The 144,179-nt window shown below is 41.8% G+C and overlaps 6 protein-coding genes across 13 annotated transcripts; 1 reads left to right on the forward strand and 5 right to left on the reverse strand.

Annotated features, from left to right (window-relative positions):
- Window positions 1-1,418: 1,418 nt before the first annotated feature.
- terf2ip (telomeric repeat binding factor 2, interacting protein) lies at window positions 1,419-9,123 on the reverse strand. The gene is made up of 4 exons (XM_063215246.1): window positions 8,998-9,123; window positions 6,043-7,225; window positions 5,659-5,780; window positions 1,419-3,047 (listed from the first exon to the last, which is right to left on the reverse strand). The coding sequence occupies exons 2-4, from the start codon at window positions 7,217-7,219 to the stop codon at window positions 2,493-2,495; spliced, it is 1,854 nt and encodes a 617-aa protein (XP_063071316.1). The 5' UTR covers window positions 7,220-7,225; window positions 8,998-9,123; the 3' UTR covers window positions 1,419-2,492.
- A 1,595-nt stretch (window positions 9,124-10,718) lies between these two features.
- Window positions 10,719-27,273, reverse strand: lmcd1 (LIM and cysteine-rich domains 1). Of its 3 annotated transcripts, none has more exons than XM_063215247.1 (7): window positions 27,158-27,273; window positions 21,779-21,867; window positions 19,437-19,557; window positions 19,064-19,207; window positions 14,691-15,029; window positions 13,977-14,189; window positions 10,719-11,401 (listed from the first exon to the last, which is right to left on the reverse strand). In XM_063215247.1, exons 1-7 carry the CDS (start codon window positions 27,176-27,178, stop codon window positions 11,279-11,281), a joined length of 1,050 nt encoding a protein of 349 aa, XP_063071317.1. In that variant the 5' UTR covers window positions 27,179-27,273; the 3' UTR covers window positions 10,719-11,278. The 3 variants fall into 3 exon arrangements, with proteins under 3 accessions (XP_063071317.1, XP_063071318.1, XP_063071319.1); XM_063215248.1 differs by having other exon boundaries at window positions 27,040-27,244; XM_063215249.1 differs by having other exon boundaries at window positions 21,779-22,158; window positions 22,213-27,244.
- Window positions 27,274-28,778: 1,505 nt separating this feature from the next.
- gmppb (GDP-mannose pyrophosphorylase B) lies at window positions 28,779-42,329 on the reverse strand. 3 transcript variants are annotated; one of them, XM_063215254.1, is made up of 11 exons: window positions 41,530-41,766; window positions 41,324-41,430; window positions 39,932-40,107; window positions 36,325-36,405; window positions 35,953-36,001; window positions 34,414-34,556; window positions 32,996-33,154; window positions 32,431-32,509; window positions 31,849-31,976; window positions 31,124-31,306; window positions 28,779-29,444 (listed from the first exon to the last, which is right to left on the reverse strand). In XM_063215254.1, the coding sequence occupies exons 3-11, from the start codon at window positions 40,058-40,060 to the stop codon at window positions 29,313-29,315; spliced, it is 1,083 nt and encodes a 360-aa protein (XP_063071324.1). In that variant the 5' UTR covers window positions 40,061-40,107; window positions 41,324-41,430; window positions 41,530-41,766; the 3' UTR covers window positions 28,779-29,312. The 3 variants fall into 3 exon arrangements, with proteins under 3 accessions (XP_063071324.1, XP_063071325.1, XP_063071326.1); XM_063215255.1 differs by lacking the exon at window positions 41,324-41,430 and having other exon boundaries at window positions 41,530-41,576; window positions 41,704-41,721; XM_063215256.1 differs by lacking the exons at window positions 41,324-41,430; window positions 41,530-41,766 and adding an exon at window positions 41,967-42,329.
- A 155-nt stretch (window positions 42,330-42,484) lies between these two features.
- On the reverse strand, window positions 42,485-57,273 carry ip6k1 (inositol hexakisphosphate kinase 1). 4 transcript variants are annotated; one of them, XM_063215253.1, is made up of 6 exons: window positions 57,215-57,273; window positions 51,922-52,550; window positions 49,647-49,863; window positions 48,815-48,996; window positions 47,036-47,211; window positions 42,485-44,402 (listed from the first exon to the last, which is right to left on the reverse strand). In XM_063215253.1, exons 2-6 carry the CDS (start codon window positions 52,226-52,228, stop codon window positions 43,641-43,643), a joined length of 1,644 nt encoding a protein of 547 aa, XP_063071323.1. In that variant the 5' UTR covers window positions 52,229-52,550; window positions 57,215-57,273; the 3' UTR covers window positions 42,485-43,640. The 4 variants fall into 4 exon arrangements, with proteins under 4 accessions (XP_063071323.1, XP_063071320.1, XP_063071321.1 ...); XM_063215250.1 differs by lacking the exon at window positions 57,215-57,273 and adding an exon at window positions 57,108-57,190; XM_063215251.1 differs by lacking the exon at window positions 57,215-57,273 and adding an exon at window positions 56,999-57,094.
- Window positions 57,274-61,311: 4,038 nt separating this feature from the next.
- Window positions 61,312-79,403, forward strand: ccdc66 (coiled-coil domain containing 66). Its single transcript, XM_063215257.1, has 17 exons — window positions 61,312-61,482; window positions 63,844-63,902; window positions 64,297-64,331; window positions 64,433-64,817; window positions 64,918-65,047; window positions 67,207-67,313; window positions 67,662-67,765; window positions 68,457-68,605; window positions 70,596-70,680; window positions 71,192-71,353; window positions 71,928-72,096; window positions 72,883-72,987; window positions 73,377-73,864; window positions 74,188-74,240; window positions 76,227-76,432; window positions 76,829-76,950; window positions 78,096-79,403. The coding sequence occupies exons 1-17, from the start codon at window positions 61,472-61,474 to the stop codon at window positions 78,147-78,149; spliced, it is 2,424 nt and encodes an 807-aa protein (XP_063071327.1). The 5' UTR covers window positions 61,312-61,471; the 3' UTR covers window positions 78,150-79,403.
- A 1,696-nt stretch (window positions 79,404-81,099) lies between these two features.
- On the reverse strand, window positions 81,100-107,652 carry tasora (transcription activation suppressor a). The gene is made up of 25 exons (XM_063215258.1): window positions 107,267-107,652; window positions 106,181-106,326; window positions 105,221-105,313; window positions 104,251-104,323; window positions 102,780-102,871; window positions 102,015-102,146; window positions 100,571-100,701; window positions 100,434-100,459; window positions 97,816-97,921; window positions 97,387-97,490; window positions 97,057-97,160; window positions 96,658-96,730; window positions 96,475-96,552; window positions 92,769-92,872; window positions 91,895-92,411; window positions 90,567-90,659; window positions 88,000-88,313; window positions 87,723-87,846; window positions 85,912-87,413; window positions 85,443-85,565; window positions 84,870-85,029; window positions 83,882-83,990; window positions 83,428-83,606; window positions 83,139-83,291; window positions 81,100-82,938 (listed from the first exon to the last, which is right to left on the reverse strand). Exons 1-25 carry the CDS (start codon window positions 107,322-107,324, stop codon window positions 81,386-81,388), a joined length of 6,147 nt encoding a protein of 2,048 aa, XP_063071328.1. The 5' UTR covers window positions 107,325-107,652; the 3' UTR covers window positions 81,100-81,385.
- Window positions 107,653-144,179: the final 36,527 nt, after the last annotated feature.

The raw sequence follows: 144,179 nt of genomic DNA on the forward strand, positions 1-144,179 counted from the left end.
GTCTTTGTGAAATAGGGAAACTGGAAGTTATTTAATGAAATATCTGAGCTTATTGAGCTTGGGATGTTGTTGACAGCTTCATTTATGCTCAGTATTGTCTGCTGTGTCCCCGAAAAAGCTAAAAAATACACTTGCACCCGGTCCTGCCTAGCATTGCAGAACAGGAGCGAGTCTGTTGGATAGTCATCTCCCCTGTTAAGTTTTGACCCTGGCTACTCGTTTTGAAAATAGGCACGTCCTTTCCCGGTATTGGTGGCATTTTGTTCTGTGGTGCATTTAAACCGGCAGCAAGGGGACGACTGACTGAATTGAATAGTGTTGCAGGGCTTTGGTTGCATCAATGTAATGTACGAACGGTGAAGGCGAGATGCTGTGCTGTGCTAGCCTTTTCCTGATTGCTGTTGCTGCTGTCCGGTTGCGTGGAGTGCATATTCGTGTCGTGTTGCTTGTCGCAAACTCCAACTCAGCGAGCAGACAAAGCATTTTTCTTGTAATGTCTTAACATGTGTATGCAGTCACGCTGCTTAAATGAGCAAGAGAACTAGCTGCGTGGAGAGAACTGTCAAAAACAGCTTTCTTCAGAACAGAAGTTGAACAGATAGGCTAACGCGTATGTCTGGTGCGGTGGATCACGGGAGGTGGAGTTTTACTAACACACCAAACACTGTGGAAAAACGCTCTCCTGTCTTGCCTACACACGCAATGAAACTCGTAAATTATACCGTATTGATTTAATTATTATGGACTTGATCGCCAAAATTTCTGCCCTGCCTGTTTCCCCAGCCACCGGCCGCTACTGAGATTGATACTGTATTTCAAGTGAACAAATTGACATGATAACCATTGTAAACCGATATCTTAGTTGTCTTTTTCAAATAGAATATATAGAAGAGAACACTTTAACTGTAGGGCCTATAGTGCGTGTTTGATATTAGGCCTATGTGAAAGCCGAAAGCCCAAAGGGAAATTCCAACTCCCATTTGTAATTGTGACACAGCACACAAGTGAACACTGCACACTGCACGCAACGAAATTGCATTATGCCTCACCCGTGCAAGGGGGCAGCCCTCAATGGCACCCCAAGGGAGCAGTGCGGCGGGACGGTACCATGCTCGGGGTACCTCAGTCATGGAGGAGAGCACTGGTTAATTACTCCCCCCACCAACCTGGCAGGTCGGGAGTCAAACCGGCAACCTTTTGGCTGCCAAAAAGTCTGATGCCCTAACCGCTTACCCACGACTGCCCTAAATGGCTGAATAGCTGGCAGAATCTCTCCCCTGGGGGCCTGACCATGGTTTTGTCTGGTGTGTTCAACAAAGAGTAGTTTTTACCTCAACTTCTTCACTACCTGGGAACACTCACAAAAGCATGCGAATAGCGTTATTATGAAAGTTTAACTGAACTGATAGCTTTATTGGTCGTCTTTTAAGTCACAGCTTATTGCTTTCCGTTCACAATTTCTCTTCTATGTTTAACAATGTATCACAGATGATCACTATCAATGTACTGGTATATACATCAAGTATACAACTCTTAAACTAATAAAACTTATGGTCATGAAATGGTCTATAGCCCAGGCATGTCAAACTCAGGCCATGGGGTCAAATCTGGCCTGCAGTCATTTTATTCGGCCCGCGAGATCCTTTCAAATGTGTATTACAGTTGGCAAAACACACTCCTTTTCCTTCAATAATTATTATTAATTAAAAAATGGGCATTTTACGTCAATAAGTTATACAACATAGTCCTTCCTATATTTTAGCTTTACACACAAAGAACAAAACAGCCCCAGCCAACCCACCTCCATACATAAAATGCAACTGGAAGAATAAGAGAGAGAGAGAGAGAGAGAGAGAGAGAGAGAGAGAGAGAGAGAGAGAGAGAGAGAGAGAGAGAGAGAGAGAGAGAGAGAGAGAGAGAGAGAGAGAGAGAGAGAGAGAGAGGCAGGGAGCAGAGAGAAACAGAACAGAACAAAAGGAGCCAGCTAACTAATAAAGGCATCGAGGTAAGGCTCACACACACACACCATTAATGTATAGCATGTATAATGTATGAAATATCACCCTCAGTCAATTTCAGTTTGACACTGCTGATAGAGCCAATGGATGAGTAAACAACAATAAACAAAAACAAAAAAAACATGCTTCCAAATAAAACACTCTACATTAAAACCCTAATATATTTATTTAAAATGTACAAATTAATTGTAAAAAAAATAATAGTTTAAAAAAAGTTGTATTGTGTGACTCATAGAAATAAATCAAGAAGAGCCCCAATTTTCAGCAACTCATTGTCAATGAAAGACAAATGTCTGTACACTTAAATCCTTGTTGTGTTCCTTTAGGACAGGTCAACAGACCGAAAGCTTGGCAAATTCAAATGACACTATGAGGATTTATGTGTAGACATTTTTCTTTCATCTATCACAGTTTTTGGTTATGTTTGGCACCTTTTCATCGAGAGTGCAGTGTAATCCAGTTAAATACATCAAGTCATCGTAGAAAGGATATCCTGGCAGACACGGCCTCTGCTCCATATTTCTCCTCAAGTTGACACTTACAGGATGGGTCTGCAGTCAACAGGAGTTGATCCTCTCTCTTGGTCCACCGCGGCTCAGGAAAGCTCCCTTGAGAAAGATGTGGACGGGCAGCCGCAAAGTCACCACTTGTCTTCAGCAGTGCTTTTATCACCTCGATCAGGTTTTTCCCAGAATGTTTCATTAACTGAAAAACTAGTCTTTCTCCTTCAGCATTCGTGGACTGTGAACTTGAAGCAGCGCCGTCTTCTTTCCCTGAGGCACCACTGAGATCATCCACCTGCTGTGACTCGCTGTCAAACAGGAACTGGTGACATGAAGTCATATTTTTCACACCGGTGTCCTTCTCATTACCAGTTCCAGTCTCCTGCTGACGAAGACGCGAATATCTTCTTTTCTTCTGTTGAGGAGGCCCGGCAGTGCTGTCTCTCCGCGGCACCCCACCAGACACCTCGCTCTCACTATCTGAGCCATCAGATGGAGCTGTCTCAGGCTGGCTCTCATTTTCACTCTGAAACCAAATCAAGGGTTAGGGAGAGTGCATCAACATTTAGTCAAGTCAAGTCAAGTCAGCTTTTACAGTATACAGTACAACATTTACAGTAAAGTAGACTTGAAGCGATGCAATGCAGCTGTGGGATTTAACCCATTGATGCTGGATGTTGCGTAGCGCAAAATTCACCCTAGCGCCTGGAGCTGCATGACGCAACATTCATGAGATTTTAGATTTTTTTTATTAAAAATGTTGGTATGTTGAAGCTGAATGAACATGTTCTAATAAAATACTAAATACAATTAATGTCTAATTTTTATGCGTGTCAGATGTTGAGATATTTAGGTTTTTATAGGCTGATGGTACCTTTTCCAAAAAATGGCTTAGGCATTTAAGCACCCGTTTTTGCAGGTGTTTTAGGGTTAAATGGGTTAAACCAGGTGTTTTAGGGTTCAATGGGTTAAACTAGGGGTTGGGAACCTTTTTCATTTGAGGGGCCACTTCAAATTCCTCTGAGGGCCGTAAAAGTCCTCCGAGGACCGTACCATGAGCCCAAACCAGAATTTCCCCCTGCAATTTAGGCCTATATTGAAGGCCTATAATGAAAACCTTTAAAACAGACCCCACTTTCTCTAGGTCCCCTGAATATAACAATTGTATTGCAAATGTATTTTCTAAGATTCCATTACAAAATGTCATATTTCATGTGAATCTGCATAACATTATGCCCTCGAGACATAAGGTTCACCTCCCCTGGGTTGAACAGTGCCGTGTAAACAAACTCCATAGCAGCCTCTAGTGTTCTCTAAAAAAATTGCACCATGGTAAAAATGACCCATTGGACTATTACGGGATATTGACATTGGCTTAGAGAGAATGTGTGAATCAATCAATGGCACAATCTACATCTATTCTGTAACTACTACCGTCCTTGATGTTTGATCCATCGTATCCCGGCAGATAGCCCTGTTTTTCATTATACATTTCCAGATTACATGAAGAGAACCAGAAGACAAGAGGCCTACTGCTTATTTTGTTATCACAAGTACTAAAGAGTTAGAAGTCGAGGCAACAAGCCACATTTTCATCTTATGTTGAAAGTAGTATGATAAGGAATAAAAAAAGTAAAAGTGGATAACATTTATGGCGAGATGAGTAGGATACAATTGACCTTTTGTCTCATACTGATCTGAAACATATTCATTTAGGGTCAATTGTCAGATATGTCCTTTGGCACAAAAGTAAATGTGATTTCAACTCTAATACATTTATGTTTACATTTGTAAACTAAACAAGGTATGGACATGGGCTGAGAATGCCAGTGCAGAAATCCACATCTGTTCTTGTGCCCTTTTGGCGTTCAGCTCTCTCCATTCTGAAGAGGCTTTCCCTATGTTCTTTAGGGGTGTAAATCACAGCCTTCATGACGATACGATTATTTTCGATACTTAAGAATTCCCCACAATATGATGCGATTCGATTCAATTTTTTCCAATTACTTTTCCACTACTATTGTGTTTTGGAGCTAGGGCATTGCACAGGGGCCACGATTCAATTATTTTTGATACTTAACAATGCCCCACGATACGATGCGATTCCATTAAATCGCCGGCGGATACTTTGATGCATCGATACATTTAAATTTTATTTACACCCCTAATGTTCATACACAGGATTTATTTGCCTGTCCAAAACCCCCTTTCCTCTCTGAGCTCATTAGTTAATATGAGCAGTTCCATTTATTAGTTTCATAGGTTATATGATCATTAGGGCTGGGTATCACAGTCATGTTCCTGTATCGATTCGATTTCGATTCTTAGGGCTTTGAATCGATTAATCACGATTCAATTCGATTCGATTCGATTCACTCCGAATCGATTCAATCTGTTCCCTTCTTGGTGCCAGGATTTCCCCCAAAAGATACTGTTGCCTATTTTTATATATAAATGTCAAAGGGCTGTGGCTTGACAGTGTTAACAGATAATTTGTAATAAGTAGGCCTAGGCCTAATTGACTAATACCTATTGGTTATTTTCCATAGCCCTAAATTAAACAAAAAGAACAAAAAGAAAAAGAACCAAAAAAATCGATTTTGTGCCCTGTGAATCGATTATGTGAATTTTAAATGATATTGATCGATTAAATCGATTATTTTACCCAGCCCTAATTATCATCATGATATTTTACAATCAGCTAACAATTTTACAAATCAGCCACTTTCTAGCAAACTGCTTAGCCAACAAAAAGCGAATGAGTCTCGCCCCTCTCTCTCCTCTCCCCTCTCTCTCGTGTCACGCAAGACGTTCAGATCCAAAACAACATGTCTTTAAAAGGAGGATATTAAAACACAAAGTAGCTTCTTGTTTTAAGGAATACTACAAATTTAGCATTTAAACGAAATAAAAATGATTCAACATGACGGTAGAGGTTCCAATTACGAGAAAAGTCATAAGTACGTCATTTAACGTTAACGTTAACATTTAAAGTCCATCCTCAACAAACAGCATCCTACCTTCACTTCACTTGTTTTGGATGCAACTGTGTATTGAAGATACAGCCTGCTGTTGTATTACAAACACAGAGGTACAAGATTTAATAAATGTATTAAGCTTATAAGTCATGTTCTTACCCAAAGTGAATCGCGAAACTCGCTCACAGCACGGGCAAGAATTCCCAGTCGTCTCTTGGTTGGAGCCTTTGATGTCTGCAGACTGGTACCTGTTATTTCAGCAAGAACACCATCTCCATGGCCTGAAATGAAAAGGGGTGTAAATCTCACCCTCCATGACGATATACGCTACGGTATCGATTTCTTAAAGCAGGGATTCAATTATTTTCTATACTTAAGAATTGTGTGATATTCTGGCTTCAAGTACAGTCAAAGGCAGGTCACTATAGCTACAATTAAATCCTGATTTAAACCTGGTTGAAATCACGATTTCGATCACAATTAGATCACGATTTTCTCACGATTCATTGTGTAGCCCTAGGTTGTGCATTATGAAGAACTCACCCCTGATGATCCTTTGATTTTCATCACTTTCCTCTTCGGTTGTTGATGTTCTGGAAAATGATGCTGCTTGACCATCTTTAGAGAGTGCTGCGGTGTCCCCCTGAGTAGATTCCAGGGGAGTTGGTTGTTCTGTTGCCACATCTGTACTTGTATCTACATTATTTGTCTCAGTGCGAGTCGATTCCAGAGGGTTTTGTTGTTCTGTTGCCACATCTGTACTTGTATCTACATTATTTGCCTCAGCATGAGTGGATTCTGGAGGGGTTTGCTGCTCTGTTGCCACATCTGTACTTGTATCTACATTATTTTCCTCAGCGTGAGTGGATTCTAGGGGATTTTGTTGTTCTGTTGCCACATCTGTACTTGTATCTACATTATTTGCCTCAGCGTGAGTGGATTCCAGGGGATTTTGTTGTTCTGTTGCCACATCTGTACTTGTATCTCCGCTCTTTGCCTCAGTGTTATGAGATTTCTCTTTTGAGGAGGCATCAGGTGGCACCCCTGAGGCCGCTTGTTGGTCAGCAGCGGCACTAGCCGAGGCGTCATTCTCGGGTGATTTAGCGTTTTGTTCAAGCGTCACTTGCTGTGGGAGATCTTTCTGCTTTTTAGTCGGTGTGGACTGTGACACAAACTCTAATTGCCCCATTTTGCTCTTGGCTGGCCTGTTCCGCAGGTGCTTGAGATATCTGTCTTTCATGGACTGCCAACTGTGGGATGTGATCTTCTGCTTTGCCATAAGCTGCCAAACAGCATTGCCCCGTGCCTCACTGAGACGTGTCGATATGAATTTCAAAATGGCCTCGTCCTCAGCGGCTGTGTAGCTCATTCGACCAACTGCTCCTTCTCTAGATCGCAACGCTCTCGTTTGGATCTTCTCTGTGGTACCACCTGTAAGCCTGTAATCCTTCTCATCCAACTGCTGGTTCTCCTTCACACAGTCCCATATGTACTGGGTTGACACGTAAAACTGTGCGCTGTTGTCCAAGGCTTTCGTTTCCTCGTGTGGTCCAGCCAACAGGATGGCACCCGGTTCCCTGGTTCTGCAAAGGAATCCACCCCCGCTGGTGATGACATCATGCAGCTGGACTTTTGCAGGCCCTGGTCGTATGTAGAATCGCATTGGCTCTCCATTGCAGTCCAGGAAGAGGGCAGGAGAGGTGCTTGGAGGTGAGGACATGGCCTGCTAAAACATGCAAAATACACTCATTAGCTATGGACATTTTGTTTGTTTAAAAAAATCCACCAGTGGGTTATGTATTGCTATTAATGTCAAAATGTCATTCTTTTGAACCTCAGAAGAAAGAAGGCTTCCTGTTTATAATGAGGTACTAACAAAAGCACACTATTCATTAACTAACTATACATATATTTCCCAACTCCCAATTTGTTGATATTTGATAAAACTTTATTTTAAGGTGTCACCGTTACAGTGTACTTACCTCGTTAGCGACAGTAAAATAACTGGTGTAATAATAACAGGTAACTTACAAAACTAGTAAATGTTATTACATCATAGAGTAGGGTAGTGGTTCTCAAACTTTTCCCATCATTCCCCCCTTCGGAGGGTCTGGATGCTTCCGAGCCCCCGCGCCGAACAAAATCAGATGTCACACGCCCCCCCTGTGATGCCTTCCCGCCCCCCCAGGAGGGCTTACGCCCCACTTTCAGAAACACTGGAGTAGGGTATCTATACATACCACCATGACATCATATGAAGAGATTCAATCTCTCGGTAACACTTTACTTGACACCGGTGCCATAAGCATGTTATAATAGTGTCATGGCACAGTTATGCATGTGTCATAAACATTATGTCCATGTCATAAACATTTAATGACTGTTGGCCTTAAGTGACATTCGGTTATGGCAAAGACAACCTTTGTCTTTGCCATTACCAATGTTTGACATGCTTATGACACCGTCGTCAAGTAAAATGTAACCGATCCCTCTTACCTAATGAGGTAAGTAGCCTACACTGTAACAGTGACTCCTCAAAATTGCTCCAAAATATTTATTTGGCATAGCCTACATTTAATGGATTTTCAGGATTAATTTATCTACCGGTAGGAGCTTGCATGAAATCTGTTTGTCAACTGTTTTAATAACAAATACAAAACAATCCATGAACTAACATTAACACGTGTAAATAGTAAACCAAAAGTTAGGCTACCCATTTCTTTTAGATAACTAAAAATGTTTGTTTTCAAATTATTATACGTCTACAATGTACATGTTCTTTATAGTTTTTTAGACTGTACTTCTGTTTGTCATACACTGCTCCAAAAAAAATAAAGGGCACACCAAAACAACACAATAGAACTCCAAGTCAATCGCACTTCTTTCATACCAGCCTGCCTAGTTTCGAATCATTTCAGATCAGATGTTGATTAGACAAGGCAGAGGGTGAAATGTGTGGGGAAAGGACTGATATTATGGGTCTTCCAGTTCTGTAGTGTGCATCAACGTTGCAACCTTGCGCAAGAAGAGCACCAGAGAGAGCTTGAATAGAGTTTGCTCACTTTATTCACTTCACTGTCTCTTTATATTTCTCTCTATGTATCTCTCACCATCAAAAACATACATAGGCCTACACTGAAATTCCCAAACAGGGTGAATGGAACATTGATGACAGACCTGTCAACAGTGTCAATGTAACAAAAACAACAAACAAAAACACAAACACTTTGCAAGGGGGGTTAGGAATAAGTAGGAAAAATTACTATTACAATTTGTTCAATGTTTGGTCTTCTTTGCTAGATTGACTGGACTTAGAGCAGATGCTACTAGAACTAGAATAACCATTGAATTTCGGCAACCACCAGACACAGGGTGAAGTTTGGCTGGTGTGTCGCCTTGCAACTCTACAACTGCTGCACACCTTTGACTTTAGTCATTCATAGCGTTAGCTTGCTCTGAAAAATACATGAGAAATCCACATTAAGCTATTTCACGTACCTTCAGTGACACTGCGACGCGGTAAAAACGTGCTATTACAGTATCAACTGTGTTTAATATTGCTAAAATAAATGTAAACACATTAACTTCAGGCGGGAATTCAATATCTACTTCACTCGTTTTTCCTCTTCCGGGTTTATCGAGGTTGGCATTGACAATGGTGCGCTGCTGCCACCAGCTGGATTGGAACGGAACTACAGTCGTTTAGTGAAGTACATTGTACAATGTAGGCCAAGCCTACTTGGAGAGTGATTAGAAGATACCAAGGTATATAAACAAATCGAGCAACACTCTTTGAAATTAGGTATTTTTAAACGAAGAAAAGTAACGGCAATTAACACATAACATTAATGAGTTTTCAATGAACAACAAAACAGCTTTTCAAAGCTCTTCATTTCGACAGTGAAGAAACAGAATTTCCCATCCTCTGGGTGTGTCCACTCAATCCTTAAAAACACAGAATCCCCCTTTTTGCTCCGCTCTGTAGTTCTCCTCCTTTTAACTTAACTTTTAACTTCTGATTTGCTGTAATCCACCTCCCTATCTGCGTTGGAATTTCCAGCTGCATGGCACACTTTTATCTGCCAGTTTAATTTCAACCACTACAAAGTGGCTGGTAAATTGGTCAAGTTCAAATTGCTTGAAATTGACTTTTTTGGGGTCTTTTTTACTTTATTTATGACAGGACAGTGAAGGTGGTGCCAGGAAGCGAGTGAGGAGAGAGAGAGAAGGGGAAGGGCCGGGCCCGAACCCGGGTCAGCCGCATGGTAAACAAGTGCCCTACATGGCAGGGCCTTGAAATGGACTTTAAACATGTGGTAGGGGTTCTGACCACAGCTAGCTTGTTCTCCAATGGATGGTGAGAGCCAATGAGTAGCCTCTATTGTTGTGTGCAGGATTTGTTTTGAAGAACCCACAGGGACAAGGCATTAACTTTCTTACCGTCCAAAAGTACAGTTTTACCTGGTGAACTTGAAGAAATTGCATCTACCGGTACCTCAAGACTTGTAATCAGTTAGAACTAGGCACAGTTTCATCAATAAACCTAAACCAATGACTGGGCATTTCTCATGTGAGCGAGGCCAGTGCTTATTTTCTGGTGACTATGGCGCGCGCATCCAAGACTTGTAGGCTCCTGAACTTGAACTAACTGACTAGGCCTATGCATTTGCCCCTGACAGCCAGAGATAGACTACCAGAGCCGCTGCTAGGCATAAGCAGAGTAAGCAGACAGCTTAGGGCCTCAACCACTTTGCCCCCAAAATTGGGCCCTCCTAAATTGATACTGACTGAAAAACGTATTGCTATTAATATTATTTAATTATGATGGTGGCCTCCTGACCAGTTATGTGAAAACCTTAGCAACGGCCCGTAGACTACTGTAGGCCTATATACCTGAAGTACATAGGCCATTTGCCGCCTCCAAAATGTTCAGTTCATGCATAGTACATGTATAGTGTTAGCACATCAAATGTGATGCAAATCCATCCACCCATTCAAAAGTTACTGCATAAACAAAATGTCGGCCATATTTAAAGTGCCAGCACACAAAATTGCATCAGTGCAAGTGCCTGTTATAGTGTTAGCACACAGGACTTTGTGCAAAACGGTGCCCTCTTTCAAAATGTAGAGCTATGGTGTTAACAAAAAGTTGTCCATCTTAAAAGTGAGCCATTGTAAAAACATGAACAGTCCAAATTAGAACAAATATATGTTCAGCCTTCAGATACACAAAAAACACCTTTATTTCCTTTAACTAGCATTTAAAACTGAATATGTCTCCCACAGATGAAACTCAGATAATGCGGCATTGTTTACGTTCATGCCAATTGCTAGCAACGTTATTTTGAGAAAGACATGAATACATTATAACAGCACAAAGAACAAAATATCATATATGCCTAGTTACAAAGCCATTGCTACATTGTTACATTTACATACAGTAATTCTGTTTACATGAATCAGAGAGGCAGAGGGGCACTGGTCAGTGATGTGTAGTTCATCACATGTCAACTCAGAGATGATATTTTATAGTTTTTTTATTACAAAATGGCTACATTTACATGACATTTTTATTTCAGAATGAATAATTCATAATTAAATAGTTCTGTCGAGTTTACTTTAATCTTTCCTTTATTTCCGAATTAAGAGGTGTTTACATGACGTTTTCAAAGTGAAATTAGGCTTTAGTCAGAATTAAAGTCAGATAATTACGAATTAAATGTCTCAGGTAAACGTAGCCATATTTAGACAGGTCTTATGTTTTCGGTTCAGACAGGTCTTAAGTTTTCTTGGAACAAGGACACGGTGAGCCAGGGTTCTGACCACATCGCCAGCAGCAGTGATGCTCTTTATGCCACAGCTGTCCATCGAATCCTTTATGAAACAGCTCAGAGAAGATCAGCTGGGGAAGGAGAGAGCAGGAGAGAGAGAGAGAGAGAATTGATTACAGTCAATTGTAATATTTTAGTCACAAAATTGTATACTTGAAATTCACTCATGTTCACAAAGCATATTTATCACAAAGGAGTTTTCTTCGCTCTTCAAAACTTAGTTGCTACCTTTACAATATCTCTAAAATAACTTAACGTTTTTTAGTCTCTAATGATAAGATACTATCACAGGTGGAACTCGCTAAGCATTTTGATTACGATGCTGTAAAGTTAGGACTTGTATAATAAAGGAATAAACCGTGTTCTCAGTCGGAGTCTTTATTTACGTGGCTTCATGGTTTCTCCTAACGTTAACCACTTCCTGTACCCCTCATAATGTGATAGCACACAAGATTTGGTCGAAATCCATTCACCTGTTTGAAGTTATACTGTAGTGCAAAACAAAATCTGTGCAAAGGCATGTAGATGAAATGCATGTAGGAGAAATGCCACTGTCAGTAAGCGGTAGTCCTATGATAATTATAAGATTATTACACAACTCTGTCCGCCAAAAGTACAGGGGCAGAGACATATTCCTACTGTTTTGTGAATACGTCTATCCATCTCACATTTTTTGTTTGTGTGATCGATAACTTCTGAATACCACATCTTGTGTGCTTTAACTCCACAATAGGTACTATGTGAATGGGTTATATTTTGTAAGCCAAGCTGCAGTGGCAATGAGTTCCACCTATTTTCATTCTTTGTTAATACAGGCCCTAACATTTGGTGTATCATATTATTAGCTATTATTATATGGTGTGACGTCATCGGTCGAATGCTCCATTCATTTCAACAGGGCTCCCCAACGTTCGCACGTCTGTTATTTTTCGATAACGGACGGGTTGGTCTATAACAGACCGCTGTCAATGGCAACAAGACTTTTCACTGCTAAAGCTACTTTTCAACAAGACTCTAATCAGCTGCTGTGATAGACAACACCTGTCCTGGCTACCTGTTGCCTAGCGGTGTTCCACAACGGCACTGTTTTGTTTTGCGTAGCAACAATCTTTTGACATTAAAAACTATAATAGACTTAACATTAAATAGGCCTAAAGAAATGTCACCGCCATGTGTGAATCATTTAAGTGTATCCATATAATAAGCGGGTTAACTTTCGGCGAGTCGGTCGCTTTGTGGAATAGCAGCACTTCAGAGAGAACAAGACCCCTCCGCTCCGCGTCGGGGTCTAAAGATTCTCTCTGTCGTGCTGCTATTCCACGGTAGCGACCTTCTCACCGAACGTTAACCCTTACTTACAGTATATCACGAAAGTGAATACACCCCTCACAGTTTTGCAGATTTTTGAGTATATCTTTTCATAGGAAAGCATTACAGAAATGTAACTTTGACACAATGATTATTGACTCACTTGTTTACCACCACACATGCTTGACACCATCTAAAGCAAATTTGTTTATCTTGGTCTCAAGAGAGATGAACAGACCAAGGATATGGATCACTGGAACCATGTCGTGTGATCTGAAGAGACCAAGATAAACAAATTTGCTTTAGATGGTGTCAAGCATGTGTGGTGGTAAACAAGTGAGTTTTACAAAAAAGGTGTATCCTCTCATAAGCCAAGCATGGTAGTGGGACTGACATGGTTTGGGGATGCATGAGTGCTGTCAACATTGGCAATCTGAAATACACCTAAAGAAACATGCATGTCAACATGCACTGTGACTACTGAAGCAGATCATGATATTCTCCATAGGATTGCATTCAAATCTCACACCAATCTATTTAAGCCAGATGCAGACTCAAAATTTAAAAGTTCAATGCAAAGAAAGGTTGAAACGCACACTGATGACATCCCTTGTCATCCCTTTTCATTTCGTTTCATTTCGAGACGATTCGAGCCAACATAGCCCCTTCTCTACCGGATTTTAATCTGGGGTGTACTCACTTTTGTGAGTACATGTTCAAACATTAATGGCTGTATTTTGTTTTTTTCTGAGTGAACAAGAAATTTAAGCGGTTAAATATGTTGTTAAAAGGTCACTAATCATTGTGTCAAAGTTACATTTCTGTAATGCTTTCCTATGAAAAGATATACTCAAAAATCTGCAAAACTGTGAGGGGTGTATTCACTTTCGTGATATACTGTATATTATTAGCTATATACAGTACGTATACGTTTCACTTGTTAAATCTAGACCAGGGGTGGGGAACCTCTGTCTCGAGGGCCGTTTGCGGCCCTTGAGGTCTTTTTATCCGGCCCCCGATATGATTTTAATGTTATGCAGCTTCACATGAAATATGACATATTTTGTAAAGGAATATTAGAAATTACATTTGCAATACAAATAAGTTATATTCAGGGGTTCTAGAGAACGTGGGGACTGTTTTAAAGGTAGCTGCCTTCAATATAGGCCTAAAATGCAGGGGGAAATCCTGGTTTGTGTTCATAATACGGCCCTCGAATGACTTTCACGGTCCTCGGATGAATTTGAAGTGGCCCCTCGAATGAAAAAGGTTCCCCACCCCTGATCTAGACTATTATTATTATTATCATTATTATCATCATTATTATTAGTACTATACCTCATCGCAGCCAGGGCAACGGGGCCTGACACTCTGACCATAATGGCGTCCACATAGCAGCGTTCCATCCTTCCAGAAGTAGACCAGGTCCACCAGCATCTCCCTGCACTCGGCACACACAAAACAGGTGGGGTGCCAGACGTGCTGCTCCCCTGCCCGCTCAGCATACACTACTGGGCTGTCCTCTGGCAACGCCTCTCCGCACCCGCTGCACTGTTGGCAAGACACACAGAAACTTGTAAAGTGGAGGAGCCGCGCTCACACTATCGCCTACTGATAATGATACAGATTTTAAACTGGGTGCTGAATCCTACAAAAAACGCAAATGAATGGAGAAAGCCAAGGGCAGCACTCTGCAGAATTTTTTGTTCACCTACGAACATTTTGAGCGAATAAGCACAGAAAAATCTGAAAAGTGCTGTCCTTCGCTTCCTTCAGAGACCCACAGAAACACACTTTTACTGTTTGCAACCATGTGGCTGTGCAAACACAGTATCCAGTCTCAATCATTAATGGATAAATGCTAACAAGTCTAAAGCTGTTTCTGTTTGATGTGTTATGAGATAATATAGGCCTAATTTGGTTGGTGTACACATGAGTGGGCGTGATTAAGAAAGACGTGTGAAGGGCATGTTGAGTTTGTGTGTTCATGGCCCTTAATTGGAACAAAAAAAAAAATTTTTTTTTAAGGAAATAGGTGTGTAGTTAACTTACATGTACACTTTTCTTTTCCTCCTTCTCCGCTGTGCCATTTGAAGTGGACTGTACCTCTGGCACTTGCTGTGATAAAGACACACCGTTTTTTTTCTCCTCTTGCATCTTTTCCTTCTCGCTCGGTGTTGCGACCGCTCCTACTCCCAAAGCCTGCTCTTTTAAGTCCTTCACAAAGGAGGCCATGGCCTGGACTTCCGACTCCGACAGAGCGTGGCAGTATGACGGGTCGTGATCGTGGAGGGGAAGCTGCCTTGTTAGCTGGCGACGGCGGTACAGCGCTCCCTCAGTGCCCGCCACTGGCCGCCTGTCCTCTGGCAGCATGTCCATATAATGCATGGCCTGAAGGATGAAAAGAAGGGAATATTCAGAAGATAATAATAAAATAGTTAAAAAATAAAATGAAAAATGGAGCTGAAATAAAGAAGACAATAGCAAAAATAAAATCTCAAAATGGAAAAAATCCACAAGAATCAGAAGGTTTAGAGACCAAAAAACAAGTGGCATATACGCATGAACGGCGTGACGTGTTTCATGTGCGTAACGCCCTTTTTTTGGGAGAAAATATTGGAGGGAAAGCCAATGCAAGTCAATTTGTGGTGTTGGGAAAAAATAAATGAAAGACAAGGACCTGTAGACTAGCGTTGTTCACTCTCAACATGCCGAAAACGGGTTGTGTTGACGGCTGTTCAAATAATATAGCCAAAAAGCCGTGGCTGAAGCATGGACTTGGTTTATTTAGGGTAGCCGATGTAGCATGTAAGTTAATGAGACATTCGGTTTGTTTTCCCCCATAAAGGGGCGTAACGCACATTTACCCGTATGGCCGTTCATGCGTATAGTCACAAGGAACAGGAGACTCAGATGTGCCCCTTGGTGGCAACAGGGGTGAGGAAAAACTCCCTTTTCACCTAAATTCAGATTTTTGGGGGGGGGAAAACAGTATTGTCTGAGAAAAAGATATAGGTGGAAGGTAGCCTGCATGATACATGGACAGTCAATCGCTAACCACACCACTAGGAGAAAATCAATAGATGATTTACTGAATCTCACAAGTGATTTAAGCTTGGGGTAGCCAGGATGTGTAATCCCTTCATTTCAAAGGCTAATTTTATGATGCATGATTTCCATATGAAAGATTGATGAAAATAAACATGGATATGAAACAGAGATTGTGTTCATCTACCTGACTGCTACCTAGGACTCTTGCACTGGAAACCTTTTTGTAGCTCTATTATTACATTATTTATTGATGTATTACTGTTCATATACTGTACTGTATGCAGTGTGCATTTTATTCCATTCTATTGGTGGTGCTGAAAAAACTGCTAGCCTACAATAGCAGCTATAACACAGACTGACTGATATATTGAGACATAATTTTTTGAGTACACCAGTACACCAGTAATAAATTCACATTTCATAGTATATATCACGCTAAATCCATGAAAAAATAAAACAATGTAAGGAGGGCTTTCTTTTTCTGCTTAATGTCCTTTGCGATCAATAAGGTATCGCTAGCCTACTACACGCTAATCATACTTTTCTAATCAAGTCTGATTTGACTGTACACTATATTGTTGACCCCACGAAAGAGCAAGCAGAAGGTGAAACCGTTTTGGTTGCCAGTCAGCAAGGCTCAAAATTCCGATGCACTACATAGGCCTACTGAAGAACAATGTCTGCAGTGGCCGGCCAATCTCCCAAACACCACAGCGCTTTAACAGCTCAGTCATCATCAGGAGATAAAAGGTGCTCCTCTGATCCTCTAAAGTAACATGGCTGTGTGCTGCCACGGGCCAGATATCTGGGACAGCCCGCCGTGGCACTTATCCTGCCTGTCACACTCACACATGCCCCTTCGAATCCCACGGGGGGTACCACAAAAAGCATCACTAACACCTTGTGCTCAGCTCTCGGCACAATAAATGACAACACAGCCCAAAATAAGACCAACAATGACTGCCCTAGGTTTCAAAAGGGAAAGGTCAGAAGCCCGAGTGGCAAAGAGAGGACCATGGAAACATTCCTCTTTGAGAAAATTCTGGCACCAGGTCATCATTAACATACTTGACACGGAGATAAAAGAAACATCACAGGTCATATATTCTACTTGATTGTCAAGAGACTGGGTTTAAGCTAAGATCAGACACGGTATTTCGTGTTGCAGATCAGGTCGTGACCGATTCATCATTAGCTAGCTGGGGAGTTGGTGGGTTGTGAAGAAACCAGCAGCCAGAGTTGAGAACAAACAGAGGACATTTGGATAGGCACCAAATTTGAAACTGACCAATCCGGGGCGAGGAGAGTTGATTAGCTCAACTAGAGCTCCTGAAGCAAATCAGAAGCGGCAAGCACTGACTACCATGGCCTGGCCAGAGCTACTAACGCTGACACTACATTTATTGGGTTTTTACAATTGTAAGCCACACCTCCCCTACAAGAAAATGAAGGAATGGTGTGGAGTTGGGAGGTCGGGTTTGATTCCGGCACAAGGTCGATTACCCGATCCTCCCCCATCTCTCTCTTCTAACTATTTCCAGCCATCTCCTCACTGTCACTATCAAAGAAAGGCATAAGAAGCCCAATGTATTCAAAGATTCAATAAGCTTCATTGTCTAACATGTCGCCACGATAGAAAATTGTCGTAGACTTAAGCTGTGCCTGTGTGTGTATGTGTGTGTGTGTGTGTGTGTGTGTGTGTGTGTGTGTGTGTGTGTGTGTGTGTGTGTGTGTGTGTGTGTGTGTGTGTGTGTGTGTGTATGTGTGTGCGTGCGTGCGTGCGTGCGTGCGTGCGTGCGTGCGAACGTGCAATTTGAGAAAGCAATGTTCGTTGTGTGAATTGCATTTGGGATGAAAGCTTTCCTATTATTTCTTTTTTGGCCAATTAAAAGGCACTCTGACTCTTCAGACAGACGGAAGCAGCTGAAAACAAGGGTGGAGTGGGTGGGAGTGACCCAGGAGGATGGAGATGGTCTTCCTCTCTAGAGCCTGAATGTACAGGTCCTTGATATTTCTCTGTGGGATGTCAATGATCTTGCTTTTCTGCTTGCAATAATCTCAGTCTTTATATGTACTTGATAGGAAGCTGTTGAGATGTTATATTGAATGTAATGATACCATTCCACTAGAGACTGATGATAGGTCATTGACAGACAGTGTCATTAATGACATCAAAAGCTTTCGGTTTCCTCAGGAGACATTCACTGAGTGCAGTGTGCTGAGTTCCAATCTGGCCTGGGTCATTTCCCAAACCTGTCTCTCTCTCTCCCACTCACTTCCTGTCATCTCTTCTACTGAAAGCTTTCGATGTCAGTAATGACACTGTCAATGACCTATCATCAGTCTCTAGTGGAATGTTATCATTACCATCAACATAACGTCATGGTACAGCTTCCTATCAAGTTCATGGTATTAGAGAGAAAACGTCATTTAAATGTCCTTGTATGACCTGTGCATATGAAGAAACTGACAATAAAAGCTGGCTTGACTTGACTTGACTTGATCTCTTCACTGTCACCATCAAACAAAAACCCCAAAAAACATGTGAAATCCAGGCAATAAAGCTGACTTGACCAGAAAGTAACTTACGTACGCTCTCTGTACAGACTCAATGAATTTGCATCGAATTCTATATCACCACTAGTCAAATGTCATACCACTTTACTTTTAACTAGGGATGCAAATTATCGATTAATTCATTAATCATTAGTTGATAGCCTTATCGATCGACTTACGATTAATTGATAAGCAGCGTTTTCCTCCCAAAATTTCAATGTTTCTCGAAAAAAATCTAAATCTAAACATTTTAATTAAAAATTGAGATAATATACCACATTTAAATTAATTCTATTTCAATTCCTTAATCCAAAGGTGATTTAAATATTCCCACTATTCACACCCCTCTTCACACACACTCTTCACATGCCCATTTCACCTCAGTCTCTTGTCAAATGAATTGTCGATTAATTGCAATTAATGTTTTTTAATCGATTAACGCATTGATCGATTAAAGTCGATTAATCGATTAATCGTTTGCATCCCTACTTTTAACATATTGTGATCAAACTAGTTATACAGACATGGATCTGGTCTGAGTCATATCGAATTTCTCTCTCTCTCTCTCTCTCTCTCTCTCTCTCTCTCTCTCTCTCTCTCTCTCTCTCTCTCTCTCTCCAACTTGTACAGTCCTGTCCCAGTTCAGGCTAAATTGCCCAAAGCAAATAAAATAAGTTAACAAATAAATAGATTAACAGACAAGGTTACACGCTTCAATTATTGTTTCTTCTCTAATGGACCATTCTGCTGGCTTTAGTCACACCTCCTCTGCTCCAACTGATGATGGGGATATAAAGGGATGTCATGGGGGGTCTTACCAGTTCCTTTGTCAGGCCAGCAGGTGCCCAGTCGTACGTGACCGTGTTAAAGGTCGGGTCTTTGCGCGATACCACGGGGTTGGTGACAATCATTCGGTTTCTCTTGTAGACGCGGCAAACGGCACCTCCCGGTCCGCCCTTCACCTTAATTATAATAATAACTGTATTTGTATACTATAGCACAATTTCATACAGTAACTTACATGCAGCTCCATGTGCCTAATACTGTAGATAGATTAACAACGATTGTAAAAATAATAATAATAATAATGAAATTAAGAAGAAATTAAAAAAATAGATATTTTAAGTAAATGAATGAATAAGTAAAATAAAAATAAAATTGAAGAATAAAAATAGAATTGAGATCCTTCACCTTGGCTGTGAGGTGGCTGTAGCGGGAGTCTGCCAGGAGCTGTCCCATCTTCCTATCATCTTCCAGGTCAGAGGTCAGCTCATGCTCCTCTTGACTGCAGTGACATACAGTACAGGCTTTCCTAAGGAGCCAAACACACACACACACACACACACACACACACACACACACACACACACACACACACACACACACACACACACACACACACACACACACACACACACACACACACCAATCATCGTTGAGTTGCACGTCATTAAAATAGTTGTATTGACCAAAGTTGCGTTAAGTTGAGTTGAGTTGCACATCATTCCAATAGTTGTATTGACCAAAGTTGTATTAAGTAGAGCAATAAGTACTCATATACAACAAATGAAATTACAACACTAGTAGTATGATATATCAACTTTGTAATATCATACTATACATTTTGTAATGACATCTGAAAGAGTACTTCTACTTTATTACAACTCTGGTATTGACAACATGGTGTTTTGAAAAGAATGAAGTGCTGAATGATTTACAACCCAATTACTTCAAAGTTGTAAAAGGTGAAGTGGCTTCTAGCACTCAACACTGATAAGCCCGGGGAATATTTATAGCATATCATACTGCAGCATAGCTATGTGATGCATGATTCAACGCTCCCTTAGTTAGCACCCTTGTGCCTTGGAAGCCATTCAAACAAAAGTTCAAGCCTTTTTACGTTCAGGAACACCCTAGTAAAAATGCAATGGCTGTGACATGGAAAGCAATGATCAGCAAACAAAATAAAAGCGGGGAAAAAGACCAAATGTTTAATCTTTATTTGATCAAAATTCCCTCTCTATCAAAAGCAGTTGAAAGAGCGGTTACAATGTGCAAACTGCCATGACCATTTTCCTTCATTAAAAACCTAACCCTGCATGGCCTACATATGCAGTTATTACCTGCATATTTTATACTGATGATTATGTCCTTGTTATGGCCTCCTCACTGTGCATACAAGTTAACTGTAATGGAACGTCACAGGATCTCAGATTTGAACCCTCCCAACTGCCGAACGTGTCATCGAGATACGATCAGCATGGTGCTGTCCTTACATACTGTTCCCTGTGTGCGCTGAAAGAAGGTGCTGAACGAAGGTTAAAATTCTGTTATGGGTAGTCTACCGCTTACTTTACTATTGTCTTCCTGCACTGGTCTTCTAGTGTGGGCTACATCGTAATCACAATGAGAAATAGGAATTAGTTGTACTTTCAAGCTGTGCAATTTCATGTATCCATCCAGATTAGTGTGATTTCTGATCTATGGTTTGATCAATGGCTCTCTGAAAATTTTGAACTTGTGAAGTCTGAGAGAGTTTTGTGATGAGATGAAATGTAAATACGGAAAGCAATAGAATTTCCTTTGCTTGTCTGTTGCAAAGATGCGAGTGTAACGAGTGCTTGGAGTTTCGAATACTAGTACCAACTCTTCTCATGTTTGGAGGCAGAGTAAACACACTAGTCATTCAGACGGCAGATTACTAATGTTGCAACGTTGATTTAGACTACCTTATCACAACTGAGAATCTTGACAATCCATACGGATCATCAGCACATAGAATTTAATCACCCCCTTGTCACAGAGCCTCGATGATAACCTAATTGTCACCAAAATTGTACCAAAAAGTCTTAATCTGCTATTTAATGCCCCCAGTAATGTCATTAACATGCCGTTATTATGATGTTGTTGAGTCTTTTCAGCAAAGAGTGAATGGGCGGACGGCAGGCCAACTGCGGCCCAAAAAGGCTACTGTCAGGGGTGAGACAAAAGTAAGGGACATGTCTAAGACAACATTTTTGCTATAAAATGGATAGTATGAAATGTAGCTGACATTCACTGGAAAATTTCTCTGGACACCACTCTGAATGTAGCCTGGCGAGCCAAACCACGAGCTAATTCAATTTGCGGTCGCTAGGGGCGTCTAGATTTCTAGGCTACTCTGAATGTGAATCTAAGAGCAAACATGGTTGCTGTCAATAGCCAAATTGCTTTTCTTTTATAACATTTTATTTACTATGCCAAATATGCAAGGAATAGGAAGTTAACAAGAGCCTTTGGTGGAGCGTGTGCTGCCGGTAACCCAGCTCAGGTCATCACCCAAAAAAAGAATCAGCTTGAGCCATGTTGCATTCCCAGGCGCTGATAAAGATATGGCACAGACCGAGAAACAAATTATGCATGCAATGTGGTCCACCAGCTAATCCAGCAGCACTGGCTGTTGGCAGTGAGTGAATGTGAAAAAGGCAGCACAACATTTCAACTTGAAAAGTGGAGTATTCTGAAAACATTTTCTGGAAAAGACAGTGAATCACCTCCAGGAATGAGGTTGAAATCCAGTGCATAGCCCTTCACATGTCATACACGTCATGGCCCCGCCAGCGTTAGGTGGCTCCATTGACACCTAGAGAGAAGAGAGACAAAAAGTAAATGGTAGCAGTTCATAAAGGAATGTGAACACTGAAAAGTGAAAACCCAGTACAACCATCTGTAATCATCACTATTCCTGTATAATGTCTGACTATACTATTTGAAGTTGAAGTAGTTTGAAGCCCACACATCCAAAAAGCGTCTGACCTGGGAGCAGAGCCACCAAATGACCAGAGGAAGAGGAGAAAAGTCCGCTTCAAACCAGGATTTTATTTGCTCCCACTTTTTTTAATTTTTACTGTTCGTAACGTTTCGGGTGAACAACCTTCTTCAGACATCTGAAAAACTGAAGAAGGGTATCTGAAGAAGGCTGTTCAACTGAAACACACAAGGGAAAGTGGGCAAAAACACTCCTGGTTTGAAGCTGACTTTTTTATCTTCATCTGACTATACTATTTCTCAATACACACAATGGCCAGTACACACTTTGTGCAGCTACGCGAGGCAACGAGGTCAACACACTTGGTACGTCACCTGCAAACCCTCCAAAAACCAAGTTACCCATGGACACACTGACATACCAGCATATGGAGTCGCTGCACGCTGTGTGTGTGTTGGCATTATGGATGTGAGCCAGAACATACAGTACTATGTATGTTTTATGTGTAAAACTGTCAATGAAAGGAAGGAAAGTGTTCCTCCCTTATGTTGCAGTGAATGAGTTAAGTGTGCTGCGGTTGTTTTGTGATTGTGAGCAGGATTCCAGAAGAATCAGAGCCATCTGTGCAATTTGGAGACACTGATGAAGTCAGCTCTGGGACTAACTGGGCAGGGCAGGGATCCGAAACGCGAATCAACAGCATAACTTACACTGTAAACAGAGTTGGCAAACATAGGTTGTAAAGCTATACGGTTTTAGGAGAGTAAGTGAGGCAAGAGAAACATTTAATTAATAAATAATTTAAAAAATAAATAACACATTCCAGCAGTAAATACAGTGTGTGCTGGCTTGTGGCTGTCATCTGGTGCCAGTCTGTCCATGACAGCTGTCCAAGGACATGATGACGCCTTTTTGTACACACTGACATAAATCAGATGCTGCTCTCAGTGTACAATGTGTCACAGAAGTGAGTACCCCTCGCATTTCCACAGATGTGTAAGAATATCTTTTCATGGGACAACACTTTGACAAAAGTAGCCAGCGTACAATTTATATAACCATTTTTGATTAATGGCCATTAATGTCCCTAAATTTACCTCTCAAAAGTGAGTACACTGAGAAATCTGCAGATATATGAGGGGTGTCCACTCCTCACCTCTGTGACCCCCTGTAAAACTCTCAGACCTCTCCCATGATCCTCCCTGATCCAAAACTCAGAGTTACAGAAAGGCAAACTACGGTAAAGGGCAACTTGTCAAACCAAATCCCAATGGCCTCCCTTGATCTCACCTCCTACTTATCTGATCAACAAATTACATCCTCAGTTAGTGCTGACAGACAGACTGTTGAATTGCTTGAGGAAGGTCAATAATAGACCGAAACTTTGCAAGTAAAACACTGCAAATGTGTGTGGGAGATGTCTTGTTAAGACGTTTCAAGCAACATGCAAGCAAACCCATGCCGCATTAGCTGGCCAGGATCTCACAATAGGCTGAACAAAAAAAACAATGCTGCATCTCCGGATGCTGGCGTGCCAAGGGTAGAGTGAGCAATACAACTACCTGTTGAAACTAGCCTGAAGACTTCATGTGAAACTCGGTTCTCATGACATCATCACATCAATTCCAGACTCCACAAGTACTATGATGCAAGCGCTCTGATTCAGGCCTACATTTACAACAAGAGGTAGCCTATCATTAAACCAACTAACCAGACTTTTTAGAAGAACAAAAGCTCTGATCTGAAAAAGGTACAAAAACATACCAAACCAAATCATCATTCATGCTGCATTGTGATTGGATGTGCTTTAGCACCTTTTCCAGGTCTTTTATTGTTCTATTATGATTGTTTCGAACTAGGCAATTATTATTATTTATGTTTTGTACATACCACAAAACAACATGTATTTATATAGCACTACTACCTACATCACAACTAAGTTATACAGTTCACTCAAAGTGCTTCCAAATACACGTATACAATCCCACATTTACACACCAGGTCTAACAACTGATATTCATATTCATATCATCTCTCTATTCAGATGGGTCAACACACCAGTGAGACACAGCCAACCCCTCCGCCTAACAGGTCAGTCCAAAACACACACACCCCATTCTGTCATCTGGCCAGTCTCCAAGAATGGGAAAGGTCCCTGCACAACAGATCTATCTCCCAATCTCAACCCAGTTCAAGTTGCTCTGAGTCTGAATTCTCCCTTTACACTCTAATAAGAAGTTCATAACCATTGAAGGCAAAAACTGATTTAAAAATAAATAAATAAATAAATAAAAACAATTTCAGCAATGATTCATGATGGAGGCCAGGAAGGAGCCTCAGTCATGTTCTCTAAATAGACAGAGAAGTAAGTATGCTTTATTATCAAGTGTGTGTAAGTTATACACACTTGATATAAGATGTTTGCATGACTTGCTGACAACATAGATAAATAAAGTAAACTCAATTTTATATTACATTACTCAACATTGCCTTACATTACAGTTAGCTGATGATTTTATCTAAAGCATCTTACATTACTCACGGGGTATTGATTACAGTCCCTGGAGCAATTGTGGAATTAGGTACCTTGCTCAAGGGCACTTCAGCCACGTATGGAGGTGTAGTAGGGAGAGGTAAGGGTGGGATTCGAACCTTCAACCCTCTGACCTTAACCGTTAAAGGATATGTGAAGTGAAAGCCCAATTGGGAAACTACAACTCCCATTGCCATTGTGACACAGCGCTCCATAACATACAAGTGCATACTGCACAAGAAAAAAATTGCATTTATGCCTCACCCGTGCAAGGGGGAAGCCCCCAACGGCACCCCAAGGGAGCAGTGCGGCAGGACGGTGCCATGCTCAGGGTACCTCAGTCATGGAGGAGGATGGGGGAGAGCACTGGTAAATTACTCCCCCAAAAAACCTGACGGGTCATACCAGCAACCTTTGGGCTACAAGTCTGACGCCCTAACCGCTTACCCATGACTGCCCATATGTCCCCTCTTTAGCACATTTAGCCCCTTTTCTGAGTTGTCTGCAAAGCAATAAAGTGCTCCTCAACGATTTGTTGTAGCCTGGCTCTCGCGCAGAACCCATGCTTCGTGCATCTTCATTAACCATGTTAGATTTGTTGATGTTTGCTGCTGTCTCTGTTATTTAGCTAATTTGGATTTTGTCTCGACCGGCTTTAAAATGGCTGACTATGGGCATGTCCATTATATATCTGTTCCTCTCAGTTGGAATTCTTTGCTCATACAAGACCTTGCTCAATGTTTGTGCGCAATTCTTTATTGTATGACTGTGCTGAGGTGAATAATAGTGAATGTGTGGAGGTAAATGGTGCTGAACAATGCATGTGCTGAGTAGTGTTGGGCAGTAATGCATGACAAAAGTAATGAATTACTGTAATGCCTTACTTTTGCTGTAATGCAGTAATGTAAGGCATTATAGGGCATATTTAAAAATATATATTTACTTAGTTACAATGCAAAATAACTTAAGTTACAATGCATTGCAATGACCTGGATTTTAGTGGTATTCAGGCGCCTCAGAAAGAAGCTATTCCTGGATCTGGTAGTTTTTAGTCTGCATTCTGCCAAAAACACCTCCTGGATGGGAGGTGAAAAAGTCATGACTCATGAACTTGATTTACACTGTAATAAATTGACAGAGCCATAGGCCTACAGTTATTTTGGTGAAAGTAACTTAAGTAATGCAAAAGTAGTGTAATGCCTTACATTTTAAATATAGTAATATTGTAGTGCAAGAGATTATTTTGAAAAGACAGTAACATGTAATCAGTAATGCGGTTTTTGAGTACCGGTAACTTGCCCAACACTGGTGCTGAGTTGAATGACAGAGAATACGTGTATACTGTAGTGAACATGCTGAGCTAAATTACATTAAATTTGCTCTGGTGAACGATAGTAAATGTGCTATGGTGAACGACAGTGAATGAGTGGGGGTAAATGATAGTGAGTGTGTGGAGGTAAATGGTGGTGAATATTCTCAAGTAAATGATAGTGGATGTGTGGCGGTGATGAATGCTAGTGAATGTGCTGTGGTGAATGGTAGTGAATGTGGCGGTGATGAATGATAGTGAATGAGGGGGGGAATGGTAGTGAGTGTGTGTGGAGGTAAATGGTGGTGAATATGCTGTGATGAATGATAGTGAATGTGCTTTGGTGAATGATAGTGGATGTGCTGTGGTGGTGAATGACAGTAAAGTTGTGCTGTGGTGAATGATAGTGAATGCGTGGTGGTGATGAATGGTAGTGAATGTGTGGTGGTGGTGATGAATGATAGTGACAATCAAAAACATTACAGTAACCTGAACCAATTACGCAACTACAACGTTCTGGCGAAGAACAATTACTGTAGCCTAGTAAGGCACGCATGCACAATTAAATGTGTAGCATACTCCAACAACCCTGCGCTCCGACTCCTGCATGATCATAAACAAAGTAAGTTGAACCAACCTGAGGACAGGACATGCGTTGGCTGATAACTATAATTTCCAAATTCCGAAATTATGGGGCCTACAGTTGGCCAAAGAATACTCAACAATTTCACAAATCCCCACAAATACTCAAATGTATAATTTGAGCATGGCTCCCAGCACTGGTCGAGCTATCCCCGTTGCTTTTCCCACTTCAGTTCAGTTGGACAGAATGTCATTGTTTTTATGGCACGACAGACGGTGCATGAGTGGAGAATGAAGGCAAAGTTGTACTGTACACTTTGGAACCAATAGTCTAGAACCGAGCAAATGTAATCAAATCAGTCAACCCAACTTTCATTTGACGAAAATAATTATTTGTTATTTCAGTTGGAAATATTGTGATGAAATTCCGTATCGGATAGCCTATTACGCATCGCTCAAGTCGAAATATAACGGTCTGATGAAGAACTTTATCTGCTAGAAACCGTCTGTGATTGACTATTTAAGAGTAGGCTATAGCCTGACTTAACGCACTTTTGGATAGGCCAAATGCACGAGCCCCTCATCCACTACAGTAAATGCAAACTTTGCCAGGTTAGCCTACCTGTTTATGACTGCTCTGCCCAGGTCAAACTTCCAAGAAGAAAAACAAGCCACCTATGCACTTCGGTCAATTACAGCCAAAGCAAAATCCAGGTAGGCTGCCGGCTAGTTTCACTTACTTTCGCTATTCCAGAGGACATTGGGTAATTCAGCTGTGAAATGTTCGGTTTGCACACTAGCAAATTCGTAAATTATCAATTGCCTATTCTTCACAGCGCTTATATAGCGCAAACGCCGAGGCGGGGAGCGCTGTATCCACTATCCAGGCCAACCAGCCAATCGGCGCGCGCGTTCCTCCTCTCAGAAAACGTAGCTTAATGTTTTAACACAATTTGGGAACACCCATCCTCACTGGGGAAAAAAGACATTACATCACCCTGTGTGCCGTCTGTGAGTATGCGATACAAGCTTAAAAGAATGTAGGCCTACTGACTGCATTCTTTTTGACATCACCCACCATTGCAGAACGAACGTTTCCTGTAATTTGACGGCGCCCTTTTGCCTATTTAAGGAAGAGTGGTAAACTCGCGGAGAACACACATTTGACTGAAATGCCTGACACCTGATTCATCAACCAGAATGGGAAACAGGAAACACCACAAGGACATCAAGCAACTACAGGAATAGGTCGAGTTGTCTTCTTCTAGCCCCCTAGTCATCTCCGGAAAGCAGTGCTTTTGGACTGCATTACGCACACGTTGGAAAGTTTCTATGAATATGAAAATAAGTGGCTATGATTTAACCATATCATTTAGAATCTGTACATGTGTTAATATGTATACCACAGCCTACACAAAAAGTCTACAGTAGGCTTTGTTTCATCTTCAGTGCATATTGATCTTGAGTTGTTCACCAGCATTTGATTTACAAATAAAGCACATAACAGTTCCAGAGAATGATTTCAGCTTGAGTTACAGTAGCCTACATCACCATTGGCTAGTTCAGAGTGTGTGTACTGTGTGCTTGTTGCCACCTCCATGTGTCTGTCAGCATTATGCACTCCATTCAGAAGTAGTGGAGCCTATTTGTGATCACACTAATGCCAGCCACACTCACAGTGAGATTTACCCAGTAATCTTCCCTCCCCATAACTCACAGCAGACGGAGGGAGAGAGAGAGAGAGAGAGAGAGAGAGAGAGAGAGAGAGAGAGAGAGAGAGAGAGAGAGAGAGAGAGAGAGAGAGCTTGAGGGTGCAGGCCCATGACTTTGGCCAGGCTTTCGATTCAACATAAGCAAGACCAGTAGAGCCAGTAACCCCATAGTGATGCAGATGCCAATTGGTGATGTCAGGTCGTCTGTTCTCAATATCCAGGAGCTTATGACTGATTACACTTATGATACACTGTAAGACATATCAGAAGAAAACAGAGAGGGAATGTGGGTCCTGTGATATGAAATCGGGGGGCGGGGGTTGGAGGGGGTCCTTTGTTACACTAGCACTTCAATGATGAACCAGACGGAACAAAAACTTTTGAAGACATCACAGTTAAACCGTAAACAAATAGCTAGTATTTGGTTACACCGGTTAAGATGATTTTAGATGTTTATGCTAGAGAAAGGAAGACACAATTCACTTCTTTTTAAAGAAACATGAAAATTATATTTCTTTTTTTGTTGTTGACAGATGGCACTTACAGCTGAGCTGGGCCTCACCTAATTTCCTGAAAATGTTTACAATGTATGGTCTCCATTCTGTAAAAAAACAAAAACAAAAAGACAAACAAAAACAAAAAACAACTCTAAAACAGACTGCCATTTTAATATAAAACCTTTTCCAAGTATGACATGATTTTGTTTGTTTGAGTGGTTTGTAGAGTGTACAAGACAAAGATTTACAGAGAGCATAGGACAAGAAATATGCATAAGAAAAAGAACAGTCCCCCAACCCAACCTTAAGGCAATGTGATGTACTAAATGCTATGCCTCTAACCGCTTCTTGGATGTGTTGCGATCCATCAGCTAATCTCACGCATATTATGAAACTAAGCTATTTTTCTGAACCCTTTCCATTGGCTGAGTGCAAGTCATTGTCCATTACAAAGCTTCTTTCACGTCCACAAATCAAGTGGGTTTCCTTCAATTAGTATAGGAGCCTACAAGCCAACCCCATCACCCCATACCCATCCCCAACCCCATCCGCAACCCCATCACCTTACTTGTCAGGTAGGTAGCGTACCTCACCCAGTTTACATATATACTGTGTATATGTATATATAGTTCTGACATTAGGGCATGTTTTGAAGGCGTTTCTGTGTTGGCGCTGTGGGATGAAGACTACATGATGATCCGTGGCTCAGGAACAGAGTCCGTGATGGATTTGTGAGGCAGGACGTTGGCCCCATTGAGATAAAGTTCATCATTCACGATAACATCCTCGCCCAGCACAGTAACATTTTCCATTCGCACCTGTGAAACAGAGACAGCTCATTTAGAATGGCAAAACAATTGATCTTAGCCTTAGTTTTAAGACATAATAAGCCATTAACAATGGAATTTCATTAACATTTTTATAATTAACTCTTTTATCCAGTGTAAATTTTATGGACGAAAACAAAAGAAAACCAGACACTGCATATTTCCATTAATAATAGCAGCCTACGTATATATGTTCATTGACTGAAACAAATGTAAAACAATACTGCTGTGATGAAAACCGTAGTATTCCTTAATCGAGTGAAGAGTTAAACCTAGCGGTAAAACATTTATTGTATAGAACCACTTTTAAATTTCCACCCTGATGTTTAAATTCAGGAAAAAAAACAACATGATACATAACATTCAGTGTTGGGCACTGTGCTATGTACAATAAACTGTGTGTATAGTAGAGTTCAGTAACAGTGTCTATAAACTAACTCTTCATAACATGTTATAAACACACTGATAAAGGGCTATGAAGCATTTATAAAGCTGTGTAATGATTGACAAGCCTTTGAATCACAACTACACAACTAATCATGGCTACACCTATAATGCTTTGCAGTATCATACAGCAGTAGTAGGTTTTAATGCTTCATAGCGTTTAATGAGCACATTATGAAGCTTCAGAGAGAGAGAATGGGAGAGCGAGAGATCATAGAAAGTCAATGAATCAATGAAGCAGTCAAGCAAAGTATTAATCAGCTCACTGTCATACTAAATTGTCATTCAATGTGCTTAAAAACACTTGACAAGATAAGAAACATACACTACATCCATACACTACATCCAATAGCTTGATAACTGATAAAGTCTGAGATGATAACAATAAAGAGGTAACTTTTATTCATCTCAAGGGGAAATTGAGGTGTCTAGCTGCCCACACACAATACACAAAATATACGATAGATAAAAAAAAGTCTTGGAAAATAAAACCAAACAAAACCAGACATTGCACATGTTCGTAAGTAATAGAATGTATCCATTGAATGAAATACACCTCTAATGATACTGTTGTGACAAAAACAGTGCCATCCCTTCAAAGGTGCACTGTGTAGGATGTGGCCAGAGTAGGTATTGCAACTACCCTGCCCATAAAAACTGTGCTGCCTATTGCCAAATTTGACCTTTTCAGGAATATTTACTAAATAAAGTTTTGCAGCTAAAAATGGCGAACCATGGGGAAGATCCCCCTTTTAATGTATGAAAAGTGCAATTTTTCCGGTCAAAATGAGTACTTTTAATTTCATGGTTGTGGTAGGAATTTGTTAAAGAGGTTACACTTGTGAATGGGCAGCATGAATTCTGGAAATGAACTACTAAAAATTATTACACAGTGCACCTTTAAGCCTGGCGGTAAAACATCTTTAGCAAAGCTGAACCTACAGGAGTAGAGCTGGAGCTTTACTTACCCATTGGCCCACCAACTTTGAGACAAAAGAGCTCCTGCACACAAAAGAGCTCCTGCACTACTTATGACGTTTCAGTCTAATAACCTTCTTCGGAATTGCTTGAAGAAGGTCATTAGACCGAAACGTCGCAAGTAGAACTCAGCAAATGTGAACAGTGTGCGGGAGCTCTTTTGTCTCCATACGTTGGTGACCCAGTGGTTCCAGTCCAACGCACCTGGCCTAAGGAGGTGTGCAAGAATTCTAAAAATAGTAACTTACCCACTGGCCGACAGAAGAACTCCAGCCAACGATGCAGGACTCCAGCCAGGAGTGTGAGCGCACCCGCGCCCCCTTCATCACCGTACAGCGCTTAATACGCACACCATCCTCAAGGACCACGCCTGCTCCCACAGTCACATTGGGACCAATACTGCAGTTATTCCCAATGACTGCTGTTGGATCCTGCAATAATAAAACACATACACACATACACACACACACACACACACAAGATTTAAGAATCCTCGATCCTTGATCCTTAGTCACATTCCAGCAAATGAAGATTTGAGATTTCAATATGCAAATGACATTGAGGAAATAGACCTTTACAATTAGCAGCATTCCCTCAACTTTGAAGGCGGGCTCAAACTACACGACTATTGGCCTGATTCTCGGCTGAATGGCCAAGAATGTAGACTGGGATATAACAGTCATGGGTCAGCGGTTAGAGTGTCAGAATTGTAGCCCAAAGGTTGCCGGTTGGTGGGGGGAGTAATTAACCAGTGCTCTCCCAGTGATTTCCCAGTTGGGCTTTCACTTTCACTTTTGCTATTACTTATTGGGTTCAGATTTTTTTCTCACCATTCACATTATTTACTATACTTGACAGAAAATAAACCAAAACCAAAACCAAAAATGTTCCAAAAGACATTAACAGAACTTGTGAATATTAGAGCACATTGTGTTTTCAAGGCATTTCATGAAGAGCATTGGGGCCATCTTACCACAAGAACGTTGCCATGAAATCCTGGTCCAGTGCGTAGCCTCTCCGGGGCTTGTTGCCTCACAGACTGCAGGTACATGCACATGCCCGTTAGGAAGTCCTTGGGTTGGCCAATGTCCATCCAGAACCCTAGAAGACAAAAAGCCATGGTCAAGAGAACTACAACAGAGACATTTGGACAACATAATCTTAACTTAACCCATTGATGCTGGATGACAAAGGCACCTGGAGCGACATAGGCTCGTGAGATTTGAGATTTTTAAATAAAAAATGTGGGTATGCTAGAGCTGAATGAACGTATTCTAATGCAAGAGGAGGGTGCTTTTTGATTTTTAGGTTTTCATAGCTTTTATAGCTTGAGGGCACCTTTTCCCAAAAAGGGTAAGGCATTGAGCAGGCTTTTTTCTACTGGTGACTTAGGCCAAAAAGGAATCTTACCCGAGACATTTCCCAACCGTACCCCATCTCTCTCTCCCCACTTGCTTCCTGTCTCTTTTTCACTGCCCTATAAAGGCTCTAAAGGGCACAACAAGCCCATCAAATATACGTATATGTATCAAAATAAAAGCAAACATCAGCATACCCTGCAGTTCCATGGTGTACAGTTGTCCCTGCTCGGCCATCACAGGGAAGATTTCCTTTTCTATTGAGGTTGGTTTCAACTGTTCAAGAACACAATTATCACAGAAATTGCACACTTGGTTAGTAGCTCAATAGCATACCATTTCAGTTATAATCTTAGAAAACTTTTAGATAACAAACTTTTAGAGGTCGGATGGTTATGTATACTGTAGGCCTACTCAACAAGGTCATTAATGTCATTAAGGTTTTAATGATGCATTTGAAGAGGTCTTTTTCCAGGGGAAAAAAAACCCTTTGTTGACTCCTTTACATTACATTGCATTTGGCAGACGCTTTATAGACAAAGCGACTTTCAAATGAGGACATAATCATAGCCAACATCACTAGCAAATACAAAGTGCACAGGAAATATACAGAACAAGTGCAGATCCTTTGAACGACAAACTTGCCATTAACCTCATCTTCAAAATGAACTTGGAAGACTTTTACATACTTATATAGTACTTCATTTAGTACTCCTTTCATTCTTTCTACGTTTGCATCATCAGATTCTTCTAAAAAGGTACCTGAATTCTCTGAAGCATAGAGGGGGAGAAAATGTACATTCCAGCATTGATCTTGTTGGAAACGAAAACCTGTGGCTTTTCCACAAACCGATGAATGCGTCCCGTCTCTGCTTCGAATACTACAACCCCATATTTGGATGGCTCTTCCACCTTGGTTACCTGGTTAACACACATAAACACACAGACGCCTTGGAAATGCAGACACAAAATACAAGTAGAGACAGGGACTGCGCAACAGAAAGTAGGTTAAGAGATTCAAGATTTGTTTGGTTGGTTCACTACTACATGCTGCATATTACATAATGCATACAGGTACAACAAGGTGCATATTTAAAGTGTATACTACATCGTAAATGCTTAAAGAGCACACTGCACTATATATGCTTTAAGTCCATACTATGTAATATGTAAGACAAAGTGCATACTGAAAATGCATACCACATAGTACATACATACAGTACAGACCAAAAGTGTGGACTCACCTTCTCATTTAATTAATTCTCTTTATTTTTAGAACTTAAAAAAATATATTAATATTAAAAAAATATTTAAAAAAAAATGCCAAACAGTGACATCAACATAGCAAAACTGAGGGCCCCACATGTTTCAACAAGCTAACAAGTAAAAATACCCAGTCAGTCGAGTCAATTTTAATTGATACAATCAATATTAGAGAGATTTTCTTGATCTGATAATGGGTCACTTGGTCAGCATAGCTGGTTATCTAGGTGAAACAGTGATACAAAAAGTAAAAGTAAAAGTGAAAAACAATTCTCTCCAACACAGGTTTGACCTCTCCAAGTAACTGGCTATGACTCAATATCAGGTTAAGAAAATGTCTGTAAAATGCTTGTAATGGCAAATGTTTAAAACTAGGTTTTAGGTCTCAAAATTCTAGTTCTACAATTCTAGTGAGTTATTGGCGGACTTTATGGTTTCACTGTATCACTTGTAATAATTGTGTGAATATGACAAATAAATCCTTATATCCTTGCATGATACATGAAAAACAAGTAAGGATTGAGTAACACATTGCATAAGCATGTCACACCGCAGGACATGAAGTCACACCACAGGAAATTCACTGCATTGTGGCCATTTTAATCCTTTTGTATACATGACTGACCTCTGAGCATTGACATTTGTTTTTAAAAGGAAAAAATAACAGTTTTGTAGGTTTTTAACCAATGTTACGAAAAAACAAGGCATCACGTCAACCACCCACATACATACATACATACAGACAGACATAGACATATGTCCCTACATAGTGTGGTCTGTGTAGTGTATCTACATAATAAAGTGCATTATGTACTATTCATATTGTATACTACATACCAGGCACTGCATACTGAAAGTGTATAGTACATAGTGCATATACATACTTAACATACATGCATAAATAAGAGTCCTCTTACCACAATGGTGCCCTCTTTGCCATGATGCTTGTGGAACTTGAGCATGTCCTCAAAGGGGAAGTCACAGATGACATCACTATTGAGGACGAAGAAAGGCTCATCGTTGTCTGACAGCAGCTCTCGCGCCAAAGCAAGAGGTCCAGCTGTAAGGGCACAGACATGGACATCACAACCACATTAAATCTGATTGGTTCATCAAAGGTGCAGTGTGTAGGATGGTGGCCAGAGTAGGTATTGCAGCTATGCTGCTCATTGGAACTGTACTGCTGCCTATTCCAAATTTGATCTTTCCATGGATATTTACTTATCAATAAACTAATATTTAGCAGTATAAGCAAAGAGTACAGTTAGTTCTGCAGCTAAAAATGTCTATTTCTGGAAATTCAAAATGGCGGACATGGAGAAAATCCACCCAAAGAATCATCTAGTAGAGTAAGATACTTCAGGCTCTGACTTTTCCGGGATCCATGTGATGTCAGGTGAACACCCCTTTAGGAGACCTTTGGTTAGGAGACATTGACCGATACATTACTCCTTGTAATAACCGTAAATTGCTTTGGACAATCTATACAAAATGTGTCCACTACTCTCTTTACCTCAATGTTCGCTTCTGCCCAATGTCCTCAACAGGCATCGATGGCATGGCGCTACAGAGGCAGTGTTACAGTAAAACAGAGCCAGTTAACTCCACGGGTAAACTCAAGTCGGGATAGCCCGAGTCCTTTATCCAGTAACTCTGCACGCTTTAGCTAGCCACAGACATGGCTGACTGATACCATCTGTGCCTTGTGTACTACCCTCAGAGCTGCAGGAAGGAAACGGCACAAGACCGCCAATCCCTCCGACATAGAGGCCCTTTGATCTCTCCAAACATCCTTTTCATCCTTTGTAAGAACTCCCAAAGGACATACATATCCCCCTCGTCTTATCTGTCGACATGGTCAATTACACCACACTCCTTAGTATGCAGAGTGTGGGTTTTTGAACATTCTATAAAAAGAATGTGTTCTGTAACAAGGCAAGATTCTAAAATTCCAAATTGTATAGTTATGTATGGCACCCAGAATTCTATAGAACTTTCACTGCCCGAACATTCCTGTCACACCGGTATGACGATACATCACAGGTGCATGTAGCACAGTCCTGGTTCAGATCTGATCTCACTGGACTCCACTGGGCTCCTCTAACAGAGTGGTTCTCAAACTGGAGAGTTGCGACCCCTAGGGGGTTTCAGAGGTACTGCAGATCAGTACATGACCCAAAATGCCACTTTGGTAAAACAAAAAACAAAAAACAAAAAAACCATGGTCATCACCTCACCTACGTGAACGCTCCTGCTTGTGCAATGAAACCATTGCAAATAGCGCAGAATGAGGTGAAGTTTCTCGTATTTACTACTCCCTTTCAGATGACCCTAAAAAACACCCTTGCAGAAATCCTTTCCCTCAACCTAATCTTTCTGCAGTCACATTATTGGTCGTTTAACACCAAATCACTCCAAATGTGCCTAACTTTTGTGAATGCTGTAACAAAACAGACCTGTTCCCAGGGGCTCCTTCTCGTGTGAAAGTGAAATCTTGATGCCAAGCTGAATAACAAGAAAATAGCAACAGAGTGAGATAATACTGCACGTACCATCACACCATAAAAATATTCTGTTTATGTAGTACCACCAAACAACACAGTTATTTTTATTGATGGGGTGCAAATGAACACAGAAAAGAATGCCAAATAGTTAGAATTAGGCATGTTTATTAGTTTCAATGCCAAATACAGTTAGAATTAGGCATGTTTATTAGTTTCCATGCCAAATACAGTTAGAATTAGGCATGTTTATTAGTTTCCATGCCAAATACAGTTAGAATTAGGCATGTTTATTAATTCCAGTTTTCTGTGAGTGCCAAGGCTTACCCTCTCCTCTTGTGCCCTCATCTCCCTCTCCAGCAGCTCGGACATGTAGCTCACCGCCAGGATGACATGACTGACGCCAGCCTGAAACAGAAACAGGGAATTCACACACAAGATTGCTTGAACTGGATAGATGACAAGTTGACAACACACCCTGACGAAGGCTGTAGGACCGATATGTGTTGATGATTTTTAATGCACAAGCCCACTAAATAAAGATTGTTTTGATTTTTAAATCAACTGAAGTGCCTGGGCCAAGGATTTTTCCCCCTCCATTTTTGTTGGATAGATGACAAGTCAGGATCTAATTCTGATGAAAGCAGGCGTAATTCAATGCCAAAGTATCGCTAAAGCAATGCCAAAGTCATCCTGAAAACATCACCGTGCAAAGGTCATCACCAACAAGGCGTTCCCTGTCCCTGTTCCCTGTCTTTTTTTCCCTTTCCATTTTTTCATTGACTTAGTTTATGGCTTGCTTTTAACTTGCCTGTATTTTGTTTGAATGTTAATGTGATCTTCTGAGAAATTTAACATGTAACGTATGGGTGGTTGACGCGACGCCTTGCTTTTGCCTAACATTGGTTAAAAACCTACAAAACTGTTATTTTTCCTCTTTAAAGCAAATGTATATGAAAGAATATGTGGTACATTATGTTTAATATCAGTCTTAGATAAGAAGAAACATTTCTGTTAACATTTATGTAAAGGTTTAGGCCTATATGTCAAATGTCCTGCGGAGTGACTGTAACATTAATGAAAACTGGAATATAATATATATATATAAATTAACCAACAACATTTTGAATAATTTATGAAGCATTTGACATGATTGCATACATATTAACCTTATATTAAAGTATATGAATGTGAAAAAACTCAATACAGTAATATTAACTAACAAGTTCAATTTCGTAACACAAATTGTGTCCTGTGGGGTGACATGTATGTGAGGCTTGTGGACGGGCAGCTGCAAGGCCAACTACAAGGGTCTTAAAGACAGGCTCATTTTTTTTTTATTTTTTTTTATTTGTTTTTTTTCATCCTTTATTTAGCCAGGATTGTCCCATTGAGACTACAGTCTCTTCTGCCAGGGAGTCCTGGTCAAAATGGCAGCAAACATATAGTTACAGACACAGACAAACACAAAGACAAAAAAGGAAAATAAATGTACAAAAAACACATTAAAAAGAATAAGTTTACATAAAACGTATTTTGAGATTAAAAGTAGCCTATGTGCTGCATAGTCAGAAACAATGACACTCCTCTGTGTATACTGTATTAATTTTCCTCTTAAAAGTCTCTAATGAGGGCAGAGAGTCCATACATAGTATCTTCTGCAACTCATTCCATAGATATGGGGCATAAAAAGAAAAGCCTGTTTTCCCTAATTCAGTGCGAGGAGTACAAGACTGTAGTAGTAACTTATGTGAAGAGTCATAACCAGTCGTTGAGTGCGTTACAATATGCGACCTTGCCTCCTCCACTTGTGCTTGTTTCCTCGTACCAGGAAGTAATATGAGGCATCATGATAATATGAGGCATGATGACATCATTAACAACAACATTATATTTCAATATCTTGCAAAAGCTCAATTGTAAAGTCTTTTTCTCATTTGCAATTGGGATGGTGAATGAAAAACAGTCCCTCAAAAGTTGTTGTGGCTAGGCTGACAGCTGGGAAATTTTATCGTTTTCTCTACGGAGAAGGGGCAAGGAGGCGGGGCGAGGCCACAATCACAAGTGGAGGAGGCAAGGTTGCATATTGTAACGCACTCAGTACCTTAGTTATTGGAGAGTGGTGTAGAAGTTTAAGGTGACTATTAACCTCTTACTATGTCTACATTGCAATGCTTAGGTTAATTTTATGGTGTCCTGTGGTGTGATGCTCTTATAGAAGGGTAGTGCAATAGTAGTAGTAGTGTGTGTGTGTGTGTGTGTGGTGGGGGTTAAAGGAACAATAGTACAAAGAGCATGGGGGATATGTTTGTGCAGAATATTAATAATTTTATTGTATCTCACAGAAATGTCACACCAAGGATGTCACACCGCAAGGTACATTTTCCCAAAAATGGCAAAAATTAGGCGAAATTTCACAGACCACTACAAGCTTTATTTTTTTTCAATTTTTTTTTCCATCATTTTTTTCAGGAATCGGAATAACTTTTTTTTTTCCTTGCGTTACGCCCTTAAACGTCAACCACCCGTATACAGCCTGGTTCAATTTTGCTTGTGAAACTAAACATTCGTGAAAGAATGGGCTCTCAGGAGCTCAGTGAATTCCAGCGTGGAACTGTTATAGGATGCCACCGGTCATGAAATGTCCTTGCACCTAATTATTGCACAGTCAACTCTCGGCTTTATTATAAGATAATGGAAGCATTTGCATAACCTGACTGAGAAGGGTTAGAGGATGCTGAGGGGCATAGTACAAAGACATCGCTGGCTTGCACAGCCAATCGCTACAGAGTTCTAAACTTCATGTGACCTTCAGATTAGCCCAAGTACAGTACGCAGAGAGCTTCATGGAATGGGTTACCATGGCCGAGTAGCTGCATCCAACCCATACATCACCAAGTGCGATGCAAAGTGTTGGATACAGTTGTGTAAAGCATGCCGCCACTCTAGGGCAATGGACACACATTCTCTGGAGTGATGAATCACATTTTTTCTATCTGTTAATCTGACAAGACAAGTCTGGGTTTGGAGAGGGTCACAGCAAAACACCTCCCTCCCAGTCCGTACAGTGACAACAGCCTTGCAGAGCTGTCAACCTGCCTGTCCCATACTGGCTTGGACAGGAGTCACCGGAGCATCTTCAGATGTGGAAATTAACTTGTTTTATTGGGCTAGTGCCAAAACTAACGTTTTGACATTCTCACGTCTTCTTCAGAGTTAATGTGAAAAAATTGATTGACTCTTGATTGGCCAGGCTGTGTATAGCTCGCAATGAGCAGTAGGGAGGACACCTGCTGGATGTTTTATGCATTGACAGTTGACACACTTGTTGATTGAGCAGCACATCTGCAATGTGGGGGATTCTGATTGGTGGACTTTTCCTTGAAAACATCCCCTTCCCTGTGACAACTATTGAAGAAGTCTTAGTTGCCAAAACAACTCAGCATTATTTTCAAACGGCTTATGTGAGTGACCAAGCCACTACAAATGTGAATATTGACAAATTATCATGACTAGCGGTGTAACAGACTAATCTGGTCTCACTGTTATAAGTGGTTACTCTAGATGTGAGAAACACAATGATTGGTCGTAACTTACGACTCGTAAGTAAATGTCACTCTTAATTTGGATTGTTAGAATTAGTTTTGACCAATCACAAGTGCTTCTAACATCTACGACTTGAATACCGGGTTCAGGATTCCGTATAAAACATTAGACTTTACTTATATCTGATATCTGGAGCATTGTATACAGGCAGCATCACTGTAGCCATCACTGGTTGCTAATTGACAGGCAGTGTAACTGTCATGGAATAGAATATCTTCCATTACGTGCGTGCGCACTCTAGATACAATGTCACTCACGTGAATCATATAGAAACATTATACAAATGTTCTACAGACAGTATGTCGCATCAGTATTTAAAAACACTTACCTTTACCAGTGCCTCCACCTGATGAAGTAGAATGGGCTTATTACAGAAGTCCACCAGAGGTTTGGGCACACTTAAGGTTAGAGGTCGTAATCGTGTGCCGTATCCACCGACCAAAATCAAAGCCTTCATTATGGGTCCACAACTGTGTTGGTCAGTTTAGCTGGTAAGCATGGAATCTGGGAAGAGACAACACACAAACTAAAGCAGGGGTGGAGAACCTATGTCTGGAGGGGCGTTTGCGGCCCTTCAGGCCGTTTCGTCCGGCCCCCGATATAATTTGAATGTTTGCAGCTTCACATGAAATATGACATTTTGTAAAGGAATCTTAGAAAATACATTTGCAATACAATTGAGTCATATTCAGGGGACCTAGAGCAGGTTGGGTCTGTTTTAAAGGTGGCTGCCTTCAATATAGACCTAATGTGCAGGAGGAAATCCTGGTTTGTGTTCATAGTGTGGCCCTCGGAGGACTTTTACGGTCCTCGGAAGAATTTGAAGTGGCCCCTCGAATAAAAAAGGTTCCCCACCGCTGAACTAAATGCTTAATGTATGCTTGCATGTGACATGAAACGTTATGAAAAGCTGTTCTTTCATGTCTACATAGATGTCAACTTCAGTTTTCTTAACCTCCTTTGTTGTTATAACACACACCACTGCAAGACAGGAGCAGCATTTGGTGCCAGCATCTACCTGAGCATTCTACCATATATTTGGATGTGATCAAAAGATACAATACAATATTACATTACTCTTTGCTGGAACCATAGGCGAAAGAGCGAAATGTCAGAGTGAACATTTGAAAGAAATTTTCCACTACAGTATTGCATCAAACTGTGAGCTGTTTTTCCCCATCCATGGGTTTGGGGGGGCCCAAGCGGCTGCCTGCCCAGCCTGGTGACAAGATGCGCCTCTGGCTGGAACAGAGGTCTAAAGCATCTTGGTTATTTAAGTATTGGTTGTAGTCTCTTGAACAATGTGGGGTTAGTTGTCTTGCTCAAGGCACTTTGGCCATGGGAAACTGCCTGCTCCAGTTATTCCAGTTCTTCCGTTCTTCAATGTAGGATTCGAACCTGCAACCATCCGATTCCCACAGCAATTCCTAAATGAGACCCCATAGCCTGCATCCCATAAGTTGAGAAGTACAATTTTGTCTTTCAAAACAAGCACACCTTCACAGGCTATTGATAGTAAACACACTACACATAAGAAAAGGAAGAGTGGCCACATTGTTTTATGAACAGATGCAGTTCTGGATATGACGAGCATCTGGATATGACGAGCATCAAAACTATGGCAGGGTAACCGAACCACCTGACAAGTATGAAGACGGACCTTCGGTCCGGACCTGACAGTTCTATCGAAACAGGCACTCACTCACACGAAATCACCCACCTTGCAGTGAGGAAGACTGACAGCTATGAAGACTATGAATGACAATACGCTTAAAAGAGGTGATAGCAGGTAACTTCCGTGGTCGTTGTTTGAATTAACCATCACCCCTAAATAACAAAACGATCGTTAATCAACAAGGAGAAGTTAAGTTTGCCACTTTCATAGGTTTGCTTATATGTTAAATCTAGTCATTTCAGTGGACTTACCAGTCTTCGAAGAGGCTAACAATCTCGTAACCAATCCGAGTTCAAGTCTGCTTGAAGAAGTATTTTAAGTAATTTATCGAATATAGTGAATGGGTGTACAACTATTACTTAACATACAAATAACTTTGGAAATAAAGGAGGCACATTAAACAGAGGTGAAAAGGCAGGATTTACTTTGTAATGAATGACACCTCTTGCAAGCCGTAGAGGCGGAGCAAGACCACAATGCCTTTCGTGAGAGATACGTCATCAGTTTTTAGCGCATACCACTTTTGATGTAGGGGAGGCATAGTTTTACAGTTTAGTTTATTTTAAGATTGAAGTTCAATTGGTTCAAATGGTTTAAAGTGTGCTTTAAACAAAGGTCTACTCGCAGTGACGTCTACAATTAAATTGTCCAAATTTAAGGGCACTGAGGGAAATCAAAAATATTGTACCCAATCTCATTTCAAAGTGGAATGTCTTCTTTCTCGTCGGAGAACCCCTTCTTGTCAGGGCAGCTGAAATGTATATGCAGACACTCCTCTCCAGAATACCTGCATAGTGCTGGCGAATTCTGGAGGTTACTGTAGTTGCAGTAATACTTAGGTAGATGTGTTGTTTTGAGATCAGCGCAGCATATCTCTGTCGGACAGCACACTGCTCTTCTTGGTCACATGGCTTTCACTCGCCATCTGGACCAATCATGTGAAAACAACGTGTCCAGGAAGTGTCCACGGGCCTTTTTTTTTATTAACACCTGAACAGCTGACTGGACCAACAACTGACGTCTGTTATCGAAGTTGGCTGGCCTTCTCTGTATCGGAATGTCAGTCTGAGATACCCCACCCTGTATTATTTTACTCTTTGCTTAGGGCGATTGCTTTGTGTGTGTTCTATTGTGTTGAGAGAGGAAATGATTCTTCTTTACTCTCTGACTGCTAAATGTTCTAAAGGAGGACAAGTACACTTCAAATCTGTGTGATTACTTTATATAGACAGTGCCTAGGCAATAACCACAACCACAAACAAAAATGCTGTCAATGTTTTACAGTGCAAATGGTATGTGGAGTATTTTTTTTCTCTTTGGGTTTGACAAAAGCTTGTAACACAAGAAAAACTGAGCACAAAAAAGCTGTATACACACTGTCTGGCAGACATATCTAGGGGTCAGGTCTCCTATTTATATAGAAGGGATGATGAGACCAAATAAAAATAAAAAGAAATGTCATCTCCAGGAGAACCAACAGCTTTGACTGGAAACGTAAACAACACACACAGTGACTGCATTAAAATGGAATCAAAAGGACTACAATAGAGAGAGCAACATTTAAAATAAATAAATGACCTGCAAAACGCAATTTTTCAAACCAACAAGCAGTGGGGTGATTATCACTTAATCCATAAAGTGTTGGGAAATGGTTCACCTTCAGTTTCATATCAAGGGACCTGGGTAACTTAAAAACTCCCTTTTCCCCCTCCCCAATACATCTCTGTCGGCCAGGGGGAGGCTACGGGCGGTTCCACTGTCTTGCCCTTCCTGCCTGGTAACACTGTTATAGAGGATGAGTCAAATAAAAAGATCCCTGCAGCCATCCAATCATGTGTCTTAATGTGTCATCATAACACAGACTCGAATGGGCATAACCAACTGTACAATGTGGTGGTGGGACTTGACCATGGAATAGACCTGAAACTATGCCTGGCGAATACATGCAGTAACAGCACATGGCCACAGGGCGGTGACATGCCCTAATAACACAGCACACAAAAAAAGTTGTTTGTTTTTCCACTGTGAGGTGAAAGGACAGCAACATAGTCTGTCCTACTGGCCAGCACCCAGAAGAGTCAGGATCATTTCTGCTCACGAATGGCAAGAAAGAGTTCCAGAATCAGTCTGCTTGCATATATGCAACAATGAGGAATATCCCTATTTTTTTTTTCTCTGTGCTTTTAGTTGTCAGCTCTGTGACCAGGTCACTGCAGACTGACAACTTAATGAGTAGGCTGTCTGAAGACTGAGGTTGGACAAAGACAGGAACTGAGGATGATACTTGGGAACAAAATGCAGGAAGAAAAGGTTAAAAAATAAAGTTTTATATCAAGTGTAGAGGTTGGCTATGTCTTGTCAGTCACTTGTTCTCTTCCCTGATGGCCTCCAGGATTTTGATGAGGCTCTCTAGTCCAAACACGTAGCCCTGGTCGGGCCCGTCGTGAACCGTCTGGTCGTCTCGAAAACCTTTGAAGGTGCTGTGTGCAAAGTCGATCATTCGCACGTCCACACTGGGCGGCTGCTGCTGCTGCTGCTGCTGAAGACAGGACTGGCTGTCTGATGAGGAGGAGGTGGTGGTGGTGGTGGTGATGGAGGAGGTGGTGAGGCGAGGGGCGACTGTAGGAGGAGGTTGCTTTGGGGGCATGGGGGTGTCCGCAGTAGTAGCCGACGACTCCACAGCTGGGCTGGCCTCCATGGGCTGAGGAAAGGACAGTTGTGGCTGTAGTGGCTGGGGGAGGGACTGCAGTGGCTGGGGGAGGGGCGGTTGTTGTTGTTGTTGTTGTTGTTGTTGTTGTTGTGAGTGAAAGGGGACCAGCAGGCCTTGGCTGGCGTCCTTGTCCTTGACCAGGACTTCAGCTTTGGTCCATACAGCCTCGGCCTCAGGCTCCTTGCCTTCGTAGATGATGAGCAGCGAGCTGGAGTAGAAGCGGTACGAGGCCTGGCGCTCCAGCACCGCCTTCAGGCTGCGCAGCTTGCCCAGGATCGGCTCAAACAGGTCCCGTCTCAGCTGCGTACCGTTGTGCATGTACTGAAACAGGGCGTGCCTGAAGCCATCAATGGACAAGCCGCGTCCGTAGTACTTGTTCCTGCAAAGGTAATGCCCTGTGTCCATCTGGTATACCTGCAGAGTCAGAAGCACAAAAAAGAGAAAAAGAAAATATTAATAATGGCCGACAAAGGAGAAAATAAACAAGAGATATTCAACTTCCCTTTGACTTTTGATCCTCATATTCCTTGTAATCCTAAGCCTATACCCCGACGGTCTAGATCTGATGACTTCATGCTGAATGGCAGTGTGACACATCATGATAACAATAACAGGAACCAGTCCCCCCGACTGAAAATGAAAGAAAAAATCTTTGAGGGTTTGTACACATAGCATTAAAGTGCATTAAAATGCACACACACCTTAGTGTACAGTAAGGAAGACAGATTTTTTTTCTGAGAGTAAGCATATTTACTGTACTTTACTGTGACATTGTAAGAATGTTCAACCCCTATCATACTCTGTACACTGCCTACTTCTACATACTATACTATATCATAGATGTATCCATCAACACTTGTTGTCTACCTTAACTGACAGAGTATGTTTTTTTTCTGCTTTGGTCTATCCCAACTCACAGAATGTCTTTTTGCACAATTACCTTTTCTACATTTATCTCTATTTTTTATTTTATTTTCCCCACCCTGATGACTATTCCTGTGTTTATTTTTGTCTTGAAATATGTCCATGTGGGCTTTTGTGTATTTGTGTATTTATGTAAGCTACTGGATACCTGAATTTCCCCCTGGGGATCAATAAAGTTACTCTACTCTACTCTATTTACAGACCAGACCATTCCGTAAGACCTGAAGTCTTTGAAAACAAAAAAGTTTGATGCAACTAAAAGGAATGATTATTCCTGTCAGGGTTCCCACTCTCATAAGATATAAAATTCCATGATTTTCCATGACTTTCCAGTATGTTTAAGTAAACTTGGGATGCCTTTTATTGTGACAAGGTAGAAGCCCAGAACTGCATTTGCATGAATCTGGTACCAATATAAACAGAGAAACAGACTAAGAAAATCTGCATCAGGTGGGCGGTACACAGTGCAATCTTCCTCTATTATCACAGTTAATTTAAGTCATATAGAAATAGTTTTGATGTTGTTTGACAGCTCTTTTCCAACTACAAATAACAAACATTTTCAGGCCCAATTCAGACTTTGAATGTTTCTCCCTTAATATTGGTGCCAGATCATAAAAATGCAATCCTGGGGTTCTAGCTGGCAACTAAAAAGGCCTACAAAGTTGAATAAAATCAGTGTAGGTCGTAGAGATGCACCGAAATGAAAATTTGTGGCCGAAACCGAAACCGAATAATAATGAATCACTTGGCAGAATAGCAAAACCGAATATTACAGTTCAGTTAAAAGTTATCAAAAGCTAGGTTTTTCACTATTTTTAAATACCGGTATTGCTGAAATCTACAACTTACAATAAATGTCTAGACATGTTTTTCATAGGAAAAAAATATTTATTTGAAGTCTTCAAATGTTCGAGTAGAACTGAAATTACCGTAATTCCTCGAATAGTATCCGGGGTTACTATTATTTATTTCTTTTTTTGGCCAGGCTATTAATTGGGGTAGGCTACTATTTGAGGGGAGGCTCCTATTTTTTAGGTTTAATTTTTGTTTTTATTTTTTTAAAATTTCAACGATTGTCATTTGGTGGGGAAAAAAACTGAGCACATAATTTCATACCTTACATTTATTAATTGTTAATTCATATTTGGAGTCTTATTGCAATCCATTTCATTTGTTTCTAATTCATGTCGTTAACAATGTACAACATGTGAAGCTGTCTATGGGCACATCTAACATCTGTGATATAGCCCTACCTCAGGAAGTTTCATCGTCATGAGAGTGCCACAAGATGTAGGCTAAACTTTAAAAAAAACTAGGCCTAACAGATGCATGCACGTCCACCACGTGCCTGGACCGAGATGAATAGCGTAATGAAACATAGGCCTAAAAGGACTTAAAAAAAAAAAAAAAAAAAAAAAACCAGTCTTAAACGCTGGCCTGTTCTATGTAAGTAACATCAGCGCATCGCGACATGAGGGAACATCATTCACGGCCGTAAAGGCCATATATCTTTGGCGCAAAGCTATTTCAAACCAAGCTGCCAGCGCTTCTGTTCTTTGGACAGGCCGGCCCCATAGTATCCTGTGATTATTTAATTTCAAATAGATAGGCATCTTTCGGGGCTCACGAATGTCAGAGCAGTTTAATGCAACAGCAGTTTGATGCAACAGCAGTTTGATGCAACAGCAGTTTGATGGTGTGCACAAAAATGGCCATTCTTCTTCACCGGGGCAATGTGGATGCTTGTTTCCCATTGCCCGTCAACTTCTGAAGACAATGTCTCGTGATAGTAGTGGGAAATGCAATGTCATTTTAAGGCATTTTAGGGGGGCCTTAGCCAAAGGTGAATTGGCTTTCGGCCGAAAACCGAAAGTGTCTTTTTTGCGTTTTCAGACTAATATTTTCTGTTGCCGAATTTTCGGTGCACCTCTACTAGGTCGGGCACCAAAAGTGTCTGATTTGAAAAGCAGTGACCCAGCTCAGTGTTGCAGCTAGGCTAGCAAATAGCCAAAAACACATGGAAATTTTGATATGGAGATCTGTGAATCTGCCATGGAATAAAATGTCCAAGTAAAGAGAGTTAATTTCCTGTTGCAATGTAAGAGGTATAAAAGACTGACCTGCATGCCACAGACCCGTACCCCCAGTGTGGCGGAGGTACTCTGTTCACATTTCTTCATCTGGCGCGCAGCCTTCTCTTCGGAAGCATCATCCCCATGTTGCCTGGTGCCCATCTTCAGGTCCAGGATGCAGGGATAGCTGAAGTGATGCACTACGTTCTCCAGCAAGAGGAATTCTTGGGAACATTTGAAGTCAAGGAATATTCATTAACTGAATTGCTATTGGCTTATGTACTTTCAATATACCATTATAACCACTCATTACAACAGAGGTATGCAGAAAAGCATCTCTGAACACATAGCATGTCAAAGACCACACTGGGTGCCACTCCTGTCAACTAAGAACAGGAAAGTGAGTCTACAATTAGCACCGGCTCACCAAAATCGGACAATACAACCTTTGCACGGTGGCAGGGGTCAGAATTTGGCCACAAAAAACATGGATCGACCATGTCTTGCATCAACAGTTCAGGCTGGTGGAGTAATGACGTTAGGGATATTTTCTTGGCACATTTTGGGCCATTATTTAAAGCCCTATTCGGACGGGACAAATTGTATGTATGAACATGAGCAAATGCGATTCTATCTCTCAATGTCGGCAATAGAAATGGCCAATTCGGAGTGGATTAAAATATCTCAGTAAACGAACAGAAAGTGGGCAGAGGGGTAAATCATCACGCACTTTTGTGACAGTCTTATCATGTGCATGCCATCTCAACAATATATTATTGACAGGGTTCCCACTCTAATTCAGCTATACAATTCCATGATTTTCCATGACTTTCCAGACCCAAAAAAAAGAATTTCCATGACCATTTCCGGAAAAAGAAATGACGTTAAAAAGTTTTAAAACGTGTGAAAACTGAAGATTATCTTCACCGCCGAGCAGAATGTTGCACATTTTACAGCACGAAACCAAACGTCTCTGGCGAAGCGTTGTAGTATAACCAGTAAGAAACAATGTTATACATGAAACAAAAAAGTTTTTGCTTCTACATGTGACGGAGGTCATCTTGCACCTGTTCACCCCCCTCGGGGATCAAACCTGCATCCTCGTCAACTACAACGGTTCGGCAATGGGAGACAGTACGATACCGCTGGGCCAAGAAACTAGTCTCTCAGCCCAACGGCACGAGACTGTATGAAGCTATCGGAGGGAGGTTTACCAACGTTCCACGCCAACTCTGTGCTAGTTAGCCTGCGTTACACTCTCCCCCTTAAACCTCACTCCCATCCGGGTCACGGCACCACTGTGACGGAGGTCATCTTGCACCTGTTCACCCCCCTCGGGGATCGAACTTGCATCCTCGTCAACTACAACGGTTCGGCAATGGGAGACGCAGTACGATACCGCTGGGCCGAGAGACTAGTCTCTCGGCCCAACGGCACGAGACTGTATGAAGCTATTGGAGGGAGGTTTACCAACGTTCCACGCCAACTCTGTGCTAGTTAGCCTCCGTTACATACACAAATGTTAAGAAAATTCCATGATATTCGATGACTGTGCATGCAAAATGGCAAAATTCCATGACTTTTTCCATGACCTAGAGGTGGTGAAACTCTCTGCAAGTTTACCGTCATACTGTGCTATCTTTACTGACATGGCGTGTTCGGACGGGACTTACATTTCCCGGTTATTATTACTTTACTTCAGGTCCCCCCACTAAACTACTGTAGTCCCGTCCGAATGGGGCTTTAGACTACAAACAAATGCAACAGTTATGAGAAACTGTGCAGAATCACAAGGACGACAGCCTGTGCAGATTGACGGCAGGATACTGTAGAGTTTCCTATCCTTGGACTCGGAGCGCATGCGGCTGAGTTGTTGCTTGTGGCAGCGAAGGCTCCAGGGGTTGTGGGTGATCCTCTCGGAGCTGAGGCCGCTGTTCCCGTCCAGCATCTGGAATGGCACCTCCGAGTGCATGTGCAGCTCCAGGCGGGGGCTCTTCAACTCCTGCAAACTGAAGGTTCAAAAACACAGAGAGAGATGCAGAGAGAAAATTAAATGAAGCGAGCACGCACACACACCTTTTTATAATGTTTTTTTTTAAAACTGTGTTGGAGTCTGCATATACATTTTGAGGGCAATATAAGCCAAATATATACTGTAGTCTGGATGTGAGGAACAAGCCAAGGGGGTCAGGGCAGTCCCCTTTTTTGGCTGTGCACAAAACAATTTTGCTCACTAATGGTAAGCGGACTGTGAAAAGAGACTCAAGTTACATTACATTGCACTTAGCTGATGCTTTCATTTATTCAAAGCAACTTAGTTATTATTTGTCAGGGTATTGGTTACAGTCCCTGGAGCAATGTGGGGTTAGGTGCCTTGCTCAAGGGCACTTCGGCCATGAATGGAGGTGTAGGGAAAGGTCAGGGTGGATTAGAACCTGCAACCCCTAGATTGAAAGACCAACTCTCTAACCACTAGGCCACGGCTGCCCCCACATTCACCTCAAGTTGATATCGGGGTGATGTAAAACTTTTTTTTTTACTGTATATTTTCATTAGTAAATAAACCAGATTCCAACGCATCAGCTCCAGTGAAACCAGACTGATTCATAAGCTGATCCGAAACAGACAACACACCAAGCCTCCAGCCACCTCCACTTACTTCTCACTGCTGTCGCTCTCGTGCGCAGACTTTTCCTCCTTGTCCTTGTGGTCGCTGCTGGAGCGGTGGAGGCTGCGGCGGGAGTGCTTGCGGCGAGGTGCGTCTCGGTCGCGCTCCGTCTGCTCCTCCTGCTCCAGCCCCTCGCTCTCCACGTAGGGGTACGCCACCAGGTTGATGTAGCCGTCCAGGTCTCCTTCGAAGCACACCAGCACAACACCTACAGCCGCACACACGCACACATACTAAAGTTAACATGGCACACCAGCACAACACCTACAGCCGCACCAGAGATTCTTTAAGTATATAGAGATATGACAATGTAATAGGTTGCTATGGGCACCTAACGTGACCAGGTTCCGGTCTGCCTAAAGGGGTGTGTCATAATGCTCCTAGAATGAATAGAACAGTCCTTAGGTCTGCCTAAAGGGGGATTCCAACCCCCCCCCCCCCTGCAATAATAGAAAACAATGGGTCGGAAACAATGGGCCAATGGAACCTCTCTCTCTCGTACTCTATCTGGCCGCACACACGCACACACACACATACTAAAGTTAAAGCATTTAGCATGCTACACGGATCCATTGACTTTCACTAGCTTAGCGACATATTCCCTCTTTTAACTTGTCTTAAAGCAAGACAACGCTTAACATGAAAAATAAGACACTTTACCACCTTTATAAACCCCAGCCAAGGATTTTAACTGTATTTTTTAAGCCCCAAAATAGTGGCATACCCCTTTGGGCAACAGACATGGGCAACAGACCACATGGCGAATAGCGTCAGAAAAGTCAAACACACATTCTGTAATGGCTCACAATACCCGACTGACATGCTATGCCATGATCTGTCATACCAGACAATCCAAGAACCTTGCTGAACCGCAGGGAATACATGTATCTGGTTGAAGTTATTGAAGATTGCAGGGCTTGCTTATTACTCCCTGTTCGCTGAATGTCTGCATCTAATGGTCAATACAAATAATAACATGTTTGGGGTGATATAGTTTAAGAAGTGTTTGCTCATTTTGGTCAAATTTGTAGTAAAGATTAGAACAGATTTTTACTAAAAATGTAAATGAATGAATGTAATAAATTACAAAAGGTGTACATGCTTTTCCCTTCATCTCCTTCCCCTCAGTAACATCCTCAACCTGGAATCCACTACTATCCAGAGGCCAATACTACAAAGTTAGTTCAGGAGTAAACCAGGTTAAGTTAAGAGGCAGGTAAATCACCAATGATGATGATTTACCTCTTAACTCAACCTGGTTTACTCTTGAACCAGCTTTGTTGTAAATGAGCACTCCATGCTTTTCTATTTGATGATTTGCCTCTTAACCGGTTAACCCCTGTACCAGCTTTGCAGTATAGGTCCCTGATGACATCCAGCTTAGGGGCTGTTCATACGAGGACGAATGCAAGGGAAGACGACAAAATATTTTATCAGAAGTGCCTTTCGTTTACATAGCGACCCCGCCATCAGGGCTCGAAGACGCAAAAATCTGAAGACTCCTTCCAGAGTGGGGAGTGTTGAAGACGACATGCATTGCGTCTCCATCTAAACGGCAAAAACACAAAAAATATGTTCACGTCCCGTATACCTTCACGTCACTCTTTTGAAGATTTTTTCATCTTCAGGCCCAGACGGCAAGGTTGCCGTGTAAACAAAAGGCACTTCACTTCAGATCAAATATTGTGTCATTTCCACTTGCAATCGTCCTCATGTGAAAGGCATCTAAAAATTAAAGACGAGACGCTACTTTTAAGTCTCCATATAAAGCATCAATCATCACCGTGTAAACGTAGCCTTGATCTATCCACTTTGCCCACTAAACACTAACTGTCTTAATGTAAACATGCAACATCAAACCGGCGTGATGAAAATGATTTGCACTCAGGGCAATCCCACTCAGGTGCCCACCCCCCACACCCACATACACAAAAAAACATGTTATTATCACAATACTGTGGTAATAGTGTGGACATTACACATTAATGCCTCAAATTCTCATGCTGTAGTCTTACAATTGTGTGACAAATAAAAAAAGACAAAGACAAAAAGACATTTTTTAAACCATCTGAAATCAAACTGATTAAGAAATGCACTCAGAGAGTGCAGACCTCCGCCAACCCCCTCAGGTGACGCCCAAAACAAAAAAAACATGTTATCACAATAGTGTGGTAGTAATAGCATGGAAATTACTCATTCATAGCCAAGTCATCATGTCAGTAGCCCCTACCCCAAGAGCTGCTAACATACTTGCGTTTTGATTTACCTTTGTACTCTGGGGTGAACTCCTTCATCTCTGGCGGGAGGGATTCGTAGAAGCGCTGCTCACGAGAGATGAGGGGCTTGCAGACGGTGTGGTCGTCGTAGCGCATCATGCTGGTATGGCCGCCCACCTGGTGCACGAAGGGCTCGAGGGCCACGCCGCCCCCAGAGCGCCTCCTGTCTGGCCCGGCCGCCCCCTGCTGCTGCTGCTGCTGCATCTGAGGCTGCTGCTGCTGGGGAGTGGGAGGAGCATGACCTTGGCTGTGGCCACCGCTGTGCTTGCCCGCCTCCATGCTGTGCGGGATGCACATGGCGTTGGAGGTCCGTGAGGCAGTGGGGGCATGGGCGCGGGCATGCAGGCCAGGTGAGCGCGGAGGAGGGGGCGGCTGAGTGCGCAGGCTGCCGCCCGGTGGGGGTGGAGCCAGCCCGACAAGCGACGCCCACCAGACTCAGCAGCCAGTCAGTTGTCGATGCCCACCAGACCAGCAGCCAGTCAGTCCTGTCCCCACCCACCAGACCAGAAGCCAATTAGTCGTGTCCCCGCCCACCAGACCAGCAGCCAATCAGTGGTCTCCCACCAAAACCAGCAGCCAGTCAGTCAGTCTTGTCCCCTCAAGCACCAGAATGACACAACTGCAGAGAAAAACAGAGAAAGGACAAAATAAATTCACACATCCACTATATTACCAAAAATATTTACTTATCCATTCAAATTATCAGAATCAGGTGTTCGCCCGGCCAAATGTACAGTATATAAAATAAAGCACGTAGGCATGCAGACACTTTTGAAAGAGTGGGCCGCTGTGAGGAGCTCAGTGAATTCCAGCTTGGGAACGGTCATAGGATGCCACCAGTGCAGCAAATCCAGTCATGAAATTTCCTTGCTCTTGAATATTCCACATTCAAAATCAACTGTCAGCTTCATTATAAGAAAATAGAAGAGTTTGGGAACAACAGCAACTCAGCCACGAAGTGGTAGGCCAGGTTAACTGACTGAGAGGGATCAGCGGATGCTAAGGCGCATAGTGGAAAGAGGTGGCTGACTTTCTGCACAGCCAATTGCTCCAAACTTCATGTGACCCTCAGACTAGTACACTAGTGAACTAAGAATTGCTTCAGGAGGATATCAATAAGATTACATTTTGGACAACTCCATGTTCCAAGCATTGTGGAGGCAGTCCCGTGCACAAAGTAAGGTCCATAAAGACATGGATGACAGAGCCTGAGTTGAGTCAGAGACTGAGTCTGAACTTGACTAGCCCACACCCTACAGCCCAAACCTGAACCCGATAGAACACCTTTAGGATGAATTAGAGCAGAGACTAAGAGCCGGTCCTTCTCAACCAACATCAGTGTGTGACCTCACCAATGTGCTGGAAGAATTCCTATAAACACACTCCTCAAGCTGTAGTAGCAGCTGCAAACGTTGGATCGACATCATATTGAACCCTACGTGTTAGGAATGGGATGTCACTTAAGTTCATGTGTGGCAAGACAGGTGGGCAGACTTTTGGGTCATATACTGTACATGGGTGGTTGACATGACGCCCTGGTTTTACGTAACATTAGTTAAAAACCTACAAAAACTAAAAAACCTAATTGATATTTTTCCTCTTGATAACAAATGCAAATGAAAGAAGATGTGGTACGTCACGTTTCATATTAGTCTTTGATGAGCAGAAACATTTTTGTTCAGATTTATGGAAAGGTTTATATGTCAAATGTCCTGTGGTGTGACTGTAACATTAATACAACCTGGAATATATACAGCTATAAAATAAACCAACAACATTTTGAATCATTTATAAAGCATTTGGCATGATTGCATAAATATTAACCTTATATTAAAAAATATGAATGTGAAAAAACTCAAACCAGTAATATTAACTACAAGTTCAGTTTTGTAACACAAATTGCGTCCTGCGGGGTGACATGTAAGTCAGGTTTGTGTACAGGCAGCTGCAAGGCCAACTACACGGGTCTTAAAGACAGGCTCCTAACCAGTTATACCTCAGTTATTGGAGAGTGGTGTGGAAGTTTAAGGTGACTATTAACCTCTTAATATGTCTACATATTGCAATGTTTCTGTCACACAATGTTTATGGTGTCCCGTGGTGTGACTGCTCTTATGGAAGGAAAAAAACTTGTTTTATGAGTGAAAACACATATTAAGGTTAAACACTATCATTATCTAGTTAGCATGAGCTCGGGGGTCAGTCATGAATACAAAAGGATTAAAGTGGCCACAATGCAGTGAATTTTCTGTGGTGTGACTACATGTCATGTGGTGTGACATGCTTAGACATTGTGTTACTCAATCTTTACTTATTTTTCATGCATCATGCAAGGATATAAGGATACCAGGAGATTTATTTGTCACATTCAACAATTATTACAAGTAATACAGTGAAACCATGCAGTGAAATCACAGTTGTCTGCCTGTACGATGCATAGGCGTGTTGGGGTGGGGGTGGGATTGCGGGTGGGTAGTAGTGTATGTGTGGAGTGGGGGTTAAGGGAACAACAGCAGAAAGAGCATTGGGCATATGTTTGTGCAGAATATTAATCATTTTATTGTATCTTACAGAAATGTCAAACCAATGATGTCACACCGCAGGACACATTTTCCCAAAAATGGCAAAATTTAGGCGATATTCGACCCATTTTTTTAGGAATTGGAATATGTTTCCTCCTTTAAGTGTGCTACGGCCTTAAACGTCAACCACCCACATACACCACAAGACCAGACATCAAGTGCTGCTAACCCTCCAAAACTGATGGACAGCAAACAGACATAGTGACAGGCTTAGCCTACTGCACGATACTTTGTTGTTTGTTGTCATCAACAAAGTTGTTAGGTTTGGGACACTTGCAGTGAGTGTTTCCTTTCCGGTCTTTGAAGGTGTGGAGGTAGGAACAGGACTCAAGCACCCCAAACCCATTAGGGCAGTGGTTCTCAAACTTTTTTGTGTGAAGTACCACCTGAGAAAATACTGAGCTCTCCGAGTACCACCTTGAAAACCAACATTAGAATATCGCAGTAAAGGCCTTCCATGTTCACTTTTGCCAGTCAATACACCGTCACATTCAGTGCAAGTTTGTTTTTACATTTCTTGCTTGCCTAGTATTATTCTGCATTATGTTTTCAGATTCATACAATTCAATATTACAAAATGTGAGACCGAAGAGACATTTTCAACTGCAATAACTTGATCAGATCAAATCAATGCACAAACAAATAATTCTTCCAAGTACCACCAGAGATGCCTCAAGTACCACCAGTGGTACACGTACCACTGTTTGAGCACCACTGCATTAGGGGAAATAAAAAAATATATAGCCTACATTTAATCATGTCAATTTGTTGGAAAAAAATATACAGTAAAAAAGTGGACTTTTGTGGGCTTAGTGGATACACACGGTATGTCTAAAGTGATCTGATAAATTGTCATCATGGTTAAGTTATTAGTTCTACCTAACGGCACCTAGTGTTCAGTGAACCCGAAACCGTGGTTGATATTATCTTATCTGGGGTAATTCTTTGGTCAGCTTTTTGTCATCAACAAAATTATAGGCTATCGCAAGTTTCTTTTAAGTCTTTAAAGGTCATGAACAGGGGTAAATTGGACTGCTAGAAATTGCAGTTTCGATATTGCCCCATCCCATGTCTGTCGTGAAAATGTTGACTGATACGTGCTCATTTCATGCCAACAATCTAGCAGCTAAGCCCAAAAAATAGAATCGTTGATGCATATTTGGTATGTACAACTTCATGCATCACACGTTTTTCGACTTCAAACAGTTGAAAACGTGGGTAGTGCACTAAGGTGTACAGATACAGTCATGCAAAAACATTAGTGAAAATTGTTGTAAGAAAGCCAGAAGTGGGTAGAATATGGTTTGTATCATTAGCATTGCAAAACACCTAAGTACAATCCTGGAAACCACATTCATGAAATAGCTTGTAAATGCTGATAAACGACCGTGTGTGACAGAAACCATGCAGTCCGTTACTTCACAAATACAACAGCTAGCGTTCAAACGCTAATTTTAGCTGCACGTTAGCCTGGTGAGACGGGCCTGGTGAAATGGACCATAATCTGAAGCGCTGCATTTAAGAGGGCATCAGTTTAAGATTCGCAGCAGAACCAAATGATGTGAGGCCAACTATATAAACAACCACTGCTTAATCGAATACACCTCGGACGTCCCAACACATCTGTTATTGGGGGTCAACCTAATCTAGACCAGCTAACCTTGACAAATTCATATTGGAGTTGCATACTTGCAGCGTTCACGTGTAGTTGCTTCGATACCTCACTTGTCGTGTTATATTCCAACTGAATTTATGGTCGACAAAATACCTCAATCTCCTTAATAGCGTAGTATTATATAAACCAGGCGCTAGCCCAACTGCACCGGTGCCAGAAACACAGCTTAGCTACTAAGCAAGTGGGTAACGGACAAGCCGGAAATCAAACGAGCCAAGTAAACAAATAGTTGTTCATAGTTTTGACACAGACCATTTACATCACTTTTGACATGGCTAATGTAACGCCTAGCATCTACATGTCATACATCAGAAAATAATTATACTGCTCTACAAGATGATAGGTCTACAGGACCGTTTAAACATCTCAGACATTATCAATCGTCAACTCGGTGTACCATTTTGTTTTGATTAGCCACAACACGACTTGAGACTAGCAACTAGGCTAACGCTGCTCTACCAAGCTAGCTCAGGTCTTAAGTCCTTGAAACGTTTGTGCCATTCCTGCTTACTGACTTACATTAGAAATGTTGCCGTGGGTTTTGGATTAAACAAAATGGAGTGTTGTATGACATGTCTTCACTAATTCACTAAAATGAGAGTTCGAAAAAGCTGTTACGGCTGTATCATGATCGAAACGTAACCTTAGCTAACCATCTAGGCTAGCAGATAGCTGCTAACATTAGTCTCTCCAGCTCAACATGACCGTGTTGTCAAATACACGCATGAAAATTACAATGCAAAGATGTTATGCAACTAGCACAAACACATCCAGCAGATAAACGATTAAAATGTATCCTTGAAACGTTACCAGCAGATGACACTTTTCTGGATGATCGCTACAGTCTTCGGGCTATGATGAAATAATAATGTGTGTGAGTAAGTGGCCCGTTATTTCAAAAAATAACTATAGCTATTACCTTAAATGGACGAAAGGCAGTTACAGAAAGAATTTGGCGTAAACTAACGACGATAAGTTTTGAAAAGACAGGCTTGCCTGATAAGGTTACTGAAATGACGTCGTTACCGTAACGTCCGTCTGGACCACTTGAGGGCAGCTACCTGCTGTGGTGCCAGCCAGTGAAAAGAAGGAACAGCATTTCACTCACAGCTTCAGTGGAATGGGCATTCATTCTCCCGTTAGTTCTAGTTCTAGACCTGTGTAGGCCTTCAGTGGCCTATGTACCACGCATGCAAAATGTCGATGAAAGGTCATAAGTAGGGCGAAAAATTATGAATACCGTATGGTGAAAATATGCTCTCTCTCAAAGTTATTCAAAAGGATGTAGTAGCATAAACTTTATTAATCACCAAAGGGAAATAAAAGTAGCCTAGATAGGCCTACCTTGCTGCGGTGCCAAGGCGGTGCGCCAAAAAGATCTATTGTAAAAGTGGTAAAAGTTCAAAGAGATTCAAGGGCACGTTAGCCTTTGGGTTGGCTGCCTTCCACCCTGAAGTGATGCTCACAGAACTACAATGTAATTCATGCAGAAAAGAAATACATGCATCTGAACTAGGCCTACTTGCAGTTGATTTTTTTTGTGCAAATGTGAAGTGGGAGGGCATAAAACAGTGCTCAATAGGGCATTAACCACACATTGCATTACTCTGTGTTGTTTGTACAGCGCTGCTTGAAATACAAACCCCAACTCCATAGAAGTTGGGACACAAGGTAAATTGTGAATAATAACAAAATGCCATTTTAAAAATGTCTGATTCTTACATAAGATGGAGAATGGCACAAAGAAAACACATCAACCATCAAAACTGACCAAAATTATTGTTTTGGGGGATATTCATGAATATGTAAAAACAACACGTCTCAAAAGAGTTGGGATGGGGACAATAAAAGGCAGCAAATGTTGAGAAAGACTGAAAACAAAACAAAAGACAACACTTAACAGTTAAATACATTAACCGATGAGATGATTTAATATAAAAACAGTGTTAATTCCCATCTTGGACTATGTTTTCCTTTCTGTAGGCCTAGTGCTTACAGTGTGACAGGTCTTGACCAAAAGCCTGCCATTTTATCACCTGCTGGTCCTTATGATTAGCCTGGTCCTGACCATCCCATAATACTACCATTTCATTTCGTATTCATGGTCTGGCATTTGTTTGCTCTGAAGCGATTGTAGGAAGCAGGAAGTTTGCACTCAGTTATAGTTTGAAATTATTGGACACCTCTCACCCAATCGCTGGAAGTTACTCAACAACAACATAGCGCAGACCAATGGCTCTGGCGCAGATGTGTACGTCATTGTCACGAGTGTTCTCCCCCTTTCGTCCCCACGTGGGGGGCGTATTCGATTATTGGCTGTTTTCTGGGGGGGCGTTGCAATCAAAATTCTACTGCTCCAAGCACTCCACAGAGAAGCACGGCCAGACTACAGTAGTGGAGCCAATCCTTTGGCGGAAGTACGTAGGATGGCTCGCGAGGCTACCTTATGATGGGGTTAAACTGTTAAAACATTGTAGAATGTAATTTGTCCTTACTCTGTGGCAGTAATTGAATATCTCCCTTCAAAATATAATGCATGAGTGGCTTTTCATGCTGTTTAAACCCCATTTATATCATTCAGCACTGTATTTAACTCTATAGATGAGTTACTACTGCACCCCCATGCCATCATGGAGGCTGTCTTTTTAAGCTAGCACTAACACAATTTGGATGGTCCATTTTCACTGTAGCACAGAATGTGCAAGACTCATATTATTTTCAAAAATAATTGACTTCTGCGACTTCTGCTTACTTCTGTAAGCAAAGGACAGTTTCCCATGTCTTCTGGGTCTATTTCAAATGAGCTCGGGTGCATAGGACAAAGATAAAACCCCTCTATCATTTGCATACATGAAGCATTCTTAATATGGTCAATAGCTGTAATTCTTGGAGTACTAGTGAGACTACAGCCAATATATATTTCATGACGTCATGAACCTATACAATGATTTTAATGACAAAAATATGTCTTATATACATTCAATCATGGTAAATCAAAGGGAATTCAAAAATGTATGTAATAACTAAGGTAATTATTCCCTCTGCATCTTTAATTTTGAGTGAGCCTCTCTGTGATTGTCTTATACCTGGACACTCGTATTGTCCATCAGAACAAACAATTCATCTTGAAATGTCCTTCTTTGTTGCTTTGTCTTATTTGGATGTTTATTATATTTCACTGATCCCCGTCCCAGCTTATTTGAGACGTTTTGCGGTTATCAAATTAGAAATGAGTACATATGTCCCCCCAACACTTAATGTTGTGATGAATATATATATTTAATCCACTATTCATCTAATGAATGGATTAAATGTTTTGAAAATGTTTTGAAAAAGGGCAGTCATGGGTGAGCGGTTAGGGCGTCAGACTTGCATCCCAGAGGTTGCCGGTTCGACTCCCGACCTGCCAGGTTGGTGGGGGGAGTAATCAACTAGTGCTCTCCCCCATCCTACTCCATGACTGAGGTACCCTGAGCATGGTATCGTCCCACCGCACTGCTCCCCATGGGGCGCCACTGAGGGCTGCCCCCTTGCACGGGTGAGGCATAAATGCAATTTCGTTGTGTGCAGTGTGCAGTGTTCACTTGTGTCACAATGACAATGGGAGTTGGAGTTTCCCAATGGGGCTTTCACAAAATGATAGCAATTTGATTTTATTGACATTTTACCAAACATCCCAACTTCACTGGAGTTGGGGTTTGTAAGTGAACCCCTTGTAGTTTCTTCCAGGCCAAAAGGCTGGTGAAGAAAGCTGGGTCTGTGGTGGGTATGGAACTGGATGTTCTCAGCACAACAGCCCAGAACAACCCGTACTTGACAATGACAGTCACCCCTGCACCCGTTTCTGGCCAGTCAGAGGAGTCTGTTCAGCTAGATTCCGTGCCATCCCCTGCCGGACAGACAGACTGCAGAAGTCCTTTATCCTCAGGGCCATTCAACTCTTCAAAACCACACAGAAGAATAAGAAGGATACACTGGAAGAGATCATCATTGGTGACTGGACTGCATGAACCAACCCCCTCAAACACGTGCACACGCACACACTTACGCACGCACACACGCATGCGCGCGCATGCACACACACGCACACACCACAATTCAACACAACACAACGCAACCCACACACTCATCTACACTCTCACCTCTTGGATTGCTTTCTCTGAGGAGAAATTACACGCCACCCCATCCACCATCCATCCCTATGGCACAAGCTCCAGCACCACCTTGCACTAATAGTACCTAGACTCCTTACTGCACTGAGTGTTGCCTAACAACAAAACTTTTGAACTGCACTGAGACTCTTTACATAGGACAATAACCCAGGATAATCACTTTACTACACTGGGCATGTGTGTGTGTGTGTGTGTGTGTGTGTGTGTGTGTGTGTGTGTGTGTGTGTGTGTGTGTGTGTGTGTGTGTGTGTGTGTGTGTGTGTGTGTGTGTGTGTGTGTGTGTGTGTGTGTGTGTGTGTGTGAGCAAGAGAGAGAGAGCGTGTCTGTGTGTATCTTATAAGGCTTTAAAAATAAAATAAAAAAATAGGCCTACTCAGATTTTTATGTTTACTGCAATGTACAATAATGTGTATTAGGTCTTGTTTATGTCTTCTATGTGTATGTAAGTTGTCAGACTTTATCTCCCTCGGGATTAATAAAATAACTCTACCTACACTACTCTACTCTACTCAAATACTGCTGTAGGTAGTGGGCCTATGCTTCATCACGAACGCGGCTATGGGCTCGTTCGTGGTGGCGCACAAATTACAATGCATTTCTTGTCAGAACATTTCACCAGCATGCATCGTGATGGCGAAGTGCACGCTGCTCAGCCTGCAGGTGCATGCGCCATCTCGAACGCGACCAATAGTCTACATCTAAGTAAGGCGATTGCCAATTGGTGAAAAATTCGTAAACCTAGTAAGCCAAAATAGACCGAATCTGTGCTGAGGTCACATTTTGTATGAACTGTATTAGCCTACCAAACTAGAAGAACTTAGCCTGTCAGGCTATCACGTCTCTGGATGGGGGATTTTGTGGGATTTGGTCAGAGAAACAAAAATCTTGCAGACCACAAGTAGCCCTACGGAATTGGCCAATCATGTGCCACCTTACTGGTTGCGACCAGCAACTATGGCGACTACAGAAACCAGTGTAGCATCTATGTTTTGTTTGTCTTTTTTCCCTCTAACGTCTACCACTTATCATTTGAAGAAGTAATATATTTAAATATCGTCTGTTAAATGCAAAGGATATAGCCCACAGATGCAGATGTTTCGATACCTCAATCATGAATCTGGGGTAAGCCATTTGTTTGTTTGCCAATGCTCTTATTTAGCCATATTGTCTGATGTGTCATCAAGTAATCTTAGCTAGCGTTTGGTGTTTAAACTGAACAAATATCGAAACAATACAGATAAAATGCAGCATTCAGCTAATGCGGACATTATGAAAAAGGAAGTTGCTTGAACATATGAAAACATCTCTGTCGGGGGTCATTGCCAAATCTTCCTCAAGACACCTGGCACCACCAACACAGATTTTATTGTGAACTAAACTTAATTAGTTAAATGAGAATCACAGATAAACTGCTTGATGTCGCATGGATTCAGGGAGTTTGAGTTACATTTAATTAACACCAAACCAAACACGACAGTTGTGTTAGATTCAAATGTTCAGGCTCATACACTGTAACGCCAGAGTTTTTCTAGGTTCCCTTCCACCTTCTCTGGGTGGTCATTCCACGCAACATTTCCGAATGCCCGCACTACCATCTCAGATTGGGCGGGGGGAATTTTGTTAAAATATTACAAAAATACGAAAAAAATATGATCCAACTCTGGAGAGTCTCATCATCGCCACCTATAGAAAGAAACTGTTGACATTTCTTTTGATTTTAAGTCCATATTATGTTCTTTTGATGTCCAATATGACACTGCACATAAGACTACTACATATGTGTCATTTCACGTGAAATCAGACACTTTGGGACCCGACCGACCCGGATTTCAATCATACTGGGTGTGCCTTTTTAGTTGCAAGGTAGCACCCCAGAATTGCATTTGTGTGAATCTGACACCAATATTAAGGGATAAACAGACTAGCAAAGGTTTAAGACATATGAGGGTAGGACACTATACATTCAGCCTTGATTATATCAGTCAGTGTTAGTCACAAAAATATGTATGTGGTGTTGTTTGAAAGCTCTTTTCTGGCTCTACATATTACACAATCAGCTTGGAATACAACAACCCTCGATATAAATTATGATCGATTGAAAAATTAAAAATTGAATATCTAAAAAACTCACATTTTAAAATTGCCGGTTTGAAATGAGTTGTAATGAAGTAGTAATAGAGTAGTGTCAGGGACTGGACTGGCCATCTGGCATAACGGGCATTTTCCCGGTGGGCCCTGCACCCTCGTCGGTCCCTATTCCAGGTACTCAAAAACTACACAGCTTCTGCCCATTGTCAATGGACACAGTGGAAGCTAGACCATGTTCAGCATTCAGAGAAGGCAGGGTTGAAAGAATAAGCTCAGTAAAGGAATTTTCTAAATGTTCAAGCATCAAAGAGTATGTTGTAGCTATATATGATGGCAAGTAGTGGCTAGCATGTGTTGAGGAATGTATGCCGAGCACTGGAGAGGTGAAACTGAACTTCCTGCATCCTCATGGACCATCTCCATCCTTCACATATTTCGATAGACATGCTGTCATGTGATATTACTATGGCATTACCATATTATTACTAGGTGATTTGTATGATGCCATATTTTTGAGTCCCATTATCTCTGGAATGAATAAGCTTAAAGAACCAAACACCAGCATTTCAGGTGTTGTTTATGACCTTACAGACTATGTTTAGACAAGAAACCGGCCATTTAAAAAATATGAGGTTTTTAGATATTCAATTTTTAATTTTTCAATTTATCATAATTCATATTCTGAGGGTTGTTGTTTTCCAAGCTGATTGTGTAATTTGTAGAGCCAGAAAAGAGCTTTCAAACAACACCACAGACGGCTTTTTGTGACTAACACTGACTGATATAATCAAGGCTGAATGTAAGTGTCCTACCCTCACGTGAACCTTTCCTAGTCTGTTTCTCCCGTAATATTAGTGTCAGATTCAAACCAATGCAGTTTTGGGGTGCTACCTTGCTACTAAAAGGCACACCAAGTATGATTGAAAGCCGTGGCGGTCGGGTCTCAAAGTGTCTGATTTCACATGAAATGACACATGTTTATCTGCCTCTTTGTATACCTGTAGCCTACTTATCTGTAGCTAATCACCCTCTGTCCACTGCAGTTAGCAGTTGATATTGATAACAATCTTATTCAGATAAAATTAGGCTAAATAAACTAATAAATAAAAAAGGCTAGATCTTGCTTGGCTAGGCAGAGGTTAGGGATCTTAGGCATACAGGTTGGTGACCACTGAGGCACAGTGTAATAACCAGTGTAATAATATAACATGTAATACCAATATGGATTCCCCCCCCCCCCCCTTTCTATTCTAATTTCCTTTTTCACTACACGTTGTTTCATTTCATTTTCATTGTCACACTTGCAAGTCCAACCTGTATGCTTACAATGCATGTTTTATGAGTTTACTTTGAAAATGATTGGCTTGTGATGAAAACTTTTTCCCTAATTCACAGAGATGGTTTGCTGTTCGAACTTGAAAATGGAAAGCCCAAGCTCCTTTTCAGGTCCCACGGTAAGTAAGAGTAGAGTAGTAGGGATTGATTATGGATTTTTAGCTATGTTCTAGATTCGCCTTATTGACTTGAAATGACCCCTCAATATTTCTCATTTGAATAGTTTTTGATTGTGTGCATGTGGTCTTTTTAAGACACTATGTCAGTTAATTGGAAAGAGTTCAGCTTTTTCAGTGTTTGCACGTGGCTAATGTTTATTGACTTTGTTTAAACTAGTACATGGAGATTTGCTTGTAAAACCTGTACATTTTCTCTTTAATTTAAAACATGTAATACACCAATCAGATGCCAATTTGCATCATTGATTAAGTTAACCTCATCTATTGACCCAGTCATAGCAAAATCCGCTGTACTTGATGTGTCCCACCAATTCCTGCTATGTTTGTTCTTTAGGGTTGGAATCCAAGGCTGCAACTAAAATCAGCAAGGTAAATCATAACGTGACAATAAGATTGTGGCTTACTTTTTGTTGTTTTTCAAATTCAAATTCGAATAATTCGTTTACATTAATACAAATGCCATTTGACAGAATTCCTCCACAAACAGACAACCAAAACCTGCCTTCAAGCCGTTCTCTCCTGACTACGCACTGGAGGGACCTCAGAGGGCTCATGTGAAACCCCCAGGCACATACAGGAGCACCTCCAACACCCCAACCCAGAAACACCAGACTGTGATAAATGGCACTGGGAAAACCAAAGCCAAAACGGTGTACACAGTGGAATCAACCAAGACGTCCAACCCTCAAAAGATCAGTGGTGTAAATGAAATGATCAAACCCCTAAAGCAGAGTGAAAAGGAGAGCCTGGTCTGTCTTACCCAAGAACAGTTACAGCACATCCTGAGCAGCATACATAATAAACCAGCCAGTTCTCCTGCTGAACAACATGACACTCACTCCAAAGCACAGATGGGTAAAATTCATATTCATATATTTCTTATTATGTTTCTTTAAGTTTATTGAAGTTTTGCATTGATTATAAATATTGTAATTCATTACTGTGTTATTAACAGTTCCAGAAGATTGCAGAGAGGATGGAAGAGCAATGTTTGGAGCTACACAAGACTTGTCTCAGGAGGCAGTCACTCCAAATGATAACATGTCTCCGAATGGCATTGGACAGGAGAAAGGGAAGGATAATGGGTAAGACCCTCTGTGAACTCTCGCTCTCGCAAACTGTGAAAATGGCAAACATGGGATATTATAATCTTATACCACGGCAGTCTGGAATCCCCCATTGTGACGCGCTAAATTGGGTGTTGATTAGCTGTCTATAGATGCACACCTGAAGTAGTCCCACTATTAGGTCACTTTTCTGACCGCATAACTCCAGTGTATCAATGCGCCAAGGCACGCACGTTCATAAATTACGCACAAAAAAGTTGCAAGCATTACGCGCTGAATTGACACATGTCGAATCGCGCGTCTGGAAACACCAGCAATTGTGAATCTGGAGCAAATCTTAGTAGGCCTAATCAAAGTTCAAACACGTTTATTTCTCCCAACTGACCATCACTCTGTCAACTTTGTGATAGAGAGAGAGAGAGAGAGAGAGAGAGAGAGAGAGAGAGAGAGAGAGAGAGAGGTATTCCCTGCGCAAAGTAGCCTAAGGGACGCCTTTTTCACGTGGGCGTTTCTTCCCCACTAGAGGAGAGGTTTCCTGTGGTTGTAGCGTTTATCAGTTGAGAGAGTAGCGTAACTTGTGAAAAGTATGGGATATTTTCGGATCAATAACTATGGGAACGCAGTGAAAATAAATCAAAGGGAGTTTCCTATGGGAGGAGAGCAGATTGACGAGGTGCCTGTTTTAATGAAGTTAATGGCGAGGCATTTAGAATGTCGCCAAGATGCGTGGGGTATTTTTTTAATCTATTGAGATCTGTACATTTGTAGGAATCATGCCAACTGTAGCATAATCTAGTGGGCAAGTCAGACGCGCCCATATATCGGATGGGTAGAACATTGAGGCGACTGACTTGACAACCAAATGCGATAGAATTAACGATTGGCTCTTGACTTGACAACCGAATGCGATAAAACTAACAACGGTGTCTTGGCCATAGCAACCTTCAATTTAGAATTAGCAACGGCAGTTGACCAGAAAGTTATGAAAAGAACCTTCTTGTGGCGGAAGGAAGTAGTTATACAGAAAACCTTTGTTTTAGCCAATAAAACATCAAAATAATTCCTCAAATAAATTCCAGACAGTGTGGCAACCGTGGTATAAGCGGGATAATTGACTTCACGGTGTGCGTATAACAGGAAAAATATACGCACACCGTGTCGTCAATTATCCCTTACATATTTGACTTTTAAAGGTTAAAAAAAGGCAAGTTGCAAGAAGAGCCAAACCATGAAAAAGAGCTCATGACCTACAGTCCAGCAAGTAACGGTGTATTAAGCGGTATATTAAAGGAACAGACCACCCTTTTTTGATTTTCACATATGTGCAGTATTTCCAAGCATTATTTATGAATGTGCATATAATTTTCGTCTATGTGTTTGCATTGCCCCGTTTAACAGTATAGCCACATTAGGCATAGCAATGCAAGTCTATGGTACAAAATAAAACACAATCAAATGTACTTATAAACCATTTTAAAATTAATGTAAAATTCACCAGAGTGTAAAACGGCAATTTAATTCCATCCAGTGACCACTTGTGGCTTGATGCTAAAGATACCAGTTACTTCCAGTGATTATGCTAAGCTATGCTAATAATTCTGATCCAATAAATCTAAGTACTGAAAACACTGAGACGAAAATGATATGCACATTCATGAATAATGTTGGGATATACTGCAAATATGTGAAAATCAAAAAAGGGTGGTCTGTTCCTTTAATCATCTGTGACCCCGTGCATGCATGCTGATTTGACGGAGGTGCTATCCTTAATAAAAATTAAAAAATTAAAAAAAATTAAACTGTGATATCGAAACCCATCTACAGCGACCACCTGCATCAGCTCTTCCCAACAGTCATCCGAATTCATATGTTTCCTCTCACCACCACTCCTATCAATTATAAACACATTGGGGCCCTCTCAATGCCCAAGTGTTCTAGCCTTGCTAGGCCGCGAAACGCCTGGTGATTGGATACTCCGCGGAGTTCACCAAAGAGTATCCAATCACTGGGCGTTTCACGTCCTAGCAAGGCTAGAACACTGGGCATTGAGAAAGAGCCACAGTGTCCATGTTACTGGTCCTTGTCTTTGCTTTGTTGAACGCAATGTAGTATAAAGGTGACATCTATTGTTTTAATGTAAGCAAGTTGTTTTTTTCCCCCACCCCCAATTTTCTAAGACATGTCATTAATGGTGGCCTTGCTGGTTTCCTCGATGGTCTTGGTGAGCGGGAACTTGAAAAACAACGTCTGGAAGCCAGAAAGGCACAGTGGCGGAGAGAGTTAGGTGAGGACAACTTTGCATTTGTGTATGCTTATCGATTTTGCATTGGTGTTTGTCGATTTTGTATTTGTGTATGCATATCGATTTTGTATTCGTATATGCTTATCGATTTTCAATTGGTGTATGCTTATCGATTTTGTATTTGTATATTAGCGATTTTCAATTGGTGTATGCTTATCAAGTTTGTATCCGTATATGTCTATCAATTTTCAATTGGTGTATGCTTATCAATTTTGTATTTGTACTATCTCATGGTGGAGAGCTATACGAGAAGTTAATCTTGATAGTATACAGAGTCTTTAACATTGAAAAGAAATTGCTGCTAAGTCAATAAAATGCCTGACGTTACAGATGAGCAGTTGATTAAAAAACAGCAGGAGAGATCGGATGCAGCACTACTGGAACAACCATGGCCAATGTCGGCTAGGTCCATTTCAAGGGACATACAAATCAAAGTAAGTTCATTTATTTTTAACCTGCCGGAGTCTCTTTAGGGATAATTCCATTGTTTTCCAAAGAAATTTGATTCTCGGAGAAGTGTGTTGACAAGGTGATTTTGCCAGACCAAACGCTTGAAGAGAACTGTAGTTGACAGAGGCGGACTTACCATTAGGCAAACCTAGGCAATTGCCTAGGGCCCCGACCAAGTCTGTCCTCCATAGGGGCCCCAACTGTCACACCAGTTGCAGTAAACACACAAAAAAATAGTCATTGCCACGTCTGCGAAGTAATGAAAGATATATATGAGAAAAAAACACTTAAATAGCACCAAAACACAGAATTGTATGTCCATATAATGACTTTTGAGGGCCCCATGCTGATATTTCGCCTAGGGTCCCAAAAGGGCTAGATCCGCCCCTGGTAGTTGATATCGGCAGACTGGTTGTGGTTAAACAGGGCAGGAGGGATGTTAAAATCATAAAGATATTAAAATGCAGTCACAAGAGCAAACAATTATGTCCGTATATGATCTGCTAAGAACGGTTGTAATTGTTAAACATAATAATAAATACATAAATAATAAATAATACATATTCACATCAGCTTTAGGCAGAGCAGTATGATCATTCACACAGGAGAATTCATTTTGACTCCTTTCACAAATTTGCCTGGCCTCAAGCTTCTTCAATTCTGCTTTTTGAAAAGGGAGACGAATATGGCTGCGGCTCATTGTCACAGCGTTCCACATCAAGAGCCACATCTATTGGTACGGAGGCCTCGTGCGCACTGGGAGGAGACGGCCAGGGCAGACTCAGTATGGATACCACCACTGGAGGCAAACCTCCACAATCCAGGTCACTCATCAACAATACATGTTTCAAGTGGTGTGTGTGTGTGTATGTGTGTGTGTGTGTGTGTGTGTGTGTTCAATGCAATAGAGTGTGTTTCAAATTATTACTCTCGTGCATCTACACGTCGTCATATTTAAAACCTTTTTGACCAAACGTGCCTAGTTTACGGTCTGGTTTTTAGCATTTCCGACTTTTCTCACAAAACGGCATAATGCTTCGCTTCATCCCTTCACGCCTTTAAAAAGTGGACCTGTGTAATATAACTGGCATTAAATGCAATGTGACTGACAATTCGGATCTGGTGCAGCTAGCGTAAAACTTTGGTCTACGGCTATGTTAAAGTTTTTCCCCACAATTTAGATTTCCACCATCAATAATTTGTGTACGTACTGTATATACGGTAGTTGATGTGTATACACTCGCCTCCAAAACAGTTGTCGCCTACCCATCTGTTTGGAATAACAGCTAATAACCTGACTTTCAATTAATCACTTGGCTTCAGAAGTCACTCATATGAAAGCTACAACCCTCTCGAATGAAAATGAATGTACAAAAATAAATTTCATGCACCAAAGAAAGATTGACCCTTTAATGAACACAGACAGGGCAGATTTTCACAAGACAAAAGTTTTGTCGCCTATCGAACATAATGTGAAAAAGAGCAGATAAGTCACTTCAAAACACTTCAAATACGCAGATCGGGTGTCATACTTAATCACTGATTCACTCACACCTCTGTAGAAAATCAACCTTGGCCTTAGGTGTATGTTTAGGGTCATTGTAATCATGGAAAGCAACACAATGAAAATCAATGGAGTTCAATGAGAGATGGTGACATATTTGCTATTCGTAGAGCAATACATTTTTAACTTCATGATGTAATCAATGATAAAAGCTCTCACACACCAGCAGCATGCATGCAGCTCCACATAAGAGCTGTATCCCTCCCATGTTTGACTTTAGGCACTATGTATTTTTTCCAAATTCTTCACCTTTAACACCAAAGAAGTCTCTCCCACTGTCCTGTCTCAAAAAAGCCAGCCAAGAGTATGTCAGGCCTAATTCTGACAAAAATGAAGGCTAATGGGACTCATACTCTGAAGTCAAGATCCCAAGATCAACCATTTTAGAACTGATAGCATCAAAACTATATGGTGTTGGAGATGAAGAATATGAAAAAAGAGAAATGGTGCATAAAGTGAACCATGGTACAGATACAGCTCTTATGAGGAGCTGCATGCATGCTGCAGGTGTTTGAGGGCTTTTATCATTGATTAAATCATGAAGTTAAACATGTATTGCTCTACGAATAGCGAATATGTCACCATCTCTCATTGAACTCCATTGATTTTCATTGTGTTGCTTTCCATGATTATAATGACCCTAAACATACACCTAAGGCCAAAGTTGATTTTCTGGAGAGGTGAGAGTGATTCAGTGATTAAGTATGACACCCAATCTGCGTATTTGAAGTGTTTTGAAGTGACTTATCTGCTCATTTTCACATTATGTTCGATAGGCGACAAAACTTTTGTCTTGTGAAAATCTGCCCTGTCTGTGTTCAATAAAGGGTCAATCTTTCGTTGGTGCATGAAATTTATTTTTGTACATACATTTTCATTCGGGAGGGTTGTAGCTTTCATATGAGTGACTTCTGAAGCCAAGTGATTAATTGAAAGTCAGGTTATTGGCTGTTATTCCAAACAGATGGATAGGCGACAACTCTTTTGGAGGCGAGTGTATAATTGAAGAGTTTCATTGCACAATGGTGTACGTACATGCATGTCCATTTGGAAGATTTTTTGGACAATTGTCATTTTTGTATTGGGAATTTAATTGCATTGCATCTGAATGACAATATTTCACACATAGATGATAGGACCTCTGAACAGTCATTTCCAATAATAAAATGCAAAAGTCAGAAACGGTGGATACACTGTTTTGCTACGAAACTGTTGAATTGATGAATTGACTTTTTCCCCTGTCCTTTTAGCTACCTGCGGACTATGACTGCTCTTCTGGACCCTGCTCAGCTGGAAGAGAGGGAGAGAAAACGTCTGAAACAACTGGAGCACAGGGTAGGGCACTGATTTATTTACAGGCAGACATCGTTGGAGCACTGGATACTGATTTATTTATGGGCAGACATCATTGTACACAAAGTAAATGTCCTCCTTACTAATATGAATACGTACATTTAAACAAACACTCATCTCACAATATACAAATCAAGCATTCAAACACTGCATTTGTGCAAAGCAGAAGAGGAGAACACTAAGTTATACACAGGTCTGTAAAGATTTTCATTCATCAGGTCACTAATTGAAAGAGTTTAGTTGTAACACATAGCAACAGCATTCTATCAGTCTAGTAGAGAAGCATTTAGTATAAACATTAGCTTACGTGTATTATTAGTTTTTCCATTTTTTTCCAAAGCTTTGAATGGCTTCTGCAGTTACTGTATGAGTAGAATTACCGCTACCTGTGACTTGGGGTGGAGCTGTGACAATATTTCGTGAAGAAATCGGTTGATCCTACGGAATCTCTAGTGAGTGCAGTGTCTCATGGTCTGGTATGGTTGTGCCACAGCGAGCCATCAGCAGTCAGGTGGAAGAGAAGAGGCGGCTGAGAGAGAAAGAGGAATTGGAACGAAAGCGATGGGAACAGGAGGAGGAGAGCAGAGTGGCGAAAGAGAGGGAACATCTTCAGCAGCAGTACCTACTTGATGCCAAGAAGGAGAAAAACAAAGAGGTGAGTCAGTGGCATCTGTGATGGTAGTTTACACTTACTTACTATATATTATGTGCTTTACACTTATGGTGCATTTGAAACTCAGTTGTCGGAAAAACACCGGCCTCCGCCTCGAGAAAGTGTAAAAGAACGGGTACTCAACTCGGGGTTCCAAAACACAAAATCGGAGCACTTCGGTGTTCTCCTAGTTCATTAAACATTAGTGTTTTCAGACATTTGGTGTTGCAATAGAACACATTTACAATGGATGTCGGCCGGGAGAACGAACTCGGGTCCACCGACAAGCGAGTTTCAAAAGAATGAGCCATTACTATGTTAAGACACCACTGGAGCGATGTAGTCACTGAAAAAAACTTGACTACCATAGTACTGCACCTCTATGACATTGCACAGGGTTTTTAGTACTGCAGTACATTACGACTTGGGTCATTGGCATTCTGGTACCAGCTAATTTATAACATTGGCCGTGTCTTAAGGGGTTAATAAATGATTTGTGTGATCAATGATTCGGCGTACTGTGTTCCATGCGTTTTGGAGTGCGTTCTTAATGCAAAGGCTGGTCTCCTCCACACAGGAACAGCTCAATCGGAGGGCACAGGAGATGCTGCTGAGTGTCCAGCGTGCGCAAGAGGAAGCCCAGAAGTGCAAGCAGCTGCAGCGCATCCGCGACCTGGCCAGTAAAGGTCACGACGTGTCAAAGCTGCTGGGCAGTCTGGAGAGGAAGTCCACTGACTCTGTGCAAGGCAAGTCAGCATTACGTCACGTTTAGAGATGCACCGGATCCTGATTTTTAGGATCCTGCCGGATACCGGATCCACTGCTTAAGATCCTGCCGGATCCGGAACCGGATACCGGATCCTACAAAAGGGTCTACTCGCACACGTGGGCCCTTTTCATTACGTTGATTCAAACTATTTTTTAGACTCATTGGCTTATTGCCACACTGCCTGCAACGGCCGCTTCCAAAGGGCTTTCACTCCATGCAGTGATTGGGGTTGTGAAAGACTGACTGAAAAGCCTAGGCTAGAGATGCACCAGACCCTGATTTTTAGGTAACATGCCGGATACCGGATCCACTGCTTAAGATCCTGCCGGAACCGGACCCTGTGAAAAGCCCTATTATCCTGCCAAAAATAGGCTGTTTCATGTCCTAGAGCCACAATCCAAATTCCTTCTTTTCGGCATGTACTGTTATGTGTATGTGGTGATCACTTATCACCCGGTGAGCAGACAGAACGTCTTCTTATTGGCTGAGCAAGTGTCCATTACTCCCCGAGAGCAGGACACCTACAGTATGATGTCATGCGGGCGTCTAAGTTGCTTCTTTTCTAACTTTCTGGCGAAGAGCCGTTACTGCGCCGTCGGGCTGCTAGAACGCTCCGCCTCGTCCATTATTTCCCTTGATATCAGGACACCTCGTCGTCCGTTATTCCTTACATAATGGGCTGTTACATACGCAAAGGCAACAATTTATGCCCCTAAAACAAATGTTTCAAAAAGCAAATTTGTGGTTTCTTTTTGGCTTTCAGCGGTCAGCGCACAGTCACAGAATCCCCTACATAGCCTGTCTATCACGGTGCGAGCTGAGGACCTGAGCCACCTTTCCCCCAGACAGGAAACAGGAGTCCAGACAGGTAATGCCTCACACTCCCATTTTACTTTTTTATTCTCTTGTTTGAACCAGAAATGCACTCAGAGAGTGCAGACCTCCGCCAAGGAAGATGTTTGATACAAGTAGAACATTTGACTATCTTACACCCTAAAGTCTTTCTGTCTTGTTTTTGTGGAAACTGGAATGTCTTGAGAGAGAGAGAGAGAGAGAGAGAGAGAGAGAGAGAGAGAGAGAGAGAGAGAGAGAGAGAGAGAGAGACACACACACACAGACAGACAGAGACAGAGAGATAGAGCTGTTTCTTTTACAACATGCTTTTACAACTTTTAAGCAGATGCTGTTGTCAAGCATCTTGTTGTAAATCACCTTTACGCTCAGTGCTGTTGTGGGTGTTGCTGTTGATCCCAGTAGATATGGACGGGCGACTCTTGGATGCCAAACCCGACGGTGAACGCCACATTCCCGCCGTGGACATGCTGATGATGAACCATAGTCCCACCCCTCCAGCTCAGCACCACCGGAGCTCCCACTGGAGAGCACAGCTGCAAAAGACAACAAGCTCTGGGCAAATGAACACCCAGAACAGTATCACTACTGCAGTGGAGCCGCAGGGAGAACCAAGAGGAGGCGTCAGCCTGTACGATCCGTTCCAGAACACTAATGCTAACCACAGGCTCAGACCAGCCAATGGCAAGAAGCCCGAGTGGAACGTGCGGCAGCCGAGCAGGCCGTTTGTCCCCGCCTCTGAGAGGTACCCACAGGGCTTACGTCTGCACCGGCAGGAGAACCGCCTTCGCAGGCAGATGGAGCTCATGGCACTGGTGGAGAAGAAGTCGTGGGCGAGAACCACTCCGTTACCACAAGAACCTGCTGTACACAGCTCTTTAGCACTCCCTAAGGTTTGGAGACCATGAAGTCATAGTAGTAGTTGTAGCCTTTATTTGTCCCAGTACTGTATGGGTAATTGTTTTGCAGTGGTGGTACACCTCTCACACCCACCCACACACACACACACACACATAAAACATTTTATGTAAAACAAGTCATATGTTTGTTGTGTGCGTTTGTGAGTTGCTGCAGCATACAGAATCTTGCAATATATTTAATTTGAATTATGTCCTCGAAATGTCTACAGAGTTTCCTACAAGGGAAACATTTGTGTACTTTTATACATCTTAATGCTAAACATTGCAGTGCAAGTAATGATTTCTTCTGTTCACAGGATGATATCTCAGATCAGTCCTCATCCCAGACCACTGCGTTCCACTCTAACAGGTGTGTGGTGTGTGCTATATCACTTTTCCACTTTCATTTTATTTTGCATGTTCTAGATCAGGGCTGTCAAACTCATTTTGGTTCAGGGGCCACCCACGTACAGCCAATTTGATATCCAGTGGGCCGGAGCAATAACGTCATTGCAAAATCAGGAGCATTGAGCGTAAATGGTCAGCAAAATCGGAAATTTTGTTCTCCGGTTCCAAAACCCTCCAATCTCATAGCCTAGTAAACTAGCCCCACCCGCCAGCGGCCAAAATTATTTTTGCCTGCGAGTGGGTCTAGCCTCGGACAATGCCCCAGGCCCTGAAAGTAACTGGCTGGCCAATCACAATGCAGCAGACTTGGTTTGATTTATTTTGAATCTTTGGATGTAATGCGGACAGAGTTTTGAGGGAGTGACAACAAAGCCTTGGCCAACAGCTACAGACACAGTTTGAAAAACAACGGGTCGTTGCCATCAACAATCTTCCGATGTCTCATTGAGGGTGCCCACACTAAATATTCACATAAATCTCACATTTAGTCTGGCTTGTCAGGCTACCAATCTCCGACACCTGCAGCAAATTTGTAATGGGGCACCTAAGTCACGCCCTTCTACTTCCGATCCATGGGGCAGGAGCTCTCAAAATTTTGAATGAGAGTTAATGGAGCGAGTCAAGCTAAATCCTCATCCCGTTTGGCATGTGCTCCGGATTTCACATATGATGACAGTGAATTTGAAAGGTTTGGATTTGCGTCGTAAGACCACTCATTTTCAACACGCAAGAAACGTTATATTAGCTTTTGTGCAAAACTGTGTTAGAGACTACACGTGCGCCTCGCATATCTGACGTGAACCGAGGCACAGCCAACCCTACCGCTGCACTGCGGCTTAAGTGGCTGCACGTCGGACATGCGACGTCTGTTGTGTAGTCCAAATAATTGTATATTTTTGCACACACACAACTCAAAAATCGCTTGCCAAGTGAAGTCAACAAGCACACCATTGGTTGTTATTAATTCTGAGGCACAGCATATGTGTGATCGACGGGGAAATGCGAGGTGGGTCGGAAAATAGCTTTGATCAGTCCATTACAGCCCAGTCAAAAGTTTTTGCGTTGCCAGCCCCATAAGCCGCCCGGAAGGGGTGGAGACTTAGGTGCCCCATTGGATAGGTTTTTTTTTTCCTCTATCGCTGGGTTGAGCCAGCTCACAGGCTGCATTCAGCCCCCGGGCCTTATGTTTGACACCCCTGTTCTAGATGAACACACTTGGCAGCAGGAAATATTTGCCTGCCTGCCAAGTAGGTCTCATCCTTTGAGGTCAGGCACAAAAGGACAGAAAACCCTTCCTTCAATCACAACACACAAGGGTTTTTCCCAGTTTGAATTACGTATTGGAGAGATTTGGTCAGTGTTGCTCTCAGTGGACATGCTGTGCTGCGCAGTATCATTAAAAATATGATCCAAAAAGTCTTTAAAGTATATATCTTTTTTTGTTAAGCAACTTCAGAAATTACATTCACAACATGAAATCTTTTCAGGGGACCTAGTCAAGGTGGTAGGTGCTTCTTGTCAAGGTGGTTGCCTTAGCAATATACGTAAGTGCTGGGGGAAACCCTGGCCTCGGTTTAGTCTCACTCACAGCCCTCAGCCCTCAGCTGTTTGAACTGTGCGGTGCCAATCTAGACTTTTCATGTTACAGCCTTGTATTGTTGAGCTGTCTTCACAGACCTTCATTAAGGGCTGTTCAAAACACAAACATGTTGGCCCTGTAAGTAGCTCAATCGGTAGGGCAGTGCACTTTCACGCAAGGGACCCGGCCGGGTTCGATTATTTACGACCTGAGGTCATTTCCCAATCATCCCCATCTCTCTCTCCCACTCCTTTCCTGTCCAACTCTTCACTGCACTATCGTAATAAAGGTCAAAAACGCCCCAAAAAGTTACAACAACAACAAAAAAACACATTTTCTTTAAAATTAAATGTTTGTTTATTCCACCAGGCTGATCTCGGCCCCACTTGCAACCTTTGAGCTGCCGCCCCAGGGCCACCAATCTGAGCATTTCTTCAAAGAGCGGTCGGAAAAACCCTCTGACGGCCAAACGGCAGCAGATTACATCCCCTATGTGCGCACAGATGAGGTCTACCACCTGGACCCCCTGGCAGTGCCGCACAAACCAGAACCTCAGCATAAATGGCAGTCAACAGGTTTGTGGTAACTTATAAAATAAAAGAACATAGAAAAACATCAAAGGCTGAGTTTTCACCTTTATCTGAAGTGTCAATATTTATACGTGCATAACGGTTTCTGAGAGAACTGTAACACAACTTGCGAGCGGAACATCTAGACTTCTGAGATCTGCACTGGCTGTGCTAAGACTAGTATCCATACATTCTATATCGGCCATCAGGCGCCACCTATTGGTAATAATTAATACTACCCATATTTACAGCATTATAACAAGGTTAGTGTACACACAACTACAATACACTGAGGTCACTCGCGCACCGTTATTTTTCAGTTGGCAAAAAAAACAAGATAAAAGTGGGCTTTTGTTGAATTGACGCTGACACACAGCACAAATGTACTGTATTTCTGAGCAGGTGCCGGTGGGACCGGCCAAAGTAGCCCTGTGGCTGTGCGAGATCCACTGTTGCATCCAGATGTTCTGAAGAACTGTGAAAGACAGAAGGCCATCCTCAAAGGCCTTTCGGAGCTCAGACAGGTATGCAGAAATATATAGTACTTGCATGGAAATACATGGGGGAAATGTGGAAATATACAGCACTATGATAAATAATGAAATTTGCACTGTGTAGGATGGTGGCCAGAGTAGGGATTGTAAATATGCTGCTTATTGAAACTGCTGCCCATTATAAATTTCATCTTTTCATGAATAGTAACTATATAATAAACCAATATACTAATATGATCAAAGTGCAATAACTTTTGCAGCTAGAAATGTCTATTTCTTGGAAAATTGCACTTTTCATACATACGTAGGTGGATCTTTTCCATGGTCTGCCATTTTAAATATTCAGTCATAAGTGTTTAACCGGATCACACAGCACTCTCGATTAAAAGGTGCCAAACATAAACAAAAACCGTGTAAAATTGAAAGAAAAATGTCTGCACACTTAAATGAATAGGCCTATTATTAAAAAGAACACAAAAGGGAATTTAAATATCCAGTCATAACAAATACTTGGAATTTGATGGTTGTGGTAGGCATTTGTTAAAAGGAAACTTTTGTGAATGGGCATCATGCATTCTGGAAATGAACTACTAAGATATTACACAGTGCACCTTTAAATATACCCCTACTTCCATTTCATTTCAGGGAGAACCTCCTCCATGTTTAAATCAGTGCGATGTGGTCATCCCTCAGAGACCACTCATTTATTCTAGGCTGAATTCCTCTCAGACTGGAAGATAATTGGCCAATGTGATCTATGTGCGGTGTAAACAAATAGAGGTGTATTGAAGCCGAAACGTAGTTCATGTTGCACTGCTATAATTGTGCACAGGGATGCTGAGGCAGGGGGACAAAGGGGTCAGTTGTCCTCCTGGGCCCTGGGACAGAGGGGCCCCAGAATTGGGTTCTCATAGCATTGCATGCATTGTGAGGGGGGCCCTTTCAGATGATTTTGTCCCCGGGGTGCAGTCAAAGCTGTCAGGCTTGATTGTGCACATCTTTGGCACTTGTTTTTGTTGTGGCGATTGCCAAGAATGGATTGATCTCATCTTTGCGCAACATATTTGCTTCAGAAAAGAAATGATCAATAAAGTACAGTCAGTATTACAAACTTCTCGTATGTGACCAATAGCTATAAGCCTACCTTCATGCGTTGTAATTGCTGTCCTCCACAGGGTCTGATGCAGAAACAGAAGGAACTTGAGATGGGCTTGAACCCTTTGCTTTAAATCTATAAAGGCCCCAGCTATGGACACCATCTTCAAGCACTAAGTCCTCTTCTTCTCAAGGGATCCATTTTGCGAAACCTATCAACCAGCACTTTAACCCCAAAAAACTACTTGTACTTGGACCCCAAAAGTACTTGTATAAAGAATTTGCACTTTTCTCTACACATATGATCTGTGGTTGTGTGTGTGTGTGTGTGTGTGTGTGCATATGGAATATTTTTCTGGTACTTGTACCCCTAACAATTAGTGTACTAATTAATTGAATGTGTGACAAGAATGTCAATTGAGACTATGATCTTGAAGTATTGATATGAAATGAAAGTTATTTAAAAGCTGTATTGTCTTTTGTTGCTAGATGCATGTTTGCTTGGTACTTGAGTACTGTGTACTTTGATTGTTTTAAGTCACTTGTCATTAAGATACAGGTAGCATCAAGATGATTGAAATTCAATGGCCATTCACTTCTATTACCAAACCTGGTTTAATGACTGTGGCTGATTGCCTGTGGTATTGCACAAGAGTTATGCAAGACCAGATTACCTGCCATCTTTAAGTTTCTGTCAGCTCTGTCAGATTTTTTTTTATTTTTTTGTAGTTTTGTGTCCCTCAAATTTCTCTTGATAACACATCATGGATTTTCAATTGTACCTTAGGTCCGGTGAGTTAGATTGTCCATATACCACCAAAGCCTGTTCTGTAATCTATGCGGTATAATCAAGAGGGAAATGAGCGTCACCAGACCCCAAAAACAAAATAGCTGACAGCAAAGATCAGGATGTGCATTCCAATATGCGGACTCCCTTCCTCCCTTGCCTGCTTTTAACCTCATGATGATGTCACTGACGACAGAAAATGAATTTGATATCTTGCAAAAGCACAATTGTAACGTCAGTTTCTCATTTGCAATTGGGATGGTTAATGAACAGTCCCAAGAGTTTTTTTGTGGCTAGGCTGACAGCTGGGAAACAGGCAGGGCAAGGCCACAAGCACAAGTGGAGGACGGGAGTGTGCATATTGGAATGTACTCAGGGATATCTGGGCCTCCATAACTTGGAATGCACTGCAATGCCACTGCCATTTGCCTCAATGCTATGGTACATCGTGGCAGTGAATAAGGGAAAGGGATTCCTAACTAAGTATTGAACATTGATATGTAATTTAGGAAGTACCATATTTTGATCGATTTGATGTGATCGGAGTTCTTTTTTTGTCTGAAGAAAATGATGATTTCAATAAACTTTTCCATGATATTTACATTTTGGAAAGGACTTGTGTGTCATTGAAGATGATGCCGTTTCCCCTTCTTCCCCTTGTCTTGTTAAGTCAAAAAGAAAAAGTAGAGAAATTGAGGTGTCCAGCCAGCAGCATTCACTTACACACAGCACATCCAGATCACCACTCCTTTACACGTATCTGGCTATCTGTTCATTTAGACATTCACTTAACTGTCAGTCATGAGGTGAAGTAATGTCAATCCAAGTAGAAAACGGCCTTGGTAAGGTGCAGTGTGGTGCAACGTCTACTAAGAGTACCTACTGTAGTAATAGTGTCTAGCTTCTAGTTTGAAACAAGAAAAAGTGCTTATGAAGGTAAAAAAAAAAGAAAGGTTGTCATGTACCGGTAATCTTACCATTTCTCACACAAAGTGGGACCAATTTGGTTACTCGTATTGTACTGCTATGCTCAGTCAACTTTATAGTTCTTGTATTGTGCTATACAGTTGTGTGCATAAAAATAGCAGTGCCTTCATTAAGATGAGTAGATATCAACATTCTTCAATTAAATTGCACTTTAATGTCCGAAAATGCTTGAGGACACTGTGCATCTACTGCACATTGTATTTCAAAGAAGAAAATTGGGAAAAGTAATTCAATTTCAAAGTATTTCAAAGAAAGTGGAGAAATCTCATGTTCAAAAAAATAGCAGTGATGACATCTGTCTTTGCAAACTCAAAGATGTTCTGTACAAACTAACAAATTCTTGTCAATTCACCTTTGCTGAGCATCCTAAACTAATATTTGGTTGCATAACCATGGTTTGGGACAACTGTTTCGCATCTGTGGTGCATGGAATCAACCAAAGTCTGGCAACGGTCAATGGGTATTGCAGCCCAGGTTAATGGTACTTCATTCCACAATTCCTCTGCATTTCTTGTTTTTTCCTCATGAACAGCATTTTTTATGTCCACCCACAAGTTTTCGATGGGATTAAGGTCCGGGAATTGAGCTAGCCACTCCATTAGTTCGATGCAGTTGGTCTGGAACTATGATTCTGCTCACTTGTTGGTGTGTTTGGGCTTTGGGGTCATTGTCTTGTTGATACATCCACGTCAAAGGCAAGTCCTCTTCAGTATACTTATTCCAGTATCCGATGTACTCCAACTGATCCATGATCCCTGGTATGCAGTAAATAGGACCAACATCAGTACAAAAGTAGTGCAAAAACATACCCATCATGATACTTGCACCACCATTAGATAAGATTCCTGGACCTTAATCCCATCGAAAACTTGTGGGCTGACATGAAAAAGGCTGTTAATGAGGAAAAACCAAGAAAGACAAAGGAAATGTGGAATGTAGTACAATTAACCTAGGCTGCAATACCTGTTGACCGTTGCCGGACTTTGGTCCACTCCATGCACCAAAGATGCAGAACTGTTATTAAAAACCATGGTTTAGCAACCAAATATTAGTTTAGGATGCTCCGCAAATTTAATTACTTCTCCCATTACTTCACCCTCTTTTTCTTTGAAATACAATGTGCAGTGGATGCAGTGTCCTCAAGCATTTTGGGGCATTAAAGTGCAATTTATTTGAAGAATTTTGACATTTACTTGTCTTTGTGAAAGCACTGCTATTTTTATGCACACAACTGTAAATAAATTGATATGTTGTAGATATTTTTGCATGGGCACCCTATAGAAATACACAGCGAAAACAAGACTCCATGATTGCATTACCAACATTTGACTCTTTTAATGTCATTTGATACAGTTCAAGTCTTTAAAAAATGTAGTGTATGAGGTTTTTCAGACAATATAGGCAACCTGACAAGAACTAAGTCAACAATAATCATGTAAGTCTCACACTTAAACTAAACGCTAAAATTAATGTTTTATACACAAAATAGTTTTAGAGGATTTAACATTTAAAACTGCTTATTTACACAGCTGAATAAAAAAAAAGTTTTTGCACATCTCTCTGAAGCAACTATATACACATTGTTAGGCAAAGCCGTCAGGGGCGGTACCCGTTGCCCTGGCCAGAGAAACCACTCCTCCAAGTGAATCCTTGTATGAACTGAGTCTGTTGATACATGGGTCCGAACGGGAGACCCTGTTGCATCCCCCACATGCCGGCGGCGGCAGCGGAGGCGTTTCCTCTCGAGTACCCGCCCCAGGCCATGGGCGACATGGGAACGCCGGGCATGGGCATCATGTCTGGGCGGGGCATGAGGCCTCCCATCGGGTTTCCGAAGCCGCCCCCCATCATGTGCTGAAACATCATGGCCGCCATTGGCCCGCCGGGAGCATTGTTGGTAGTGTTCATGCCATGGCGAAGGCCGCCCATGGCCGCCATCGCCGCCGCCGGCGGGACTTGAGGGTACGGCCACATGCCCGCGCCTGCGGTCTGCTGAGCCGCAGCTGCTGAATCCTCTTTAGTGGCTACTGCTGTGCCTGGATGTGACGGCAAAACAACATCATGGGCATTGCTTCCGAGGGTTGAAACCTGAGACTCCTCAGGTTGTTTATTAAGTGAAGGGGACTCTCCCAACTCCTGCTTGGAGGTAATGCTGGGTACGTTGTTTGAAGTAGAAGTGGGAACAGGATCAGAGGTATGGGCATTTTTAGCAGCAGTGAGACTTGGAGGGGTTGGAAGAAGTGGTCCATTGCGGTGATGATGATTAAGACTACTACTTCCTCCTTTAGTTTTAATCGTTTCTTGAAAGGTTGCGTCACCAGCTCCCACTGAGGGGACACTGGTCGTACCGTCTTGTGTCACACCGCACAAAGTGTCAGTTTGCGAGACAAAAACTGTGTTTGTTGCTACACTCTGGTCTGCATTACCGAAAGTCGACACGATATCACTTGAGGCGCGCGAGGCCACAAGACACTCCGTTCCCAATGAGGAATCCCGACGGCTGACAGTGGTGCTGTCCCCTGGTGGCGAGGCGGGTGCACTACAGTCCTGTGAGGAAGTCGTTACTGTGGTCTCCTGCACCTGTTGGGAAGACGTGAGATTATCTTGTGAAAGGCGCGGATGTGTACTGAGGAGCCCAAGACGTTCTACTTCAGACTCTGACGTCTGTGGTTCACCATGTAAAGGCAAGAGTGATGATGATGATGATGATGAGGGTGTGGGAGAAGTGACACTCTGCTGCAAGGTACTGCTGCTGGTGGTGGTGGTGGTGGTGCACAATTCAGCTGGTGGCAAAACCCCACCAAGGAAGCTCTGGTGGGTAATCAACTTAAAATCAGTCTGTGAGGAGGTGCTGCTATCTGAGTTTGCCGTAGTTGTGGCTGCTTTGACCTGGGACATGGCCGCTCGGAGGGCATCCAAGTCAGGGTCCTGAGAGACTGCAGGGATCATGGGCTGTGGTGAGGGCTGTAGGGACAGCAGTGAGTTACCGCTATCTGGGACCAACTGATCCGTCTGGCTGGAGTCTGGTGGGGGAGGCAGAGGGGCACATCGCCTTTCATCTGCTTTCCCACGCGCAGCAGCCAAGTTGAGTCTTGTCAGGGATTGCTCTGATGTCATGGCTGACACTTCATTCTTGTGCGCTGGTACAGCTATCGTACATGAAAAACACATACGGGTCATTGTAAGTTATATCTCAAGTACTTGTTAAAATGTGTATCAGACAACTGTGGCATTAGCCTAGTTCTCACCGACGGTGCGTGTGTGTGTGTAGCTCCGGAGCCCCCTGGTGGTAGTTTGTGTACACACGCGCACCGTCGGTGAGAACCAGACAACTATGGCATGGCCTTACCCAATGGTGTTGCAGGGTGATTTTGGAAAAGTGGTGGTTTGGGCTGGCCATCGTGGAGTCCACTGAGCGTGTTCAACTTGCTGATGACATCATCAATAGTGGCCACCATGACTCCGCTGCTACTGTAATTCTGGAACTTCTCAAAGTGACACTCTGAGAAATACAAAAATAGATCTTTACAGTTTTTCCATGGCCTGTAACATACATACTTTTTATTATCTTATCTTATTATATTGTCTTATCGTTAAGTTATATATACTTTTCAAAAAATAATCATATTTGATCTAACCTGTTAGGAAAATGACATGTCTGTGTTGTGAGTGCTGAGACTGTAGCTTCTCCAAGCAGGTGAGGGTGTTCACAGAGTTACCCGGGGTGTCGCACTCGTGATAAGGCATGAACTCCACCACATGCCTCTTCTGATAGGCAGTCAGCACATTTAACAAGTCATAGGCATCACCGTTAACTCTGGACATAAATAGACAGAAGCCAAACCATGTAAAGTAAACACTTTGAAAATATTATTTTAAGTATTAAGTTAGAAGTTAATTACTTCATATTAATTAAAATGTGATGAAAAAATGTTTGTGGAAATTTCTGTGATTAATTTTGATTAATATTAAAAAAAAAAAAAAAAAAAAAATCAATCCCACAACTACAAGACGCTTAAACAGGAGCCCAGGAAGACTAACAAACTGTTACAGTCGATCAAAAAGGTTAAAATAGGGTATTCAAAAACTTACCGGCTTTGTTCTCTCAGTCTTTTTAGAGTCCTATGGTGAATTTTCCACCTCCAGGGTGTTTCAGGCGAGTTCATCCTCTCCAGACACTCCAGAAGCCTATGCAGTCTCTCTGTTGGAGGGAAATACACATGTTCACCATGTCTTGTCAAAAAGGAAGTCCATGACACCCTTCTTGTGCAAAAATGATCAAAAAGCCTTTATTTAAACATGGCTAGGGACCCTGAAGAAGGCTTGAGCTGCTACGCGTGGGTCTCTGCCCTCATGTTTATAAATGAATAGCCATGTTTAAATAAATGCTTTTTAATCATTTTTGCACAAGAGGAGTGCCTTGGACTCCCTTTTTGACAAGACATTGTTTTTTTCCCCCCACACCAGAGCACCTTCGAGATTTTTTTCAACAATTCCTGAGCACTTCAGAGTTTCTTCACTTCATGACAAATGTTGACTACTTCAAAAGAAAGACGTTTACCTCCACACTTCTTTGACTTTTCGCTCATTTACTCAGGCATGAGCGAACCCGATGACACACAGAGGCGAAACGCGTCGTTTGCTCTGAATACACAAGCAAAAAGTCAAATAAGTGTGCGGTAAACGTCTTTCTTTTGAAGTATTGAACACTCCTGCGCTTACCAGCACCTAGAAGCTGTGCATGGAATTTTGAACTGTTGGAAATACAACTGTGTTGTCTTGCAGTCACAGAAAACACTAAAGAGCACAACTCTAATTGAAGTTCTTGGCCCACGGTCACTTCCCAATCCTACCCCATCTTTCTCTCCCACTCCCTTCCTGTTATATGTCCTCTTAAATAACAGCATGAGAAAGCATCCAAAAATATTGAGGAACCCCCATATAAATATGAACTTTTGAGAGGTGTGCAGAAAAAAGGAAATATTCTCCTCAAATATGATTCGCAGGCATTTCATAATAATCGTTTTATTACAGCGGCTTTGCTATATGTCACATACTTTTGCAGTATGTCAGTACTCACCCCACGTGGTGAAGTCTGGGTTGAGCACAAACTCATCAGAGACGACGAAGCCACCAGACACAAACAACTCGTTATACGTGTTGTTCCTCACGTCTTCTAGACTGTCCACTCCAGCAAAGTTCACAAATGGCAACTCCTTCAGTTTCACCAGTTCTGGAATCTGATTTAATGAAGCAGAGGGGAATAATTAAGGTCTTTAAGATTATGCAGTTTTACTTGACAATCTAAGTATTGTCCTTGTACACACAAAACATTTAGTATGCTGACACCCTTCTACATAAAACCTGTCCTGCCAAATTTTTGAAAGTCGTGCAAACCATTTAAAAAATCTGTGATTAATCGTTGGTTCTTGTCTCCTTCTCTCTTTTATACGATTGCACAGCTGTAAATAACACAAAACTCAATGGTCCCAGACGGCAGTAAAAGTAGCCCTGGGACGTCTCATTAAACTTTGCTTCTCCTACTCCTTGACTAAAAGCAACACAATATACATGTATTGTATACTTGCATTGTCTAACGTCTGAAATAAGTTCTGTTATGAAATATGTTGACACTTGTGCGTCACAACCTTACCTTATGAATCTCAGAAGCAATGTCCTCATTTCTGATGATGACCTGCAGTTTGTCTTTATCACCCCTGCTCTCCAAAAAACGCTGTGGGTTGCACTCTGCATTTCCCTGTCGCAGCAGATATTCCTGTGGCACAGAATACAAGTCTTCATTTACCGCGCGAATATACTGCTCAATTACAACTACAACTACTACAACTGTCACAATACAGTGGCATTGGTTACAAACACTGGCAGAATTTATGGCTTCTTGTGCATTTCGAAAAATATCAATGATGAGACAGTGATCAGAGAAACCCGTTCAGAGCCCCCGTAGCTGGGGTATATTCAAAGGGGGTGGATTCCTCAGTTACACAGCTCATCGGCCTAAAGGCATGATTGAAAGCAAGCTTCGGCAAATGGTCACACAGAGGGCGTAACCCATAGTAAGATGTCGAGTGAGTCGACTGAAAGAGAACCAAATTTGAACTTACTTTGATATCCCTGCAGACCACGTCCTCCCCCGAATCACCAGAGTGAATGTAGAAGTGAACAGCGTTCTTCCGCACACCCTTGATGATTTCTACCAAGCTGCTGAACATTTCAGGATTTAGCTGGTTTATTATGTTCGTGAGTGAAGTGGCATCAGCAGGAGCAGGAGGAGGAGCAGGAGCAGGAGGAGGAGATGATTCCACACGCAAGCTCTTGGGGTCTTCAGTGGGAAGATGAGCACTGGCTGTTGTGCAAAAGCCAGAGTCCCCTTCTGCAGCTTCCTGCTCTGTGTGCTCATCGAGCCGCCATTCTGACAATGTCAGACAGTCATCTTGGGACGGTTGTGGCGATGTCTCTTCTTCATTGGCAGATGGATGAGGTAGACTTTGTAAATGTATAGTATGAGTTTGACTTGAAGATGGATCGTTGGAGGCATCGCTGAGAGGAGGCAGTGAACGCAAATCAGGGTGAGAGTCAACACTTGGTCTTGCCATCGAACTGGAGAAGGCTGGGGTAGAAATGGTTGACAGACTGGAGTGAGGTGGAGAGACGGCGTTCAGAGCAGAGCTCCGAGCCGTCGGCTCAGGCGCTGCTACTCTGAGGTGTGAATCGATATAAGAAGTCAGACTGCTACGCAGGGTCCTGACGAAGCCGTACAGTGGCACTGGTTCGTGATGCTGTGAGATGTAATCGGAGAACGGCCTCACGTGGGTCCTGGGCTGCGATTCCAGAGCGGAGTTGCACCGGGGAGGGGCCTGGTACGGCATCTGCTTCCTCTTCAGCAGGCTCATGACTCCTGCTGAGAAGTCCGTCAGCTGCTCGTCCACAATACTGTCCACCACACTCTGGCTTTGACCTGGATCAACATGGCAGGGTGAGAACGGTGGCGGCGACAACGATGACGACGACAACGACAACAAATTCGATTCATCAGTTGAATTATGTTCTTTTGATGCCTCAGTCGAATTCTGTTCTTGTGACTCCTCAGTCGAATTCTCTTCTTTAGAGTCCTCAGTTGAATTCTTTTCTTTAGATTCATCGGTCGAATTATTTTCTTTAGATTCCTCTGTGGAATTATTTCCTTTAGATTCTTCAGTGGAATTCTTTTCTTTAGATTCCTCTGTGGAATGATTTCCTTTAGATTCTTCCGTGGAATTCTTTTCTTTAGATTCCCCAGTCAAAATCTTTTCTTTTGATTCCTCAGTCGAGTTCTTTTCTTTTGATTCCTCAGTGGAATTCTTGTCCACCTGACAGACCACCTTCTCTGGATGCACGTCTTTTTCTGCATCACCTTCTTCCACCTTTTCAGCCACTTCCTCCACTAACTCCTTGTGGGGTTCTTCTGCTTCTGGCTGAGGAGGTTCTTCATAGCTTGAATCTGGGTCAAGTTTGGTGGCAGGTTCTGCTTTTTGCTGAGGTTGAAGACTATCCGTTGTGGCATACATCAATCGTGGATCCTGTGGATTGTCCCACAGTCGCTGGGTGTATCTTCCAGGTTTGATGCCTGGAACATAAAGAAATAAGGTTGGGTCAATAGAAAAACCTTTTCGCCCTTTCCCCTTTTTCTGACATCAGAGGATAACTTGGACTAAAATGTGTTAAAACAATTTTCTTCTGAAGCACATAAAGATATGAAATGATTTGCATTTGGAAGCTGGGACCCTCATTTTGGATTGGAATGTGTTCATACAGCTCTAACATATCCACATTGTTAATTAAAAAAAACTAAAATCTCAAGAGCCAGCATGCAGCGTATATGTCGCTACAGGCTAAAATGGCTTCAAGGCAATGTTCCCTCCCACTGCTATAGTACCTGTGATGGGAATGAGAACCCAGGGAATGGACTTCTCCCCAAGGAGGTTGGTTCCTCGCTGAAGACCGTGGTCGGAGCAAGGGCTAAACGCTTCCAAACTGCTCATGCTTTCGACAGACGCAACCTATGCACAATACAGCAATCATGAGAATTACTTCAACCTTAGTTAAGGCAATTACCCGTTTCTACAAAGACTATTATTAATTAGTTCATTATACAAGTTAATTATTTTTTTGTAACATCAACTCTGAATTCTGTGAATTGCAAGTACATGTACCTCGCAGTCAGCAAAATCGTCCTTGTCCATACGCTGCTTGCGTAAGTCGATGTCGCAATTAATGGGCAGACCAAGCTTAATCCGACTATCTTCTAGCGATTCCTCCGGCTGGTCATCTTCCTCCTCCATAATTTCCGTTTCCATGCCCTCATCAAAGCTCAGTGAGGGTGAGTCAACTGTGGCTGTCTGAATGGTGTCTAGCATCTCCATCAGCTTCACCGCACCCTCAGTTTTGTTTTTCCTCAAGTCTGTGTCACACAGTCCTGCCAGACTCATAACGTCAGCCAATGAGGAAGCTGCCTGTGGACCGTCATCTGTGAAATAATATAAACAAAAAACAAACTTGAAACAGCACAAATTGAATCTGCTAGGCTAGACAACATTTGCGGCATGACCCAGAATTTACAGTATGGCCACACCCATACGATATTGCCCGCCCCTACCTGATACCTAATACAGTGATGGTACAAGAAGGAGATACCCTGAACTCCGCCCACACAATGTAAATGGATGTGCTCAAGTTTGGGTCTCCTAAGGGGGCGTTGTCCCCCCTTCTTCTTCTCTTACTGTTGCGTTTGGTGACAGCTGACAAGGGTTGCGTATTACCGCCATCCAAAGGGCTGAGGTGGGATTCGTAGTCTGTGAAGAGGCGTGGCGGAGACGGATGGGATGGGACGCGTCGCTCATGGTAACTGTCTGCCCTATAGTAATCCCAGTTGACATTCACGTTGTTTTCATTGTACATTTATTGTAATATCCTGTCATATATATAGGCCTAGTATTTATTTATTTGTGCATGGAAGTCCTTGTATTGTGCACAACCCTTCCAGGTGCAAGGCAGAAAAACTTGATCAATAAGAAAAGTTCATTAAACATCGCACACTGGATACTTTTGTATTTTTTCCCCTGAGCGAGCAACGCCTTTCGCACAGTGCGTCTTCAGATTAGCTCTTATCCCAGTGCGTCTTCGGGAACCTGAAGACGCACCGGGCGAAACGCGTGCTTTGAAGAGGGGGGGAGAACAGTAGGGCCTAGGCCTACACAGTGTGCGGTGTTTAATGCACTTTTCGTATTTTGGTTTATGCAACTCCAGGTAGATATCAGTTGCTTGCAGTAGCCTAACTGTTGCAGTTGTCAGTGAAGCCACATTAGTTGTCCCCTTTTTTGGCTATAGGCAGTGAGGAAAAAGGCCTATTCGCGAGAAGTCTGTAACACTTTACATGGGACACCATATGTGTATGAAATAGCCTACTAAAGAGATGTCAAGGCTATAACCTAGGCCTACAATTTGAAACGGTGATGACATTTAAAACCGAGTCAAACGGCCATAGACAGCATTGTAATGAAGGGTGTCGTAACGGCAGCTGGAAAGAGATGGAACTTTAATTTCACGACGACATTCTGGCTTCAAACTCGCCCTGGCCGCTTCCCTATTTAACTTTAGGACTACAATTATTCAACCGTTTCCACAGCAACGACCAAACTAATCACAGTTCCTGCAGCAGTAAAGCCAGGACTGCAAGTGTGAGCGAAATCAGCACAACAGTAGGCCTATAAAGGAATAATAAACAGTAACGGAAATACCGTGACCTGAAAAGTGCGCGGAATTGGGAGCCCTTTGTCAGTGAATTGCGCTGAAGCTAGCCTACATTGTGAACATGCTGGACGTTATCGCCAAATTACGATAGAAAGAGCAACCAATGTTATGTAATATTGCTAATTACCTCATCTACACAGTTGCTGCTACCCAAAAATATACGATGGCATAGGCCTACTTAAATAGTATGTGAAACACACCTGTGTTCCGTCTTTGGATGATGTGCAATGAATAAGACACAACACAAACCTATTTCACCCCTTTGTTTTATTTCGAGGAGGACACACGTCAATTTGCATTTTGACATCCGAAATCTGAACTGTCATCCAAGGATTCAATCCCACAAATGCACTCTAGAGGCGTAATTCACTCTCAAACTCGGATGGTCTCCTAAAGGGGCGTTCACCTGACGTCAACGGGATACCGGAAAACAACGAGCCTGACTTATCTCCTTCTTGTACCATCACTGCCTAATACGTGCCAAAGTGCCAACATGAACTCTGCTTCCTTGGCTCGCTCGGAATGAATATTCATCTCATCTGACTCCTACTAATGTGTTGAATGTTTCAACTTAGGACCAGCTACTTCTCAAACGCATGTGGATGGAAACAGTCTCTTTGCGCACTAAAATTAAGAAAAAACATTTAAAAAACATGTCGACTGCTCCAGTCATCGCTGGGTCTTGTCAATGAAAGGTTGCCCAGCCTTAAATACTGGTACTGATTCTGCAGTCCTCGTCCACAGAGGCCCGAACGCAAGACCTTCGTTGCAAAATGGCTTTGGGAAATATACATTTTTTTGTATTGCGCATTGCAAAATACATTTTATATAGGTAAAAGGCATGTTCTCCAGATATTTAAATGACAAGAATTCACATCTGAACAATAATGAAATACTAAATGCATAGACTAATGCAGACGTAATTTTGCCCATGAAACTCTTCATATCCTTCTTCGATATTTTAACTTACCCTCCGTCTTATTCTTCCTTAGATCAGTATCACGCAGTCCTCCTACAAGCTCCAAAACGTCAGCCAGTGGAGAACTTGTTGATAGACAATCATCTAAGAATGAATGAGAAAACGCATATTAGACCTCAAGATATAACAGAATAAACAAACAAAACAAAAAAACGGTAGTTGTTTCATGGCCAAATATCTTCAGCAGAGCTCCAAATGACAGACAACATACAGGGGTGAGAGGAACCTGAGGTTATAATGTGAAATCAATGTAAAAAAAACAAAAAAAACAGTTTTTTTTAAATTTATTTATTTGATAAGACAGTGTGAGAGGTGGACAGGAAGCCAATTGGGAGAGAGACAGGGAAGGGTTTGCAAAGGACCCGGGCCGGCCACATGGCAGGCAAGTGCCCAACCGGTTGGCCATGGCAGGGCCTAAAACACGGGTTTCTCCTTTCTCCTTCTCATTATGACTGGAAAAATTGCACTTTTCATACATGAAAAGGGGGATCTTCTCCATGGTCCGTCATTTTGAATTTCCAAAAATAGCCATTTTTAACTGCAAAAATGACTGTACATGGACTAGAAAATATTTAGTTTATTATTTTGCAAATATTCATGAAAAGATCACATTCTGCAATAGGCAGCTCAGTTTCAATGAGCAGCATAGTTGTAGTACCTTTGAACATTTCCTGCACAGTGTACCTTTAAAGAGCTACTCCATGAGCTATGTAAGGAAAGGAAGAACCGCACACTGTCTACGGAAGGATCGTGGTGGCCCGAAACATCACCAAAATAAAAATGAAATAGAAAGGAGCTCATCGGTGTGCGGTTCTTCCCAACATGAACTTAAAATTTTGCCCCTGCACCCGGCTGACAGAAATTGGATGTGCGTGGGATCTGACTGCTACTCCATGGGTTCTTTCCAATATGCGGACTCCTGTCCTCGGCCTGTGCTTGTGGCCTCACATTTCGCTGACGCCCTGCCTCCGAGGAGAAAACAGTACAATTTCCCCACTGTCAGCTAGCCACAACAACTGGGGACTGTTCTTCATGTACCGTCCCGAATGCAAATTACAAAATGACATTAAAATTGCATTTATATTGAAATACACTTCTATCGTCAGTGACGTCATCACAAGGCCAACCACAGGCAAAGGGAGGACGGCAGTTAGGATAATGGGAAGAAGCCTTTGTCCCCTCTGTCTCAGCATTCTAGGGATATGAAGTTATGATGTGAGTAGGCCTAATTCTAGTGTATTGAGGGTTAAAAGAAAAAGGATTTTTTTTCGCAGGGAAAGCTTGATGATGAACTTTAAGAGACTTGTAAGTGAGCTCACCCTCTGCCGTGTCCTCATGATTAAGTGTGCTCTTCTTAGCGCATTTCCCTCTGGCGATCGCCACTTCCTCATCCCGCTTCCTCTTCAGTGTCATGGCTGTCGAGGTCATGGCTGTCGAGGTCTCGGAGACTTTCGCCGCCTTCTCCTTCTGTATAAGTGCCAGAAGCATCGCGACCTTTTCTGGGTCTTCAGCTACACTCGCTCCAGCAGCACTGCTTTCGGCACGGCGGCACTCCTGAGCCTTCGGCCGATAGTCCGTCATCATGACTTGGGCTTTGGTGACGGGAATGTGGTAAAGGTTGGGGCAGCACATGTAAGACTTCAAGTAGGCCTCCAGGTTCAGCTTGTTCCGCGGAGCTGGAAAGAGGCGTTCTCGGTCGTCCAGCTTGTGGTCGTAGTCGGTGTGTACGCGGGGCAGGAGCTTGCCGTCGCGCTGGCCGCTCAGGTAGTCGTGCAGCTGCTGCTCCACGGCGATGCTGGGGTTCACCGGCGGGGTTGTCTGGGGAGTGCATCGTACCTAGGGATGGGATATCGGTATCGGTATCAGGTTCAGATATCAACATAATTCAGAGATTTTTTCAAAGTTTCCGATACTGACATTGAGCCAGGTTTAATGTTAATCTGAAATCTTAACACTTAGTTTTCAGGATGGGATAATTACTTTTTTACTTGTTATTTTTTACTTATTTTTTTCTGTTCTTCTGACTTCCTTTTCTGACCAAATAGTCTATTTGGGCCTCCCTCCAATTGAAACCCAGAATATGTGGTTTTGGTATCAGATCGGAGTACGGTAGTATCGGTATCGGCATATATCCAAATTTAGATATCTGAATCGGAAGTTAAAAAATGTGTATCGGTGCATCCCTAATCGTACCTTGTTGAGGGCAAAGTGAAGGGCGGGGACAAACTGGGAGAGCTGGGAGATGGATGACGTCTGAGGAGACTGGAGATGACCGGGAGTTGATGTGGGCTTCAATGCTAGACAGAAAAAAAGAAAAACACGTTCCTTTATGTACAGTAGGGGCCAGTGTTTTTTTTCCTGCTCCATGTTCCCATACATTGTCGGACTTTCAGAGACACACCAACAAAAAGGGAGAGCGCGGTGTGTGGGAAAATAACTTCTCATCCCAGGCACTTGCCATGAGCCATCCGAGGTGTTTCAAGCTGGGCCTTGCAAGGAGCAATCATAGCACAAACAACAACACTGTATATCAGTAAGAATTCATAACTGTGAGGATTTATACATTCACAGGAACTAGAATGGTGCATTACTGTCTAAACGTGCAAGTCAAAGTACATTAGCTTTATTTGGTTTAAGGGAGCCATTGCCCCCTCTTGAGGTTGCAAGAATTAAAATGATTTAAATGATACTTGAGTAAATTTAACTAGGATGTGGCTATAGATAAAATCATGACCAATGTCTTCACTGGCCAGCCCCCCGGACCAGTGTTAATTTCGTCAACCACGACGATGACGAAAATATTTCGTCAACGCCCCTGTTTCCCTTGACGATGACGAGACGATGACGCACTAAAAATTGCCTCAAGCATATCAAAATATGACGAAAATAAAAAAATATTTTCGTCAAGGAGACTAAGACGAGACGAAATTTAAAAGCCATGGACGAATGGACATTAAAAAATATATCATTATTTATAATTAATTTGTTATTTGTAATTGTAATATAGGCCTAAGTGTCTTGAACTTCATAGGTGATTGCGCGCTCACGCTGTGTTGCCTCGCTTGTAGCCTATCTGCTGGCAACCAATGCATGGCGCTGCTCAGTCAGTAGTTCTGTAGCCTAGTAGTTCAGTGAGTCCATTTAAGTTGAGTTTAGGTCCTTAAACATTCCCAGAAAAAGAGAAAAAATAGCCGACGTTGAGGGAAGTGTTCATTTTGAAACATGTTCAACAACCCTCTTATCCATGACGAAGACATGTGTTTCTGCAGTAGGTAATGACAGTCGCGCCAATCCTCCTCTGATACTGTCATTCTAAAGTAAACCTCCTCGAGCTTCCACTATTCTCCTTTTCACTTAGGCTGTCTTAGCCCGGCGTTCGTTGTCTGTTCTTTTTTTGTAATGTTTGCTATATTTGTTGTTTAACCATATGAGTAGGCAGCAAGCAAATCATGAAGGTAGGATTTGTGAATTTATTTAAATCAGTCACCGCGGGAGCGCGCGCCAGCAGGGGGAAAGTTGGCCTGTCTAAAGTAACAGAGGCACGGCTACTGTAGCCTAGTTTTGAAAAGAATCAATGGATGGGCGATCGCTAAGGAGTTTTAAACTGTTGACATTTGAAACTTGTTCTCGTCGAGAGCAACGCTAAAAGACCCAAGGAAGTCGACAGCATTTCCGTGCGTCTTCAGCGTCTTCCTAAGTTCCAAAAAGTCTTTCCAGGTCATGCTTATCGAGCCTCGACACCCCCGACAAACAAAACAGCATTAGTGTTTAAATATTTGTATGTGCGTGTCCTCTCTATCGTCCAGTCTGCATACCCCTGCCTAACTATTTTTCCTGGGACTTTTGCAGGGCATACGAAGTGTGCTCGCGCAATCTATTTAAGCCTATTCCACACATGCCGCACGAGTCATTATCGTTCTCTGCTCGCATTGCCAATTGAAAATAAAAACCGCTAACTTGCATAGTCTAACATCAGCAGTATTTTATCTGACTCGTGGTCATCGGGAAGCCACTATCAGGGAGACTTCTTGAATTCATGCAGACTTGGGATGTCTGGTCTTCCCACTGCCGGCAATCTGCAGGTCAGGTGAAGAAGAGCATGTAGCTTCCTCCGTGATCAAACTCAAAATGAAATATAATATGCAGCAGCTTCTAATGCACGAGAGAGAGAGAGAGAGAGAGAGAGAGAGAGAGAGAGAGAGGTGTAGTGTGATGAGAGAGAGAGAGAGAGAGAGAGAGAGATGTAGGGGTGGGCGTTATGGCCAAAAATGTATACCTCGGTATAATTTTAGTCACGGTATGTATCACGGTATATATCACGGTATTGTACATTTGTTTAAAATTGAAGCGTTGCAAAATGACAAAAAAACACATTTTTTTTTTACCTTTTTGCATTTGATTTTTGGAAATGACACAATGTCCTTTCATATATGTGTGAATTCTTGCCATTAGGCCTACATTTTTTTTAAAAACAAGCAAAAACTAGCCTATGTAAAATGCATTTTGCAATGCAATGCTACCCAATAGAACACTGTCAATTTCACCAAGTGTCGAAGGGGTTAAACTAGGGTAGAGAGGGGGAAAAGGGAGGGGTGTCAAACTGAACACATTGAGAGTAAATAGTACTGAACGTGGATTGTATCAACTACATCGTTCATTGCAACTTTTTTCTATTTCTGGAGTTGTTTATGGTAATTTTGAAATGTGTGCTTGCATCTGTGATTATGCCAAGCATAATGGTTTAAGCTGTCATTGTTAAAGTTAAGAAAAACGAACTTTCACATGAGGCAGTTAGCAATGCATTGCAGAACTAATGCATTTGAATGGCAATGGCAGCTTTCACTGCACCAGCGGTTAGCGTGCTAACGTTAGCAAAATCGCTAATGCCACATTTTAAACAGTGAACGGTCATTTTAGTTACTAACACCCAGTCAGATATGATGAATGATATTATCTCAACTGGAAATAGTAACATACAGCTGTTACTACTGGCGCAATGTGTTAAATGTAAGGCAACCAATGTTAGCACATTAAGTATTTATTTTGTCAGACACCAGCATAGACATGAATGACTTGGGCTGTTAGCTAGCTAGCTTGCATATCGTGCCCAGTAAATTGTGGAGTCCAGAATCGAAATGTGTTGCCATCACATACCATTTCAAACAATAGTTCACTACACTAACCATACATTTTACACTTGAAGCTTATTCAAAGGAAATGATTGTGCTGTTTCTCTACAACCACATTGCTACAACTTGAGGCAGACAGTCAGTCGGGTGGATGTTCAAAACGTTGTCTATACTGCCATCTGCAGGATGCAATGCGCTATATCACGGTAGAACGGTATGGCCAAAATCCATACCTTGGTGGAAAAAATACCTTTTACGATAGTATACCGTCCATACCGCCCACCCCTAGTGTGTGTGTGTGTGTGTGTGTGTGTGTGTGTGTGTGTGATGCTCTTTTGCTCTATGATGTTGAAATTACTGATTTGGGTTTTGGTGGAAAATGACCAAGTAACAAGGTGAATATTTGCTGCAATAGGCAATATTAGTAATACTTTGTGAAATAACAATAGCCATTGTAGGTTATTTATTTTACACAATATTGACTAAAATGACTAAAAATTGAAATGTTGACTAAAATTTGAAATGTTGACTAAAATGACTAAAATGACAAAAATTTGACTATGACTAAAATTGATTTTCGTCATTTTGACTAAGACTAAGACTAAATTGGGGAGGCAATGACTAAAATATGACTAAGACTAAAATCAATTTTCGTCATTGTGACTAAGACTAAGACTAAATAAAAAAAAGCTGACGAAATTAACACTGCCCCGGACCACCCCTGCTGGAAGGTGACTGGTAAACACATGTCAAAATCAAGAAATACTCACAAGTTTTTGTTACATCTCTTGACTCAGGAAAGACAAACAAGGCCTGCAGATGTGATCCTTTCCATCCATCTCGTCTCTCTGTTTACAATTAAAGCAACAATAACACCAATTATTATTTTTTGAAACCATGTATGACGTTCAATAAAGTAAGTTATACTACAGAAGTAATCAATGTGAAAATACCACTAGGGTTGGCCAGCTGAGTTGAAGACAGCAGGAAGAAGAAGCCTCGGTCAGTAACTGTATTCACAAGGACCTGCCAAGCAAAACAATACAGAACAGCTTAAATTCGGTCACCATTTCTACCCTACAAAGGTAAAGAGCAGAAACTACATATTTTGTCAATATTGAGTTTAGACTGAAAATGGTCATCATAACAACTCACATTTGGACCACAAGGCTTAGTCATAAGATAGAGCTATTGCTATGTCAAAATTGCAGTAGATACAATATCCAACCAAATACCAAGGCTTTCAGCGCATTTTTGTCAGTTTCAAAGTTTGTATATGCTGCACCTTGCCTCGATATGGCAGATTTCATGAAAAGCACATTCCACCAAAAAAATACGATGGTATTACTTACCAGCTTTTCCTGCTCCAACTTGTTGAGCAAAACAGTCAAGTTCTTTCCATATTTGTTTTTGTCCACAACTTCGAAAAGACAGCAGTGGGTGCCTTTCTTACATACTGTAAAGAAATGCATGCTGATGTTACTCAGTAGCAAAAACATTTTTTTCTGGAGAAAAAAAAGGCAATTATTGGGCTACATCAATTTTGAGGTCACAAATTATATCTGAGAAAAAGTTTGGCAAAGAAGTTGGAAATTGTGTTTTACCAAAAGAATGCTAAATGATTATGCTGCATGACATTATTATTATCAAAGTTGAGGGGCAAAGAAAGAGCGTGAGAGGACCTTCCTGGCTGCCACTGTACAGATCCCAGGAGAAGAGAGTGGGGGGAACCTTCAGCTTCACCTGGTCAAGGTGCATCACCGTGCCGATCTCAATTTTGTCCGGCCTTTAAAAACACAAACAGCACTCTTGGTCACACAACAGAACAGAAAAATATAGAATCTTTCACCTCCCATCAGGCATTTAACAAGAAATTGACAGTGTGTAGTGTCCAGACTAGCTAAGTCCAGGGGTGCATTTCTCGAAACCGTAGTTGCTAACGATATTAGTTACTTTGTTGTTTGCGATGCAATTTCCCATAGACAACTACCCAAGTTGTTAACTGGCTAACAACTACGCTTTTGAGAAACGCAACCCAGGACAGAAAACGGCAGGGCATGCTGCTGATGTTTGTGTTTACTTCTTTTTTACTTCCCTGATTATGAACTTACAGTTTAAATGGTAGGATGGGTTGAGAGAGGGAGCGAAAGGACACATGGTAGACCTCCTTTCCACCGTTCGTCAGAGGACCACTCCACACGTCATAGCTGCTCTTTCCTATAGTAAACAAGGCAAAAAGCAAACAGGAAAAACTTTATGTACTGTACATGCCAAATATCACAGCTTTTCATGCCTTGTATGTACAGTCACTGCATAGACACATATTAATGATAATAAATATACATATAATATACATACATTTTGAATATTTATAAACTTTTGAGTGTGCGCGCAGCCAGGGATTCCAAAATGCTAGGCAGCTAGGTGTTTATCATTGGAAGTGCCATTGGAGCCCTGCACAGTGTATGACAAGAACCTGTTGTCTTCTCGGCTGGCGGTTTTATCCACTTTCTCGCACGCTGTAATGTCGGTGACACCATTTAGAAGAACATACGATCATGTCGCTCGGGATTCTGTGCCATGTTCTCTGAAAAACGCTATATTGTGTTGCAAAGTGTTAGCCACTGCTGACAAGGCGGGGTTTCGCGGCCGGCGGCAGTCTCTGATTGTTTGGAAGCTACAGTCACTCAAACGTTCTCCTCACGTGTGATTGGTGTGATACAATAAAACTTCATTTACAAAGCATAGGAATCGATTCTGATGTACTCACGTTAAGATAATTATCCCACAATGGAGTTGGTAGGCGTACAGAAACTACAGAAACCGCTACAACATCCAGCCGACTACAAAACAGGTTCTTAGAAAGCACTACCTAGGTCCAATGTAACTTCCAATGTTAAACATCTAGCCACGTAGCATTTTGGGATCCCTGGCTGCGTGCGCATTCGGCTAGCATCATAATAAACCAACCCATGTACAGTCCCAGGAAAAAGTTTGTACACCCTTTGAAATTTCTTACATTTCTGTCAAAATTGGTCATAAAACATGGTCTGATCTTCCCGGAAATCACAAGAAGGAACAACCAGAGTCTGCTTTAACTAATTAAACCCAAACATTTACAAGTTTTCATATTTTCATTGGCCATAAGATGTAAACATTCACAGGACAGCAAGGCATAAGTAAGTACACCCTTGCATTCAATAGGTTTTAACCCTAAGTTAGTCGCAATAACCTCAACCAGATGTTTCCTGTAGTTGCTGATCAGATTAACAAAACAGTCTGGATGTATCTGGTCTCCCTCTTCTTTAGAAAACTGCCTCTCGTCAGCAAGGTTTGTGGGATGTTTGGAGTGCATAGCTTTCTTGACTTCATGCCATATAATCTCAATTGTTTTTTGTCAGGGCTTTGACTGGGCTATTCTAGAATGTGTATTTCATTATTATGAGGCCATTATAAAGTCGATTTGCTTCTAAAGTATGGGTTGTTGTCACATTTCAGCACCCATCCTCTTGTGTGCTTTAACTGTGTGACAGACTACCTCACTTTTTTCCTGTAAAATATCTCGATAAACTTCTGAGTTCATTGTTCCACTGATAATAGCAAACTGAAAAGGGCCTGAGGCAGCAAGGTAGCCGCATATAATGATGCTCCCGCCACCATACTCAAAGGTGGAGATGATGTTTTGGTGAAGATGTGGTTCTCCAGTTCTCCTCCAAACATGACATTGTGTGTTCCCCTGAACAATTCAACTTTGGTTTCAACGTTGGTCTACAGAATATTTTGCAGTAATTCTATGAAACATATAAATGCTTTTTCGCAAACCTCAAAGGTGCAGCAATATTTTTTGGGACAGAAACCCCATTAATTTTAGATTGGCAGAATGAATCCCATTTTTAGCTATTCTTGGTTACATCTCCTCTTCTGATTATGGTGGCGGGAGCATCATTATATGCGGCTACCTTGCTGCCTCAGGCCCTTGACAGTTTGCTATTATCAGTGGAATAATGAACTCAAGTTTATTGTGATATTTTACAGAAAAAACGTGAGGAAGTCTGTCACACAGTTGAAGCACGCAAGAGTATGGGTACTGAAATGTGACAACAACCCATACTTTAGAAGCAAATCGACTTTAGAATGGCTTCATAATAATGAAATACAAATTCTGAAATAGCCCAGTCAAAGCCCTGACAAAAAACAATTGAGATTATATGGCATGAAGTCAAGAAAGCTATGCACTCCAAACATCCCACAAACCTTGCTGACGAGAGGCAGTTCTCTAAAGAAGAGGGAGACAAGATACAAACAGATTGTTTTGTTAATCTGATCTGCAACTACAGGACAAGTCTGGTTGATGATATTGCAACTAACTGAGGGTTAAAACCTACTTAATGCAAGGGTGTACTTACTTATGCCCTGCTCTCCTGTGAATGTTATGGCCTTATGACCAATGAAAATATGATAACATGTAAATGTTTGGGTGGAATTAATTAAAGCAGACTCTGATTGTTCCTTCTTGTGATTTCCGGGAAGATCAGACCATGTTTTATGATCAATTTTGACAGAAATGTAAGAAATTTCAAAGGGTGTACAAACTTTTTCCTGGGACTGTATATAATAAAATATAATTGGATAATTATAAATAAAGTATATTAGAGTGCTAAACTGAAATAGTATAGTCCAGTATGATTCCAACTCATTTGCATGCATCTTAAAACATATGAAATCTTACCTTTCCCTGATGGAAAACTGTTGGACCTGCAAAGAAAAAAAAAAGTCATGGAAAACAGATTTTCGATGTGAAACAATGGATGTAATATCAAACGATGAAGCAATACGTGATGCAATTTTCAAAGGACGAAGCCATACCTAACGGGAGGCAAGGGCTTGGTGAGAGGGGCTGAATCTTTTCCTTTGAAACTGAAGGACACCACGGCATATGCACAGATGTGCCTGGGTCGGGTACGCACATCAATGTCATCATACTCATAGAAGTATTGCTGTAGGAAGGATAAAGCAAACTGACATTAGTGCGTCTGTGGAGTAGTAGTTATCATTCATTTCCTGTGACGGAGAACCTCAAATCTTATTAGTCCTTGAGAATTAAAACAAAAACACTGAAATGGCATCCAAATAGATCGCTGGTTAGCAAAAGGGAGACAAAGAACAGAGTGCCACATTGGCCAATTATGAGTGTACAAGTGATTCTTTTCTTTTTCATGTGTTTCTTTTCAGGTGCTGCGCTGATTGGATGACTCCTGGGCTGGCCTTTAAAATGAGCTCTGTCTGTCCGTCCGTCCGTCCATCTGTCTGTCTGCCTGTGAGAGCTAGCCAGGGCCCACGCTGCAGCAGGCTGTAGGCTGGCTGAGGCGACTCTTGCTCTCTCTCTCCCTTTACCTATCTGGGGTCTCGGGTTAGGATTGGGAGTTACAGGAAAAATAGAAGATCTGTAAACGTTTACCCTCTTGTCTGTCCCCTTTCTGCGTCATGCCACTTGAGCCAGGTTGTGACACTTAACCCTATGAAATACCTAGGTATATTGTTACAGTATTATAGAATAAAAATAGAAATAGAAAGCCTTTATTGTCATTATACAAAGTATACTGAGATTTGAGCTTCCCTACAAGGTGCACAGTCCTTTACAGATGAACACAATTCAGCAAGTGGAAGTTCAGTGTAGTAACGTGTGTAGAAGAAGCTGTCCTTCATTCTACTGGTTCTGGCTGGTGATGCCTTGTGGCGCCTGCCAAAGGGCAACAGTGTGAAGAGATGGAAGCCAGGATGTGAGGGGTCTTTAATGATACTTCTGGCTATACTTAGGCAGCGGGAGTTGTAAATCGTGGCTATGGGAGGTAGGGGACAGCCTATAATTTGTTTGCGCTGTGTTGGTCACCCTCTGCCATCTCTTCCAGTCAGCCTCAGTGCAGCTTGAGTGCCACACTGACACTGTGTAGGTCAGCAGGCTCTCTATGGTGGAACAGTAAAAGGTCACCAGCAAGCTTGAGTCAAGATGTTCTTTCTTTAGTACTCCGAGGAAGTGCAATCGCTGCTGGGCCTTTTTTTTTACCAGAACCGAGGTGTTAATTTACCAGGAGAGATCAGCAGAGATGTAGCAGAATTTAAACAAGCATGAAGCAAAGCAGTCATATTACACATCATACGATGAGCTTGGGCGACACTGTGAAGTGTGTACCTGGGTGATGTTATATTGTACTGTGAATTGTGTACCGTACCTGGGTGATATTATACTGTACTGTGTATTGTGTATCGTACCTAGGTGATCTCATATTGTACTGTAAATTGTGTATCATACCTGGGTGTACTCAAAGGCTCTGTAGGATCGGTGAGACGCCACTCGCGAAAAGCTCTTGGAGATGTGGCTGTCAAACTTGGGGGTAGGATCTAGACTTCTGGACATGTTATCAGTGATGCTCTTCATTTTACCCTGAAGAGAATAAATAAAAAAAAGACTTCAGAAAATGATGGCAAAGATCAGGCCTTTTAAGTATTGGCGCATTCAAGCCGCCTGAAAACCGTGCCAGTGCCGGCTCCCGTACCTACTCGCAAACAGGCCGATGTGTTCACGCCGCAGATCGCAGATATATAAGCTTATATTATATGTGAAGCTTACCACATAAAAGTAAGTTTAATTATGTAATTCAAATTACGCATTTTTCAGAAATTACGGTGGTGCAAAAATCTGGATTGATATTCTGATCCATACTTTGGTTTTAATTTCCACATGAGATATGTCCTACTGGAGACATTGAGAATGGACTAGGTCCGAAACGTCTGTTGCTCCAGTTTTAACCTCTGACTTCTGTTGCAAATTTTCGGCTACAATATAATTTTTTTTACACAAGCCTTGTGTGCTCCTCCTGTTTTCATTACCTCAAGTGATTACTACTTTTTTGGGAGCGGCCGCACCAAGCAATACACAGGTTTAAAGCGTAGGCGCAGACGCCGTTTTTTGTCATTTGCGAGTAACATCCACCTCATCAGTCAAACTACATCATTCCTTATTATGTTGAAGACTTCTTCAGAAGCATTACAGCACAACTTAACACCCCCCACGTACCTTTATAACTTTGAAGATGACAATGTCTCCAGTGATGCCAGGTTCAAAAGGGTTTATCTGAAGTAAATCTGAGTACTTGCTCAAGTAAACACCTGGAAAGCAAAACATAAAAGGCATAATGAGCCCGTAGTTTCTTTTCGGATACTTACTGCATGACTAAAATCATTGCTAACATTACAGTACACAGTCTAGGCTGCTAACCCTGTCTGTTGGATGTCATTCTGTTACCAACCAATATCACTTGAAAATAGGGGTGCAACGGATCAGAAATCTCACAGTTCGGATCGTTCCTCGGATCAGAGCCCACGGATCGGATCATTTTTCGGATCAGCAAAAAAAAAAAAATCGATAAGACAAATAAACATAAGTTGTGTCTTTGTTAGGGGTGGGCATAGATTATTTTTTGAATGTAGATTAATCTCATTGCAATTATGAAATTAATCTAGATTAATCTATATCAAAATGTCTAATTCAGAATATGCACACTACCAAAATAATGGCTTAAAGTCTTGTGACTTACTGACAGATGGCGCATAGACCAGAGCTCATGTCCTTAATTGTACATGCAAATGCAGATAAATGCATCAATCATTTATTGAAACACAATTGCCTCAGCGGTTCAGCATTTCTGAGAGAGAGAGAGAGAGAGAGAGAGAGAGAGAGAGAGAGAGAGAATCGGCATTGACTGTTAAAAAGGGCAGCGGCTGCTTTAAGAAGGCGGAGACTCTGCAGGGACATCAGAGCGCACAGAATGTCTAACCAGATGATTTAACCTGCTCGCTGTCCTCAAAATGTCAGAGGAGTCACAACACGAAATGAATTCAGTTTGCCAAAGTTTTTATATCACACGCGACAATCGCGGTACGTTACATGAGCATATCTCACTGCGTCGCAAATGCGCTGAACTCAACCGATCGCAACACAAACATTTAGCGAGAGTAGTTCTAGACATTGACAGTTTGAGTTTGACAGTCAGTCTTCAAAATGCATTTACAGTAGGCTATCACACAGAATGTTTTGCAACTATGGCACAGGCAAGATTTCGGGAACAGTTTGTGTTGTTGTGTGTGTTCCATGCAGTGCGTGAGGTAGACGTCCCAAACGACTAGATTGAACATGCGCACAATTTCATAAATCGATCCGCGGACCATGTGTGTGCCGAACCGAAATGATTGGTCCGAACGGACCACGGATCAATGATGATCCGTTGCGCCACTACTAGAAAATTATAGAAGAAGCGCAACACTGCTACAATTACGGTCAAGGGTGGTTTTTTTTCGGTGACTGAAACGTCAGCTTTCACATCAAAACCTTGACCGTAATAATTGTAGCAGTGTTGTGCTTCTTCTATAATTTTCAAGTGATTTCCATTGAGATAGCTGCACCTGCAAACAAAGATTTAAGGTGTGCAGGCCACCTTCTCCATTCTACCAACCAATATCACCCCGTCTTTTAGATGCGATTCTCTTACCCTTTGCGGGATTTCCCAGCAGATTCATCCAACTGTGTCCAACATGTAGGCCTTTGTCACTGATGGACTGCAGCTGAAAAACAGAAGTAATGGAAACCGTTTGAAAAAAAAAATATATATATATATAGACTACACGTGAACATAGAAGCTTGTGAAAGTACTGGGTGTGGGGAACATGAATACATTACCATACGGGCAAATACAGAGGGACGTGCTACTCCTAACTCTGAATGTTGGTCCCTGGGTCAGAACCAGTTCAAATCACACACACACAAAGAAAGAGTAAATCACTGCACACCATGTGTGGTGATTTCCCGGTTTTTATTATTTTTATGACTGTGCATCTCCTGGTCCATGGCTGTGCATAGCTGATCTATATGGGGCACGTTCCCCAGGGAAATCAGGCTGCACATTTTTGGAACGATTACATGTTTTTTTTTTCAAACTACAACTTACATTGCATAGTGAATGCAGTTTTGAACCCAGCCATACAATTTATAGCTTTACTTTTACTAGAACAGTTTGACATTGATTCGATCAACCATCTATCAAACGGACATTGGTTTGCCTGTGGACATATTGCACACTACCGATTGTCGTTGTTTGTACAGGAAGCCACTTTGGATAAGCACATGCTGAACGTACTGTACCATAGGTTGATGCTGAAATATACAGGGGCAGGTACTTCAGTTTAATTTTGTTTATCTGATGACTGGTCACACTAGTGACGGATGTCTTCCTGCACCTGTTCGTCCCCCTCAGGGATGCGAACCTGCGACCTCGTCAACTATATCAGTCCGGAAATGGGAGACACAGCACCATACTTTCCACGCCAACTCTGCTAGCTAGCCTCCATTACACTAATCAATCCTCAGATTTTTGTCATTATCATTTATTTTGATCTATTTTTGTTACTAGTCTTTACAACATCAGGTATGTGTATGCTTTTCAGTAAGTTACATGTATTTACCTTATAGCTTTCACAAAGAAGAAAGCAGTAAGACTCCACCATCTCCTTCTCTGACCGGCCTTCCATTTTCAGTTCCCGTCTCTTCTCAATGAACTGCAACAACCCAAGTGCACATAGTTGAAGAAAGTCTCAACTTAGGATACAACTTAGTCCTTCATGCTGCATGCATGTCTATGTAAAGCATAGTACAGGGGTTGGGCAAAATAACTGAAACACCTGTCATTTTAGTGTGGGAAGTTTCATGGCTCAAGTGGACCAGCCTGTGGGCCAATCTTCATCAATTACACATTGCACCAGTAAGGTGAAGTGTTAAGAGTTAATTAGCAGGGTAAGAGCACAGTTTTGCTCAAAATGTTGCAATGCACACATCATTATGGGTGACATATCAGAGCTCAAAACGGAGAAATTCTTGGTGTGCGTGTAACTGTTGCATCTTCGACCGAGACAGCAAGTCTTTGTGATGTATCAAGAGCCACAGCATCCAAGGTAATGTCTGCATATCACCAAGAAGAATGAACCTCATCCAACAGGATTAACTGTGGATGCAAGAGGAAGCCGTCTGAGAGGGATGTTTGGGTGACCGGTCGTGTATATTGACCCTGTGGAGCCCCCAATGGACCGTTCTGGTGGAAACAGCAGAGTTCAGGAGCACTTAAATTCTACCGTGATTTGGACAGCTGTGGTTTAATGTTTTTTGGATACAGTTCGGGGTTAGCACCCAAACATCCCTTTCAGAAAATTCAGACAGCTTTTTCTCTCACTTCACTTCGCTTTCTTGCATCCAACCTTCACACTTCACTTTACTGGTGCAATGTGCGATTAATAAAGGTTGGCTAACAGGCTGGTCCACTTGAGCCATGAAACTTCCCACACTAAAATGCCTGGTGTTTGGTATTGTCCAACACCTGTGTATTCCATCTACAAACAGGTAATAATGACAAGGGTTCTATGAAAACTCACGTCTTTCTCTTGAATCTCACTGTGGACGAGGCAATGCTTGGTGTATTGGTAGCTTCCCCATGACGAAGGGTCCTTATAACCAGAGGTGATGATCTTTGATATGTCATTGTATTCCCTGGTCCCCGGCGATACATACTGGAAGAGAGCTATAAAAGGCAGGAGAGAAGGGGGGACTTTAGTGAAAGCCCATTGGGAAACTCAAACTCCCATTGTCATTGTGACACAGCACTCCACAGTGACAGCACACAAGTGAACACTGCACACAACGAAATTGCATTTATGCCACGCCCGTGCAAGGGGGCAGCCCTCAGTGGCGCCCCTGGGGAGCAGTGCGGGACACGGTACCATGGACAGGGTACCTCAGTCATGGAGGAGGATGGGGGAGAGCACTAGTTGATTACTCCCCCCACCAACCTGGCGGGTGGGGAGTCGAACCGGCAACCTTTGGGCTAAAAGTCTGACGGCCTAACCGCTTACCCATGACACACACATACCTATCTATGCCTATCCACAAGGTTTGACAGCTGCTGGTATGGTCTGTTTAAAACAATCAGGCGATAACAACATTAAAGATACTGTAAACAGAGACATATTACAGATGCTACACTACACCTTGGGTGTAGCCCGGTGTAGCCTCATAGTGGGGGCGTGACTAGCGCCATGAATGCCCACACGAAATCACAAATTTGGAGGGTAATCAGGTTGTTACATGGAACCACTCCAAACAAACATTTACTGTGCATTTTTAAGAAGAAATTCATGAGATGATAGCCCTAAAGTATTCAGTGCGACTGCACAACACCAGAAGCAGAGAGCACCTCGGATGTAAGCGTAATAACAATACTGAGATTTACTTCAAAGCAAACGTACTGGCAACACACTGCACGAGACTACATTTCGTCCAGAAGGTCGCATGCGTCAAACTGTAACTTGTTATCCAACAGCCCATTTATCTCCTAGTTATTCCAAACTGGACATGCAGACCGACCCTGCAAACGTTAGCAGTCTAGCACTACTCAACAATGTAGCGTGGTGCCAGCTAGCCATGCTAACTCAAAGAAGTAGTATAGAAACAGGATGCACAACCTCTCTTTTCTTTGCTCTTCCTTGGGATTTGAAAGCTACGCCGTGGGGTATCTTCCATCTGCTTCACGTGTGGTTTAGTAACTACTGTGTTTCCAATCGGTCCGTCCGGCTTTTAATGAACAGTGTTTGTGGAGATCAGACAACAGTTCACCAGGCACCATCAGTCCGCCATCTTGGTTTGAGGCTAACTAGAATTCCAGACCTGTCTGTGGAAGTGAAGCAGCATGAACACTCCGACCCTTGTGGCCAGTTCTGCCATCCGAGAATTCCATTTCTGTCTAAACTTCAAGTACCGGTATGTTCAATTTGCCCAGCCCGCCCTGGAACTAGTTCTAGTTCGTTTCACATGTGCAGTTATGATGTCAATCGCTGTGTGCGGTGCTTGACAAAAACCTGCTGCTTGTACACGGGAGCAGGCAGGGTAATACAGTATGGAAACAGGTTAAAATCGAACCGCCCCTCACAGGTGCGCTATCGCACTACAAGACCTTAATGACACAGAGCATCCCTACTAATGTTGACCTTGTGACCTTGATGTCAGTATTAAATGTGATTTTAAAACGCCAAATCTCTCCCTCCCTCTCTCTCTCTCTCTCTCTCTCAGAAGTTTTAATATGTTCACTCATTAAATTTACTATTCTATTTTGAAATGAGTCCTCTAGTGCAGTGGTTCTTAACCTTTTTTCTCAGCGCACCCCCTTACCTGTTCACAAGACTAGCCGCGCACCCCCATCCCAACGTGTATAACGTGTATAAGGACTAAAAAAGGATTTTGGTGATGAATCACAATGATTTTTGCTTGAGATATTAATGAAAAGCTTAACGACTTTAAATGGGGACCAAAATGTGTTTTAATTTGGTTTAGATTTGACCTAATTATAATGTTCCCAAGCTGAATTTTGGTCACAACCTCAACACAAACAACATTCCGCGCACCCCCTGTAAAGTCTGGCGCACCCCCAGGGGGTGCCCGCACCCCAGGTTAAGAACCACTGCTCTAGTGCAGGAATGTCAAACTCAGGCCCGGGAGCTTAAATCTGTTCCGTGGAGTCATTTTATTTGGCCCGTGAGATAATTTTTTCAAATGTGTGTTACAGTTGGCCCGCATGCACTTGTTTATCGTAACAAGACTTAAATACACGACATTTGGTGTATCACAGGAATATGAGTGGGCCCTAATGAAACAATTCATACTCATGCAGCACGACACGTGCAGGCACATTCACTTCCATATGATAGGAAAGTGTGTGTGACTGTGAATATTAAGCGCATGCAAGCACAATTTTAGTCATTTTTAAAAAAATAAATATTGACTTCGGTCCACGATTTTGTTCCCGATTTTGGCCCTCAGTCAATTTCAGTTTGACACCCCTGTGGCATGTCCAGTTCAGGCTAGTTCGACTGTGCTGACAGCATTGTGTTATGCCTGTATTATGTTGTGTTCTATTGCTTGGGTCTTGTCCGGCCCGGGGTTCGAGGAGTTGCTCTAGCAGATGGGGAGCCAGAGGTGAGTTGCTAGTGAAGGTGTTATGTTTGCAATGAGAGTTCTGCTGCAGGCCGACTAGTTTCTAGTTGAAGTGATGGGGAAGAACAACTAACAAAGGTATACATACATGACACTGCAATAGTAGGCTATGGGTTATGGGTGACGGAAGCCATAGTATGGGCCTGTGTGTAACCATCTCAACGTTTTAAATGATGAAGGCTCATGCATGGAATGGAATGGAATGAATAATAATAATATTTATTCCCACAATAATAATACAATTTACCACAGCTAATCATGTGACCCACCACCAAGTTTCCTCTTGGCAAGTCAGGTGAGGGCTGTCCCAAACTGTCTCTGCCAGCCAGGCGAGAGGCTCCCAATTTCACTCTAGTGTAACCAACCAGCAGAGTGTGGCATGGAATGTTAAAACCTCCCTCCCAAAGCCTCATACAATATCAGTAGCGCTGAGCTATTGGACTGGGCCTTTAGCTCAGCAGTATTGTGCTGTGCCTCCCATGCCCAAACAGAGGAGTTTGACTGGAAGGTGGCAAGTTTGAGCCCCAAGTGGTGGACTACGCAAGAGAACACTTCAAACACTAGCCTACCTTTTTATTTTATAGCAATACTTTAAGTTTAAAGAGTGCCCTAGCATTTAAACCACGACATTTGGGGGCCTTGAAGATGTAATACATCGCCGAAGTTTAAAAGTGAGACGGGCGATCTAGCCTAGCCTAGTCCTGCAGTGTGGTCTGCATGGAAAAGTTAATTAGAATAAGTCAAGTCAAGTCAAGTCAAGTCGGCTTTATTGCTTGGTGTATAAAACTCTTTGCCAGCCTGATGGTGCGGGAGCGGAGGCTGTACCTCTTTCCAGAGGGCAGGAGATTGCACAGTTTGTGTGCAGGGTGGCTTGTATCCTTGGTGATCATCATGCTATGCGGGTGGTGTAAATGTCCTGCAGGGAGGGGAGTGGCGCTCCAATGATCTTCTTCGCGTGCAACCCATGCTACGCTCATTTGGGACAAAATACCCTGGAATTTCACTTACTTACTTACTTAGGCCTTTAAATTCCCATAGGAACATAGGCCATTGACGAAAGTCTTCCATCCTCTCCTGTCTTGGGCCCTCCGCTCTAGTTGTTGCCACGATAGTCCTTCTTCCTTCATTTCCTGCTCGACAGTTCTTCTCCAGGAGGTTCTTGGTCTGCCTCTTTTTCTTTTACCCTGTGGGTTCCAGGTGAGAGCTTGTTTGGCTATTGCTTCTTTTCGTCTTAGTGTATGTCCTATCCACTTCCATTTTCGCCTACGTATTTGTATTTCTATTGGGTCTTGTTTGGTGAGTTCCCACAGGTTGGCATTAGTGATGGTATTGGGCCAGAAGATTCCCAGGAGGCGTCTGAGGCATGTGTTGATGAATGTTTGCAGTTTATTGATTATGGTGGTGGTGATTCTCCAGGTTTCTGAGCCATAGAGTAAAGTGGTCTTCACATTTGAGTTAAAGATCTGCAGTTTGGTTTTGAGTGACAGATTTTTTGCCTTCCAGATATTTCTTAGCATGTTGTAGGTTGCCCTTGCCTTTCCAATTCTGGCCTGGACATCCTCCTCTGTGCCGCCTTCCACTGAAATTATGCTGCCAAGGTATGTGAAGGTGTTTACATCTAGTGTCTGGTGGTTCATGGATATGGGCATTGTGTTTTTGCTGTTGATGCGCATGATTTTGGTCTTTAATGACTTTATTTTCAGTCCAGTGCAGCAGTTGTCTCTAGTTTTTCTGATTTTTCTTGCATTTGTTTGTGGGTGTGTGACAGTAGGGCCAGGTCATCTGCAAAGTCCAGATCTTCGAGTTGTGTAGTCAGACCCCACTGTATGCCGGTTTGACTATTGTGGGTGGTTTCCTTCATCATCCAGTCTATGCAGAGCAGGAAAAGGAAGGGTGAAAGCAAGCACCCTTGCCGCACACCAGTCAGGATCTCAAATGACTCTGATGTACCGCCTTCATGAAGGACTTGGCATCTCATTCCTTTGTAGGTGCTGCTAATGATGTTGGTGATCTTGGCTGGGATTCCATAGTGAGCCATCAATTTCCAGAGCATGTCCCTATCCACACTGTCGAACGCCTTTTCAAAGTCTATGAAGTTGATGTAAATGGAAGAGTTCCACTCAATGGACTGTTCGATAATAATCCTGAGGGTGGCAATTTGGTCTCCACAGGATCGGTTACTCCTGAAGCCAGCTTGGTTTTCCCTCAGCTTCTGGTCGACTGCTTTCTGGAGCCTGTCGAGCAGGATGTGGTTGAGGACCTTCCCTGATGTTGAAAGAAGCATAATTCCCTGGAATTTCACTGGGCTCGCTTTTAATGGCACATTCTGTGTAGATCTGTGCAGCGAACATGTGCACATTAGAAATTAGGCTCATTCGACTTTGCGTAACGTCTACATGCAGACAGTCAGCAATGCATTCTGGACTGGAAATGTTGCATGATGGTCAGAAATTGTGTCCGACTTGACCAAATTCAGTCATGCTGTGATGAAGACGCAATCTGTGTCATGCTTTTAACTTGCAGGATCAAAGTGATTGCAGGTAAACCTTGCAACACCTGCAGTTGCTTATCCCTGTTGATGCTCGTTGCAAGGGTCTGAATACCGCCTCCACGGTTACGCATCCTTGAACTGGTTGGCCAATACAATAGTTCACTGATGTCTGTGTAGATGCTTTGTCCCACACCCCTAAACAGTTTGCAATGCACCCCTCTTCAATTCCTCCTCCCCACCTGTCTCCCCACACCTCACATGTGATGTGCTAAGTAGATCAAATTGGTGCGAGCGCATCTTCTCGTGCAAATTCGTGGCCAACTTTAAATGCGCTGTTTAGCACCGTCCATGTAATGACGGTGAGTTCTCACTGACGTACTTTGCAGTTGTTGGTCGTCAAAAGTTGGTCTTGACCGCACCTGGTCACGCTCATGATGGTTAATTGCGGCGCAGGCTGTAGCTTCTTTGTGTGGATGGGCCAGCCGACGGAAAGGTTACAACATAGGATCTGTGCAAAGGGGCAGCAACGCATCAGACTACTGGTATGGGGTGTAAATCACAGCAGACGATATGATTCAATATCGATATGTCATTATTCAATGTGATGCGATTCGATTATTTTCGATACTTAAGAATGCCCCACGATACGATACAATATGAGTCGATATTACTTTTTTCCAATTACTTTTCCACTTCTATAATGTTATGGAGCTAGGGCATTGGACAGGGGCCAGCGATTCGATTATTTTTCGATACTTGCCCCACGATATGATGCAATTCGATTCAATTGTCAGATTATATCGCGATATATCGATACCAGAGAGAGTAGAGAGAGAGAGGTTCCATTGGCCCATTGTTTCCTGGTTCTATTATTGCCCCCCTTAGGCAGACCTAGGCAGACCTAAGGACTGTTCTATTCATTGTAGGAGCATTATGACACGCCCCTTTAGGCAGACCGGAACCTGGTCGCGTTAGGTGCCCATAGAAACCTATTATGTTGGCATATCTCTATAGAATATCTCTGTCGATACCTTTCGATTATTATTTACACCCCTACTTACCGGTACTACTGGATTTGTTTCTTTAATGAAGACATGCGTGCATGACCAAACACGCATGACCACTTTTTGTTTTGACTCTTTTCAATATAATTTTCTGACGATTCTGTAATTATGGTGTCACTTCTGTACAAAACAAAGACGCCACAGTAAAAGCCTCATGACAATCTCAGTGGAGCTGAAGTGGAAAGAAACAGCATCTATTCCCAGAGCAGCGTCCCCCTGGATGACAAGCAGTAGCAGAGCACACACAAAAGAACACATGGACTTGACATTGGTTCCAGTATAATGCCAATGTAGCTATAGGTTAAACTGCTTTTAGGATGTTGCAAACGAATTAAAATAGGCCTATTTTCCCAACATGAGACTGTCTTTTTGGTTTTCAGTTAAGGTAATATTTGTTTAAAAAGTATATTGTCTTCCATGAGAGATGGCCTATTGTTGACCAGATTTTCTTTAGTTAATGTAAATGCACACTGTGTGAGGTGTGCACGGCAGTCAAGGTCACTTTCACTCGTGAAAAGTCATCACACTCTCAGAAACTCATGCAATATTGAGTGTGCAACGACTTTTCACAAGTGACAGGAGCTTTATCTCCACATTTTTCCTCAAATTCAGTGAACAACATAATAGGAATTTACACTGTGCTCCAACAAATTATAGCTTATGATGCCCAGACATATGGTGTGAAAGAGGAGGAGGATCATGTTCCCTTGTGACTAATTATCTCTAACCTGTCTGAACTAACAATAGACAACATGCTCGGGGGACAAAAGACATTATGCCAGCCTCACCCAGGGCTGGACTGGCCATCTGGCATAGCGGACATTTCCTGGTGGGCCCCGCACCCTTGTGGACCCCTATTTTTTACATTTCTGAAAATAGGGGCCCACGAGGGTTCTGTGGCGCTAATTATGAGGGGCCCCTTTAAGCCAAAAGTGCCCGTCCCTATTTCTCCCCCAGTCCAGCCCTGGCCTCACCCCATAATCTTTTTTTAAGGTTTCGTTATTGGTCTTTCAAGAGCAAATAAAAAGGTGGACTGTAGGATACTGATATGTGGTATACGTCCACAGCACAATAAATAAAGCCGTTTGAGAGGCTGACTATCATAGAATAATACCACGCATTCGTTATAAAACAGCTCAAACAACAAACCTGATATCTAGACCCATAGCTCAGCACTCGATACTGTATGAGGCTTCAGGAGGGAGGTTTACTGACGTTTTATGCCAAACTCTGATAGCTGGCATCCGTAACACTCACCCCTCTACACCTCACTCCCATCTGGTGACAACACCAGTGTAACCAGGGTCATCTGTGCTGTTCGCCACTCGAGGCTCTAACCCGCAACCTACCAGTCAACGCTCCAATTCGGGCATTGAATTAGACTAGTGGAAAGCATACGAAAACGCATGAATACTGTGATTAAAAATCAGGCTTATTCCACCAAATATTGAGTTATGAACCTGACATATTTTCATTCAAAATTTCAGAGGAAATGTTGTCTGTAGTTCATGGAATGAAATAACAATGTTCATTTTGCTCAATCACATACAGTATATCACAAAAGTGAATACACCCTCACAGCTTTTGCAGATTTTTGAGTATATCTTTTCATAGGAAAGCATTAAAGAAATGTCATTTTGACACAATGATTAGTGACCTTTTAACAACTTATTTAACTGCTTAAATTTCTTGTTCACTCAGAAAAAAAACAAAATACAGCCATTATTGTTTGAACATGTACTCACAAAAGTGAGTACACCCCAGATGAAAATCTTGTAGAGAAGGGGCTGTGTTGGCTCGAATCGTCTCGAAATGAAACGAAATGAAAAGGGATTAAAAGGGAGGTCATCAGTGTGCGTTTCAACCTTTCTTTGCATTGAACTTTTACATATTGAGTCTGCATCTGGCTCAAATAGATTGGTGTTTGATTTGAATGTAATCCAATGGAGAATATCATGATCTGCTTCAATAGTAACAGTGCATGTTGACATGCATGTTTCTTTTAGGTGTATTTCAGATTGCCAATGTTGACAGGGTTCATGCATCCTCAAACCATGTCAGTCCCACTACCATGCTTGGCTATTGAGAGGATACACTTTTTTTGTAAAACTCACTTGTTTACCACCACACATGCTTGACACCATCTAAAGCAAATTTGTTTATCTTGGTCTCAAGAGAGATGAACAGACCAAGGATATGGATCACTGGAACCATGTCGTGTGAGCCGAAGAGACCAAGATAAACAAATTTGCTTTAGATGGTGTCAAGCTTTTCTGGTGGTAAACAAGTGAGTTTTACAAGAAAAAGTGTATCCTATCAAAAGCCAAGCATGGTAGTGGGACTGACATGGTTTGGGGATGCATGGATGCTGTCAACATTGGTAATCTGAAATACACCTAAAAGAAACATGCAACATGCACTGTGACTACAGAAGCAGATCATGATATTCTCCATATAATTGCATTCAAATCTCACAGCAATCTGTTTAAGCCAGATGCAGAATCAAAATATAAAAGTTCAATGCAAAAAAAGGTTGAAACGCACACTGATGACCTCCCTTTTCATCCCTTTTCATTTCGTTTCATTTCTAGTGGGGTCGTAGGCATGTGCAATTTTTCTCAGTCATTTCAAATTGGTGTTAAAGTTTGGTTTTCACTTCCAAGTTGAAGTTTAGGGTCTATAGAACAATTTGAGTTCGAGTGTCAAACACACAGATAACAAAATGGCCTGCGGGGGGCGCTCTAAAATGTATAAACTGCTATAACTTTTGATTAGTTTAACCAAATTTAACATATGAGGTATGTATGGATTCAGCATGAACTCTTTTGAATAATGAATCATTTTCAGTACTTTCACAAATTGTTTAAAAATGCATTACTCAGGCAGTCATTGACTGACCCAGCTCTCGTGATGAATGTGAGAACATCCGAGTAGCTTGCGGAACGGATCAGAAACATGTGGATCTGGCAAGAGCCAGGTTCACTGTCACTGAGGTCCTTGGAGAAAATAAACTACCGGTAATAGAGGAGAAACTGGTGAGCTAAGTATTTGGTCACCAGATTGAAGACACACTATGTAATGAACACACTTTTAGCCTATGGACAGGAAAATTCAGGTTTTTTTAAGATAAAGGGTGGAAATGCCCTCAAAGTTGCAATGAAACATAGTTTATTGTTACAAGCTATTGTAAATAAAGACTGGGATATCATTCAACTTGATTTGTTCAGAATATCCCTGAAGCACAAAGATACCTAGGATACCTATACGCAAATATGGCTGCATAAAGCCTATGTGATATTTACGACCCAGCTTGCAACTTTGAGTTTATGAATTTAGTATCATGAGTACCATCTTTTTTCAATCAAGCCATATTCTATTAACACATAAAATCACAAAAAAATATATCTAGAAGAAAATAAATCAATAATGTTATTATTATACTATTACAGTAGACCTTGATGTAGTTACTCCTAGAAGACAGACGGGCACTTTCATTGCAGAAGTCTGTTCTAAATGTTTGCCATTTGTGCCCACATTCGACTTAAAATTGCATCAGTCTCAATCTAATCATAAAAGACTGTCAAAATTGTCAGGTATGGGGACAGCTTCATCCAGTCCACCAAGGGTTAAAACACTCATCAGACCGCAATCCAATCCGAAACACTGAGGATGCATGTCATTGTGTGTGTGTGTGTGTGTGTGTGTGTGTGTGTGTGTGTGTGTGTGTGTGTGTGTGTGTGTGTGTGTGTGTGTGTGTGTGTGTGTGTGTGTGTGTGTGTGTGTGTGTGTGTGTGTGCTGCATGTATGGAGATGCTTCAGGTGCCTTTCAGCAATGGGTGGGTAGGGAGAGGTAAGGGTGGGATTTGAACCTGCAACCCTCTGACAGACCAACACCCGATACCCAGTAGGCCACTTACTGTATAGAGTGGCCACAGCAGCATATAGGCCACGGTTGTCCAGGTTCTACAAGGCTGCATGTGTGCGTGTATGAATGAAGATTCTAAAGGTGACAGTTTGGCAGTGAATAGCTGAGTAATATGTGCAGCCTTATCTCCAAGAGTTTTTCAAGTTGTCAAATGATATTGACACACAAATGGCATAACCCTGTTCTTCATGTCAAAGCTGAGATCACTTTTCGAGGCCAAATGGTTCAGTCAAAAAGTGGACATATTCAGGCCTATTCAGCCCTTTTCGAGCTGTTCGTTTTGGCAATGATTCAAAGTCACCATACTAATGAATGGAGGTGAATGGAAAAATGTAGAATAATAATAAACTGTCGATGAACAATTAGTATGCTTTCCCGCAAGCATACTAAATAATAAACTGTCGGACAACAATTAGTATGCTTGCTGGGGGCAAGCAGAGGCCTTTGGCAAGCATACTGAATAATACTATAGAACTATTTCATACATGGAAGACACAATCACCTGCTGTTATGAAGACATCTCTGTCATCTGGGAACTGTCCATTTGTTACCAGCACAGTTGACAGGAATAAAAAACGTTCTGTCTTATTATCTGCATTTGCCAGAAATGCCTGCCAATCTGGTAACAAATGGACAGTTCCCAGATTTGGACTACACTACCAAAGATGCCGTTGCCAAAGATGTATTCCAACTAGAGGTGAAGTGCAGCTGTACTAGTACTTACAAATAGACCTGCCAGATCTTGGTGCAAGTGCATGAAGGCAGGGTTAAAGTGCACACGTCTGTGCAAGTGCACATGCAATTTCTAAGACTGACCACTGACTGTTATTGTATCTGTTCCCTGTCATAGTTATTGTAGAGTGGAGTATTGGGATAAATGTTAGCCCTATGGTCTTCTGTTTGTTTTTGAATGCCGGAAGAACTGTCGTTCCTCATAGTATATATAATCATCATCATTATCCTTATTATTATTATTATTATTATTATTATTATTATTATTATTATTATTATTATTATTCTTGATTTACTTTCTTTTAGATATAAAAAAAATTGTGAATAAAATGATGGCTTGATTGAAAAAAAGCTGGTACTCATGATCCTAAATTCATAAACTCAAAGTTGCAAGTTGGGTGCTAAGTATAACATAGGCTTTATGCAGCCATATTTGTGTATAGGTATCCTAAGTATCTGTGTGCTTCAGGGATATTCTGAACAAATCAAGTTGAATGATATCCCAGTCTTTATTTACAATAGCTTGCAACAATAAACTATGTTTCATTGCAACTTTGAGGGCATTTCCACCCTTTATCTTAAAAAAGCCCAGATTTTGCTGTCCATTGGCTAAAAGTGTGTTTATTACATACTGTGTCTTTAATCTGGTAACCGAATACTTAACTCACCGGTTTCTCCTCTTCATGCTGAATCCATACATACCTCATATGTATCATTTGGTTTAAATAATCAAAAGTTATAGCAGTTTATATATTTTAGAGCGCCCCCCGCAGGCCATTTTGTTATCTGTGTGTTTGACACTCGAACTCAAATTGTTCTATAGAGCCTAAACTTCAACTTGGAAGTGAAAACCAAACTTTAACATCAATTTGAAATGACTGAGCCTAATACGACCCCACTAGATGATTCGAGCAAACACAGCCCCTTCTCTACCTGACTTTCATCTGGGGTGTACTTACTTTTGTGAGTACATGTTCAAACATTAATGGCTGTATTTTGTTTTTTTTCTGAGTGAACAAGAAATTTAAGCGGTTAAATATATTGTTAAAAGGTCACTAATCATTGTGTCAAAGTGAAATTTACGTAATTCTTTCCTATGAAAAGATATACTCACAAATCTGCAAAATCTGTGAGGGGTGTATTCACTTTCGTGATATACTGTACCTGTCCAAAGTAAAATGGTGGTCTCTTTTTTCTGTGGCTATACAATGTAATGAGGACTCATATCTGCACTTTGTAGAGCAGGGGTGGGGAACCTTTTTCATTTGAGGGGCCACTTCAAATTAATCTGAGTGCCGTAAAAGTCCTCAGAGGGCCGTATTATGAAGGCAAACCAGGATTTCCCCCTGCACTTTAGGCCTATATTGAAGGCAGCCACCTTTAAAACAGACCCCACCTTCTCTAGGTCCCCTGAATATAACTTAAATGTATTGAATGTATTTTCTAAGTTACCTTTACAAATATGTCATATTTCATGTGAAGCTGCACAACATTAAAACTATCGGGGGCCGAATAAAACGGCCTCAAGGGCCACAAACGGCCCTCGAGACATAGGTTCCCCACCCCTGTACACTCACAGAAATAATTCGCCCCAAAACATAAGATTTAATTAATTTGATTAATGACAAAAATGCATACATTTTGAATAGCTAAGTTTTATGCAATCCTGAAAACCAAGACCTATAGGATGTATAGAAATTCATTGAATAAATCCTATTCATTTGTAGCCTCGCGAGCCATCCTACGTACTTCCGCCAAAGGATTGGCTCCACTACTGTAGTCTGGCCGTGCTTCTCTGTGGAGTGCTTGCAGCAGTAGAATTTTGATTGCAACGCCCCCCCAGAAAACAGCCAATAATCGAATACGCCCCCCACGTGGGGACGAAAGGGGGAGAACGCTCGTGACAATGACGTACACATCTGCGCCAGAGCCATTGGTCTGCGCTATGTTGTTGTTGAGTAACTGCCAGCGATTGGGTGAGAGGCGTCCAATAATTTCAAACTATAACTGAGTGCAAACTTCCTGCTTTCTACAATCGCTTCAGAGCAAACAAATGCCAGACCATAAATACGAAATGAAATGGTAGTGTTATGGGATGGTCAGGACCAGGCTAATTCATTTGAAACCTATAACCCACAATTTATGCATTTAGTATTAATAAGACTTATGCATTTAGAATGGATAAGATTTATGCAATTTAATAGATGACAAAATTGCATGCATTTAGAATGAATAAGATTTATGCAATTTAATAGATGACAAAAATGCATACATTTTAATTACTTAATCTTTATATAAACCAACCAAATAAATCTGAAATGATACACACAACTTTTTTCAAATAAAGCTTATTTATTTGCAACACAAATCATCAGTGCAACACCTAGCCACTTGGACACAGCAAGGGATCCCAAAAACAGAGTCATACGTTAAATCACGAAGTGATTATTATTTAGTAGTTGGTTATTCACAATACCAAAAGTAAAAACAATACGGTACTTCACATGCATGAGTCACAACGCAGCTTACTTCAAAGAATCCAAACCTGCAAAATCAATTGGATCTATACTACAAAGCTGGTTCAGGATAATTTAAGGTTTAGTTAAGAGGTAAATTACCTAATAGAAGGGCCTGGAGTCCTCATTTTCTTATTATTAGATGTAATATTAGATGATTTACACCTTAACTTACCCTGAACCAGCTTTGTAGTATAGGCCCCTGCACACTTGGAGTAAGACCAAAAGGTCAAAGTAATTTCAAAGCAAAATGGTCAGTATGCTGAGGTTTTTCCCCTCCTGACCAGCTAGCTAATGCAAAAAACATTTTAACAAACACCCTGTATAATAAGAAAAACCAAGGAAAGGGAAAATAAGGCAGAAATTACACCATGTTCACCATCCATCACACAGGTGTCTTGACAAAGAACACAGTACATTTCTATATACTGTACAAACATTTTTTACACAAACAACTCATCTGAACACAAGTTGAAAGACAGAAAAGTTGGGTAAGTGTGTTGGTGTGACTTGCGGGCGCAAAAGGTTAACACAAATGGCCACGCAAGCGTGCGTGGGCGAAACAGTCCCACAGGTGTGTAGTACACAAGAAAAAGATCAGGTGTGCACACACAATACTTCAGCTGGCATTAAGTACAACAGTCCTAATAGGTGTGTGCACACAGCCAACAGTCCAAGTTTGTGGGTGCAACAAAAGTTCAGCAGGTGTACTTAGGCAGCCAATACACGTAGTCAACCAAGTGAGCCGGCACACTAGTTCAGCTGGTTTGTGTACAGAATAGTTCACCAGGGGCCTATTACTAAGTTAGGTAAATCATCTAATACCTTTATCTCATCATCTAAGAGCCTTTCTAAAGAAAATAAGTACTCTGGGCTCTTCTATTAGTTGATTTCACTCTCAACTTAACCTTAACGTATCCTGAACCAGTTTTGTAGTATAGGCCGCTGGTGTGTGGGCAACAGTTGTGTGTATGTGGCCGACAGCAGACATGGATTAAAAAAAAAAAAAAACCTCAAACTCCTCCACACTGACCACTTGGTCGAAGACAAAAATATCATGAGTTTTATAGTTTTTTTCCCCTGGTCGACCATCTACGGGTCACAACCAATGCCACTGCGGCAGTGTGAGCGGAAGCGAAGTGAGAGTCTAACAGGCGTGTATGCCACTGAATCACAGGAGCTATTTCAAGCTTGCTTGAGTACAGGTCCATCAGAACTTTCTGGTAACCCTCAAATGTATGTATATTTCGCAGTCTTTTTGGATAGCTCAAGTTGGTGCATAGATTCGTTCATAAAGCCCAACACATGCATGGCCGACACTCCGCAGGCTCTGGAGAACTCACACCGTCCAGTGCCACACAGACATCTTCAAAACATGCATCACCTAGACCAGGGGTCAGGAACCTTTTTGCTGGAGAGAGCCATGAACGCCAATTTTTAAAAAATACATTTTCACGAGAGCCATACCATTTTAAAAACACTGAATACAATTATATACTTCAATTGAGCCCAACAATTTTAGACTGTATTGTCAAGTTATTGGTTTTATTGATAACAGGTAAGTATAGGGTTGCCAACTGTGGACTTCATTATGGCAAGGGTCTGGGAGTCCTTCCCTTGACAATTCTGTATTTCTTAGATGTATTTTCCTGCAGATTAATACATTTTAACCTCCCATGTCCTGTTTCAACTCAATATGGAACCTGTACTTTTATTTTTAAATATAGGACGATTGCGTATTTCAAGGGATGGTTGACAACACTAGATAAGTAAGAGCCATATACAGTTCCCAAAAGAGCCATATGTGGCTCTAGAGCCATAGGTTCCTGACCCCTGACCTAGACCATCACCCTCTGTCCGGACTGTGTAGATGCCCATGGTCTTCTCAGCAGTGTCTGCCTAGGCCTGTCTGCATTCAAGGTCCTGGAACATAGCAAAGGGAAAAAAGAATGATTTAACGGAAGAACTACAAAGATTTAGGTGCGAAATAAGTTCAAAAGACTTGTCTTCCAGGCACTTTGCAATAAAAAAAAAAGTCACCTGTTGGCCAAAGAAAGAAGACAATTTATTTCCCCATTCCAACCCCATCTCCCATTACCCCTATCATGACTGCAAAACTTCTGTTCAATTAATTGGGGGGGGGAGTCATGCTTGAAAATGCAGTGCTTTATGACTTACTTCATTATCTTGCTTTGGCCTCACTTGCATCCCGAGTCCGGAGATCCTCTGCTGCCTTTTGACAGAAAGAAATTATTAGATCCACTGTATCACTACACTGAATTGGTAGCAATCCAAACAGTGGTGATTTTCCATTCACAAGGGATGCTGAACTTCATCTTTCAACTTAAAAAAAAATGCTTCGATGTGCATTGGTTGACTTAATTGTAAACTTTGAGACAGTCCATCGCACTAATATCAGATCAGAGTTGGGACTTTCCTCAAGATGTTGCAGGCAGAGGGGCAAACATTCAGAGCAAGCATGCTGAAATGTGTAAACTTTGTACCATCAAATCAAATGTGGGCTCCTATGGCAGCAGGGACATTTGGTGTACTTTGAGCAAACATCACATTATTTCTTAAGACCCTAAAGAGCCCCCCCTTAATAAATGGTACACAGGTCTGGAGTAAGAATGAAGTTACATGGCAATGGAGAAAAAGAATACACTTTTAAGACCAAATTTGACAGCCATTTAAATGTCAAAGTTCTATTTCGATATACTGGTGAGTGACAGTATGAAAAGGAGGTAGAGGCAAGAACAGAAGGGAGAGAGTAGAGTAGGAGAAGACACAAAGTGAGGCAATGTGTGAAAATGAGAGCAGCGGCAAACTCTTACATGTCCACATGCTTGTGAAATCTTCAAAGATGTTCAAGTCGCTGAAGTTCATACACAGACAGTTCGCCGGCATCCTAGAGGACAGTATGCATAATGTGTCACAAACCAACACAGGTACTGAGGGCAACAAAGTCAGTCATTTCTCCATTGACCACCCCAAAACCTTGTTTAACCCCACTCAAAGCTCACAAGTCTAAACCCATGCAGTCAAGTGTTTTTTTTTCTAACGGCAAGAAAAACATCTGAAACAATCAACATAAACTTCACCATGGTTATCTAACTCACAAGCTATATGCAGATCAGATTAGACCAGAATCAAAAACGTACATGTCCCATGTGGGTCATTATGGCAGAGATCTTCCGTCCTACAGCTCCACCTTCGGTACAGAAGATCCTGATAAGGCCACTTGCCCGATAGTCCAGTTCACCAAAGAATTGAGGTCAGAGGTACAGTGGCAATTTACATGAATTCCAAATTGATCTGTAAAAGGACAACAGGGGTTGTGGCAGGTTAATGGCATTGACGACAACACCAAAAGATAAGAATGTCACTGGTTTAGTCCAGTGACAGTCCAGTGACAGTCCAGTCAACTACACTACATTTACCTCGCTGGCATCAAAAAGTGCCATCTGTTCTGGAAGTCTGGAATTGCTGGCTCCCGGAGAACCTCCTTCCTCCAGGTTGAGCATGGGCGTTGCATCACCTTCTTGATCAGAACCTCATCTATGTCGGCAGTAAATGAAGGCCCCTCATCTGCTTGACCAGATTGAACACGGAGATAATACCAGCCTTATAAATGTTTAGACAAATCATTTGAATGGTTAACATGCACATTTTTCACATTTCAGGTTCATTTAACAAACAACTTGGTAACACTTTCTTTGAGGCCCATATCTATAGCAAATTATGAGCGCATTTATATCAAATTATAAGGCACATTATAATGACTCACCACGTATTATGACTACACCCATCATGTTTCATGATGCTTTATATTAACAGCTATGTATAACCATGAATCTAGCTTATAATGCTTAATAAATACAATTGTGTTATGAGGACTCTTGGCTGGTTATAAACTACAGAATGCCTGATGGGGCTTTTAATGCATTAGGAGTACTTACACCCCTCTATGCACAGACCTGGATATAAGGACGAATAAGACGCTATAATATTCCATGTGAGATCATAAGTTGTCAATGTGTGCTCTAAGTAAAGTGAAGTTCATATGGATGCATCTATAATGCACTGTGTAATGCAGTATAATGCATCATAATGTAGTGTAAGCCCCATCAGGCAGTCTGTAGTATATATCCAGTCACGAGCACTCATAACACCCTTGGATTTACATAGTTTTATAAACTTAGTTCACTGTTATTCATAACTGTTAGCATAAAGCATCATGAAAGATCATGGGTGTAGTTGTAATGTGTTGTAAGTAGCCAAATTATAATGCACATTATAATTTGATATAAATGCACTCATAATGCGCTATAGATATGGGCTTCATAGAGTGTTACCAACAACTTTGTGTCAGTCATATGAACTACATTTGAGATATAACTGTACATCTTTCAATAAGTTTAAGCTTACCATGTCGCCACATGGATGTCCCGTTGAGGAGAATGACAAAAATACCACAATAGTTTTGTATCTGGGGAGAAAGGGCAATACAAGAGCAGATGCCATTACTATCCAGTGAAACGAATGCTTTGCATTTATGATACATCCTTTTACTGCAACTGACCCACAAAACAGATAACATGACACACAATAATCAAAGAACAGCGCAATGCAATTTTAAACAGCATGATTACCGTGTGTAGTTTAGTATTATTGAACTGAACTGAATTTAAACGACATTATTACAGCGCAATAAGGAATTTGAACTGCAAACTGTGAACATCAGCAGCACTTTGCTAAGCCTACAATAAAATGGGCACTGTAAAAGGGGAAAGATACAACTGCTTACGACAATCACTTGTGGCTTTGTGTCGTTTCAAACAGCATAATAACCAATTTCAAGGTTGGTTTAGTTTACTGTCGACCTGTAGAGAAGTAACAAACAAGCCAAGTTGCCAAAGAACCGCTAGCCTGAAGCACACATGCACTGGAACACCTGCCATGCAGGATTTAACCGTTTAGGCTACAGCAATAACAAACTACGGAAATGTGAACAGAAATCAAACCAAATAGTATCCATCTAATATAAACTACACAATTTCGACACAATTTGAAGAAATTGGATGTAGGATGGCTTTAGATTTCTTACCATAACATTGATCTCGCTCCACTCCCCACACAGTTGAAGGGCAACAGGAAGTAGAAATGCAGCGCTCAAACGTTTGGCTGTGAACAACCGTGATGTGCAGCAAGTAGCGCCACCTCTGGACTGGAGTTGCATCCTCAGTTTTCCCAATTCACATAACTTTTATGAAAACTAATCACATACATTTTAAATAATATGATCTTGCTTGTTTTATATTGTTAATTATCTAAACTTTTTAATTATATATTAAGTGTTTCAATTCACTACATTTTATTATTGGTCCAATTACATAGATTATAGTTAATTGTAATGTATATGTTTTAAAACAATGAGTTTTTAAATAAAATCAAATAGATGTGAATGCATAAAAATGAACTCCTCCATGAATCATTTCTGTGAGTGTAGAGCAACCCTGTTCACACATTCAGAGGGTTAGAAGCAGAGACTGTTGAGTGATTACAGTGGTCAACAGGAATCAGTATTACATAGACTAAAGTGAACATAGTTTTAGGTAGACATAGTAAAGGCCAGATGTCATTTTGTAGAGATTTTAGTAGGCTGATCCTATGATAACTCTGCAGGCCTAAACTGTGCTGTAATTAGCAGAGATTCCTCAGCCTGCCTCTAGAGAGAGCCAGAGTTTCATTTCAAACAAAGCCGTCTATTTTTCATCTATGGCTCTAATTTCAGAAACATTGATGCACCAGGTGGTGTATCCACTGACATGTCCACAGACATAGTATGGGTCAATGACATTTTTGGGCTCAAACTTCAGGTGGTATGACCACAGCCAATGCCCATAAATTAATCAGTAGGCCTATTGGTACTACTGTACTGCAATGAATATTCTTCTTGGATAATACACTAAAAACAAGCACAAAAAAAAATCCATATTAGCGGTATTAGTTGTGGTTGCACCACCCTGACATGCTAACGGCATTGACCATAGGCAACATGTACAGGCCTGATCTGGGGGAGAAATAGGGCCTGGGCACTTTTTGGCTTAAAAGGGCCCCTCAAAATTACCGGCACAGAATTGAACAAAAAAAAATGTTTTTAATTCTTTTTTTTTACATTTCTGAAAATAGGGGCCCACGAGGGTGCAGGGCCCACCGGGAATTGCCCGGTATTCTAGATGGCCAGTCCAGCCCTGGACATGTACACTGCACTGACCTCCTACTTTTCAATCAAACCCACCTGATAGGACCTCAGAGACCCAGGGGTTCTTTCACAGTGGCAATCAAAGGTTCCTCAAACAATCTTTGGGTTCCTGGGTTCTCTAATCTTGGGGTTCTTTTAAGAATCAATTTGTCACATACGTAGGTTCCTCTGAGAACTTTGAGGGTTCTCTTAGAATTTTAAGGGGCCCCACTGAAGGTTCTTCGGGGAACTTTAAGGTAAGACTTTAGAATAGGCTTCAGATGTTAGCCACTTATCTGTTAGCATAAGTGACTTATGGACACATGTTAAGCAAAATCAATCAATCATTTGCTAGGCGTGTTTTCTTTTTCTTTTTTTGCCAATAAAACCTTGATTATTTATACAATCATGGGCCTAATAGACCCACCCCAAAGATTTTGCTTAAAACATGCTTCATAAGCCACTTATGACAGATTAGGCATGCACTAACATGTGAAGCCTATTCTAAAGTGTTAACAGATACTTTGCATTGCATTCAGGTCATGGTTTGCAAATGCACACTGCAGGAAGGATACTCACACAAACCGAATGACACCAAATATGACCAGACTAAGAAAGAGCTGCTGTTGAGGTTTGAGTGCATGTTCATGGCAAAAGGAAGAGAGTTTCCCCTCTTCTTTGCAGTAGGCTATATAGCCTACTACATCAAGGATGCAGCCAAAGAATAGAATAGAATAGAATGGAATAGAACAGAATGCCTTTATTGTCATTTTTCAAGTACAATGATATGGAAAGCTTCTCCACAAAGTGCACACAAATAATAAAGGTAGGACCATTTCTGCCACAAGTTTATAAATATCATTATGTTCAAGCAACGTAGCAATGCAATTTGCAAAGTTCACATTTATTATGAAACACGCTTAATAAAGATAACAATTGTCACTGACAACTTTGATAAACAACACTTGGTAACCCCACTGAAGAGACCCAGTCTTCTGCTCACACGTATCATGTCACTGGTTGAACCGACCTAATAAACCAAATGCAAAAGGCCTCGGAGACGCAGTGGGCATAGGTAACTTTATCTTGACCCACCCATAGGTAACTTTATCTTGACAACACCGTTATTGTAACAGATCGCAGTTTAGAACCATGTATTGTGAGAATTAAAGTAATGTTTTTGTAGCCTATGTGGACAAAATACTAAAGCCACCCTCGTCACCACCGACCTCAGCTCTCGTGCACGAGTACGCATAACCCAAATCCCGCCCATCCGGGCCGACACGGCATCAAACCACAGCCCTTATAGAACAGCCTTGCCATTCGCTATCAAGCCCCATTGTACCAGGTGTTTGTATTAGATCTATGGTTTTTGGCTGCTGTTCCAATGAGTTCTCCACTAGTCGCGCATCGGAGACCAGAATGAATGGGACCCAATGGAGCTAGATGCTAAAAATCTTAATTTTCACCCAGGTCTCATCAACAAAGCTCAGATTTGAATGTCGTTCAATAAGGGTTTCACTCAACAGTAGATTTGTTACAGGAGGCGTTTTTGTTGCTCACTACTCGCTAGCATTTTGCTAAGGATGTGACGTCATAGACACTTAAAAATCACTTTTTAAGCATATGCGTGGCTCAAAAGATCTAAAACTCAGCCGTGGGTATTTTCTATATATAGTCTTTCGAAAGCAACATCCGAATTACACGAGAAAAAATCATATACTGAGATAAAGGCACCATGAGGGGTTTTGCTCCATAGGACTCCATTCATTCTGGTCTCCGGGCCGCCACGTGGATAAGGGTGGAACTGCCCCTTCAGCTCTAAATCTGCCATAGAACTAATACAAACCTGACTCGTTTCGGAAACCGGAAAAACACTGTGAAACCAACCAGTGGCGTATCTGGTCTTAGAGAATCTGTGGTCAAACTAGTGAGTCCCACAGACCTAGATTAACCTAGACTGGCAATGCCCCTCGAAATTTTCGGATTTCTCAGAGCCTCAGAATCGTAGTCCGCCATCTTGGTGAAGACTCCCGTAATTACGTAATGACGTCATGCACCGATGGTTTTTTCAGTCGGCTTCAGGGTTGCCAGATGATACTGATTATTTTTGCCCATTTTTACCCACAGACCGCCTTCCTCAACGGCCCGATTGGGCGGGAAACCGCCCGATCTGGCAAGACCGCTCAGCTTCTGGCTCTCTAATAAAACGTTTGGTGGTAGTGAGGGTAATTTCATTCCTGGAGTGAGAATTTAGACGTTACGACTTGTCAAAATCTTACAAAAAATTATTGAAACCCACTTTGATAACGTTGTAATCACCGTTTGAAATCGTATGCATTCCTATGGCTCACAGCTGCGATAGTCTTCACTAGGCGGAGCTATGTCTGTGGGAGGAGCCCACAGGGCGCGAAAAAAGCAAAGATGGCTGCGCCCAGTCAATCCGAAAAGCTGCCACTGGCTAGAACCGCCCATTGCCAGTCTAGGTTAATCTAGGTCTGTGGTGAGTCCCTGATCGATAGCCATGATGGCTCTGCAGTGCATGCTGGGTAGCCATGTTGGCTCTGCAGTGCATGCTGGGCCTCTGTGTGTCAGTGCATCTGCAGCAGGCTGTAGGTGGGGTCTTGCTGTGTGGTGTCAACTCTCCTCTGCTGCTGCACTGAGCCCACTGCATCAGGGATACGACAGTAGGTGTGATAGGGGTCTTCTTTAATGCCCACTGCATCAGCTATACGACTGTAGGTGTGATTGGGGTCCTCCTTCACCCCCACTGCATCAGGTATAGTACTGTACGTGTGATATGGGTTCACCTGACAGAGGGTACAACCCATTCAAACATTTTAAATGACATTATGCCAACACCATCAGGCGTAATACTGCCCTCCACTGGTCTAATTCAGAACTATGAACCTATATTATAGTGCGATTAAAATGAGTACATTTTTTAAATAGTGTTAATATTTTGTGATTAATTAATCAAAACTAATGTAACTAACTTGTTAATGTCCCAGCCCTGGTTATTTGAATTAAAATCTCATACTGTATAGCATTACTACTGTACATAAAACTCACAACATCAATACAGGCACAATGAGATCATCTAAATACACTCCATGGACATAGCCATGCCAATTAACAATTAGCAAAAAAATCAGCTACATTGGCATTAAAATAAACACACTAGATGCAGCAGCAGAATATTTGTCTTTGTGCAAAGTGCAGACATATGACACCTATTATTTTTAACATGTCATGAGTGTGGGTGTGCATGGTGAATGAGGTAGGCGGGGAACTAAGGCCAGCTTAACATCTATGAAGTATGTACAGTATCTAGTTGTTCTCTAACAAATGACCATAATAGGAGAAGACACACACACACACACACACTTGTAATGGTCCACAAATTACTCTAAAAAGAGTCTGAAAAGCGATTCAAAGATACAACTGTGAAAAAAAAGTGATGTTGAAACTCATAGATGTGCGGTCGTCTTAATGCAAGAATCTAAATACATCAGACGGTTTTAGACTAGTATTTCTGTCAGGGTGTTATTTTCAATATGTATCCATGGTTCGGTATCGGTTTACTTACATCTTCTTGTTGGGAAACACTGGTGTCCTTTTTATCAGCATCTGAAATATGTCATCAACAGAATCATGTGGGTGTGAGCAGTGCGCTGTAGCCTTGTTTGTCTAACCAACATCAACGGCTTAAGTTTAAATTTTACAAGATCCCTTATAGGCCTAACTAAACCTGGGTCTTCTAGCAGTGGTTCCCAACCTTTTTTCTTCAGGGACCCATATTTTTTTACCATTGTAAGCTTTTGTAACCCAACGCTACATAAACCCATTTATTCAACACAGGCTATATGGTATTAAAATTAAACCCCATAAAATCAAGAGGGCTTCGCGACCCTCCGTAGATCTTTGGGCGACCCATAGGTTGGGTCCCGACCCATAGGTTGGGACTCACTGTTCTAGGGCACCAAACCAGGTCTTTGACCACTTCACCAAAGAATGATTTGTTGGTGTGCTATTCGCATGACAGTGAGTGTACACTCCTGCCACAACCCTGGAATTAGTCGTTCCATCGAACTGTGTGTGTGTGTGTGTGTGTGTGTGTGTGTGTGTGTGTACACACATACGTGATTACCTGGAGTTGGAGTCATAGGTATTGAGGTGATCATGGTATAGAGTCCAGGAGGATCAGTGGCCATCTGAAGGATCAAACAGAAGTTTCTTATTTACTCATTTGATCTCATTATTTTATTCCGTATTAATAATTTAATTGGATTACTCTATTCTATATTGGTAAGAGTAAAGTCATGAACAGTAGGCCGCTCCAAATGGTATGATAGTCTACTTACTGTGCTTGTGTTTTGTCCAGGCCCAGTACCTGAAATAGATTAGTACTGTACATCAGCATGTTTGTCCTTATATGGCTAATATATAGACATAGGCTAGTGAGTTTATAGACATATGACATCTTACTCAGTGTGTTCCTGTTGTGAGTACTCTGTGAACTGTTTGAAAAACACACAAGGGACATGAATCACTGGTTGTCCTTATTTTGAGAATGAAACGTAATTGAAGTTCCTGAGAACGTGTGCACTTACCTCTGATGGTTAGAACTCTGCTTCTCTGGAAGAGGAAACCAAATCATATGGTGATATTGTGTGACATTAGCAAAGTGCAACAAAAAAACCCATATCAATCCCATTTAACACCAACTGATCTCACACTGATAACGTTTAGTCTGTTGGAGATGGTTATCAACACCAGCTTTGCATGAACCCTTTTCACTTCTGTTCCTCTTAGAAGAGAAGAGAATATAATAGAATAAAATAGAATAGAGTGGAATAGAATAGAATAGAATACCACTGTTCTATAACATTAGGGTGTCTGTAGGAGTTGTGGGTTCTGTTATTATTGTAATATGATCACTTACGACTTTTCCAACAAAGGCATACTGTGAGAAGGCCAACCATCACAGCAGAGAGTGCACAGGCCACCACAGAAATCACCAATACTGTCAGCGGAGAAAAAATAGTGAGATGCACTGTACAAACTGTATATCAGGGAGTAAAAGTTGGGAGAGGCCAATAGGTCCTACAAAGCCTAAATGCAATATGTAGGCCTACATAAAAACAAAGGAGATACGCACTCCGCGCTTCTAAATTAACAATCCGGTGCAACCAGAGCAGGACCAAAACATAGGCAAAAAGGGAAATAAATCTGGTGCCACACGGATCCGTGTGGCACCAGATTTATTTCCCTTTTTGCCTAAGTAAGCCTACATCTTTCCCCTAAAATGGAGAATACTGTGTAGACTAAGAGTGTTTTGTCATAGCTCAATTGTCTACTAAATCGTCAATGCCTTGCTTATTCTATTTATATTTAAAACCTTCATACTTGGAATGAACAGTTCAACTATTTTAAGGGATTTTTGTCTCCGTTTTGATGTGCATATGGTTAATACTTGCCAAGTTGTGGGTTGTTATTTTTGGGAAGTGGTGTTGATGAATAATTTCTGGTCGTATTTTGGTGTCCTGTTGGTCAGATACATAGGTCAGCAAATACTGAGCAGCTAATTTATTGTATTTTTATCACAGGAATTTCAAAATGGTCTGGCAGCAATATAAAAAAAGTCCAGACTGACCTGTAGTCTTGGTTTGCCTTGTGGTAGTATCAGGTTTGGTTGCCTGTGCTGTAATAGTGGATACAGCTGAAGGAAAAATGGAAAACAAAATACAATACAATAGTATCTGAACTCCATGCAGTGTAGGCATAAGAAAATACCCAATCAGCAATTGAGTGATAATGAGCCTACCCGTAGTAGGTGCTTTCGGTTTGCTTTTCCCAGTAGTAGTGTAGCCTGGTCCTGACCATCCCATAATACTTCCATTTCAACAGTGCGGAGCCAAGTCTCTTGACGGAAGTACGTAGGATGGTGCGCAAGGCTAGTAGTAGTAGTGGCTTTCTTTTGCTGTGTTGTGATGCTTGTGGGTAAGGTTACTGTGAAAAGATTCAAAAGTGAAACTATGTCGGGCACTTCCCAAGCCCACTACCCCGCTTTATGTTATGTTGCCCCAATAGAGAAATAACTTTTCGCAGTAGTTTGAAATACATCAGACATTTCTGGCTACAAAAATGTTGACCTCTTGGTGTTGACCTGGCTTTTGCCTAAAAGTGACTGGTCATGAGTCTTTGTACATTGCAGTGTGTAATGTTGCTAACAGGGAGAAAAAAGATAATTTTATATATAAAAGAGTTATAAAAGAGGCTCTGCGCAAAGGGGTAAATCTTGTTGTTCTTAAATTTGTGAATGAATACAAGTTCAGTTTAGCATTTCAGCTTTGTTTTCTTGATATTAATCTTGTTATAGGTTCAGACTAAATGGAACAATTCCCAATACAACAACTATTAAAAATGTATGACATGTATAACATTTATTAAAAACAAATAATTTCTCAATATTTATAGGCCTACAGACTATTCATAGTAGGCTACATACCTGTTTCAGGTGGGGTAGGAGATATTTTTGCTGTTGGTGTTGATGTTGCTAATGTTGTTGAAGGTGATGGTGTTAATGTCTTTTTTGTTGTTACTGTTGTCTCTGCCACTGGTGTTGGAGGAAGGTTCACACCTGTCATACAAATGTAATAAGAGGAATGAGGAATACACACAAAATATTCAAACATCACCAAAAAAATCAAGAGATGCTATGCAATATCTTACCTTGAATGGTGTACGGGTCATTGCGCGGTGAGACAGATGGAGGTTGTGTGTTGACAGTATAGTCACAGCTCACCTCTCTGCTCTTTACTCTCTCTAGACGTCCGCAAAAATCAACAGCTTCTTCATAAAATAGGCAGACTGCAGTCTTTCCTTTTTGAATGTTTGTATCAGTAGTTAAATAAGGCTTCGTCTCATGTCCAGTGTATAGCTGGCATATAGTTGCATTCCAAGACTGTGCAGGTATTTCACAGGCAATAGGGAACTGCATACGCCCTTTGTCATAGTTGATACTTAGCTCTGCTTTCTGCAGCTTATCTGTTAGCAGGAGGCAAACGCAATAAATGATTTGGCAAATCAAATGAATACTATGAATTTACACAACTAATATTTTTTTCACACTCACTCAGCAAAAACAGTGAAACAGGGAGAGAATGTTCAGAGGGGGATGAAACTCCAGTGCTGGTTTGTAATGTGTAGTAACATTTTATATGCAGCTCTGAAGGTGGTTTTACATCCCACCATGCGCTGATGTCTTCCCATGTGGCATTTAGCTGGCATGAGGGTGTATGGGGCACATAAGTATGCTCCTGTATGTAGAAGTAACACTGAGATGCAGAGGACTGAGGAGGAAGACAGCCCAGAGTAGTGGTGTGGGTCGGCAACATGACAGCGGGGGATACAGACACTTCAGGGGCACCTACTCGAGGCCAATATCCTGAAAGAAATATCATTGTGTTGTTTGTATATCAATGAAGAGATACACACCATCAACACCAAATAATGTGGCAGGCAGCAAAATGGCGAGACAAGGCTTTATTTTTTTTGCAGTTTAGGCTATAATAAGCCTATCATGCTTGGATTTGGAAAAGAACCATGATTTCAAATTCCACATAGATCAAGTAGGCTACATTACAAATTACCAGACATTATTCCTTCATTCAAAAATGGTACAGAACAAGATATGTCCATAGACTATATAACAAAACATTCAACATTGAGAATAAATTGATACTTGCCACAGACATGGGAGAATAACATCAAACCTACGTAGAAGAAGCATTAGTAATAGCCATGCACTGTAAACCGTATGTGTTAATACACCAGCTCTGCTGTTCTGTGTATTTCTTTCTCATCATCAAATGCAAATGCTTTTAGTCTACAATTATCATTGACATTCATACTTTTTCCACATTTCACACAACAAAACGAGATTAGGGTGTGACATATTTTGTCTATAAAACATTTTGCATCAACAGTGTGAGTATAGCCTTCTTGAATTAAACTGAAACTATATACTATTTCAGATAATTACTCATAGCTACAAGACACAAATAGAAGAAAACCATAATGACTTACAGCAATAGTAGATTCCCAAAAGCACAGATGTGCGATCAGCTGTAGACGATGACATTCTTAGGTTTGGCAGAGAACTAAGAGTAGCCTACCAAGCAACAAAGGCCATAGCCCACAATACTAATGACATGAGGAAGTCAAATGCTTTGAACCCAATACGAAACCTACAACCTCACCTCCTCCCATCATGCATCTGTATATACGTGCCGTGGTAGGCTGACACCTACAGCACAGTACAGAGGTATCGTGCCTTCTCTACTGCACAGTACAGAGGTGTCAAAATGGCCTCAGTGGTATAAGCTAAAAACAGTAATGGGCAACAGGTTCTACTTCTCCTTTATGACACCAGTAACTGAAACATCTGCAAACTTTCAGAAGAACGGGCGTGTGAAATTGGCCTAACTGCCTAAGCCTGCCAACGGCACCCTTTGAATGATCGAATTAAAAAATAATCGAGGCCCTGCTGTGGCTCGGTAGGGCACTGGGCTGCTACTCCGGCGACCCGGGTTTGATTCCGGTCCGGGTGCTTTGCCGATCCTCCCCCATCTCTCTCTCCCACTGGCTTCCTGTCACCATCTCAGACTATCCTATCTACAAACCCCAACTCCGATGAAGTTGGGACGTTTGGTAAACAGTGAATAAAATCAAAATGCTATCATTTTCAAAACATTCAATCTATTCATTAGATGGAGAATAGTGAAAAGACAACATATTAAGTGTTAAAACCGAGAAAAAATATTGTTTTGGGGGACATATGTACTCATTTCTAATTTGATAAATCCAACACGTCTCAAAAGAGTTGGGACGGGGACAATAAATGGCAGCAAATATCGAGGAAGACTAAAAACAAAACAAAAGACAACACTTAACAGTTAAATACATTAACCGATGAGATGATTTTATATAAAAAAACAGTGTTAATTCCTATCTTGGACATGATTTCACCAGCTTAAATGGTGGGTGTATTCCTTGTCATGTTTTGCAATGTTTTCCTTTCTGTAGTGCTTACAGTGTGACAGGTCTCGACCAAAAGCCCACCATTTTATCACCTGCTGGTCCTTATGATGGAGCCAAACTGTTAAAACATAGTAGAGAATGCAATTTGACCTTACTATGTGGCAGTAATCGAAGATCTCCCTTCAAAATATAATGCATGAGTGGCTTTTCATGCTGTTTAAAACCCATTTATACCATTCAGCACTGTATTTAACTCTACAGATGAGTCAGAACATCTTAACCAATGTACTACTGCACCTGCATGCCATCATGGAGGCTGACTTTTGAAGTTAGCACTAACACAAGTTGGATGGTCCATTTTCACTGTAGCACAGGATGTGCAATGCTCTATTATTGTCAAAAAGAATGGACTTCTACAACTTCTGCTGACTTCTGTAAGCAAAGGACAGTTTCCCATGTCTTCTGGGTTTATTTCAAGTGAGCTCAGGTGCTTAGGAGAATGTTACACCCCTGTATCATTTGCACGCATTAAGCATTCTTAATATGGTCAATTTTCAATAGCTCTAGCACTCCAGGAATTTAAGTGAGACTACAGCCAATATATATTTCATGGTGTCATGAACCTATACAATGATTTTAGTAAGAAAAATATGTCTTATATACACTCAATCGTGGTAAATCAAAGGGAATTCAAAAATGTATGTAATAACTATGGTAATTATTCCCTTTGCATCTTTAATTCTGAGTGACTCAGCCTCTCTGTGATGATCTTATACCTGGACACATATATTGTCCGTCAGTACAATTCATTTTGAAATGTTCTTCTTTGTTGTTTGATCTTATTTGGATGTTTACTAAATTTCACTGATCCCCGTCCCAACTTATTTGAGACGTGTTGGATTTATCAAATTAGAAATGAGTACATATGTCCCCCAAAACAATATTTTTTCTCGGTTTTAACACTTAATATGTTGTCTTTTCACTATTCTCCATCTAATGAATAAGATTGAATGTTTTGAAAATTATAGCATTTTGATTTTATTCACTGTTTACCAAACGTCCCAACTTCATCGGAGTTGGGGTTTGTAATAAAGGCATAACATGTAGAACTCCCAATATGGATCACTACTACTCTAAACCAACACCACAGAACCCTTTAAAAGTAACCTGAAGAACCTTCAGCTTGTCACTGTGGAGGAACCCTCAGCGTTCTAACGTTCTATGAGGAACCTATGTGACAAACTAGTTCTCGTAAGAACCTCAAAGTTTTCTTGAAGGTTCCTCTGACAACCCAGGAACTAAAAGGTGCTTTGAGGAACCCTTGGATTAAATAATTCTTAAATATTCTCTAAAGAACCCTTAGGGTTCTTCCTAGAACGTTAAGGTGTTTCAAGGTACACTTGTGTTGTGTGAGTGGCGGTCTGTCACTTTGAAGAAGATAGAAAGGATGATGGCACAATCACATAGAAGCTGTGGTGTGCTGACACGGCTCTCAGTGTCCCAAATTGTACACTTTAACGAGTGACTTCAAGTGACCTCAAGTGCAGTCTGCTTCGTCAATGACAGGCCCTTAGCATTGACCACGGTGATGACTCAACACCACCCCCAGAACTCATTATTAGCAGACGAGTAGATGCTGTTGATCTCCAACGAGAAAATGTAATAAATACACAAACAAAGATCAAATATCCATCTCATTTTTTGCAATAATTTTAATCACTATTATTTCACTTGTACATGGCAAAATGAATTAATAAAATATGATAAAACAATGAAATTTAGAATGTACATTCATTTTAGATTTTCATCCAAAACAACGCACAAATGGAGATATTATGACAGAAATGTAACCATTAAAAAACATCACAGTTGTGAGTCCTATCAATGCTGCAGGTTGGGCACAGGAGAAGAGAGCAGAAGAGACTCATGATCATCTGGAAGAGAATAACAGAAGAGGGTGATGACAGTAACTCAACATGGCTACAGGACACTCAAAAGCATGTATTGTCTCATTGACCATTGATCGATTGTACACTGATGATCAATATAATTCGGCTTATTGGGAAGTTGAGTCATTCAACGCTTTACAGGAGAAAAACTTACTGAAGCAGACACAAGGCTTTAGAGGAGACAAACTTACTCAAGCAGACACAAGGCTTTAGAGGAGACAAACTTACTCAAGCAGACACATGAGGATTTAGGGGAGCGTCAGGACCACGGCCAGCACTGATGACATCATTGATGACATCACTGATCCACACAGCAATGACCCTTGACCTTCAACCAGAGACAGGACATCAGACTCATCTTATGGTCACAATGCATTAGTCATATATTTGTATGTCTCTGTCTGTCTGTCTGTCTGTCTGTCTGTCTGTCTGTCTGTCTGTCTGTCTGTCTGTCTGTCTGTCTGTCTCTATCTCTCTCTAACAATTTGCATCAAATACATAGCCAAATAGCCTACTATGCTTAGCTACATGTTGAAAGAGATTTATATGGCAGTGATCAAAAGACACCCTGTGTTAATGTCAAAGTACATATGCGGTTGCCATCTAGTCATTTATAACTATAGAACCCCTTGTTTGCACCTTGAACCACATTAATAAGATGTGAAATAATGATCTGAAATAATCTGTCTCACTTCTCGAGGGTTTGGGTTTAAAGTCTTCAGCCAAACAGAACGTCCCAGCAAGCACTGTGTGATCCTGACAAGAAGGATAAACACAAACACCAATGAACACTGTAGTCTAATGTTTGATTTTGTGTGACTGTACCTACTAGTCGTGACATCATTACACGAGGAGACAGCAAATCAACAAATACTGAATATAATGTTATGAAAAGTATCATTAACAATGTAATAATTATATTAATCACTTACTGAGTCTACTTTAACCACATGGGTATCCTCCTTAGAGTTGCTTGGACAAAGACATTTGGTTAAAGCAAATTATCATTTTGTCAGTAGAAGACAAAAATATAAACAAATAAATTGGCAAATCAAATGAATACTATGAATTTACACAACTAATATTTTTTTTCACACTCACTCAGCAAAAACAGTGAAACAGGGAGAGAATGTTCAGAGGGGGGTGAAACTCCAGTGCTGGTTCGTAATGTGTAGTAACATTTTATATGCAGCTCTGAAGGTGGTTTTACACTCCACCATGCTCTGATGTCTTCCCATGTGGCATTTAGCTTGCATGGGGCGTATAAGTATGCTCCTTTATGTAGAAGTAACACTCAGATGCAGAGGACTGAGGAGGAACACAGCTCAGAGTAGTGGTGTGGGTCGGCAACATGACAGCGGGGGATACAGACACCTCAGGGGCATCTAGTTGAGGCCAATATCCTGAAAGAAATATCATTGTGTCATTTCTATATCAACTAAGAGACCACCATCAACATGAATATACTGTACAAGTAATCAATATCCTGAAAAAGAGGTAGCCTATTGGTTTATTTTCACCATTGTCTTTATGCAGAATGAAAAAACTTTGGAACACTGTTATGTTAAAGATCGCCTCTCAACGTAATTTAATTAATATTGCCGTGTTCCCAATTGTTATTGAATGTGTTACGCGTTGGTCCTGTTTTAAAAAACGTTCTGGTTGCTTTGTTTCAAGACGTTTTTGCAAGCTGGCAAGGTGGCTTGTGGAGAAACGAGAGAGTGTTCCGTGTTTCTCGTGGAAATGCGTCTCTGATTGGCTCACTCCTCCTGCTCTCAAAGAAACGCGTCTCTGATTGGCTCAGTCCTCCAGCCTTGGGAGAGAATGTAAGGGGAAACAGAGTCGCCACTTCCCCGGATGGTACTGCACTATAGGGGCGCCAACGGAGGCGTGCAGGCTCCATTCAGGGCTGTGCTCTTACGACAGCGACCCCTAGGCGAGCTGTAGGCACGGAGCAACCGGAGTGAGCAGGCTTTATGTATGAGGCTTTGTGCTGTGTGTGTACCTGAGAGTAGCAACCAGCTGATAGCTAAGCTAAGCTATGTTTCGGACCACCAGACGTTGCTTGTTTTGAAAACAAGCAGAAAAAAATTACTCGACATGTTTTTAGATAAATGGGTCGATATAAACCTTTGTGGGCAACGCCTTCTTTCGACGTGACGAAACACAGAAAGGCTTTCGTGATTCGCTCGTTTCTCTGCATTATTGATGTAAATTGGGAAACACCGGGAAACACAGCCAGGAGAGTTGACGCACCGCTATGAGAGCCTTGCAAGTGAGTTTAACTTGGGGTGACCGTCCGATCTTCGAAAGGAGTGAGTAAAACTGAGTTTTATCGGAAGTTGGCCTTTAATGCAAATTTTATTTTTTATTTATTTATTTTTAAATTCAGATTGCTTCATTCAATAATGGTATAGCACACAGAGTATTATGATAAAGCATACACATTTGATAGACTATTTACTTTGATACTTGCCATGGACATCAGAGAATAAAATCAAACCTATAAATTAGAACAAACATCATATGAATAAAGCATGCACGGTGTAACACAGCTGATCACTTATAACAGTATACAATACCCCAACTCAGCTGGTACTGTACTTCTCGCTCCACATCTCAAGTTTTTGTACATTACAAAACAGAAATGTTAAAAAAAAATATATATGTAAATAACTTACAGTAAGGACAGATCATCAAAAGCACAGATGGTTGGAAAGCTGTAAACGATGGCATAATTAATCTTTGTGTGAGAAGGCCATAGCAAAATTCTCGAGTGACTAGCCTTAAAACACTAATACAGTTTCTGATGACGTGTTATAATCTAAAATAATGGCATGAGAAAGGAAGTGACATGAGAGTAGAATGAACAGGCCTACGTGTGCACAGACACCTTCAGATATGCTGTGGTCTCCGCTTAGGCCTAGGATGTCTCTCAGATGTCAGCACACAAATTAACCAAAACCATACAATAGTACTGTAACAAGATTATTGATAATCTTCACAGCTCATTTTAGAAGGCATGCTGTATTATTGAGTTATTGGGTTTGAAGACAGTAAGCCATAGTTTAAATGAGGCAGCACAACAACATGACTACATCTGTAATTCGTAAAAGCCATTTTTAATTGAAACATCTGCTACACAATGTCATGACTCGTTGGCCTCGTCCCAATGAACTAATGCACTGAGTTACCTGTTAGAAATAAAAGACAAAATCTCAGAGGTAAGGTGCAGATGAATAAAGGGCATCACCAGTTGCTACTTCTGCTTTATCACATGACTTATGTTAGCCTACTGAAACAGCTGCTAGGTTTCACTAACACACTGGCTGTGTGGGAAACTGGCCCAACACTGACCTCTCTTATGAGCGAGGTTTGTGTGTGAAACTGGCCTAAGAACAGGCTGTGTGTGTAAAACTGGCATAGGCCTAAAGCAGTTCTGTAACAAACATAATGAAGCAGGTGTGTGTGTGTGTGTGTGTGTGTGTGTGTGTGTGTGTGTGTGTGTGCGCGCACGCGCGCGCACGTGTATATAGCACTACACTTTGTCTGTGCAAGTGTCCATGTCTGACGATGTCTATTTTCACCAATTATCGTTGCATGTGACTGCTGAGGATACTCTAGTCCTGCATTATAAACATTTAACCTAAACCTTGCCTGCAATGTATTCAGTAAAGAGAGAGTGAAATTTGCATGGCCATTGGGGACGCAGGTTAGAATCCGGCCTGGGTCATATCCCAATCCCACACCGTCTCACTCTCCCACTCATTTCCTTTCTCCATCTTCAGCGGTCCAGTCTAAATAAAGCCTAAACAATGCCCACACTTGGGCCACATCTATATAATTCTAGGCAGGCAGACTTTACGTTTGGGGATTCAGTCTTGAATTGAAATTGGAAGGTTGAAGGTCTGGTTTCCATGGCATCTACGGCTCAAGTTACCTTGACCATGACAGCTAACCCCAAACAGCTCCAGGGACTGCAACCAATAGTCTAACAACCTGAAGTACACTGTGAAAAAAGCAAACTTAATTTAATTCTCATATTCAAATATATTCTAGAAGATGTTATATCAACTCTTTACTCTAGGAGTTGACTCAACACTATCTTTTTTACGGCGTAACTGTAACATTTCATCATGAGAAATCTCCATGTCAAATTTACAGTAACTAACCTACAATATCCAACCAGAACGGATTACTGGACCCAAAACAATCTGGTTTCAGAAGTGGACATTCAACTGAAACTGCGTTACTCTCTGAAGCTCTAAGGACTGCAAGAACGGAAGGACTATCCTCGGTCCTCATACTACTAGACCTGTCTGCAGCCTTTGACACAGTCAACCACAAGATCCTCCTGAGGATACTCACAGCCATGGGAATCACAGGCGTTGTCCACTCATGGTTCAACTCCTACCTCTCCGGACGCACCTTCAGTGTGTCATGGCAAGGGAAGCTGTCTACGACTCACACCCTCTCCACAGGCGTACCCCAAGGATCAGTGCTGGGACCCCTTCTGTTTGCAATATACACCTCCTCCCTGGGACATGTCATTCAAACACATGGGTTCTCCTACCACTGCTATGCTGATGACACCCAGATGTACCTGTCGTTCCGTCCAGAGGACACCACGGTTTCGGAACGCATCTCTGCCTGCCTCACCGACTTGTCAACATGGATGAAGGACCACCACCTACAGCTGAACCTGGCCAAGACAGAGCTCCTGGTGATCCCAGCTAAAGAGTCGCTCAGTCACAACATCAACCTCAAGATAGGCTCCACCATCGTGACCCCAAACAAAGTCGCCAAAAACCTCGGCGTCATGATTGATGATGAGCTGTCATGCTCCAACTACATCAACTCGGTCACCCGGACCTGTCAAATCCAGATGTCCAACGTACGGAATATCAGACCTGTGCTGACACAATATTCTACACAACGACTGGTCCAGGCCACGGTCCTGTCCCGCGTTGACTACTGCAACTCACTCATGACAGGTCTACCTGCTTGTGCGCTAAAGCCTCTGCAGATGATCCAGAATGCGGCGGCACGGTTGATTTTCAATCAACCCAAAAGGACCCATGTTACTCCTCTATTTATTGAGTTGCACTGGTTACCGATCGCCGCCCGGATCAAGCACAAGGCATTGACCCTTGCCTACAAAACCATCACAGGAACGGCCCCAGCTTATCTGAAGGACCTACTAACGCCTTATGTTACTGGAAGAGAACTGCGCTCATCCAGCACAAGCCGTCTGGCTCTGCCATCCAGTCGCTCTAGGTACTCCCAGTCAAGATTGTTCTCCGTTGTGGTACCCAAGTGGTGGAACAGTCTCCCAGAGGCAGCAAGACTGAGCACATCTCTTGCAGCTTTCAAGAAACAACTAAAGACATTCCTCTTTCGAGAGAATCTACTAGACTAATGCTTGAACTGGCCTTGCCCCAGGGCAGACTCCTGACATGATGTTTAGTTTAGTTTAGTTTGTGAGTGTGTGTTTGTGTGTGTGTACTCGTTATTTACTCTTTATATTAAAAAAAAAACAAAACAACTAACCCCTCTTTGCAACTGCACTTGTTGTTCTGTATATCTCCTGTGCACTTTGTATTTGCTTGTGATGTTGGCTTGATTATGTCCTCTTTTGAAAGTCGCTTTGGTTATAAAGCGTCTGCTAAATGCAATGTAATGTAATGTAATGTAATATCCAACCTAATACCAAAACGTTTAAGGCATTTTTCTCCATTTCAATGTTGGCACAGTTAGCCTACTGCACTTTGCCTTTGTATGGCAGTGTACTGGCCAGACTAACCCTTAACCCTAAAGCAACAAGGCATGAGGATGTCTAGACAGACTCAGAAGCTTATTTCCATGGCTTGTGTTCCGAGAAACAAGCCTCTCTCTGTTGATTGGGGACGGTGGTGTTGTCTGTGGGTCAGCTGTTAAAGAGAAGATCTTTTTTTGACAGTGGTGTTGCATGCGGTTTATCTTTTAAAGAGTCGTTAAGAGCCGGTCTTTTCTGACTGTGATGCCGCATGTCCTTTTTTGGTACATTTTTGTTGCTCTACATAGATCAAAAACCACATGCAAGACATACGCTTTGGTCTGCTATCTTTTAATGTCAGCCATAGGTTAGAAAGTATTATGGCGATTCTCACATTGAGGTACATTAGCTGTAGTGGGTCTTTGTCCCTGTGAATTTTGAAAATGCTCAACTTTTGTAACCTTTTTGATTGGAAAAATACATCGTGGACCATCATTAGCCTATTTGTATGCGTTGATTCAGGACATCAAGAAGTTCATGGTGCTCTTGCCTTTTTTAAGTCTCCAGACAAGTAGACCAGTTATATCACTGTGGCCTATTGAAACTATCCACGATTTTTAGTGTTTTGTGTGTTTATAAATGTTATTAAATATTTCCCTTTTCTGCCCATGGTGCCTTGTCACTCCTCTTGTCATGTGTCTTCAGCATTTCCCCTTCACCCAAGTGGTTGTCTATGGCCACCTAGTGGATGAGTTAGGTACTACAACAACATCCACAGTCTACATACTGGCAGTCTGCCTGTCCAAGTCACTACTTTGCAAGTCAGAAGTAAGTCTCAAGACATTACCAAGTCAAGTCCAAGTCGTATCAAAGCCAAGTCAAGTGGCAAAGACAAAGGGGACAATTGTCCCGGGCCCAGGAACAAAGGGGGCCCAGAATTAGGTTCTCAACATTGTATATATTGGCTGAGGGGCCCTTACAGATGACTTTGTCCTGGGCCCAGTCAAAGCTGTCAGCAGCCCTGACTGCAGTGCAGGGCAGTCATGGGTACGCGGTTAGGGCGTCAGACTTGTAGACCAGGGGTTGCCGGTTTGACTCCCGACCCGCCAGGTTGGTGGGGGGAGTAATTAACCAGTGCTCTCCCCCATCCATCCTCCTCCATGACTGAGGTATCCTGAGCATGGCACCGTCCCACCGTACTGCTCCCTTGGGGCGCTATTGGAGGATGCCCCGATTAGTACAGCAAATAACTCAAACAATCTTTCACTTGGTGATACAAGCATCAAATTTGGTTCAGAGGTGCTTCAGACCCTACTCTTTTAGAAAAGGTCGCTATCCAGGTGAAAAAACAAAATGGTGGCCATTTTCCAAGATGGCCGCCATGCAGATATGAATTAGCAACTGAAACAACTGTTCAAATGGTGATACAAGCACTGGAATTGTCATAGATACTCCTTAGACACACTTCTTTTGAAAAGGCATGCAGGCCACTTGAAATCCAAGATGGCCATCCATTTTCCTAGATGGCCACAATACATATTATTGGAATCGGTTATGGGACAAAAAGGGCACTACTGTTACGGAGCTGACAAAAGCGTGAAACTTTGCACGATGCTTCCTTCGGACCCCCTCAATGATTTAAGCCTAGGAGCCCAAGTGAAATGCTC

Source organism: Engraulis encrasicolus, chromosome 14, assembly GCF_034702125.1.
Source record: "Engraulis encrasicolus isolate BLACKSEA-1 chromosome 14, IST_EnEncr_1.0, whole genome shotgun sequence".
In the NCBI taxonomy this organism is placed as follows: Eukaryota; Metazoa; Chordata; class Actinopteri; order Clupeiformes; family Engraulidae; genus Engraulis; species Engraulis encrasicolus.

Coding starts and splice junctions, on each gene's coding strand:
- tasora (XM_063215258.1), bottom strand. CDS start 107,324: ATGGAAGATACCCCACGGCGTAGCTTTCAAATCCCAAGGAAGAGCAAA. Junction 83,991..84,869: donor CCCAGACTTCACCACGTGGG/GTGAGTACTGAC, acceptor TCCCTCCAACAG/AGAGACTGCATAGGCTTCTG. Junction 83,292..83,427: donor ACATGTCATTTTCCTAACAG/GTTAGATCAAAT, acceptor TGTATTTCTCAG/AGTGTCACTTTGAGAAGTTC.
- gmppb (XM_063215256.1), bottom strand. CDS start 40,060: ATGAAGGCTTTGATTTTGGTCGGTGGATACGGCACACGATTACGACCT. Junction 36,406..39,931: donor AGGTGGAGGCACTGGTAAAG/GTAAGTGTTTTT, acceptor TTTCTGTTTCAG/GCTGGCGTCAGTCATGTCAT. Junction 33,155..34,413: donor GCAAAGAGGGCACCATTGTG/GTAAGAGGACTC, acceptor TGTGTTAACCAG/GTAACCAAGGTGGAAGAGCC.
- terf2ip (XM_063215246.1), bottom strand. CDS start 7,219: ATGTCCTCACCTCCAAGCACCTCTCCTGCCCTCTTCCTGGACTGCAAT. Junction 5,781..6,042: donor AAATCAAAGGATCATCAGGG/GTGAGTTCTTCA, acceptor TTTTCATTTCAG/GCCATGGAGATGGTGTTCTT. Junction 3,048..5,658: donor AGTTTCGCGATTCACTTTGG/GTAAGAACATGA, acceptor ATTTGGTTTCAG/AGTGAAAATGAGAGCCAGCC.
- ccdc66 (XM_063215257.1), top strand. Junction 63,903..64,296: donor GCTCCTTTTCAGGTCCCACG/GTAAGTAAGAGT, acceptor TTTGTTCTTTAG/GGTTGGAATCCAAGGCTGCA. Junction 67,766..68,456: donor CAAGGGACATACAAATCAAA/GTAAGTTCATTT, acceptor CTTTTTGAAAAG/GGAGACGAATATGGCTGCGG.
- ip6k1 (XM_063215253.1), bottom strand. CDS start 52,228: ATGTGCATCCCGCACAGCATGGAGGCGGGCAAGCACAGCGGTGGCCAC. Junction 48,997..49,646: donor GAGAGCGACAGCAGTGAGAA/GTAAGTGGAGGT, acceptor TTGAACCTTCAG/TTTGCAGGAGTTGAAGAGCC. Junction 44,403..47,035: donor TACGGGTCTGTGGCATGCAG/GTCAGTCTTTTA, acceptor CTGACTCTGCAG/GTATACCAGATGGACACAGG.
- lmcd1 (XM_063215247.1), bottom strand. CDS start 27,178: ATGTCCTCTGGAATAGCGAAA. Junction 15,030..19,063: donor CTGGCCTGACAAAGGAACTG/GTAAGACCCCCC, acceptor TTCATCCTTCAG/GCCATGCATTATATGGACAT. Junction 14,190..14,690: donor AGGAAAAGAAAAGTGTACAT/GTAAGTTAACTA, acceptor TCTTGCCAACAG/TGCAGCGGGTGCGGAGAGGC.